Raw genomic sequence first — 144179 nt, 5'->3', positions numbered from 1 at the left:
AAACATAACATAAACTATCTCAACATAATAAATACAAATATTTTTATTGTTATTTTAAAATGATAATAAGTAAAATGTATTAGTTTAAAATATAATATATACAATAACATGCTAACTTAATTATTGTCAAAAACTATAAAAAAATTTTGCATAGAAGGATTCAAAAGAAATTTTATTTATAATATTTATAAAAAACATAAAATAAAATTTAAAAACATAAACTCTTATTCTCAATTATAAAATCTAAAAAAATTAGAACATATAAATTAATTCCTAATTTATCTCATAAATTCCAACTCAGTAGTTCCATTCACAAATTCCATATCAATGGTCTCATCTTTTACCTACATAAAAAATAAAAAAAATTTATTAAAATAATCAAAATAACTTGCCAAATAAATTACATAAAAAATATATCTAATCAACTTAAAACACACATAACAAATAAATTACATAAAAATGATAAATAAAAATCTTTTCCAACTTTAGTTTAATCTATTTAAAATTAAAAAAATCTTAATTTAATAAATAATGGTTTCGGGAATATTGTTTCCTAACTTTTTCTTTTTGAGAGCTTGTCAAGGAATCTAATGAATGATCTTTGGGAATTACTAACAATTAAAAAAGATTAAAAAAATCTTTTAATTTTGAGAAGCAAAAATAATTAACAGAATAATAACAAAATTATTTATAACAAGATTTAAACCAACAATATTAACTTCAAAGTATAATTTGATATTTATATATAAATTTTTAAAAAATATGATTACCTTAAATTTTATTTATATCATGAGTGTAATAATAATATATAATATATAATATGCTTGACATGTCAACCTTAAGGTAAGTAGATCCTATTATTGATTATGTGATTATCATGGGTTTTGTCAAGGAGTGATTTTTAGGCCATTTTTTTTAAAAAAAATTTCTATCATCAAATAATATATTAAAAAAGATTGTTCTTTGTTTATATTTGGGAAGCAAGTTATTTGATATAAAATAAATTATTAATGAATGAAAATATAAAATAAATACAAAATATCTTAATAATTCTTTTTAACCAAATAATACCTTACAAAAATAAAATTAAAAATTAAATCCGAATTAAACCAACAATAACAACAACAAAAACAAATTAAATTAACATTAATTTGTAACCAAAAAAAATACATTTCCTTAAACACCTAATCTTCCCTAAACAACAAACTCTCATTTCCTTTTCTATTTATTTTTTTCCTTCTCTTTCTCTTTCTTTCTCTCTATTATGCTTCTCTTTTTTTCTTTCTTTTTTTCCCCTTCCCTTCTCTTCCTGCCCTCTCATTCTCCTTCTTCTTCTTCTCTTATTTTCTTCTTCTTTCTCTCTTTCGGCTAGCCAAAAATGACAATTAGGGACCTTATAATAGTCCCCAAACAAGTAGTCATGGGCCTTCAAAGTGATATGTCCCATCTTGCAACAGCAACCGGTGCTGTCTCTAGGGAAGGCGTGACTGGTGATGTGCTGTCCCGTCCCATCACCACTTTTTTTTTTGTCAGTTTATTTTTTTAAACAGTTTTATTTTTTTTGTCAGAACTAGGGTAGTGTTGCCTATGCATCACCCTCTACCACCCTAAACGTACCATTTTGGTAGATAATTTTTGAAAGATACCATTTTGGTATTTTTTTAATATTATTTTTGTAAAAAACCTCCAATATTAAGATAATTTCAGCATAATATAAAAAAACAATATTAGTAATGGGTGTCAAATCTATCAAAAATAAAAGTTTACGTCTAAGCAAAGGCTTAAATGAAAAATTAGCCCCTAAACTATAGCATTTTTCTCATTTAGGTACCTAAATATTTTTTTATCAGAAGTGGTACCTAAACTTTAACTTCATTACCACTTTTAGTCCAACTGTTATCCATCCGTTAAAAAAAATTCTTAATCAATCACACGTTGACATGTGACAAAAATTCATTTTCCTACTCCTCTCTTCTCTCCCCCGCGTTTTTTCCTTTATCTCGGTCGCCCTAAAATTCTTTAAAATTGTCTTTAAAATTTTCCGCAAAAAGATCAAACCCCCCATCACCTTACTTTTTTATCTTCTTCATCTCCATCTCCACAAATACAAATATGCTTGTATTCTTCTATTTTTTGTGTTTGTATATATTTGCAAAATATAGTATGGGCATAATGTTGATATGGAAGATAAAGTAGGGGAGAGCACTCTCCTGTTTGGAACTTACTACATATGCTTGTTAATGGCTATATATGTGAAACAATACCATGAGAGTTAACTAACCAGTGTAAGTCCCTATGCATGAAACCAATGGCGAAGGTAAAAAAAAATTTTGGCGGAATTAAACTGTAGTGAAAATATAATTTTATTATTTTAATAGTTTATATCTTTATAATCTTTAAAAATTAAATTATATTTTTTTTATTTTTAAAAGAACAAAAATATAATTTTATTATTATTAATTTAAAATTTTATAAATTATAAAAAAAATTTCTATTTTAGGTAAAACCTGCGAGCCCATTGGCTCTGGTATTGCACGAAACTTAGGTCATGCAAAGCTACCACTACCTTTGTCAAGTACTTGAGAGCTTCCACGAATTGGTCACAAGTGGCTACCAAGAAACTTTTTCCCCTTCTATCGGTACTTCTGTTTTCTATGTTTTCATAATTGGAATAGGTGGTTGATTTTCGATTGAATTATTTATCTAATCGATTTATAATAAAATAATAAAAATATAAATTTATTTAAATAAATCAAATATTAATTCAAATAAAAATAGGTTAGTGGTAAAATTAAATAGTTCACAGTTAACCTTCACAATTTTTTGTTACATTATTATTTCTCGTGCCTGGTAAATGTAATTGCACCAGCACCGTCCACTTTGCAGTTTCCAAGTTTTATATTATTACTTTTTAATAAAATATCATTTAAACTTTTTTTTATTTTCACATTTTCTTTCCTAGTTCTTCACTTATTTTTCATATTCTGTTTGTTTTAGTTTTTAGCTTTCCTTTGGTTCAAAGCTCAAAGAATTAATACAAAATAACAGTGGGTGGCCGCCCGGGGAATCCAAGAACCACTCATCTAAAGAAGGCGAGGGCGAGAGGCCTATCGACTGTGGAAAGTATTAAAGAATTTTAAAGGTGAGACTTGAAAGACCTAAGAGGGAGCGAGAGTTTTAAAGAAGTTTAATGGGGGAGATGAGAGAGAAGGGAGAAAACGAAAAAGTAAGATTTTTTTTTTGTTGACATTCAATTGGTTGGATAAAAAATGGTAATAGAATTAAAGTAAGAGTCAATATTTTATTTAAGTCCCTAAATAAAACATAAACTTGTAGTATAGGGAATAGGTTGATCCGACTGATTTATCTATATTCGTATTTCAGTATTACTAAGATTACAACACCAAAACAGGTCTTTAGCGGCGCTTTTTTAGGCAAAAAAGGCCGCTAACGAAATCGTCGCAAATGTTTGCAGCGTTTACAAACAAAAACGCCGCTAAATACCATGTTCTTTAGCGGCGCCTACTAAAGAACATGTTCTTTAGCGGCGCTTGGAAAAAAACGCCGCTGAAGAACATGATCTTTAGTGGCGTTTTTTATTAAGCGCTGCTAAAGAACATGTTTTTAACAGCGCTTTGTATAAAAATGCCACTAAATATCATGTTCTTCAGCGACGCTTTTTTTTATAAACGCCGCTAAAGACCATGTTCTTTAGCGGCGCTTTTGTATAAAAACGCTACTATTTTTGGGTTTTTTTATATTAAATTTTTCATTTTTTAGCCCTCCTGTAGCAACAAATTTAAAGGTACCACATATAAACCAGTCAAAAGAAATAAATTTATATAATATTTCAAATTAAAAGAATAAAATAATATTAATATCAATAAATAAAAGTGAATTCATATTATTTTTGCAAAAAAGTTAAAAGTTAAAATGATAAAAAATATTTATGCAATACACTATGACGGCGGAAGTTGCGACTGAAACATCTTCATCATACTCTGAAGCTGCTGCTGGAGTTCGTCGTACTTTCTGCTTGCTCTGCTTCTCTCGATGCCGCATCAGCTTTAAGTCGTAGCTGGAGTTCTTCATATTTCTTTTGAACCTCTGCTTCTCTCGCTGCAGCCTCTGCTTCCCTCGTTGCCGCCTCTGCTTTAAGTTGTAGCTGGAGTTCTTCATATTTCCTTTGAACCTCAACTGTGGTCGCTTGTATCTGAGTCATCTGGTCTTTTAACTTCTGAACTTCGGCTTGAGCCTGACTCCCCGAAGCCATGTATTGCTGCGAGCTGGATCCAAAATATTGGGTTGGGCTAACAAAAGATCCTTGAAATCGAACTCGACCATACCTTTCAGGACCCAAAACTTCAGTAATAATCTGGTTATCAATGTCTTCAAGATGAACAGAACTATCACTAGAAGCAATCGCTTCGTACTCGGCCTTTTTATCCTTTAGTTTTTCCTAATAATTAAATCACATAGTTAGGAACGCAATATATTAAAAAAAATGCAAGATAACAATAGTCGCATTACAAGCAATGAATTAAAACATTAGAAAATAAACACTATAAATAACTAAAACAAGTCAAATAGTATTAAGTAAACGTATCATTATTTCACTAGCTTCAGGAGTCATGTGAGATCCATCTTTCTTCCTATGTGTAATTTCAAAAAGTTGAAAACGTCCAACTTTTTGACCGGACAACAGTTCCTACAATATAGTAGTAAAAATATTATTTAATGGAAAGTTATACATATTTGACAATATTAAAAAATTAAAAATACCTCCGCCTCAGCTACACATGCAAAACTTCTCGACCCGGCTGTGTGAGTGAATTTTTGTTTCTGCCTGCTGCTTTTTCCAACTTGTTCACGATCCTACGTTATGAAATTTTTAGTACATAAATAGTAAATACTATAAACCAAAATAATTACAATTGTTTGGAAGTACGTCATACCTCGCCTTTCTTTGAATGCCAAAATCTAACCGCATCTTCCCATTGGTACCTCAACATACCCGGCGGGACATTTTGCAATTTCTCATCGAGGGTTGTTTTTATCTTATAATAAATTTTCTTCAAAGTACTTTTATTGTCTCTCCATCTTTTTCCCAATGCCTTCTTTACATAAGCATCCGATACCTCTAAAGCAAACCTCACCTACAAAAAACACAAATCAATAAAGTAAATATAAATGAAACTATTTCCCAAGCATTACAGACGACATTAACATTTTGTTACCTTAATATTATCGAGGGCTTGGTTTTTGTTGCTATCGGGCATTTGATGCCATGACTCGTAATTGATAGGCAACATATTCGCATTCCGTGCTAAAATGCTCATGTATCCTGCTAGAAGTCGAGCTTCTGATCCAACAGGCTGACCAAAATTGTTTCGTCCAACTTTGACATGCTCGAGTGGATCTAACTCGTACAACTCTGTAAGTAGCGCACGTCCTCGACCTCTGCGCGTCCCACCATTTTCAGCTACAAATGGTATATTATAATATAAGACACTTTAAGAAATAAATCAATTATAAGTCAACACACATGTGATAGTAAATGTAAACTTACTTTGAAATTCTGTAGGATCCTCAGGTGTAATCGGAACATTCGAAGATCCAATTGCTGTCTGTTGTTCAGTACTATTTGTTTCTGTCGAGTTTGGATCATTTTGAATAGTGCTGCCCCTTAGAATTTTTCTTCTAGGCATTTTATCTGCAATACACATAAAATATTTGAAAATTTAATAACTAATTAGAACAATAACAGCACATATAAAATAGTTGAAATATATAATAAGACCAAGATTTAAATTATGATATTACATACAATTAAACAAGCGTAAAATCTTACTTCATAATTATTCGTAAATATCTTCATCCGTATTCTGACAAACCCATTGAAATTGTGCACTAGTACTAGGGATATTATCGTTTAAGTTTTGTTCTGGAAAGGGCAAAGTTTCTGATCTTTCGTCGATGTTATCTCTACTTCCACTGCCCATGTCAAACAAGTCTCTAGGGATGTTACGGAGTACCACGTACCAACCCTCATCAGTTGGATCTTTTGAGTAAAAAACTTGTTTGACTTGAGATGAGAATACATACGGCTCATCTATCAGTTGTTGTCCTGTGTGAATCAATCGGTCAAAGTTCACCATTGTAAAACTAAATTGATCTTGCTTAATTCCATGAGCAGTATTAACATCGGCCCAGTCACTTCGAAATAAGACAACTTTCCATTTGCCGTAGTAATCCAACTCAATTATGTCAGTAAAATTTCCAAAATATTCCACATTTCCCTCGACAGGATTATTGTCCCTAGCACTAGCATAACTTGTAATTGCAGAATTAACAACTATTCCACAATTTTGCGTTCTCCTCAACCTCTCGCGATATTTTGTATGAAATCTGAATCCGTTGATGAGGAACGCATTATATCTTTTAACCACTCGATTTGGATCTTGGGAGAGCCATTTAACTTCGTCGTTTACGTTCTTCCCACTCCAAACCTATTGAATGGAAAGTAAACTGAGTAATTAAAAATGTTATGGGAAAACATTATTATTTGTAAGCGGAAGTTCCAACTGCATACCGTTTGGCTTAACTATTCATAAAAAGATTCTGTAAACAACTTATTGATGTCTCGATGTTGTGTTCTTCGGGAGCGCGAACGAGATCTCAATATTTGTTTGTACTCACTATGTTAAAAAAATTCACTTTGTTAAAAGATAAACAATTTTTAATCGAGATTGATATTTATCAAATTTGTAGAACTTACTTCCGTAAAGGTTCCATTGATTCATGGTGAAACAGAACATATCGATGTGCTTGTACCCACGATAAATGATCTAATTCTGCAATTTCAACTTTACCAATTGGTTCTCCAAAACTTTGGAACAAATAAGTATCGGCGAAGTTATGGTCCGTGAGTCCAGCGTTCCTATTTGGTCTGTTCAACATTGTTTCGACATCTTCCAAATATCTTGAGCAGAAGGTCATACATTCCTCTGCCAAGTAGCCTTCAGCGATTGATCCTTCTGGATATCGCTTGTTATGGCAGTAAGATTTTAATTTGGATAGAAACCTAAACACGATATATAACATTATCAAAAGTGTATTACTAAAGCCATAGAAGTGAATGAAGGAAAATTTTAAAAATTTCAATTAACACCTTTCTATGGGATACATTCATCGATAGAAAATGGGTCCGCCAAGAATTATTTCGTGTGGGAGATGGATTATCAAGTGAACCATAATGGTGAAGAATGAAGGTGGGAAGATTTTCTCCATGTTGCATAAAGTCAAAACGGCTCGATCCTGTACCTTCTGAAGTTCTTGAACATCCAAAACTTTGCCACAAATGGCTTTCATTATATTGGATAGTTCAATTATACAAGACGTCACCTTCTTCGACATACAACATCGTAGAGCAACTGGCAGTAAATCTTGCATCAAGATGTGATAGTCATGTGATTTTAGCGAATATAATCTTCGATCTTTAACACTAACACATCGAGATATATTTGATGCATACGCATCTGGAACCTTTATATCATTCAGCACCATGCAAAACAGTTCTTTCTCCGTCTTGGACATTGAGAAAATAGAAGGCGGCAACCGATATTTCCCATTCGAAAGTGGATTGGGATGAAGATCAGGCCGAATTCCCATTTGGACTAAATCAAGTCGACTCTGAAGATTGTCTTTTGATTTTCCGTTGACATTCAAAGTTGTACCCACAATGTTCTCGCAGACATTTTTCTCAATGTGCATAACATCAAGATTGTATCGTAAAATGTGATGCTCCCAATAAGGTAACTGGAAAAAAATACTTCTTTTTTTCCACAAGTCCGCCTCATTAGGATCGTCCTCTTCGTCGGAGTCATCATCAGCTTCATCATTTGATCTTCTGTTTCTTTGCGTGTTTGGCAGTTGGTTCATCTTCCCATAAATGAAATTCATATCTTCCAACATGAACAAGATTTCAGAGCCAATAGTCTACGAAGGAGCTTCTCTGAACTCTTTAGTGCCGTCAAATACAGAACTCTGAAATCTAAATTTATAATTTTCTGGTAACCACCGATGATGCCCCATGTAAGAGAACTTCTTTCCATTGTACAACCAGCGCGAACATGTTTGTGCAGCACAACAAGGACACGTATAATGACCCTTTGTACTCCAACCGGATAGATTGGCATAAGCGGGAAAGTCATTAATGGTCCACATCAAAGCTGCACGTAAATTAAAGTCCTCCTTTCTCAGCACATCGTATATCTCGACACCAACCCATAATTATTTTAACTCTTCAATAAGTGGCTGTAAATAAATGTCGATATCATTCCCGGGCCCTTTCTCCCCAGGGATACTCATAGATAATATAAGGGAAGATTGCTTCATGCAAATCCACGGAGGCAGATTGTAAGGAACAAGCACTACTGGCCAAGTACTGTACGCAGTACTCATGATCTTGAAAGGATTAAATCCATCAGATGCTAGCCCAAGCCTCACACTCCTAGGATAAATAAAGATATTTCAACTGTGGTAGATTACCAATTTATTGTGGAATTACACCTACACAGCAAAAATAATTTATTAAACAAATATATATATATTATTTTACTTTTTAAAAATCAAATTTAAAGGTGAAGGCTTAATAGTCTAAATTTTATAAGCACCAAATGGATTTTGTAAATTAGACCAATTAATTTTTTTTACGTCCAGCACCAAAGACATATAATATATTTGGATACAATTATTTTCAAATATGAGTACTTTTAATAGTAAATAATTTTGGATTTAGTTCTAAAAATACAATTTCACATCAAATATTGAATATACATTTCTAATTATAGTTTTTCTTTACTAAAATGCTTCTAATTTTCAAACAATGAAAAATATTGTAAACATATTTCAACAAATCAGCAAACTTACCTAAATACGAGAAGTAAGAAATGCACCAAAAATTTCAAAAATAACGAATTAAAAGCAGTACTATAAATACGAGCAGTAAGAAATGCACCAAAAATTCCAAGCCATTCAAATGTTGATAAAGGACCAAATCAGCAAACTTACCTAAATACGAGCAGTAACAAATGGTTAATCCACAATTTCAGTTCTCATTTCTTTAACAGTTGGGCAAATGTAGTGTTACTCCTGGGGAACAAAACATGAACATAAGAACAATATAAATATTTTGGGGGGCCCTTCAAAAATTAGAAGAACAAACTAGAAAACAAACACACGGGATCGGAACTTCTTCCCAAACCCTAGACATGCAAAAATTCCCAAATTCCCCAAATTCCCAACCAAATTGGTACAAGCTTCGTGATTGAACTAGGACCCTAAACCCCAAATTCCCAAATTACACTGAACCTAAACCCTAAATCAAGATACACTGTTTCCACAGAAAAAAAGCTTACCTTTTAACCACAAATTCTGCAGCTTTGATAGTATCCTCTGAAAATTGACTCGTACGTTATGCTTCGTTTCTGAAGATTTCTGAGTTCTCCTCTCCTTTTTTTCCTTCATTTTTTCTCCATCGTTTTTACCCCTTTCGTTTTCTCCTCTATTCTGTTTCTGTAACACCCCTTACCCAATACCGTTGCCGGAGTCAAGCATGAGGCGTTACTTGACTTAACTTAAAAGTTCGGGGCCTAAAAATTTACTTTCAAATTTAATTTCATCATTCATAATAAAGCTATCCACCTGAACAACATTCACTAAAATAATTATAATTCAATCTACAAAACTCGAAATTTAGATCTGTAAATTTTCCCTGAAACTAGACTCATATATCTATTCACCATAAATTTTTCAGAATTTTTTCTTTAGCCAATTAGTACAGTTTATTAGTTGAAGTCTCCCCTGTTTCACTAATCGACTATCCTGACCACTCATCACTAAAATTTAATTATATCTTATTAAAGGCTTCATATGGTGATTAAACTTATTTCTACTGAAAATAGACTCATTAAGGAATCTATACATATAAATTATAACTCATAATTCCTTCTGTACAATTTTTAATGAATTTCTAAAGTCAGAACAGGGGACTTCAAAAACATTCTTGCCCTGTTTCACTAAAATTCAAATATCTAAAAGTATATAATTCTTTTGCTTACTCCACTTCTTTCATATGAAAGTAGACTCTTTCAGCTTTAATTTCATATCTCACTCAACTTTTAATTCTATTTCCACTATTTTTGGTGATTTTTAAAAGTTACATCAATGCTGCTGTCCAAAAACTGCTCCATTGCAATTTTTAAAAAAATTCAATATAACCCCTTTATAATTGTCTAACCTTCCCTGCAAATTTCAAATCACAACCAATTCCAGTATTTCATCTACTTCATTTAAATACTAATGAAGTTCAACCAATCAACCATTTCAAACTAAAAACATGTATATATTTCGATATCTAACGCAACCATAACATTCAAATTTACTTTTTACTTCAATTCCCTATACATGCCATATAAATCCAAAAAGTTGCTTAACATAATCTACCGGAGTATATCTGGATAGTGTGATTCTTGATGTAGATCCGATCCTCCGAATGTATAAATACGTTAATCTACAAAAACAATAAACACACACATGTAAGCTTATAGAAAAGCTTAGTAAGTTCATAGGCATAAAACATAAATCTTACCAAACACTTGTACACTTATACAATATACACCATTACTAAATTTACCTGTCAACCACAATCTTTGGTGAGTTCCTTGGTATAAACTCACTACTACTTATTCTTTTACCATAATTCCTTTGGGCCCATTTGTCACTTACCATCCTTGATCAAATTAAGGAACGGTTATGGAAAATTGAGTACTTCACTTTCACTTTGACATATGACCTCTTATCACTTGTCCTTGATCAGATAAGTGTAGCTAGGCTACCACTTATCACTTTGCCACTTGATCAGATAAGTGTAGCTGAAGCTACCACTTATCACTTTATCACTTGATCAGATAAGTGTAGCCACTTATCACTTTGTCTCTTGATCAGATAAGTGTAACCACTTATCACTTTGTTTCTTGATCAGATAAGTGTAACCACTTATCACTTTGTTTCTTGATCAGATGATAAGTGTAGCTAAAACTACCACTTATCACTTTGTCACTTGATCAGAAGTACTCAAATCCGGCGTTCCACTTAACTTGATCATTTATTCGATTTTCACATTTTTATTTTATTCTCATTTCAACAATAAATACATTTCATCATACATTGTATAATTCATGAAATTAACATTTAATCATTAAATTTCAGCCATATGAACTTACCTGGGTCGATTTGCAGAATTTGCAAAAGTTCAGGGACTAATCAACTACTTTTTCTTTTCCTCGGCTTGCTTCGGGTTCTCGATCTAAAATACAAATTTATTCATTCATCAGCATATAATTCTATTCTAATCCATTTCACAATTTATGCCCTTAAATTTTCGAAATTACACTTTTACCCCAAACTTTACAATTTTTATAATTTGGTCCCTACTTAATTAACCCCACAATTGATCTAATTTTTCTCAATTAACACCTTTTCCAACTATTTTAAACTACTACATAGCCTTTCATACTCAAAACCGCAACACCAAACCTTAATTACCAACTTTTTCACAATTAAGTCCCTAAAATCAATTTCTATCAAAATTACTTAATAAAATCATCATATAACAAAATTAAAGCTTTAATTCCATGTTCATTCATCATATACTTCCAGCATGTATTCATAGAAACTTTCAAAATCAGCCATGAAATCAAAAACTAATGAAATAATTAGTTGAGCCTAATTGTAAAAGTATCAAAATCACAAAAATTAGAAGAAATAATCAAGAATTAAACTTACATGATTCAAATATATGAAAAACCAGCTTTTTTCAGACCTCCTATGGCGTTTTTGCTGATAAATTGTGAAGAGATCTCTAGATTTTTCACTTTTGTCTTTGTTTTAAATGTTTAATTTGTTAAGTTTCCAATTTTGCCCCTGTTTCTACTTACATTCTGCTGATTTTTCTTACCCAACCGTCCAGCCCATAAAATTTGGGCCTAATTGCCTTTTAAATCCCTCCTCATTAGTCACTTAAGCTATTTAATCACAATTTAACAAATTTTACACTATTTTCAATTTAGTCCTTTTTAGTTAATTAACTATCCAAACGTTAAAATTTTCTAACGAAACTTTAATACCAACTCAATGACACTCTATAAATATTTCTAAAAATATTTATGGCTCGGTTTAAAATCTTTGAGGTCTCGATACCTTGTTTTTTATTTTAATTATTTTAATATTTATTCCTAGTAAACTATTCACTATTTCAAAAAATTTTCTAACTTCACATTTAACTTATACTTACTAAATTTATAATATTTTCTACTCGTTTGTCAGATTTAGTGATCTCGAATCACCATTCCGACACCACTGAATATTCAGGCTATTACAGTTTCTGTATTGTATTTCTGCCTACTGAGATATAAAGAAAATTATAAGTTAAAACACGGTACAGAAACGACGTCGTTTCGCCAAAAGTTTAAGAAACATTTGCTACGTTTTTTGCAAAAACGCCACTAAAATTTAAAGTTAAAACAAAAAACGTCGCTAAAATTTAAAGTTAAAACAAAAACGTCGTCGTTTTATTAAGCTGTAATGCACATTTCTGGCGTTTTCTGAATAAACGCCACAAACAATTAATAGAAATGGTGCCGTTGAATTAATATAGAGAAAATGCTAAGTATAAAAGCGTGTACAGAGACGACGCCGTTTAGCAAAAATTTTAAGACACTTTCACGGCGTTTATTGAAAAAATGCCGCTATAGCTTGTGTATTTACGGCATTTCTTGAAAAGCGCCACAAAGAATGAAGGTTCTAATCCGAAACGGCGCCGTTTTGCTCAGATTTAATGCACATTTCTGGCGCTTTCCTTTAAAGCGCCACTAAAAATTAATTTCCTTAAGTTAGACGTCGACGTTTAGCCAATATATCAAGTCACTTTTCCGGCGTTTCATACACAAACGCCACGAAAAATTAACATAAACGGCGCCGTTTAGTTAATATAGAGAAAATGCTAATTTAAAAATCGTGGACAGAAACCGCGTCGTTTAGCAAAAAATTTAAGTCGCTTTTGCGGCGTTTCTTGTACAAACTCCGCTGTTGCTTAAGCATTAGCGGCGTTTTTAGTAAAATCGCCGCTAATTGTTAAAGTTGTAATCGAAAACTGCACCGTTTTATTAAGTTTCAATGCAAAGTTTTGGCGTTTTTTTTAAAAACGCCACAAAGTAATTATTTTACTTAAACCAAACGGTAACGTTTTAAATAATTAATTCTAAACTTTTTAAGTAATATTTATAAGAATTATATAAAATTATAAAGTTTAGGTTTTCTTGTCTTTTTTGTTTGTATTTTTATTCAATTTCTTATAATTTGGTCCTATATATATATATCCAAAATAATTAATTATACCTATATATATCCATCCATATATATATCAATGCTTTTTTTAACTTATTTATTAATTCTATTTAAACTAATATTAATTAAATACATCAATTGGTTTAGATTAAATTTTTAAAATATATTTTAAAAAAACTAATTACTCTAAACTCAAAACCCTGATCTGACCCCAAAATCTCTAAACCTTAAATCCTAAACCCTAAATCCATACAAGTGTCCACCAAGCATTGCTATTCCATTAACATATGTAAGTTTAAATACAATTAATTAATCTGTTTTTTATTCTCTTTATTGATTTTTTTTGCTATTTCTTTAAGAATTATTGTTTTATCGTGCTTTAATGTGGTGTTTTATTAATTATTTCAGATTTGGTTGGTTAATAATTTTTATTTATGTTCAAAAATATAAGAACATATTTAAAATATAAATTAAAAAAACTAAATAAGATCTAAACCCTAAGTCCCTAACTGTTAACTTCTAACCCCTAACCCTATAACCCTAACCCTAAATTCATACAAGTGTCCACCAAGCTTTGTTATTCCATTTACATATGTAAGATCTAAACCTAATACCCTAACCCGACCCGCCTAATTCCCTGGCTAAACCATAAATCCCTAACTCCTAACCCATAACGTCTAACCCAGCTCCTGACCCCTAAACATTAAATCTGATCAGCTCTTACATCATATATATACAGTACTCCTGATCAATTACAATAACCTTAAAATAGTAACCCGGCCCTAAATATGACCTAGCTAAAATCTTAAATTAATAATCATATATATATTATACTGAACCAAGCACTAAAAATACTGAACCGAGATGGGATAAGATGGGGATATCCTTTTGGATATAGCTTATATCGATTTTGAAGAACCAAATCTTCACACAATTTTAAAGATCCAAATTAATATTATTTCTTTTACAATTATATAAGAAATTAATTAATATATAAATTAGAAAACACTAGTTAATCTAAATTGTAAACCATAAACCCTAAAATCATAAACCCTTAACACATAACCTTAAACCTTAAACCCCAACCTTTAAACCATAAACCATAGACCAAATACGATAAACTAAACATATATAATAACCTACATTATATAATGCATGGTTAAGACCAAAACTCTGCGTTTTGGTTAAGATATTTTCCGACGCTTCTCAAAAAGCGCCCCTAATACTATGCTTTAGCGGTGATTTCTCGTGGACGCCACTAATTCCAGTATACATCAAGACTTAAACGCTGCGTTTTGGTTAATATATTTTGCAGCGCTTCTCAAAAAGCGCCGCTAATAGTATGCTTTAGCGGCGTTCTCCCATAAGCGCCACTAATTCTAATATACCTCATGAAAAAACTCTGCGTTTTGGTGAGCATATTTTGCGGCGCTTTTTTCCAAGCGCCGCTAATACTATGCTTTAGCGGCGTTTTTTAATATGCGCCACTAATAATTGTATACATCAAGACAAAAAGCTGTGTTTTGGTTACGAAATTTTGCGGCGCTTCTCCGAAATCGCCGCTAATAGTATGCCTTAGTGGCGTGTTCCCTTTGCGCCACTAATTCTAGTATACCTCAAGACCAAACTCTGCATTTTAGTTAAGATATTTTGCGGCGCTTCTCACAAAACGCCACTAATATTATGCTTTAGCGGCGTTTTCCCTTAAACGCCACTAACTGTAACATACACCAAGACCAAAACGGTGCGCTTTGGTTAGGATATTTTGCGGCGTTTTCCCATAAGCGCCACAAATTCTAATATACCTTTAGACCAAACTCTGCGTTTTGGTTAACAAATATTGTGGCGCTTTTAGTAAGCGTCGGGTTTTCGTAAGCGCCACTAATGTTAATATACAGCGAGACAAAAACGATGCGTTTTCGTTAAGATTTTTGCGGCGCGTGATGGTAAACGCCACTAATGATGTTCTTTTACGACGTTTAGCAGGAAGCGCTGTTAATGCCTGATATTTAGCGGCGTTTTATTTTTTGCGCCGCTAATGCGCGATTATTAGCGGCGTTTGTCGTCCAAACGCCACAAAAGATGCCGCTAAAAGCCTCATTTGGTGTAGTGGATGTATCCTAGGTAGTTTTTGTGCCCACAAAAATTACATGATAAAAGCGCAAGGTGAACCAATCTCCATAAAGGTGGCCGTGAGCAAAATGGGACGGGCCCAAAGTGAACCAAGGCACGACCGTTCGCCAACGATCAAAGATTGGCGACAGGAGACGTTCCAGCCATGTGTTAATTTGCCAAAAAAACAGGGGCAAGGGCAGAAGACCAAAACAAAGGCAAAAATGAGAAATAATAACGTGGAAAAAAAGGTGCGGAAATATCAAATTTTATCAATTTATAAATATATTTTAAATTTTAATAATTTTGAATTTTTATGTATTTTTAATTTTAATTAAAAAATATTTTTAATCTATAATATTTAAATTTTAAAAATCAAGACCAATTTGATAGAATGTGTAAATATTAAGAGCTATATTTATTATTTTTTCCAAAATCAGGATTAAATTAACAAAATGAATACATATTTAAGGCTAAGTTTATTATTATACCAAGCCACATAAGCATTTTTATCTACTAACCAAAGCATTTTGACGGTGGGGTGACTAAAAAAAATGAAATTAAGCTAACAAAAGTGATTAAATTAACAAAAAAAATAATAATTAAGTGCCAAAACAGAAATACACTAAAACTTGAGTCTTATTTTAAAAATATGTAATTGGAAGTGCGGAATTACCAGAAATCTGAATTTTAGAAATCTTAGATCTATTTGGGCTTTTATTGAGAAATTTGAGGCCCAGTGTAAAATTTGGGCTTACTTTTGAAATAGAACACTGGATCCATATTTTAAACTTTGGAGCCGAAAGAGAAAATAGAGGAAAGCTGCATGCGTAACCAGCAAGTCCATTATCTTTTCTATAAGTATGGATTATCTGTGTTTTTATATTTATCTTTGATTATACTTGTATTGTAATTTATACTATTTTTTATAATATTTGTTGAGTATTTACGTGTATCCGTTTTAGATGGGTTAAATTACATATTTATATAATATAATTATTGTTCATGAATGTGATATAATAGGTAGATTAACATGTACATCGACACGTATCCTACTTTAAGATTAACATGTGTTTATACAATATGGATTCACTTATATGATAGTGCAAACCCACATCGTACAATCTCATAAAAGATGAGAACAGTGTAAAATACAGGTTAGGATCTAATCAAGTAACGAGTTAATAATAATGAATGCCATAACAATATTAAAGTTAAAAATTTTAATAGATAAAATCTGATAAATATTTAAATTATACTTTCATTATAATTTACACTATTAAAGTTTATAGATAAAAGTATCTTATTATAATAATGTTTTAATTTTCTTATATTATATGAAATAAAAATATATTATAAAATAAATAAAAATAATTAGTCATACATCTTTGAGTGATAATTATTTACATTATATAAATTAAAAATATATAATTAAATAAAACAAAATATATAAATATACATATACAATGTAGGTGGAGTAAGAAATTAGTTAGTAAAAAGATTCATATGTATATGGGATCGTGGAGGACAGGTGTCGTAATGTTTTCTATGATTTTATTATTATTATTTAATTTTGTTCGAAGATGGTTAATCCAATTTTTCTTAGATGTCTTTTATTCAATTTTAATATGTGTTTTGTATTTTTAGGTACTTCATTAACATATTTGTTTTAGTTTTCCTTATTATTAGACATGATTATAAATAATAAAAAATTTCTCATGTAATTTTTGAATTTATAAATATAGAAAAAATAATTACTTTTATTTTCTTGTAAATATTCTATATTTCTTATTAATATTTACAATTTTTCAGAAAGATAACCAAAATAGAAACATAAAAATAAAGTACCATATTTGATAAAAAAATTATTTGATTGTTTTATTTGAATTCTATTATCATTTTTAATTGTGTTTAAAAATGAATATTTCTAATATTTATTTTTATTTAATTATAAAATATTTAGAATTACTTTTATATTTGATTAAATAACACAAATTTGAATAAAACTTATAGAAAAATAAATAAATTAAATATTATTTTAGTAACAAATAATCCATGTATCCCCCGAGTTAAAAACAACTTATATTGTTTTATATTTCTAATATAAATATATTTTTAGGCGTTAATCATTTATTATACATATATCTGATTTTTTTAATGTATATTGTGTTTATGTCGTTTTGGACAATTTATCAAATTGTCATATTAACTCAATATAAATATACTTTCACATCATACCATGTTTATATCGTGTTTTTATTTTTTTATGTGTTTAAAGTGTTATCAATTTCTATTAATTTTCAAATATTAAAAATTCATTATGCCATAACTTTTAACATATTCATTATTAAAAAATAAAATAACAAAAATATTATCTTTATATATTTTCATAAACAAATATAATAATTTAAATCCAAATACGAAATCTTTAATTGAAAGTGGATGAATTTCTTCAAATCCAATGGTCTTGAAGTCTTACTAGTCCAATAAGGCGACTTTTTTTGTTAGTAAAAATATTATTCTTTATTCAAAAAATATTAAATAAAATTAGATTAAAAAAATAATACTACACCAAAAACGTCTCTTCCTAACCATTATACAGTTTGGGCCAAACTAAATCCATCAAAATTAAAATGATTTTATTTAAACCCTAAGCACGTATGGGTGAGTTTGGATAGGTGATCGGATGTGGTAGATGCGTTTAGTTTACTTTTTATCTCACGCTACAAAGTCATTATAGTATCTAATCTCACCGTCACCGCTGTTTTTAGACTAACCGCATGTAAACGCATTATTCATCTAAACCCACCCTAAGTAAGGCTTCGAGTGAATGAATTGTATTTTGTTTCTTTAATACTTCTTTTATTATACATTTTGACATAATAATTTTTTTGTCCTTCAACTTTATAAAAATTCATTTTAACTATTAAACTTATATTATTTATCAAATCACTCTAAAAATTAAAAACACTTTTCAACCACACTGCAAATTTTGGATTCAAACACGTTTTTGAATTTGGCCATGGGAATCTAACCCTATCATGCAATCTTGGCGCAGAAAAAGAAAACAATAGCTACTGTTTTAGTTTTTTTGGTTAGATTCACATCCTTACATTAAAAAAAAGTACACTTTTTTTTTAACTTTGTATGCTCTAGTGTCACGGGGCTAGACCTTTCGTCTCGCAATCCGTGCGGCCTTAGGCGATCCGTTCGTCCAAACTCGCCTAAGTCAGCCTTAACTCGAATGAGGATTCCTTAAGAACTCCTCCAAGGCCCCAATTTGTATAGCGGAAGTGATTGTGCCAAAAGAAGCCAAACAAAATAACAACAGAAAGAGTGCTCGCAAAGTGTTTGAGTAAATGCTCTTAATTCTCTTATTCACAAAGATTAATGAAACAATTCAGGAGTGAGTACAAATGAGGGGGAGGCTCTCTATTTATAGTTGAGCTCCCCCAAAACCGACGGTCAAGATACATTTACATCGACGGACGAGATTAATCCATATCCCTTTATTTTAGGGATTTACAAGATAAGCTATATCAAATCTAATCTAATCTTTACAAGATAAGATTCCCTCTATCTTCTAAGATTAGTTACCATGTTGGCCTAAATGTCTTCCTTATCGGGCCAACCGGGCTTCAACCTGACAGACTTGTCCTGTAGCTCTTTGAATCGGGCCAGTTCTCGTGGGCCAAATGATCCCCATCTAAACAATAGACCTCCATTGGATGCATTTGGTGCCATGGTCACAGGCTTTGAACTGCGGCCCGTGACACTAGAGGGGCAGATACTTACCACCATAATTTTTTTTATTTAAACATTTTATAATTTATAAAATTTTAAATTAGTAAGATAAGATTACATTTTACCTCAAAAATGATAAAAAATTAATTTAATCTTTAAAAATTATAAAGATATATGCTATTAAAATAACGAAATTTTACTATTACTATAATAAAAATATATAATTTAATTCCACTCCAAAAAAGTTTCTTACTTCGCCCTTATCCCCATAAGTCATATTTCTAGATCCGCTCTATATTATTACATGGAAAGGGCAAAATTATAAAATTTTTTGAGGGGTCGAAATTAAATTGTATATTTTTACGATAGTAAAAATGTAATTTTATCATTTTAATATCCTATATCTTTATAATTTCAAATGATTAAAATAAAATTTATCATTTTAAGGGGGTCAAAATATAATTTCATCATTACTGATTTAAAATTTTATAAACTATAAAAGGACTTACATGAAATTTTTTTATTTTAGGGGGACTGGAAGGGATTCGCCCCTGCTACATGGTGTTGTCCAAAACAGGAAAGAGGGTTGGGGTGGTGGTGGTGGTGGTGGTGGTGGGGGGGGGTTAGTACATGGCGAATGTATCAATTGCAATCAGGTACGTATGGGGAAACGAAATGGTAAAAGTCAAACCAAGCGGTCAATGTAGAAAATACGGATAAAGATAGATTTGCATACGTAACACCGTATTAAGTTTCTAGTTTCGCTGTATTATTTTGAAATACTTTGATTCTTTGTTGTTTGTAAGTATTTATTCTCTATTTCAAAAAAAAAATATTCTCGATCATTATTCTTTCTCTAAAAATATGCATGTAATTAGATGTATATATATATATATATATAAAAGGTTTAAGAGTACAAATCTTTAGTAAAAAAAATAAAAAAATAAATAAGTCTTTAAAATAGAGTTCATCTTGAATCTTTAGTGATAAAAAATAAAAATTAGACTATATTGTTAATGAAAATTGCCTTTTTATGGATGTTGATTAGACCTGTCCATGGGCCAGGCGGCCCGGCCCGGCCCGACGGCCCGCCCGAAATATGAGAGAGTTCAGGTAAAAATATAGGCCTGAAATATGGGATTGGGCAAAAAAACGAGGCCAGTTTAAAAAATGGGCCGGGCTCGGGCTCAACTTTTTTGGCCCGGGCCCGAATATAATAAATATTTTTTTTTATTTTTTAATTTTAAAATACTTTAAAAATATTTTTATTTTTTTATTTTTAAAACATTTTTTTGTGTTTATTAAAAATCGGGCCGGGCCGGGCTTATTATTTTTTCTGGGCGGGCCTGGACAAAATTTTAGGCCCGACTCTTAGGCCCGAGCCCGGCCCGGCCCATGGACAACTCTAATGTTGATGTAGTAGACAAAAGTTAACACGTGACATACCATTTGGGCAGTATGTTGATGTAGCACATGCAACGCTAACATATGTTTAAAAATTAAAAAGTAATAAAAAATATTAAAATGCATATTTAGAATGAATTTAAAAAACTCTAAAATTATATAAATATTTTATTCTTATGAATATTTTATTAAGTGGATGTCCATCATGAATATTTCTACGTCTTTTATACTTCTTATGCCTATAAATAGAGACTTTGATGAATCATTGTAATCACCCCTTTTGATCAATAAAGTACATTCTCTATTGCTTTTATATTTTCTTTGTTCTTTATTCTCTCAATCTCTCTTTATTTTATAACACGGTATCAGCACGATGATTTTTTATATTTTCAAAATCTTTCAAAGTCGTCCCACCAATCAAATTCCTTTTCACCTTAAACTTTCTCCCTTACAACTTTATCTTTAGGATGTTGAAACATTCAATCTCAGAATGAATTGTGGTTCTTATTCCCGATCTTGATTTATAATTGTACAAGCATGGGTAAAGAATATATTTGTCAAGGTGATGGCGATGATGTTAAAGATCTTCAGGTATATTTTACTATGTTTTATTTATTATATCATGTTTATTATAATTGGAGACTAATCATGATAACACAAATAGATAGATTCTAATTTAAAATCCATGCATTTTGCGATGGTGATTATGAAATAAAGAATCTATTAGGACGTTTATAAGTTCGTCTTAGTAAATCTATTGTATTCCCCGAAGTGAATGTAAACATAAAGAAAATAAAATTTATACTCAATGACCACTAAAAGTGGGAACATGGTAATAAATAATAGAACAATGAAAGTTCTCAAGATAACTTTTTAAAAGGTAAAGATAACTTATGTTATCAATGTGATATGAAAGATTATTTGCCACATATGTGGCGTATGCCCAAATATTTTGTTTCTGTTAATTTTCTTTGAGGAATGATATGAAAATGAAGTAATGAATTCTATTATTACAGACAGAAAATATTTATCTTATTTGGTACTGACACAAACAAATATTATTCTAATATTTGATAGTACAAAATTAGTTGAAAGCTCGAGAAGAGTTAATATATATCACTATCTAAAAAGCACAAAATTTGTGATGGTTAATGCAATACTTTTAAAAGATATTTGTAATGGATCTCATATTGAGATTGTGAATGAGAAAAATATTATATTTCATATAAATAAAAAAAAGGGGATTGATTTTTAAATTTATATTTATTTTATAATATTTGTGATCTTTTTTTGTCATCATCCCTATTAAATGGTTGAAAGTAAAATATTTGAATGTGAAAGATTTACTTATGAATAATAAAATATGATAATTCTTTCCAAATCTTATTATGGTTGGATGCACCTAAAGTTGCAAGTTTTTTAAATACTATGAGTATAACTCTACAATATTCAGAATAAGTTCTCAATTAAAATTACGTGGTAAAATATTACTGATGAGAACTTGCAAGAGAGAAAACTTATGTATGAAAAGTCATTAGTTATGTACCTGTTGTACACCTGGAAAATAAGATCAACTCTCAAAGTTTGATATTAATAGATTTTTGGGCATTTGAAGATTTTGGCATATTCCCTAAAGCGAATGCTGCATATAATTATTTGGAAATTATATTTATTGACTTAGTGGTATTATAGACTTCACATTGATTTAGACATTTCCAGTAGTAAATGTCACAATAGTACTTATATGTGATGATTTATTTGATCAACTAAAAGGTGCTGCAGTGTTCTCAAAGATAGACGTTAGATCCGAGTATTTTCTGTTGAAGGTTAAAAAATGTGATGTGTTGAAGACTACTCGGTATGGCCATTATGAGTTTTTAGTAATGCCATTTAGTTTGACCAATGCTCCTGCTGCTTTCATGGATTTGATGAATCGAATTTTTCAGTCTTATTTAGATAAATTTATAGTTGTGTTTATCGATAATATACTGATCTATTCAAAGACAGAATCTGAACATGTGCAACACTTGAGAATTGTACTGTAGACTTTGAGAGAAAAGTAATTATATGCAAAGTTTAGCAAATGTGAATTTTGGCTCCACAAGATTGGATTTTTGGGCCATATTGTATCAGCTGAAGGGATTCGGGTGGATTCGAGCAAAGTGTCTACAGTGGTGAATTGGAAAATTCCAAAGAATATAACAGAAGTACGAAGTTTTCTGGGATTAGCAGGATACTACTACCGTTTTGTTAAGAATTTTTTAATGATTGCTTCATCGATGACCCAATTACTACAGAAGAACGTTGAACTTGTTTGGTCCGATGAGTATCAGCAGAGCTTTGATTAGTTGAAGAAAATGTTAACAGAAGTTCCCGTATTGACTCAGCCAGAATCGGGTGTACTGTATGTTGTGTATAGTGATGCGTCTCTAAATGAACTGGGTTGTGTCTTAATGCAATCAGGAAAAGTAGTAGCTTATGCTTCTCGACAGTTAAAATTACACGAGAAGAATTAGCCTACATATGATCTTGAATTGGCTACAATTGTATTTGCTTTAAAATTTTGGAGGCATTACTTATACGATGAGAAGTGTTATGTGTCTACAGATCATAAGAGTTTGAAGTATTTGATGACTCAGAAAGAGCTGAATTTGAGACAAAGACGGTGGCTAGAACTACTGAATGATTATGATTTGATTATTGATTATCACCCAGGAAATGCTAATGTGGTTGCTGATGCACTTAGTCTTAAGTCATCATTGTTTGCACTTCGGGCAATAAATGCTCATTTTTCTGTTAATGAAGATAGTTTTGTATTAGCAGAATTAAAAGCAAAACCTATGTTCTCTCAACAGATTTAGGAGTTGCAAGATGAGGACCCAAAATTAGTGTTGAAAAAATAGATGGTTCGAGACAAATTGAGTACTAAATATATTGTTGATGATAGCGGTATGTTATATTTTCACAACAAAATTTGTGTTCCGAATAATTCAGCTTTGAAAAATGATATTTTATCTGAAGCTCATAATAGCATGTATTCTATTCATCCGAGTAGTACAAAAATGTATTGTGATTTGAAAAGAAAGTATCGGTGGCCGGGTATGAAACGGGAAATTTGTGAATTTGTGGCAAAGTGTTTGATTTGTCAGCAGGTGAAAGAAGAATATCAGGTACCAAGAGGTTTGCTACAACCTGTTATGATTCTTAAATGGAAATAGGAGCATATCACGATGGATTTTGTATCCGGATTGCCTGTGACTCAAAAAAAAAAGGTTCGATCTGGGTGATTGTGGATAGATTGACCAAGTCGGCGTATTTTATTTCGGTTAGAACAGATTTTCCATTTGAGAAGTTAGCAAAATTGTATATATCAGAGATTGTGAGATTACATGGGGTCCCAACATCTATTATTTCGGATTGGGATCCAAGGTTCACATCGAGGTTTTAGAGTAAACTACAAGAAGCTTTGGGTACAAAGCTAAATTTTAGTACTGCGTTTCATCTTCAGACTGATGGGCAATTAGAACGGATGATTCAGATTCTGGAAGATATGTTGAGGTGCTGTATACTCGAGTTTGGTGGTAGCTGGGAAATGTATCTACCTTTAACATAATTTACTTATAATAATAGCTATCAATCCAGTATTAAAATGGCATCTTTTGAAGCTCTCTATGGAAGAAAATGTAAGACTCCCTTGTATTAGTTCATATGCAAATTTGAAAAGAAGGAATATAGAGTTCAATGTGGGTGATTGTGTGTTCTTAAAAGTTTCCTCGTGGAAGAAAGTATTGCAGTTTGACAGAAAAGGAAAATTGAGCCCAAGATTTATTGGACCATATGAAATTATCGAAATAATCGATCCGATAGCTTATAAATTAGTGTTACCTCCGGAACTTGAAAAGATTCACAATATATTTCATGTGTCTATGCTAAGACAGTACCGATCAAATCCTTCACATGTGATTCCTCATAGTGAAATTGAAGTACGATTGGATATGACGTATTCAAAATAATTGGTAAAGATTTTAGCTTGAGAAGTTAAAGAATTACGGAATAAACGAATACCGTTAGTTAAAGTGTTGTGGCATTAGCATGGTTCGGAGGAGGCAACATGGGAAATAGAGGAATCAATGAGATCACAGTATCCGAACTTATATTCAGGTAACCAAATTTCAAGGACGAAATTTCTTAAAGTGGGGAGAGTTGTAACAGCCCAATTTTCAGTGGTGTCAAAAACAGTGATTTGAGATCACTAAATCCAATGAAAAAGTTAGGATGTTTAATAATTAATAGTTATGAGTTAGGTGTGATTTTAGAAATATTCTTAAATTAGTAAATTTTGTGATTTAAAAGAAATTATTAGGTTAATTAGTCTAAAAAACGAGGAATCGAGACCTTGATTACATAAACGAAGCCGTAAATATTTTTATAAATATTTTTATAAATATTTACAGAGTGTCAATAAGTTAGTATTAAAGTTTCATTAGAAAATTTTAACATTTTGATAGTTAATTAATTTAAAAAGACTAAATTGAAAAAGATGCAAAATTAGCTAGAATGATTAAATAGCATAAGTGTTAAATAAGGAAGGACTTAAAGGTAATTAGACACCCATGGAATGGTTGAGGCGGCATTAGCAAGAAAAAAAATTTGAAAATTTGTGAAGTAAGGGTAAAATTGGAAATTTTGCAAAATTAGATAAATAAAAATCAATTAAAAGAAATCTAGATCATTTCTTCCCCAATTTTCAGACAAAACTAGCCATTAGAGAGATTCTCAAGTTGGTTTTATATTTTTACTTCATGTAATTTTAATTCTTGCTTTTCTCTTGAAAGTTTTATGTTTTTGAGACTTTTACAACTAGGTCCAACTATCTAATTTATTAGTTTTTGATTCTATGAGTAACTTTGAAAGTTACCATTGATTAGCACTGGATTTTTATGATTAATTAACATTTATTTGAAGCTTTAATTTTGTTATATGATGATTTTATTAAGTAATTTTGTTAGAAATTGATTTTTAAGACCTAATTGTGAAAAGTTAAGAATTAGGCTTTGATGTTGAAATTATGAATATCAATGGCTGTATAGTAGCCTAAAATAATTGAATAAAATTTTAATTGAGAAAAATTAGCTCAATTGGTGAGTTAATTGATAAGGGACTAAATTGTAAAAACTATAAAATTTGGGGTAAATGTGTAATTTCAAAATTGAAGGGAATAAATTTTGAAGTAGATTAGAATGGAATTAAGTGCTAATGAAGGAATAATTTTATATTATAGATCAAGAACTCGAAGATAAACACGAAAAAGAGAAAATAATAGACTAGTCCTTAAATTTCTACAACTTCTGCAAATCATCCTAGGTAAGTTCATATGGCTGAATTTTAATGATTATTTGTTAGTTTTATGAATAATATGATGTATTATTTCATATTTTCGTTATTAAATTGTGAATATTGTAAAAGTATAAAAATTGGATTAAATGTTCAAATTAAGTAGAAAGTAGGGTTGGGTACTTTCGTTCAGTGTTAAAAGATGAACTGACGAAAAAGACCATGGTTGGACCATGGCAGTATGTGATTATGTGTAAGATTAGAGCTAGGCTATGGCATCGATATGTGATTACATGTAAGACCATAGTTGGGCTATGGCATCGATATGTGATTACGTATAAGACCATAGCTGGGCTATGACATCGATATGTGATTACGTGTAAGACCATAGCTGCTCTATGGCATCGATATGTGATTACGTGTAAGACCATAGCTGGGCTATGGCATTGATATGTGATTATGTGTAAGACCATAGTTGGACTATGGCATTGAGAAAACGAAGTATTCAATTTCGTAAGACGTTCTCTAATTTAACAAAGTTTGGGAAGTGTTACGTGAAATTATGTGATAGATTTCAGTGAACATTGAAATTGAGCTCAATTAAGTGATTTCACCATTTGGTTATTGTGTTTATAAGACTGGGTTGTTTAAAAGAATAAGACTTAAGACCCCAATATTAAAACGCAGCACCATCGACGAACAAGCAAACTTACCCTCTTCAAAAATTCAATTGAAAGATGAAAGGAGAAACTTGAATGCCTCTGCACTTCTGAGGAACCCTCTAGAATCGCAATAAGTGTAGTGCGTGAGAAATTAAATAACAAGCGGTCAATAAGGTTATTCTGTTTGAGAAAGAATAGAGAACACAGATACATTCGATTTAAAAAAAAAGTAGAGAATAGCTTTTGATCACTTACCGTTAGTCAAAACCTTTGCATTAGATCGACACAGAGAAGGATTAACCACAGTGATTTTTAACCAGCCCAAAATAGAAGATGAACAGAAGTTAAAAGAAGAAAAATAAAAGAAAAGTTCGGTTAGGCTATGAAGGAATCTAATTGCAAAAGAAAATAGGTAAAAAATAAATAAATGTTAGATTCGGCCAAGAAGAGAGAAAGTGAACAGAAAAGATGTAGAAAAAGAGTAACCTGAATGGTCAATTTTAGTTTCGGCACTAGAGAAAAAGAAAGAAAAATGTAAAACCCCCAAATGCTAGAGAGAAAATTCGGCACCTATACACTCACTAATTGCCGTAATGCATACTCCAAAATCCCCCTTAGTAAATTCGGCAACAACCTTCTACAACTTAAACTTCCATTTTTCCTCCTAAAATCACTCATCCAATGCTCTCCTTGAAATCGTCCATGATCCACTCCTTAAATCACTCATTTGACCCATTTAAACTCTCGAACACAGAGTTCAAATCCAACACCAACGCTAGCATCCACATGAGCAAAATAAATAATCCCATTTGCATGCAGTGAGACTTGAACCTCTGACCTCCTTACCACACCTGTGACTCCAATTCCTTACCACACCTGTGACTCCAATTCCTTGCCACACCTGTGTCTTCAGTTCCTTACCACACCTGTGTCGCCACCTTGAAACTACACTATAGACTCTTTTTGTGTCATGATTTCACAAAAATATTTATAAACCCTTCAAGCTAAGGCCAAGATTCACTTAAGAGCAAAAATAAAAAATTTTGCTAAAGCCCAGGTTTGAACCCATGACTTCTCCAACACTCTCAAGTCTTTCTAAATCACTTAACCACTGAAGCAGACATTCATTTATGTCATTTTCTTGTACACATAAATTTTTATGTGATCCCACGCTCAAGACCTATTTCCATCTAGGCCCAAATTCAGGGCGTTGCAACTCTACCCCCTCAAAAAAATTTTGTCCTCAAAATTTCCAACTATCTAGTAGCCGCACAACACAGGTTACACAATTACGCTTTTACTACGTACTCTAATTCCAAATTAAATGTACTACACTATAGTTAAAGTACGTACCAGTATCCGTATTTGGAGCGTCTCTATCATCTCGGTGACGTGCTGTATAAACCAAAGCTGGCTGCCTCGCTTCCTCATGACCAGCACTCCTACCTGGAGCTCCATGACCGAAACTGTTTTTACCCCTAACCTGTCTACGGCCTCTAGGCGGCTGCTGACCATCCCTTGGTGGCTGTACATTACCTCTACCAAAAACTTGCATCTGATCCGGTCTTTTGGGACACTCTCTAAGATGATGCTCCACGGAACCACAACTTAAACAAGCTCCCGTCCTCCTTCAGCACTTGCCCACATGGCCTTTCCCATAAATAGCACAATGTGGTAAACTAGTATCAGCAACAAGGGGCCCAGCTCTGACTAGTCCATGCACCCTGGCCCTTCTCTTAGGTCTCTGATCAAAATTGAAGGGCTTAGAATCCCTCTTATTTCTGCCCCTTTCTCTTTCTTGGTTTAGGCACTCAGTATGCTTCACATCTTTAGTGATCTTTACTTTTTCCACCAATTCTGCGAAATCATGCTCCCTTTAGGGAGCAATCAGTACTCGAAGATTGTCTCTGAGCCCATCTTCAAATCAAACACAATGTTTATAATCTATTGCCATTATTCCTTTAGCATACCGACTGAGTCGTAGGAACTCTGCCTTGTATTTTGCCACAGATCTGTCACCTTGAACCTAATTTAAAAATTCTTTCCTACGAGCGTCGGCATATCTAGCGCCTACATACTTTCCCTGAAACGTGGATTTAAATAATTCCCAGGTCAAACAGTCAGATAGAGTACCTTCTTTTACCGTAAGCCACCACTGATAGGATTTATCTCTCAGTAGGGACACAACACCCTTCAACTTTTTGTTCCGATGTACAGTCAAGGTCATTTATAATTCTTTCGGTGGCCTCCAGCCAGTATTCTGCAACACTCGTGGCCACCCCAGAAACTCTCCTAAAGATCTCTGTTCTATTTGACTGGAGTCGTTCTGTAACTAACCCATGGCCCATAGTAACAGTATTCGACCCAGAAGTACCCACAACCCTTTTTAGAATCCTCAATATTACTTGAGGCAATGCGTCATCCCCAGTCGTTTGATCAAATGACCCTGTCTCGGGTACCAGTGAAGCTAGAACCTCTCTCGCTTCAACGTTAGGCATATGGCCTGATGCCGAAGATCCAATCGTAGCACTTCTACGGCCTCTGCCGCGGCCTATTGCACCTCTTCTAGTGCTCATTATCGCTTCACATATTATCTAAATTAGAAATTTTATGAATTTAGCTCATAGTTCAATAATTAAGCAGATGTTTTATAGAAGTAGTAGTTAAGAGTTGTTTTCGCAATTGCAAGCTCATTACAGTTTTAGTTTCCTATAGTTTCTCAGTTTACTCTAACCATAGAGTCTCAGTATAGTCTATCATATTTAAAGTAAGCCCTGTAACTATTTACAATATAACAGTTTAAAACAGATTTCAGTATCAGGAGAACTCACTTGGTTTGACGCCGAGGACTCAGTATGCCACGAAAAGAAATCTTTCACAACTACCTCAAAATCATTTATAAACTTTTTTTTAAAATAAAAACTAAAGCCCATTTCACAACCCGAATATTGTAACTTGGCTCTAATACCACTAAATGTAACACTCCAAACTTGACCTAGAAGTTAGACCCGAATCTGGCGTGTCACATTAGACCCGAATCTGGCGTGTCACATTGAAGTGTTTTTCGAAGACCATGTTTTCATTAAAAACTTTTCGTGAAATTTCAAACTTCTTGCCATTTAAAACTTGTATAAAACCTCAGTTTGCATTTGTTTATTTTTAATCGAGGTTTATTAAAAAGTTATTACGTTCAAAACCTTATTGTTGCGGAAGCTTAAGTTAAAGCAAAAGATTTATGAAAACATGATATTTAAAAATTGAGGTGCAAAAACGTGGGGTTTAAAATATTTATTGTTTTGGAAAACTGGGTTCTACTTCTAGCAGATAAGAATCACAATCATTAAAATCCTGAATCTAAAATCCAGAAATTTTAGAGGCCCTATTACAGTCAGAATCAAAATCAAAGTGTTTTAGTAAATGAGCAAAACAGAATAAAACTTGTGCAGTTGTGTGGCTCTCTCTGAGTCCCTCGCAGCTCCAAATCGTCTAGCGTTGGGGATTACCTGAAAGGTTAAAAACAGAGTGAGTTTACAAAAACTCAGTGTGTAATCCCCTCATTAAAGAAACATAATCAGATTAGGCATGAGCCCTTTAACAGTAACAGTATCAGTGTGAGCCTTAGCCTATTACAGTAACGGTGGCAAATGGCCTTAGCCTTCATCAGCCTCGGTTGGGCCTGAGCCCATATTAAATGGCACATATCACATGTATCTAGGCCTAAGCCCATCTCAATATCTGAATCAGAATATGCAATGCATAAATACTTATACCAACCCTGCACTCTATCTCCTGTCCAACCCTAAACTCCTGTGGGGATTAAATTGACCCACCCATCCCTACACTCCTTATGTAGCACCGGCTACGATACTAACCAATATTACAGTAGCGCTGCCAATCACATAATCGACTAAAAGCCATCGGTGGGTCCACAGTCGTCTCATGTGACTTGTGCGACCCTCACATATCAATCACTTCTTTCGATACAAGATCTCAACCCCATGTAGTAAGTCGTGGATGCAGTATGCCATGCCATAGATCATAGTGTATGCAATATGTCATACTTAGTAACAGTTATATAAATATCATAAAGCAAACCTGTCAGACATAGCATAAGGCCATAACAGTCATTTCATCTCCTAGGGGTATGACGATCATTTTACCCTATTAGGGTATTTCGATAATTTTACCAATTGAGGGTATTTCAGTCATTTTATCTTTTAAGGGTATTTCGATAAATTTACCCATCGAGGGTATTTTAAAAATTTTACCCATTTGGGGTATTTTAATAATTTTACCCATTGAGGGTATTTTGGTTATTTTACCCTAAAGAGGTATTTCGATCATTTTAACAACCTTTTCGAAGGTCTACAGTCGCCTCGAGCGACACAGATAACCTAAATGGTCATAATGGTGTAAATAAGCCCAAGTGGGCCCACACGCTCGTAAGCTTAAAACTGTCATTGGCCATGCGATCGTCATGGCTGGCTCATTATTTCCTATCAATCGCAGAAAATTTTACTCGTGTAGGGCCCACTCGGCCTATTCCGATTCATTTGGCCCAAAAATAGCCTAAGACCACGAGATTGCTCGTGGTGACCTCTGTTGTTGTATCGACTTATCCACATATGCATTCGTGCGCTCGTATGATAGCCATAACCGTACTTTTGGCTTTTCGGTATTTTAAGATTTTGACATTTGTCGATCTATAATTAGAGTGGTGTGCGTACACATCTGTTGAAGAAAAACGCAGTAGCCAACAAGCGTAGAACTTATATTTGAGTAAGGTACTTGGTTAGCCATTCCATTAACGTTCACAACACTTAAACCCAAATCGTCACACTACTTACCTTAAATGAATGAGAATTACTTAATGCCCTTGGATTATCAATTAAAAATTGATCTTAAGACCTCACCGATTATTTTCCTGAACAAAGAAACCTATAAGACTGGGTTCTTTAAAAGAATAAGACTTAAGACCCCAATATTAAAAAGCAGCATCATCGACGAACAAGCCAACTTACCCCTTCAAAAATTTAATTGAAAGATGAAAGGAGAAACTTGAATGCCTCTGCACTTCCGAGGAACCCCCTTGAATCGCAATGAGTGTATCACGTGAAAAATGGAATAACAAGCGGTCAATAAGGTTATTCGGTTTGAGAAAGAATAGAGCACAGGTGCATTTGGTCTTAAAAGAAAAGCAGACAATAGCTTTTGATCACTTACCATTAGTCAAAACCTTTGCAGTAGATCGACGAAGAGAAGGATTAACCATAGTGATTTTCAGCCAGCCCAGAATAGAAGATGAACAGAAGTTAAAAGAAGAAAAACAAAAGGAAGGTTCGGCTAGGCTATGAAGGAATCCGATTGCAGAAGAAAAGAGGTAAAGAAAAAAAATAAATGTTAAGTTTAGCCAAGAAGAGAGAAAGTGAATGGAAAAGATGCAGAAAAAGAATGACCCGAATGGTCAGTTTTAGTTTTGGCACTAGAGAAAAAGAAAGAAAAATGTAAAACCCCCAAATGCTAGAGAGAAAATTCGGCACCTATAGACTCACTAATTACCGAAATGCATACTCTAAAGTCTTCCTTAGTAGATTCGGCAACAGCCTTATACAACTCAAACTCCCCCTTTTCCTCCTAAAATCACTCTTCCAATCCTCTCCTTGAAATCGTCCATGATCCACTCCTTAAATCACTCATTTGACCCATTCAAACTCTCTAACATAGAGTTCAAATCCAACACCAACTCTTGTCTCCACATGAGCAAAATAAATAATCCCATTTGCATGTAGTGAGACTTGAACTTCTGACCTCCTTGCCACACCTGTGACGCCACCTCCTTGCCACACCTGTGTCGCCACCTTGCCACTAGACCACATACTCTTTTTGTGTCATGATTTCACAAAATAATTATAAAGCCTTCACAAAATAATTATAAAGCCTTCAAGCTAAGGCCAAGATTCACTTAAGAGCAAAAATAAAAATTTTTGCTAAAGCCCAGGTTTGAACCCAGGACTTCTCCAACACTCCCAACTCTTCCTAAATCACTTAACCACTGAAACAGTCGTTCATTTATGTTATTTTCTTGCAACGGGATAGAAGAAACAAAGAATCCTATAATAGAAACTCATCTAAATCATTTTCAGCCTTACCGTCAAAGAAATTGAGGGATGATTTTAGTCAAACCACTTCAATGCCAGAAAGATCAAATAAAAATAGACCAAGACAATCAGATTTCAAGGTATCTTTTACACCCGCGGCTAGTGAAGGTAGTGTCCAAAACATCCATCGGCCTAAATGCCAATACTATGGGAAAAATCACTCTGGTGAATGTAGAGGCAAGTTGGGGGCTTGCTACAAATGTGGAGCTACTGATCACTTTATTCAAAATTTCCCTCAGTTACGAAAAGAAGAAGATGAGCAAAAAGAGAAGCTAATGGCCACTTTACAAAGAAATAAATGTTCGGGCCAAGGCAGTATCGTTGGGACTACCCGCTTAGGTATGAAAGATTTGATTGCTCGGTTAGAAATGAAGACACCTACACATATATATGCCATCCGAGCAAGAGAGGAGGCCACATCTTTTTGATGTTGTTGTATATGCATTGATTGAACCTAGGTTTACACATTCTTATATTTACACTGCATTAGAATCAGAAAAGAAATTGTCTATTGAACCTATTGATTATGATGTTCAAGTCACGAATCAATTAGGCCAAACTGTGATAGTTAATTTAGTGTGTTGTAATTGTCCACTGAAAATAAAAGTTTGTGAATTTCCTACTGGTTTGATGTTGTTACCCTTTCAAAAATTTGATGTTATACTGGGAATGGATTGGTTGACAAAGCATGATGCAATAATAAATTGTCGAGAAAAAATAATTGATTTGAAATGTCAGACAAGTGAAATGATTATTATTGAGTCTGAAAATTGGAAAGGAATAGTTAGAATTATTTCAGCCTTTTCAGCTCAGTAGTTAATGCAAAAAGGTAATAAGGCAGTTTTAGCCTATATTCTTGATACTCGGGACTCTAAATCAAAGTTTGAACAGTTACCAGTTGTTAACGAGTTTACTGACGTGTTTCTTAAAGAATTGTCGGGTTTGCCACCAGATTGGAAAGTTGAGTTTGTGATTGATGTGGTTCCGAGAATAGCTCCAATATCAATAACACCGTACAAAATTACACCAGCTAAATTAAAAGAATTAAAGACACAGTTGCAAGAGTTATTAGACAAAGGGTTTACTAGACCGAGTATGTCGCCTTGGGGTGCGCTTGTCTTATTTGTGAAAAAGAAGGATGGTTCTTTGAGACTCTGTATAACAAGTTAACAATTAAGAATAAATATCCTTTGCCCCAAATTGATGATTTATTTAATCAATTGAAAGGTGCTGCGGTATTTTCGAAGATAGATCTCAGGTTTGGGTACCATCAGTTGAAAGTTAAAGAATGTGATGTGCCGAAGATTGACTTCAGAACTCAATATGGCCACTATGAGATTCTGGTAACGCTATTTGGTTTAACCAATGCTCCTGCTGCTTTTATGGACTTAATGAATCAAATGTTCAGCCTTATTTGGATAGATTTGTGATTGTATTTATTGATGACATACTGATCTATTCAAAGATAGAATCTGAACGTGCGCAACACTTGAGAATTGTGTTGCAAACCTTGAGAGAAAAGCAGTTATATGCAAAGTTCAACAAATGTAAATTATGGCTCCACGAGGTTAGATTTTTGGGTCATATTGTATCAGCTGAAGGGATTCGAGTGGATCCGAGTAAAGTGTCTGCAGTGGTGAATTGGAAAATTTAGAAGAATATAACGGAAGTGCGAAGTTTCCTGGAATTAGCAAGATACTACCTCCATTTTGTCAAGAAGTTCTCAATAATTGCTTCACCGATGACCCGATTAATACAGAAGAATTTTGAATTTAACTGGTCTGATGAGTGTCAGCGGAGCTTTGATCAGTTGAAGAAATGTTAACAGAAGCTCCAATCTTGAGTCAGCCAAAATTGGGTGTACCGTATATTGTATATAGTTATACGTTTTTGAATGGTTTGGGTTGTGTTTTAATGCAGTTAGGGAAATTAGTGGCTTATACTTTTCGGTAGTTAAAACTACACGAAAAGAATTATCCTACTCATGATCTGGAATTGGCCGCAATCGTGTTTGCTTTGGAAATTTAGAGACACTATTTATACGATGAGAATTGTTATGTGTATATAGATCATAAAAGTCTAAAATATTTGATGACTGAGAAGGAGTTGAATCTGAGACAGAGACGGTGGCTAGAACTACTAAAAAATTATGACTTGATTATTGATTACCATTCGGGGAAAGCTAATGTGGTTGCGAATGCACTTAGTCGAAAGTCATCTTTATTTACACTCTGAGCAATGAATGCACATTTTCACTTAATGAAGATGGTTCTTATTAGCAAAATTTTGAGCAAAACCTTTGCTCCTTCAACGAATTAGGGAGCTTCAAGATGATGGTCCGAAGTTAGTAATAAAAAGACAGATAGTTTGGGATAATTTGAGTGCAGAGTATACCATTGATGATAGTGGTATGTTATATTATCGCAACAGAATTTGTGTTCCAAATAATTCAGCTTTGAAAAATGATATTTTGTTTGAAGCTCATAGTAGCATATATGCTATTCATGCGGGAAGTACAAAAATGTATTGTGATATGAAAAAGAAGTATTAGAGGCCTGGTATGAAACGAGAAATCTGTGAATTTCTAGCAAAATGTCTGATTTGTTAGCAAGTCAAAGCTGAACATCAGGTACCGACAGGTTTGTTACAACCTGTTATGTTCCGAAATGGAAGTAAGAGAATGTCATGATAGATTTTGTATCCAGATTGCCGGTAACTCTAAAAAAAAGATTCGATCTGGATTATTGTTGATAGATTGACAAAGTCAACACATTTTATTCCGGTCAAAACAGACTTTTCGCTTGAGAAGTTAGCGGAATTATATATGTTAGAGATTGTGAGGTTACATGGAGTTCCAACATCTATTATTTCTGATCGTGATCCGAGGTTTACCTCGAGGTTTTGGAGTAAATTATAAAAAGCTTTAGGCATTAAGTTAAATTTCAGCACAGTGTTTCATTCTCAGAATGATGAGCACTTAGAACGAGTGATTTAGATTTTAGAAGATATGTTGAGGTGCTGTATACTCGAGTTTTGTGGTAGCTGGGAAAGGTATCTACCTTTAGCAAAATTTGCTTATAATAATAGTTATCAATTCAGTATCAAAATGGCAAATTTTGAAGCTCTGTATGGGAGCAAGTGTAAGACACCATTGTATTAGTCTGAATTGAGTGAATCCAAGTTAGTGGGGGTCGATTTGATTCGGGAAACTGAAGAAAAAGTTCGGATTATCCAGGACAGTTTGAAAGCTGCTTCAGACCGTTAAAAATCGTACGCAGACTTGAAAAGAAGAGATATAGAGTTCAATGTGGATGATCGAGTGTTTTTAAAAGTTTCCCCATGGAAGAATGTATTACGATTTGGCAGAAAAGGAAAATTAAGTCGAAGATTTATCAGACCATTAGAAATTATAGAAAGAATTGACCCGGTAGTTTACAGATTAGCATTACCTTTGGAACTTGAAAAGATTCTCAACGTATTTCATGTGTCTATGCTTAGACGGTACCGATCAGATCCTTCACACGTGATTCCTCATAGTGAAATCGAGATACGACCGGACATGATTTATGTGGAAGAGCCAGTAAAGATTTTGGCTAGAGAGGTTAAAGAATTATGAAATGAACAGGTACCGTTAGTTTAAGTGTTGTGGCATTGGGATGGTTTTGAGGAGGCAACCTAGGAAACAGAAAAGTCAATGAGATTATAGTATCCAAACTTATTCTCAAGTAACCAAATTTCGATAACGAAATTTCCTAAAAGGGGAGAAAATTGTAATAGCCCAATTTTCAATGGTATCAAAACAGGGATTCGAGATCACTAAATCCGATGAGTTTATAAAATTAAATAAATTAATATTTATGAGTTAAGTGTGAATTTAGAAATATTTTTTTAAAATTAGTGAAATTTGTGATTTAAAAAATTATTAGACAATTGGGTTGAAAACGAGGTACTGAGACCTCGATTTCATAAAATCGAGTCGTAAATATTTTTATAAATGTTTATGGAGTGATTATTAAGGTAGTATTAAATTTTCGTTAGAAAAGTTTATGTTTTGATAGTTAATTGATTAAAAAGGACAAAATTGAAAAAGGTGTAAAACTTGCTAAAGTGATTAAATAGCTTAAGTGATGAATAAGGAGGGACTCAAGGCATAAATATGCCAATAGAGGATAATTTAGGTGGCATAAGAAAAGAAAATTTTGAAAAATTGATGTAATAAGGGCAAAATTAGAAATTTTGCAAAATTAATAAATAAAAACTTAACTAAAAGAGTTTCTACGCAATTCTTCATATTTTCTCAGCCAAAAATGCCATTGAAGAGTCCCTCCAACATGGTTTTTCATATATTTAAATCATGTAAGTTCAATTCTTGATTATTTCTTGTAAATTTTGTGATTTTGATACTTTTACAATTAGATCAACCTAACTATTTCATTAGTTTTTGATTTCATGGGTGATTTTGAAAGTTACCATTGATGAGTTCTAGATTTTTATGATAAATGAACATGGAATTGAAGCTTTAATTTTATTATATGATGATTTTATTAAGTAATTTTTATAGAAATTGATTTTTAGGAGCTAATTGTCAAAAAGTTTGGAATTAGGGTTCGGTGTTGAGATTTTGAATATCAAAGGCTATATAGTAGTCTAAAATAGTTGGAAAAAGTGTTAATTGAGAAAAATTAGATCAATTGAGCGGCAAATTGAGTAGGGACTAAATTGCAAAAATTATAAAGTTTGGGATAAAAGTGTAATTTTGAAAATTAGATGCTGATGAATGAATAAATTTATATTTTAGATCAACTAGTCCCTAAACTTTCGCAACTTTTCCAAAGTAGCCAGGTAAGTTCATATGGCTAAATTTTAATGATTATTTGATAATTTTAGGAATGATATAATATGTTAAGTTATATGTTTGCTATTGAATTGTGAAAATTGTAAAAGAATAAAAATTGAATTATAAGTTCAAATTGAGTAGAACGCAGGGTTGAGTACTTTCGTTCAGTAATAAAAAATGAATTGGCGGAAAACACCATGGATGAGCCATGGCAATATGTGATGTGTGTATCCGTGTAAGACCATAGCTGAGCTATGGCATCGGTAAGTGATATGCGATTTCGTGTAAGACCATAGCTAGGCTGTGGCATCGGTAAGTGATATGTGATTTTGTGTAAGACCATAGCTTGGCTATGGCATCAATATGTAAATATGTATAAGACTATAGTTGGACTATGGCATCGAGAAAACGAAGTACTCAATTTCGTAAGACGTTCACTAATTTGACAAAGTTGTTAAGTGTTACATGGACTCATATTCAAGTGATAGATTTATTGTGGTTGTTGAAATTGAGCTCAATTAAGTGGTTTTACCAATTGGATATTGTGTATGGCAGAAAGTGTTAGTGAATAATAAGTTGTGAATTGTTATGATTAGTTCAGTAAGATTTATCTTAAATGCGTATGAACTTATTAAGCTTAAATAAGCTTACTTGTGTGGTTTAAATGTTTTGCAGATAACCGTGAGATTTCAAGAATCGGATCTACACATCGGGCTACACTATCTAGTTTTTTCTGGTAGATTTTGCTAAACATCTTTTGGTTTATATGGCATGTGTAGGGTTGAATTGATAATGAATAGATTGAATTGGGTATGTAAGACTTAAATGATTCAGTATGTATTAGAAGTTGATATTGTAACACCCCTTACTCGTATTCCGGCTCGGAACAGAGTATGAGGTATTACTAAGTTTTTTTTTTTAAATTTCGACAACATTTCTGCTTAATTTTGCTTAAACCTCCTGCAAATTTAAAACACAATCCAATATATATATATCAACCAAACTCATTTATAATAATACTCACAATTTAAATATTAATGAACACCACATTTAAAACGAGGCATAACATAAGTTTACATGATGATTCCATATTTCATAGGTCGTCTATACATGCCATAAAATTTCCGGAGCGATAGTAGCAAAATACCCCAAGTGTGAAGGATAGTGTGGATGATTGTCTGACTTCGTTCCAAATTTCCGACTTGTTGGAAGTCACTATAATCAAGGGAAAAATAAAATTGAGTAAGCATATAGCTTAGTAAGTAAACACATGATAAATAAGTAATTACTCACATAACTACACCAAAATATAAACTTATTCATGAATAACTTCATTGTTTAGGCAATTTCCAGCAAACTGTTTTTCTGCATCATAGTCGCTAATTTATTTTTATCTGGAGCTACAAGGCTCCAAATTGAGTTCCATAAATTTTCCATGAAACTAGACTCATATACCATTTCACCATAAAAATTTCAGAATTTTTTACCTGGAAAATTAGTACAGTTTATTCATTAAACCTTCCCCTGTTTCACTGTCCAATGGTTCTGACCCTTCCTCACTAAAATTCCCTTAACTCTCTGTCAAAAATTTGAAAAATGGTTTTGCTTGTTTATATTAAAAATAGACTCAATAAGGAATCTAGTGATATAAATTTCATGCCATAATTATTTTTGTAAAATTTTTGGTAATTTTCCAAAGTTAGAACAGGGGATCTCGAAATCAATCCAGCCCTGTTTCAGTAAAATTCAGATATCTCCAAAAATACAACTCTTTTGCTTATTCTATTTATTTCATATGAAAATAGACACATTCAGCTTCAATTTCATATATTATTCAGCTTCCCATTCATTTTCCACCATTTATGGTGATTTTTCAAAGTTACCCAACTGCTGTTGTTCAACACAGTTTATAATTAAATCGTTCCTTTTTCATTTTTGATATTTTCTCCCATCTCATACATGGATCGATTTAGTATCCAACTCAATATTTACCCCATAAAATTTTCCACCATATGGCAATATTCACCTTCCACACTTTTTCGTTGAACACTCGGAATGTTAACCGTTATTGGTGGATCTCGCACTTAGCACCACCACTGAATCGGGGAATCAGCACTTAGCAACCCCTCGGGGGAATCAGCACATAGCAACCCCCTTTTCATTTCAAAGATACGGTGGATATCGCACTTAGCACCACCAATGAACCGGGGAATCAACACTTAGCAACCCCTTGGGGGAATCAGCACATAGCAACCCCCTTTCACATTTCAAAGATACAGTGGATATCGCACTTAGCACCACCAATGAACCAGGGAATCAGCACTTAGCAACCCTTCGGGGGAATCAGCACATAGCAACCCCTTTTCACATTTCAAAGATATGGTGGATCACGCACATAGCACCACCAATGAATCGGGGAATCAACACACATCAACCCCTTTATATACAACATACTCCGGCTTATTCCGAGTGTTCAACCCATAAACCATATATTGCAACCCTTTACCACCTTTCCTGATTTAACAACATTTTTAGGATATGGCCAAACATTTATTTTAATTCCAAATAAATCTCAACATATATCAAATAATGTCAAAATAATACATTAAGTCACGTGTTTACTTACCTCGGTGCAAAATATCGTAATTTTGCACTTTACTCCACTATCTTTTCTTTTCCTCGTTTGATATACTCTTCACGTCTTTCTTGATCTATAATAGAAAATTTAACTCATTTAAAGTCCACATTTATTAAAATAATCCACCACTCAACTTTTTGAAAAATTACAATTTTGCCCCCAAACTTTTGCATAATTACATTTTTGTCCCCAAGCTCGAAAATTAAACGTCATCACTTATTTTTAAGTTTTATAACATGCTGAACATTTTTCCCTTCTATGGCCACATCAAATTCCCACTCTAACACATACTTTTGAATATTAATTATTTTTACCGATTATGTCTATTTACTCGTTTTCGCTTAAAATTGCTTAGCAAAAGTTGTTTAACATAATCTCTAGCTTCATATTCCACCATAAAACAGCAAAATAAACACATTTCACATATGGGTATTTTTCCAAATATGAACCCTAACACGAATTAATGGTAGAATAAGCTAAACCAAGTTACCGGGATTCTAAAAACGTAAAGAACATTAAAAACGGGGCTTGGAATCACTTACTATGGAGCTTGAAAGCTTAAAAACCCTAAATATGGCCTCCCCCTTGCTGATTTCGTTCACCATGAAGAAGATGAGCATATTTTGCCATCTTTTTCCCATTTAATTCTATTTAATAACCAAATGACTAAAATGCCATCTATTTCACCCACTTCTTATGTCTATTTTTGTCCATCAACTAACTAATGGTCTAATTACCACATAAAGACCTCCAATTTAAAATTTCATAACAATTAGACGCCTCTAAGATGTAGAACTCAACTTTTGCACTATTTACAATTTAGTCCTTTTGACTAAATTGAGTGCCCAAACGTTGAAATTTTCGAACGAAATTTTTACAAAAATTTTCCGTGAAATTCTAGACCATAAAAATATAATAATAACCATATTTTCCCTCGTCGGATTTGTGGTCCCGAAACCACTATTCCGACTAGGCCCAAAATCGGGCTGTTACAGATATGGTTATGATGTTATGTCATATTTGATGTATGTTTTGGCTTGAATTGGTTGCTTAGTTAGGTTATATTGGTCTATGAAAGTGTTTATGTGCAGGTTAAGTGTGTAAGGGTGAGAAAAGTGGCCATAAAATGGCCTATTTTTGTCCACACGGGTAGACACACATGCATGTATCTAGATCGTGTGTGACACACGGCCTGGTGCATTGGTCTGTGATGAGGCCGTGTGTCCCCTGCATCTTAAAAATTGGGAAACAAAATGCTCAGAGTTGAGCACACGAGCATGGCACGGGCGTGTGCCTCAGCTGTGTGAGGTACATAGCCTGCAAGCACAAGCATGTGATACGACCGTGTGAAACTTGCACCTAAATTGGAAAATTAAATTAACCACATGGCCTAGCAACACGAGCGTGTGCCGAGGCCGTGTGACCCTAATTTCTTTATAGGTTATAAGTGAAAGAGTTACACGGGTAAGGGACACGGGCGTGTGTCATCACACGGCCTGAGACATGGGCATGTCATACGGCCATGTGAGCCACACGGACATGTCCCCAGTCACATGGGCGTGTGACCTCTTAACCAAGGAAAAATTTTAAAGTTTTGTGAAAAATTTCTTGAGATCTCGATTTAGTTTTGATTCAATTTTAATGCATGTTTTAGGCATCGAGGGTCCATCATTATGAAAAATTTTGGTAAACAAATATTAATTATATTAAATTATCTAAAAAATATTCTGTAAATTTTGGTAATGCTTCGTAACCCTATTCTTGCGACGGTTACGGGTTAGGGGTGTTACAAATATAATAAATTAAATGATTTATGTTTATGAAGAATCAGCAAGAGAATGATATGAATCATGACATGTAAATATGTGATTATCTTTGATATGCTGATACAAGGAAATTAAGTATGTTGAGACGAGTAATAAATCCAAGTGAGACATGTCGAGAAAATAAGTTTGTCAATGTTAAAGTACACTAACTAGTGTTGTTGCTTGATGCTTAGGCAAGTGCCAAACTACTAGTTGAATGATAATATGTTTAATTATAAGATGCATTGAAATGATAAGTGCTTAGATGAAAATATGCTTGCGCTTATGAAAGAGTGGTAAGGTTTAAGTTATGCAATGTAACACCCCCTAACCCCAAACCGTCACCGGAATAGGGTTACGAGGCATTACCAGACATATCAAACAATTTACAAATAATTCTTAAATAACTAACCAACATATTAAAATAAATCATAAATTCATATAAATTTTACTAATTGATTTCATTCATTCATTTTTTTTATAAAAAAATTTCGGCAACATTTCTGCTTATTTTTACATAAAACCCCCTGCAAAATTTCAAAACATAACCAACCCAATTCCAATATTTCAACCAAGGCATTTATATGCTTAAATCTTACTTGACATATTGACATAACAACTTATTTAATAAAAATCCTATTATCATTTCTAATTAACACATAAAACTAATCAAGTTATTTCAATTCGATACCAATGCCATAAAGGACTTGTACCATTTTACTAATATAATCATCAAAATACATAATATCTTACTTTACAACAAAATTATATAACATACCAAAATAACTATTATAATTCTTACGTACATGCCACTTTCATTTAAGGAAGAAAACATCACCGAAATCTCTATGCAGGAGTTGGGATTGTCCTAGATGCTGAACCGAGACTCTGACCCCTTTTCAACCTGCGCACAGAAACAACCGTACGCTGAGTATTGTATACTCAGTGGTATTACTGTAACAACCTAATTTTCAGTGGTGTCGAAAATAGTGATTCGAGATCACTAAATCTGACGAGTCTTAAAATTTAATAAATTAATAATTATGGGTCAAGTGTGAATTTAGAAGAATTTTTGAATTAGTGAATTTTGTGATTTAAAAAGAATTTAATAGGTAAATTGGGTCTAAAACGAGGTGTCGAGACATCGAGTTTATAAGCCAAGCCATAAATATTTTTATAAATATTTATGGAGTTTCATTGAGTTGGTAGAAAAGTTTCGTTAGAAGATTTTAACGTTTGGATAGTCATTAACTAAAAAGGACTAAATTGAAAATAGTGTAAAATTTGTTAAATTGTGATTAAATAGCTTAAGTGACTAGTAAGGAGGGATTTAAAACGCAATTAGGCCTAAAGTATATGGGCTAGACGGTTGAGTAAGAAAAATCAGCAAGAAAGTAAGGAGAAACAATGGCAAAATTGGAAACTTTACAAATTAAATATATAAAACAAAGACAAAAGTGAAAAATCTAGAGATCTCTTCATAATTTATCAGTAAAAATGCCATAGGAGGTCTGAAACAAACTGTTTTCTCATATTTTTATACCATGTGAGTTTCATTCTTGCTTTTTCCTAGAAATTTTTATGTTTTGTGACTTTTACAACTAGGTCCAACTATTGAATTCATTAGTTTTTGATTCCATGGGTGATTTTGTAAGTTACCATGAATAAGTTCTGAAATTTTATGATGAATTATTATAGATTTTAAGTTTTAATTTCATTATATTATGATCTTATTAAAGTGATTTTAGTAGAAAATGATTTTTAGGACCTAATTGTGAAAAAGTTAGGAATTTGGGTTTTGTACTGAAATTATAAATATCAAAGGCTGTTCAGTAGTCTAAAATGGTTGGATAATGTGTGAATTGAGAAAAATTTGATCAATTGAAGGGTTAATTGAGTAGGGACCAAATTGTAAAAATTGTAAATTTTGGGGGTAAAAGTGTAATTTCAAAAATTAAAAGGCATAAATTGTGAAGTAAATTAGTATTGGATTAGATGCTAATGAATGGAAAAATTTATATTATAGATAGGGAATCTGAAGATAGACGCAGAAAAGAGAAAGTATCGAACTAGTTTCTGAACTTTTACAACTTCTACGAATTGGCCCAGGTAAGTTCATATGGCTGAAATTTTATGATTAATTGTTAATGTGGGAATGATATAATGTATCAATTCGTATATTGTTGTTGAATTATGATTATGGTAAAAATGAGAATAATATAAGATTGTTAGTTCAAATTAAAGGATATGCAGGACTGAATACATACGTTCGACAACCAATGATGAATTGATGGATAAGTCCATGGTGGATCCATGGCAAAATGTGAAACGTAGGAATGGTATTTCAGTGAAGAAAACCATACTGAGTTGTGAAAAGTAGGTATGGTGTTTCGATAAAGAAAACCTTATTGAGTTGTGAAAAGTAGGTATGGTATTTCAGTGAAGAAAACTATACTGAGTTATAGCATTGTATAAGATTCAAGAAATCGTGGCACCGGGCACATAATGTACTCAAACCCGTAAGATGATCATTAATTTGTCAAGTATTTAAAAATGCAATTGAAGCTAAATGTTGAAATATAAGTTGACATCTGATGTTGAGCTCGATTGAATAAATTCATTGTTTGAGATTGTGGTTGGCAAGAAATGTTGAATTATTATTTGTTTATTAGTATTGTTAGTAAAATTTTGGTAAGATTTTATTATGAGCCTATGAACTTACTAAGTTTTCTGTAAGCTTACTGGTGTGTGTTTACTGTTTCTTGTAGATTGACATATATATATATTTCGGAGGATCGGATCTACATCAACAATCACACTATCCAGATTTACTCCGGTAGACTTTGTTAAACAACTTTTTGATTTATATGGCATGTATAAGGAGTTGGTCAGTTTGTATGTATACTTATGATATAGCTAATGAGTAGCAAGTAAATATTCGATAATGATTAGTTATTGAAATGGCTATATAGGAATGTGTTTTGGTGTTGCGTGTGCTTAAATGATAGTTAATGAAAAGAAATGATAAAAGAGTAAAAATTTGCAATGAAAGAGTTTTTTTTACAGCAGCAGTGACATGACTTTGAAAAATCACCTAGGATAGTATAAAATGAATTAGAGGGTGAATGATATATGGAATTAAATTTTGTTGAGTCTAATTTCATAAAAAAAATAACGATATAGCAAAAGGAAATTTATATTTTAAGATATGTGAATTTTAGTGAGATAGTGTCAGATCTGTTTTTGGAGTCCCCTATTTTGAGTTTAGAAAATCATTAAAAATTGTAAAAAAATATTTTTGAGCTTTATCTTACATGCTTAGATTCCTTAATGAGTCTATTTTCTATATAAACAAGTTAGAACATCATATGAAAATCCTATAATGAGAAATTTTATTTTTAGTAACAAGAGGTCAGAACAGTCGAATGGTGAAACAGGGGAGACTTTAATTAATAAAATGTACTAATTGGCTGAACCAAAAATTCTAAAAATTTTATGGTAGGAAGATATATGAGTCTAGTTTCAGGAAAAATTTACGGAATTAAATTAAGAGTCACTTAGCTTGAGTTATAATTAATTTAGTAACTGCTACGCGATTGGACAGATTTTCTGTAAATAGTGAAATTAATTTTAAAAGCAATTTTTTATGCTACAAACTAGCAAGTTAAGTCAGGTAATGCCTCATACTCGACTCCGACAACGGTCTCGGGTAAGGGGTGTTACAATTACCATAATTCAAATTATAATAGCAATAAAAAATTATAATTACCAAGCATATAACTATCCGATTTCTTAAATATCAATTAATTTATAAACTTTCATTAATTAACAATAACAATACAATTTTTAGCTATTCTTCAATTTCAATCACATATCACATGTAATAATTTTAACCACTACATAAACATTAAATTCATGCCTTTCATTTTCAATCTCAAATTCAATTCACAATTTTAAATTTTCTCATTTCAATTATTCACCCTATTAACAATCTGGGCTTTGACGAATACACGGATTCCAACCCAAACACACCAATACGGCACATTGTGCCTAAAACGGTACATAGTACCTGATCAGTATACAACACATAAAGTGCCTGATCGGTAAAGCCGATAAATCCCGTACTCTTCCAAATCCTATGGCATGCCAACTATATCCGACTTAACCCGAATAGTTAATAGGGTATTCAAATTCTCAATTCACTTTCATTTCCCATTCAAGATCACTTTTCCACTTTCTAATCAATTAACAATTTAATACCAATACATATTTCAAATAATCACATATAATCATATTTCGATTCAATTCAGACCACTTTTCAATCAATACACAATTTACATCTTCACACATATTCATAAATTAATTCACTTTATTTAATTCATATTTTAAATTCATTTTCCAATTAAATTCAAATCACTAATTACTTTTCCATCAATATACATTTCAACTACTCACATACTTCCATCATTCAATTCAATTTAATTCAATTCAATTCTCTATTATCATTTCAATTACTTACATAATTTTACTTACCATGCATTTTAATTAAAATATAACAATTAATAATAAATAGATTTGAATTATAGTAATACAGACCCGAATTTGCTCGATTATTCCTCAATAGCCTTCTCTTTTCCTTTGTGTGCCGATGCCTCGAGTTCTTTGTTAGCTACGAAAATAATAATAATTTACACCATCAATTACAACATTAATTTATAATAATAATAATAATAATAATAGAATTTCTATCTAATTTATACTTTAATTCCAATTTAATCCTAACTAAATTTATTTACTTTTCTAATTTAATTTACACTCTATTTCTATTCAAATTTCTTCTAAACTCAAATTTAACTACCAAATTGTCAGCATATTTCACTAATTTCAATTTTTCCTCAATTTAATCCCTACAAACATAAAACTTATAGCTTACTTCACAATTTAATCCTTTTATCAACTCTAACTAGAAATTCTATCAAATAAACCCTCAATTCCATCATTTATTCAACATAAGTCCTACTAAAAAATCTATTAACTTTCAAATTTTCAACTTAAATCCAAGAGTATTTCACTCTAGGATTCCAAAAACATCAAATTTATGAGAAAAGGACTTGATTTAGCTTACCTATTAAACTTCAAGCTTCAAATCCCTAGTTTTCCCTTTTATTTTTCTTTGCCCTTTCCTTTCTTTCTTTTTCGTCTGTTTTCTTTTTAGCTATTCTGTTTCTCTTTTTCTATTCTTTTATTTCATTTGTTTTCTTTTATGCATTAGTTAATAATAATAATAATAATAATAATAATAATAGTATTTTATTCACAAATATCTTTTACTTAAATTATAAGAAAATGTTTTATTTTATTACAAGTGTGTTTTTATATATTTTACACATGTATTATTTTATCACCACACAATTGTCTTTATCTTATTTGTTTCCTATAATATATTATCTTCATTTTAATTAATATAATTTATAATATTTTAATTTAATAATATTTTTATAATATAAATCAAGAAAAAATCTAAGATTTTTCAATGTATTGCCGCCTAATCTTAAGCCAATGGCTTATTTACCTATTTAGTCCCTCTTATTTTATTTTAATCTATAATTAAACTTTCACTTTTATTGTAATTTAATTCTTTTTACTAATTACTCTTAATTAAGCTAAATTCACCTATCTAAAACCTAATTAAACACACAACTAGTCTAGTAAATATTTCTAATAATTATTTTCGAACTCAATTTACTAAGACGGAGGCCCGATATTATACTTTTCCGATGCCCGTAAATTTTTGGGTCATTACATAAAATTTCTTATGAAATGATTTGTTATGTGATTAATTCAAAAAAGGTCTATGTTTAAATGCACTAGCCTGTAGCTATGATGGAATGATATTCATATGAATAGTGTGTTATGCAAATGGTAGAAATGTGGAAAATTATCGGAAGCTTGATTGGGTTGGAAGCTTGTCGGAGATATTTCACATTATCCATCGGTTCTATCGGTATTTTCGCATGTTTTGATTTTGGTTATAATGGCATGTTTAGGTATTTTGTTTAATGGTGGCTTATATGTAGTGTATTGAGTTTAGCCACTTATTTTGGCCTGTTTTGAATGTCTAATTATGGCTTATTGATATGTGTAATGTTGAATGTAGATAGACATAAAATTGGGTGAGAAATATGGTTTGTAAAATGGCCTATTTTCGTCTACACGGACAAAGACGCGGGCGTGTGTCTCAATCGTGTGTGACACACGGCCAGGTGACACAGTCGTGTGTCCCCTGTATCTTAAATTTGCACAAAACAGAATTCTCATACAGCCTAGCACACGGGCGTGTGACATGACCGTGTGACCCTTGCAGTGTTGGAAAATTTAAATATTTTCGAAATTTTTTTGAGTTTTTAACTTAGTCGCTATGTGTTTCTAATGCGTAAATTTAGGCCTCGAGGGCTCGTTTAAGGAACAATATGTATGATTTTGATTGGTTTCAAATATGAATGCTAGATGAAATGAAATGTCTGATAATTAATTTGCAAAATCTGGTAATACTCTGTAACCCTATTTCGGCGACGGATTCGGGTTAAGGGTGTTACAGCGTGTTATTCCTATCGATAGGCAATGTCGTTTCTTCTCTGGATCCCTACAAGTTTGGTTGACTTCTAATTCTGGCTGTCATGTGCGGCTGTTTGGATGAGGGGTAATTTGGTCTTGTCTTTTTGGCCTAATTGCATGGCGTATCTAGAAAAAAGATGAATATGTTCATCTTTCAAGACGTTACTTGGACGGCTTTTGAGATTGTTAAGGTTTCCCTTAGTTGGGCGCGCAACAGTTTGATTTCAGTCATAGATGTTACCAACACTCACCTCAAACTAGTGCTTCTCGGGCACTCATGGTTAATACGTGGGTTAATTTTGTTCACTGACGGTGCAGTAGCTAGTGGTGATGGTAGTGCTTCTGTTAGGGGTGTTCTGCGTGATCAGCATGGGAATTAGATCTTGGGGTTTAGTCATTTCTTGGGACGTTGCTCAGTTTTCGAAGCTGAGCTATGGAGAATTTTAGATGGTTTACTTGTGCTACTTAGTAAAGGGTTTAAAAAGGCCACGATTCAAACAGATAATCTTGAGGTTGTCAAGGCTTTACAAGATAATTTGATGATAAACTCTAGTATTATTATGCTCAGGAGGATCCGAAGAATTACGAGAACTGAAGGGCAGTGGTGCATTAGGTATGTCCCTAGAGAATTCAACGAAATTGCTGATTGTCTGACCAAGTTGAGTTTAGTGAGAAAATCAAGTCTTCAGATTTATGATGGTGCCCCGAATGAAGTTTTAGAGCTTGTTCAACAAGATAAAACTAATAATACTTTTGTTCAATTTAATTTTATGTCATTATGTATTTTTATTTTATAAAAAATAATATAAAAGAAATTGTAAAGCCCAAAATTTGCCCGGGGCCTAATAATAGATAACCCAAAAAATTACAAACCCTAAAGCCCAAACAACCCATAAAACTAAAAATTTTTGCAGCAAAAAACCTAGCAGGAGCCTTCAGTGTCGCATGCCCTTGCCCAACACCTCTGCCACCGCCGCACACCAGCGGCCCACCCACGCGCGTCTGACACCACCTGCAACACGCAAAAGAAGAAAACGACAAACAGACAATCCAAAATGCAAAACGACAAAAACAATAGATCTAAGAGTTTGAAATTGGCTATAAAGGCTGAAGCTTGTCATTATTTCGTTCTTCTTCGATCTTCTATGTAAAAAAGGCACATCAGAGAAATAAAAATTAAAAGAGAACCAAAAGGTTGCTGTTTTTCATCTTTTTCTTTCGATTCATTTATTTTTTTATTTGTCTTTTACAAAATTGTTTTTTTTAAAACCTATTAATAATAGAAGCAAAAGGAAATACCTGGAACGCCCGTCGGTCATGTCGTCGGAGGCCTCTCCGTCACTGAAGTCGACTCATAAGGGCGGGGTGGAAGCTTTTTCTTTGCAACCATCGAACCAAAAACGTGGCCTTCGTACAGGATCTGAAATAGGGCTTAAAGTAGCCCCTATGTGCAGCGACGGCCACCGTCCAAGGCGGTCATGGTGGTGCACGGCAATGGCCTTGTTGGCTGGATCTGGAAAAGCTGAGAGAGAGAGATTAGAGGGACTCTCTGTTTTTTTTTTAAATTGAAACTGAAATGTTTTTTTTTTCTTTCTTTTCTCTATTTATTTAAAGCACAAAACGGCGCCATTTAAGGGAGGAAGACCTGCGCATGCTTCCCCTGACGGGTAATTTGCGCATTTGATCCCTCCAATCCTGCGGCATATTCAATGCTGCCTTTTGTTGCATTTTAATTTTGGCCATATAATTTTTCGCTTGTTCCAATCCAGTCCTGCGCAAAATGATGCGCATAAGGACGAGGGAATATTGCGCAGCCAGTCCCTCATATCCTCAGCGCATTTCATTTCGATCACTGGCAATCCTTTCTTTATTTATTTATAGTTTCGACCCTAAATTTTAGTTTAGTTTTCAATTTAATCATTTATTTGTTATTTTAGTTATTTTATCATTAAATTAATCATTTTAATATTATTACTATCACATTACATTATTATTGTTATGATTTACCTATTTATGTCATTTTTAGTTTCAAATTTTGTTGTATATTTACATACTTACATTTTGTCATATATATACATACGTACATATTTTTTAAATTTATTTGTATATATAAATTTTCATACTTATTTATATACCTTATATATATACACATATGTGTACACTTATATACATGCGTTTTTATAATACATGTATATGCATGCATGTATACTTTATAACTCATATATATACATACATATAAATGTTTTTTCATTTTTATAATTTCAAAGCACATATATATATAAACATGCATACATTTCTACAACATATACATACGCACTTTTTATTATTATTATAAATATACATGTATACACATACTCTTATATTTTAAACATTTCACATTTTTTATATACATATATATATACATATATATACATCATTACACACATTTTTATAATTGATGATTTTAAAATATGTATACATGCAGATTTTTCATATTTTCGTATTCATGTATATACGTCTTTTACATCTATTCGTTATTTATTTATTTACATTTTCATTATTATTTAGAAAGAAGGATTCAACTTTTATTTGCCTATGTACTTGCCACTTTGTATGTTATTGATTTGTCCCTTTTATCATCTTATTTTCGTTGCTATTACTCGTGTTATTTTTACGCCATCATATTCATTATTGTTTTGCTATACATATTTTACCATACATCAAAAGAAATTTTTTCCTAAATAAGACAATATTTTGCGTTTGGAAAATCGAGAAAACATGCCCTAACGTGCTGGGTTTCGATTTTTCGTTCAACCAAATAGCTAAAATATCCTTTTAAAATTTCAAAACAAGGCAATATTCCGTATTTGGAAATTCAAGAAGTCGTGCCCTAACTTACTGGGTTTCGATTTTTCTTGTGATCCTAAATAACCGGATATCCTTTTAAAATTGAAATAAATGAGGTTTAAATAAAAAATAAAGGCAAGCTTACTCTCAAAATACGAGGTGTCGTGTCCTAATTTACTGGATGTGACATCTTGTTACTTCGAGATAAGAAGGCATTTTCCATTTTGATTTATTCGAGTAATTTTAAAATAACACAATGTAAAGAGGGATCGTATTTTTAAATTCTTTACGAGTTTTTTAGTTTTCGACACCAAGACATTAAGTAATCAACTAGGTACCAATTTTAGGCATATCGAGGGTGCTAACCCTTCCTCGTGCGTAACCGACTCCCGAACCCGTCTTTTTGGATTTTGTAGACCAAACTTGTTGTTTTAATAAAATCAAATCGTTTATTAAAAATAACTATTTTACGAGGTGACCCGATCACACCTCATCAAAAAAAGATTGGTGGTGACTCCCACATTTGTTTTTGTTTTTATCCAAGTCGACCCCGTTTTATCAAAAAATGGTGTCAACAGCTTGGCGACTCCACTGGGGACGAGATTAAGAGAGTCAGGCCACGAGTTGATTACTTTTTATCTTTTCGTCGAAAATTAAAGATTTGGTTTAAATTTACGATCCTTTCATTGCATTTTATTCGTCTTGATTTTGGTTTTTATCATTATGATTTGATTGATGTGGTAGTTTAACCTTGGTATACTACTGCATTGCATTGCATGACCGTGGGTCACACCCTTCTAAGTGGGAGTGAGAAACTACGCCTTCGTGAGGTTTTCACCTCCGCATGGGATAGCGAATCACTTTCGGGATACATCCGTAACTATGTCTTCGTGAGATTTTCATCTCCGTGCAGCCATAGGGAAATGTATTCCCCTGAACCGAACTCGATCCGTATGAGCTTATAATGGGTGAGGATCGAGGAATCTACTGGTTCGGGTACCCTTGCTTTAGAACCAAACCACATATAATGAGCTTTAGGAGCCTACCCTAGGTAGGGCCACTTCAAACCCCTAGTGGTCACCCGAATATGTGTTATATTTATTCTTGCTTGCTGCTACTTTGTACTAACCCGTTTTCTTTTGTTTTGGTTATGAATGCATTGCATTTTCATCATAAAAAAAGAGGTTTTGATTCACGTTCAGTTGCTAAAAAGAGAGCTTGTCATAAGAAAATGGGTTTCTTGATAAAGTGGATGACAATACGGCTGTCTGAATATGGTCTAAGAAAACGTAGTAAGAGAAGAGTGGTAGTCTGATGAATGAGTACACGACTTTGCCTCGTTGCCCGAAGACTCAAGATGATAAAGATTATTCGAGAGCCGCTAAAATTTCTTAAAGAAAAGCCAACGAGCATTACGAGGATGAGTGAGCAATGAGTTGCGGCCCAGAGGAAATAGAAGAGACGTCCCTTCTGGAGAGTTCGTGAAATTTATCTTAACGCTCGAATAAAGAAGAAGATCGAATGTCTCTGCATATGAGGGCAAAGTCGTATATGTATCATCTTTATGTAAAGAGATTTGTTTCCTAGTAAAGTTGTTCTAATAGAATTGAACCAAGAATCAACGTCTCTTTTTGCATTCATCTACATTACATTTCATTGCATGCATCTTTTCATTCATTAACATTACATTTTATTGCATACAATAAATTTCCTAAAATCTAAAAGTACTTTGAGTTTAGAACTCTAGTGCAGAGCAAGATGGATGATAAAGAATTGGAATTCTTTGAAGATACCATTGGTTCAGAAGGAAAGATGTTTGTACCTTTGAAGAAGAAACTGAAAAACAAACAAAAACAAAAGAACCATCAGGAATTTGTTTCTACATCTCTAGAGGCGTTCTAAACAGCTGGACTGTAGAGGAGATTCTTGTATTTTTAGGACCATTTCAGAGCAATATTGGGAACACTCTTATTGCTCTAAGCCTAGGAGCAATAGAAAATCCTTTTGTGGAAAAGGCACATGTCCACTATTTTTTATTTCAACGAAATGCATCTTTGTGTCCTGTTTTGGCAAATATTCTTTTGTTCCTTCCAGTTCATTCATACTCATACCACACAAATAATTACCCTTTGATTCATTTGTTCTTTGAGTCTTCTTTTGTTCCTATAATAGGTCTCTAGATATCAATGATATGAGCGACACTGCTATTGACTCAGAATTTCCTTTTAAGCAAGATATGTGTCCAGAGGTACCTCAGGACTTTGAAGACGACCGAGACTGTGTTTATCTCCTGAGTTGTTAAGGATGGTAGAACAAGTCGAAACAGATCCTACCTTACAAAAAAAATCAGCGGAGATTATAGGCTTAGGAGAAAAGAAAGAGGTTAAGATCGGAGCATGTATCACTGCAAAGACAAAGCAAGATGTCATTAAGTTACTTTAAGAATTTAAAGATGTTTCCACATGATCAAGATATGCCTGAGCTACCGAGACGTGTGGATGCTGTTGAGGTTAAGAAAGTATTAGAAAATGTCCATAAGGGTGTCTGAGGAACACATGCATTGATTTTGCAATGGCCAAGTAAATCATGAGATTTAGGTACCGCTGGTTCACCATGGAAGGGGATTGAATCAGTTATACCAAGAAACGCCACAAGGGCCAAATTTACGGAGACAAGATTTATGTGCTTCATTTATCTCTTCATGTTATGACTTTTCCATTAACTTTCTCTATGAGGGGCATGGATGTCATTGGGCTGACCTCGCCAAAAGCTTCTGGCGGTTATCGATTCATCTTTGTGGTCGTCGATTACTTCATAAAGTGGGTAGAGGTTGTTTCATATGCCAATATATAAAGCTGACAATCAGCAAATTTCTTAAAGAATCATATGTCAATATGGAATGCCAAAAAGGATCATATTAGACAATGCATTAAATTTGAACAACCGCACGACATTAAAAGTTTGCAGTCTGTTCAAGATTAACACCATGTCGCCCAAAATGAACAATTCAGTGGAGGAAAAAAAAGCAAAAAAAGAGTAAAAACAAAAAAAAGAACAAAAGAGACAAAAAAACCTCTACTGGGGCACCTCATTTCTCATTGGTATATGGAATAGAGGCAGTCTTACCCATCGAATGTGATATTTCTTCCCTTCGAGTCTTGTCAGAGTTGAAGTTGGATGAAGTAGAATGGATCCAAGCCTGATATAATCAGTTAAATTTGATCGAATAGTAAGGGTTGAAAGCTATCCGTCATGGTCATATGTACCAAAAGCGAATGATACGAGTTCACCAAAAAAGGTTTGCTCTAGAGAATTCCATGATGGGGACCTGATATCGAAGAAGATCCTTCCCATACAAAAGGACTTCAGAAGAAAGTGGATGCCAAACTGAAAAGGACCTTATGTTGAAGGCCTTATCTGAAAAAGCATTGATATTGACCAAGATGGATGGCAAGAACCTGCCTAATCTTGAGAATTCTGATTCAAGCAATAAATACTTCACTTGAAAAAGAAACGAAACGAAACAAAAAAACAAAACAGAAAAGAAAAAGAAAAAGGAGAGGCCAAGGTGAAAACCCGCAAAGGAAGCCTTGAGACCAAAGGGGTTTTGAATTGAAAACCCAGGAATGGGCAGTTCAAATTTTGATCGAAGGTGGGGCATGCGGTAGTCTTGTCCTATCCAAATTAATAAAAAGGAGAGATGCTACATCTTGGGGCATCAATAGAGTCTTTTAGGACTTCTAAACACATATCAGGTTCAAAAGGGTCCTCAAGGAGTTTGAAGCAGAGAAGTTCATACTACGATATCGGGGGCACCTATTTCCATTTTATTTTTTGACAAAATACGCCATCTTGATTAATTTATTCTCATTTTGTATTCTAGAAAAATTTGCTATCTTGATTAATTTGTTCATTTAGAGCTTTGCTCTTAACAAATTTCCATCTCATCCATTGTGATAATCTTTTTCATCTTATTCATCTCGTATTTCAGTAAAATTTGCTATCTTGATTGATTTGTTTGTTTAGAGCTTTGCTCTCAACAAAATTTCATTTTTTCCATTTTGATAATATTTTTCAAGCATTTTTCATTGAAATAACGATTAATGGACTGACAATACTCATGCAGAAGGAGTTCTGCATATTACTCTAAAAGTTTCTAAATAGTACGAGGACCTGAAACAGGACTATTGTTTAGAACTAACCAAACCCATAGGTTAGAAACATTTGAGAAAGAATAGTCTAAGTTGTGACTATTTCTTTAGATTTTCTGTCAAAGATACCAATCAAACAAGAAGGCATAAGTGATAGAACCTTGATGAACTGCGAGTAATGACAACCTAAGCATTTAAAAAGGAATCATTCTCATGACATTCTACAAGTATCATATACACATCTAGTTAGGAGGATTTGATTCACTTTAATCATGACATCCTAGACACTAGGCATAAATAGGTCCATGAAATGGATTTTATAGGTCATGTTCCCCAGAGAACAGATCGAAGAAATCAATCATATCCTCCTGAAGTTGCAGTGGGATGGATTGAAGACATTAAAGTAGATCTTGTCTTCATGTATTGGCGTGAAGTAGATCGAAGATAGCAGGTCCTTTCACCCTATATTGGTGGAAAGTGGATCGAAGATGCAGACCTTGTCTTCCCATACTGGTGGCGAAGTAGATCGAAGAAAGCAGATATTGTTTTCATGTATTGGCATGAAGTAGATCGAAGATAGCAGGTCCTCTCTTCCTATATTGGTAGGAAGTGGATCGAAGATGTAGATCTTGTTTTCTCATACTGGTGGCGAACTAGATCGAAGAAAGCAGATCTTGTCTTCATGTATTGGCATGAAATAGATTGAAGATAGCAAGTCCTGTCTTCCTATATTGGTAGGAAGTGGATTGAAGATGCAGATCTTGTCTTCCCATACTGGTGGCGAAGTAGATTGAAAAAAGCAGATCTTGTCTTCATGTATTGGCGTAAAGTAGATCGAAGATAGCAGGTCCTGTCTTTCTATATTGGTAGGAAGTTGATCGAAGATGCAGATCTTATCTTCCCATACTGGTGGCGAAGTAGATCGAAGAAAGAAGATCTTGTCTTCATGTATTGGCGTGAAGTAGATCGAAGATAGCAGGTCCTGTCTTCCTATATTGGTAGGAAGTGGATCGAAGATTACAGATCTTATCTCTCTAAGCAGTAGTGGAGCAGATCGAAGATGGCGGATTTGACCTCCCTGAGATTACAGTGGAGTACATTGAAGCCAGTAGCTCTATCTCCCTGGGCAGCAGTGGAAAAGATTGAAGATTACAGATCTTATCTCCCTAAGCAGTAGTAGAGCAGATCGAAGATGGCAGATTTTACCTCCCTGAGATTACAGTGGAGTACATTGAAGCCAGTAACTCTATCTCCCTGGGCAGCAGTGGAATAGATTGAAGATTACAGATCTTATCTCCCTAAGCAGTAGTAGAGCAGATCGAATATTGCAGATTTTACCTCCCTGAGATTACAGTGGAGTACATTGAAGCCAGTAACTCTATCTCCCTGGGCAGCAGTGGAATAGATTGAAGATTACAGATCTTATCTCCCTAAGCAATAGTGGAGTAGATCGAAGATGGCGGAGTTTACCTCCCTGAGATTACAGTGGAGTACATTGAAGCCATTAGTTCTATCTCCCTGGGCGGCAGTGGAATAGATTGAAGATTACAGATCTTATCTCCCTAAGCAGTAGTGGAGTAGGTCGAAGATGGCTGATTTTACCTCCCTGAGATTACAGTGGAGTACATTGAAGCCAGTAGTTCTATCTCCCTGGGCAACAGTGGAATAGATTGAAGGTTACAGATCTTATCTCCCTAAGCAGTAGTGGAGCAGATCGAAGATGGCGGATTTTACCTCCCTGAGATTACAATGGAGTACATTGAAGCCAGTAGTTCTATCTCCCTGGGCAACAGTGGAATAGATTGAAGATACAAGTCTTATCTCCCTAAAGTTACAGTGGAGCGGATTAAAACCATAGATCGTATCTCCCTAAGCAATAATGGAGCAGATCGCATTCAATCTTATCTCCCTAAGCAGTAGTGGAGAAGATAGAAGAAACCAATCGTATCTCCCTGAAGTTGTAGTGGAGCGGATCGAAAACCACAGATCTTATCTCCCTAAGCAGTAGTGGAGCAGATCGCATCAAGTCTAATCTCCCTAAGTAGTAGTGGAGCAGACGAAAAAAAAAACCAATCCTATCTTCCTATACTGGCAGTGAAGCGGATCAAAAACCACAAATCTTATCTCCCTAAGCAGTAAAGGAGCAGATCGCATTCAGTCTTATCTCCCTAAGCAGTAGTGGAGCAGATGAAAGAAACAACAAATCTCATCCCCATGGAGTTGCAACAGAATAGATTTAAGTCATGTTTCTCTGGAGTGCAGTGAAGTGGATTGAAGCAACGAGACACAGCAGAATAGAACGAGGCTACTTGAAGAAGAGAAGCACCAAAAGAAGTCAAGACTCGGCAAGCCCAGGCAAATTTGGTCTTTCTTGGTCTTTGCTCTGTTTTCGTTACACGACAACGAGCAAAGAGGGGTAGCTGTAAAGCCTAAAATTTGCCCGGGGCCCAATAATAGATAACCCCAAAAATTACAAACCCTAAAGCCCAAACAACCCATAAAACTAAAAATTTTTGCAGCAAAAAACCTAGCAGGAGCCTTAAGCGCCGCATGCCCTTGCCCAACACCTCTGCCACCGCCGCACGCCAGCGCCCCACCCACGCGTGTTTGACACCACCTGCAACACGCAAAAGAAGAAAATGACAAATAGACAATCCAAAATGCAAAACGACAAAAACAATAGATCTAAGAGTTTGAAATTGGCTATAAAGGCCGAAGCTTGTCATTATTTCGTTCTTCTTCGATCTTCTATGTAAAAAAGGCACATCAGAGAAATAAAAATTAAAAGAGAACCAAAAGGTTGCTGTTTTTCATCTTTTTCTTTCGATTTATTTTTTTATTTGTCTTTTACAAATCTATTTTTTTTAAAAAAAACCTATTAATAAGAGAAGCAAAAGGAAATACTGGAACGCCCGTCGATCATGTCGTCGGAGGCCTCTCCGTCGCTGAAGTCGACTCATAAGGGCGGGGTGGAAGCTTTTTCTTCGCAGCCATCGAACCAAAAACGTGGCCTTCGTACAGGATCTGAAATGGGGCTTAAAGTAGCCCCGATGCGCAGCGACGGCCACCGTCCAAGACGGTCACGGCGGTGCATGGCAATGGCCTTGTTGGCCGGATTTGGAAAGGCTGAGAGAGAGAGATTAGAGGGACTCTCTGTTTTTTTTAAATTAAAACTGAAATGGTTTTTCTTTCTTTCTTTTCTCTATTTATTTAAAGCACAAAACGGCGCCATTTAAGGGAGGAAGACCTGCGCATGCTTCCCCTGATGGGTAATTTGCGCATTTGATCCCTCCAATCCTGCGGCATATTCAATGCTGCCTTTTGTTGCATTTTAATTTTGGCCATATAATTTTTCGCTTGTTCCAATCCAGTCCTGCGCAAAATGATGCGCATAAGGACGAGGGAATATTGCGCAGCCAGTCCCTCATATCCTCAGCGCATTTCATTTCGATCACTGGCAATCCTTTCTTTATTTATTTATAGTTTCGACCCTAAATTTTAGTTTAGTTTTCAATTTAATCATTTATTTGTTATTTTAGTTATTTTATCATTAAATTAATCATTTTAATATTATTACTATCACATTACATTATTATTGTTATGATTTACCTATTTATGTCATTTTTAGTTTCAAATTTTGTTGTATATTTACATACTTACATTTTGTCATATATATACATACGTACATATTTTTTAAATTTATTTGTATATATAAATTTTCATACTTATTTATATACCTTATATATATACACATATGTGTACACTTATATACATGCGTTTTTATAATACATGTATATACATGCATGTATACTTTATAACTCATATATATACATACATATAAATGTTTTTTCATTTTTATAATTTCAAAGCACATATATATATAAACATGCATACATTTCTACAACATATACATACGCACTTTTTATTATTATTATAAATATACATGTATACACATACTCTTATATTTTAAACATTTCACATTTTTTATATACATATACATATACATATATATACATCATTACACACATTTTTATAATTGATGATTTTAAAGTATGTATACATGCAGATTTTTCATATTTTCGTAATTTTGTATACATTCATGTATACGTCTTTTACATCTATTCTTTATTTATTTATTTACATTTTCATTATTATTTAGAAAGAAGGATTCAACTTTTATTTGCCTATGTACTTGCCACTTTGTATGTTATTGATTTGTCCCTTTTATCATCTTATTTTCGTTGCTATTACTCGTGTTATTTTTACACCATCATATTCATTATTGTTTTGCTATACATATTTTACCATACATCAAAAGAAAATTTTTCCTAAATAAGACAATATTTTGCGTTTGGAAAATCGAGAAAACGTGCCCTAACGTGCTGGGTTTCGATTTTTTGTTCAACCAAATAGCTAAAATATACTTTTAAAATTTCAAAACAAGGCAATATTTCGTATTTGGAAATTCGAGAAGTCGTGTCCTAACCTACTGAGTTTCAATTTTGTTTGTGATACTAAATAATCAGATATCCTTTTAAAATTGAAATAAATATAAGGTTTAAATAAAAAATAAAGGCAAGCTTACTCTCAAAATACGAGGTGTCGTGTCCTAACTTACTGAATGTGACATTTTTATATTTCGAGATATCCGGACTTTCTCTTTATCTTTTTCTAAAAAAGGGGAAAATCTAAGACCCAAATCAAGCAATAGTGATTTGAAGTAGATTCTAAGATGTAACTATCATAAGCATTGTAGCTACCACAGATGTGGGGTCTCCTGGGGCTGGCTGTCTGATAAATGTTCCTTTTTTTTTTTTTCCAACGCTTGCTGTCAATGCATTGCTTTTAAGTCCCATAGCAAAAATAAAACATGTTGGGTCGAATTGGGAAAAAAAAAACTCGATACTGTTAAATAAAACTATAAAAGTTTAAACTTTGTGAGTGATTAAAAAATTTTGTTTCACGGTTGGATTATACTTTAAATTTAATTTGAATTTTAAGAATGTTTTTAATAGGAATAATATATTTTATTCTTGAATTTGATAATTAGGTTTGTTTTTATAAATGCATTTTTTTTCTATTTTAACACTTGAACATGGATTAATATGTCAAGACCTAATTATATGATCAGTGCTATCGAAATAGGACCGAATCAGACGTACTAAGAATTGACTGATATAATGGTTCGAACAAAAGGGTTGAACCTATTGACTTGAAAACTACTTGAAATTGGTAAAATAAAAAATCGGGACAAAATTGACAATTAAACAAGTAGAACCGATTTAATAAATTTTTATATTTTTAGATTTTTATGAAATTTTAATTATTATTGATTTAACAATAAGACTAACTGAATCAGAAATTGATGGTCTAACATATTCAATTACAAATACAATTATTAAAATATTAAATATAACACATAAATTTTGATGTGGTATAATTTCATAATGTAACACTATCAAATTTTTTATTTTTTAAATTTAAAATTACAATAAACTTAATTCTCAAATTGAAATTCAAGTAATAAAACGAAAAATATTAATTTTTGTTCACATGTAGAAAGAGAAAGCTACAACTCCCAAGTTACAAAGGCATCTACAGATCAGAAACCCAAGACCATATGAAAGACCTGCAAAAGATAAAAGACTGGCAATAGGTGCAATCATATCATATCATATAAAACATCCCCAAAGAAGCACAAGTACCTTTTTATCTCACAACCCGAAACCCCATCGAAAATCATTTCCCCTTCATTATTGTTATTCTGAATTTCTGTGAAAGATAAGACTGGCAGTGACCAATGAGGGTCAATGGCATAAAAAAAAAGAAGAAAAAACATACCACATGCCCTGTTTCAGTTTCCTCTTCATTATTGAGATCATGTTCAGCCTACCCCCCCCCCTCTTTTAATGGACATGATAAAAGATAATAAAAAGTAGCTATCATCTTAGCCCATCAACAGCATCTCTACTGGCTCCTGCCCTATCTCTAACATCTATCATTGTTTATAAAGCAATGGTGTCACCTGAATAATTTCAAACAGTAAAACAGATGAAAACGATAAAATTATCCTTATTTTGAATCAAAATAAAGATGGGAAATTTTGAGCAATATCTTCATGGGGGTGGAAACTTACCAAACTTGAATACCATACATGGAAAAGATGATAAGCTTTAATATATTAAAAAGTTATGACAAAACAGAATTACAGAGTTACTTTATAGTATTAGACACTCAATTTGGTTATGAATCTCATGAAAGATCCCAGCGAGGAAGGGTTCATCGCAGCTGCCTCACTTATAAAGCTTGAATTTCAACCAAGAATTGGTAAAATCAACAATGGAAACACACTATAAAACTAGTAAAAACCAACAGCTACATCGATGGGATCACCTCAACCACCTTCGTAGATCACTAGTTGAAGATGGTGACATTTCACCACCAAGGCTCTCAGTACAACAAGATGAATAGTTAGACTGTCGTTCCAATCCGAATTGCGATCCGCTTACGCTTTTAAAACTCGGTACGGTTTTGGGACGGGAAATGATAGCCTTTCCTTGCTGAACCGATACGGTCCCTCTCTGGTGTCGATGGCCTGTGTCTTGGTGCACTTTGAGACCTAATCCTAGCCTTTGCAGACTCTGTTGCTGCCATGTAATTAGGCAATGTAGTAGCATTGTTTATACTAGTACTAGCTTGAGTACTAACCCTACCTGTTTAATAATAATTGGACCTTAAACTTGGGGTTTGTGATGATAAAAACGAGGTTCGGTCTTCCCTAACGCAACGAGGGCTCGCAGACCGTACTTGAACCGGACGCGTTTTCGATGGAGAGGGTGTAATTGGAGAAGGGTGGAAAGGTTATGCATTGTGTTGAGCCCTATGGAGAGGTGAACTAGGCCTTTGGTGATAATGGTTTGAATTTTTTCTTCTATAATTTGGTGCTAAATATGAATAAGGCTATGAAGTGTCCATTTCAACAGTTTTGACATTATCTCTTTGATCCATTGAAGCTCTTCCTCTGTTATCCCATGGTTTAGCAGGCATCCAACGATCAAGCCACTCATCTTGTGCCCCCATTGATGGACTCCTTCGAGCTCTCCTCATCCATTTTACAGTCAAATTGGTTTATATGAATCATTACAGTATGATACAACAAGACATGGTTAAAGACAGAATATGAACCTGTTGTGACAGTGCTTGTGACAAGCTCTTTTCACGTTTCAAAGCAGCTTCTTTCCTATGTTGTAACATAGCTTTCACTTTTTCAACTGTGTGTGGCCTTTCGTCCCAATCATCTGCCATGCTACTTCCTTCTCTCGACTAGAACACACACAGACATACAAACAACGCAAATAAGAAACTGAATCTTTAAACCACACATAAAGTCGTAAACAAAAGGCTTACAACACTTACTACTGATCTTCTATCCGATATATCTAGTAGATACTGTGATTCCCATACACTGTTGGTGTCGCTAAATGCTGATTTTTGGCTGCAACCGTCGTGCGAGAGCCTCATTCTTTGGTCTAAAACACGAGACTGAACTTTAACCAGTGCTTGCATGCAACGAAGCGTCGTCTTGGCTTGCTTTCTCACGTTGTGACCTCTCACTAAAGCTTGTCACTTCACTAGCCCTTTTAACGCACGTAGAGCTCTCTTGGCCTTCATTATCACTGTCGAAACCCTTTTTTTTAACACGAAAAATGAGAATTGTCACCAATTCTTTTTTATGAGGTGTGATCGGATCACCTCATAATTTGATCATTTTAATAAAAGGTTTAATTTACTAAAATAATGATTTCCGGTCTACAAAATCCAGGAAAACGAGTTCGGGAGTCTTTAAAATTGAAAATTTACGCTTGACAAAGGGTTAGCACCCTCATAACGCTCAAAATTGGTACCTAGTTGATTACTCGATGTCTTAGTGTCAAAAATTGAAAATTTGAGGAGACTTTAAAATACGATTTTTTGTTAAAACATTTAATTAAATCAATTTTTACGAAAAAAGGGCTTATTTTGAGTTAAATCGAGAAGAAGGGATTATGTCCTGTAAGTTAGGACATAATGCATTGGATCCCGAAAACGAGAACAAATGCTAAAATTTTTTATTTATTTTGAAAGATGTTTGATTATGTCAGTTTTAGAAAGAAATCATATTCCGTAAATTAGAACACGATCTTTCTAATTCCAAAATAATAAAAATTAATCTTTTAAAAATCTCTTTTTTTTTATGCATTGTGCGAAAACGAATATAACATTTAAAATATTGTGTATTTAATTTATTCGGGTATGATATAAAAAAACAGCTAAAAGGTTAAAAAATATCATGCTTAATGAATAATGATAATGCAACATAAATTCATAGTAATGATGGCATAATATATTTAATAAAATATAAAAGATATAATAGTAATAATAAATCACGGTACTATTATGCATAATAGAATAATAATAATGATAATGATAATATAAATAACATTAATAATAATGAATAATATAAATTTTTGAAAGTATATAAAAAATATAAATAAATAAATAAATAATGAAATAACAATAATAAGGGCAAAAAAAGAAAATAAAACAAGCCAATTATAAATAAAATAATAATAATTATAATCAGTAAACAAACAAATAAAAACTAATAAAAAGTTTAATTGAAAAATGAAATTAAGCAAACAAACAAACAAATAAAGCAATATTAAATAAAACAGTTAAAATAATAATAATAATAATAATAATTGAAGTTAAATAGATTAATGATTGAATTGAAGTCAGGGATACAAATTGTAAATAAAAAAATAAAATAGAAATAAGGATCAAAATAAAATGTGCGAAAATAACAAGGGACCAAAATAGATATAATTCCAAATACCCTGAATGCACTGTGTAGAAACCATTTTTTTATTTGAAAAATGGGTGTCGATTTTGAAAATGGAAATGGAGTCACCACCGATCTTTTATTGTGGTGTGATCAGATCACCTTGAAAACAATTTTAGGTCTGCGAATTTTGAGAAAACAGGTTCGGGAGTCGGTTACGCACGAGGAAGGGTTAGCACCCTCGTGACGCCCAAAATTGGTACCAAATTGATTGTCTAATGTCTTAATGTCTAGATTTTGAAAAGATTTTAAAATACAATCCTTTCGTTAAATTTTACTTTTAAAAACTATGCATTTTAAGAAGGATATCTAATTATTTGGGCCAAAAGAGAAGATCAAAACCCAGTAAGTTAGGGTTCGATTTCACCAAGTTCCCAAATATCGAATATTGCCTTTATTTTTATTTGTTAGAAAAATCCTCGTCTCAAGAAAATAATACGCCATACCCAATGCATTAGGACACCATGCATCAAATTCTCGAGAACGAGCTATTTATTTATTTCGATTAAAGCACATCCTCGATTATTTAGATTCAACGAGAAAAATTAAAACCCAATACGTTGGGGCTCAATTCTCTCGAGGATTCCAAATTTCGGGTATTGCCTTTATTTTAAAAACGAGACGACAAAACGCCACATCCAGTAAGTTAGGATCCAACATTTTGTAATCTTAGGAGCTTTATTTTAACAATTGTATGGTTTTACCAAAAAAATAATACTTGATGATATAAATTCATCGAGAAGAATTGAAGCCCAGTAAGTTAGGACACAATTCTCTCGAGAATTATTTAAAACCAAGCCCTTTTTTTGAATTTTGAAATGAAACGATTATAATATCTTAATGAAATGAAATTCTTACAAACAATATGATTGATTAACAATATACAAAGCAAATGATGAATAACAAATTAATTCTACAATTTGGAGCATCCAAACGTATAATGCATTAACAATGATAATCAAATAAACTAATAATCCATCTTACAAATAGCTAAAATAAGTATAAAAATAATTTAATCGCAAGTAAACCAATTGAAATAATAATAAAAAATGAATAAAATTTTAAAACATAAAACAATATAAATTTCAAATTATAACACATTTTATAAATATGGATATATATTAAAATAATTCCGTATAAATTATGCATGTAGATATGGCAATCACGAAATATCATGGTGAAAATAAAATTTGGGGTTATATTCTAAAATACATTATTGAGAAATATAAAGTAATATATCAAATTCTAAAAATATATTAAGTGTGATAAAATAAATAATAATGTATCAAGTTAGAAAATTAAAGTATAAAAAAGGGGGTTTGTAAACAATATTAAGCCAATAATAAAGAAAAAATAATGTTTAAAAACATATGAATATAATAATAGATTTATCCAAAAACTTTGAACACAAAACAAAATATGAAGGAAACGTTTTTTGGAATTGAAAATAATAATCTACAAATTTTAAAGCCAAAGTTCCAAAACTTAAATAAAATTAGAATAATAATACAGAGAAAACAAAATTAAACAAATATCAAATAGATTTCAAAATATTGGTATAGAATGAAATTAAAATATAAAATATAAACTAAATAATAGATTTTTTATGTTTTTAAAATTATAATAATAATGAATTTTAAAAAAGCTACCAAAAGTTAAATATGAAAGTAATACTAAAAGAGATTGATAATATGTTGATGTAAAATTAATCATATTAAAAAAATGTTATTAAATAAGAAAACAGAAAAAGGAAACCAAAATTAAACTAAATCGAAACCAAATTCAATATTGTAGGACCAAATCAGTAATTAACAATGCCAATCACGTGAAACGGCACCGTTTAAAATTGGATCCAAATGAAAATAAAGTTAAATATACGGTACAAATTAAGAAAATGGTAAGAAAACTGAATCGAACACTCCGAAATGAAGAAGGGCTCATAGTGCAAATAAACCAAAATGTCAGAACGTGCGGATCCTCCCCGGGTCAAATCGGATCATCGGGTCACAGGGCTATACGACGTCGTTTTGAGGCCACTGAAACCGGCCACAAATGACGTCATTCTACAGGCGTATTAAAAGACAGAAAAAAAACTGTTAAACCATTCACTATTTCAGAAAAAAAAGGAAAAGATAAAAAAAAAAGATAAAAAAAACCCTAAGGGTTTCGTTCCCTTCCCAAGCGCCGCCCTTTACCTCAACTCCGATTACCAGAGGACGACGCGAGCTTCAACGGCGCCGACGACAAGGTAAGATTCCCTCCCTTCTTTATATTTTTCGCATATAAAAATCAGAACAGATCGAAGAAAACACAAGAAAATAAGAAAATAAAAAATTAAAAAATAAAACCAAGTCGAAAGATCACCTAAACAATGTATTCTTTTCTGTTTTTCAATTTTTTTGTGTTTTTTTGCATTGATTTCGTATCTCCTCTCTACAAATGCCGAAAAAACGGCTTTTTATCGCCAAAAATAAAAAAGAAAATTACAAAAGAAAGTCCCTTTCGCTTATTCTCTTTTTTTTTCTATTATTTCTTCCATTTTTTTCTCTGCTATTCTCCTCTTTCTCTGTCTAGTGCTGTTGTTCGTTTTACAGGTACAGAGGCTATACGAGCTGGGGACATGGCGCAGCGCGTGGAGGCGTGGTACGGTTGCTGCGGCGCTGGGAATTGTTTGGTGCTCTAGGGTTTCTGATGCCCCAAGTTTAGGCTAGTTTGGGCTTATAATTTGGGCCTGTAATGGGTTGGACAGTGGGGAGTTTAGGTTAAAACGAGTTGGGCCCCGTTAGGCCTTATGTATTTGGACATTTACTTATTAATATTTTTGGTTTGTATTATTTTATATTGGGTCGGGAAATATTAGGGTATTACACACTGTTTTGGGCCAAATCGGGGCATTAAATTGAACACAAAATAAAATTAACGGAGTACAAATTAAAAAACGAAACAGGACTTAATTGGAAACCGTTTAAAACGCAGAAGGACTAGGGGCAAAAATATCCCTTTAATCCAAAAACACGCGGATCCTAAGCGATTCGGGCTGGATTGGGTCGGTTCGCTCAAAACGACGTTGTTTTGGGCTATTGAAGTCAGCCCTAAAACGACATCATTTAATGGGCCTATTTAAACCAATTTTTTTCTAAAAAATATTTCAAGCCTCTTTCTAAAAAAAAAATCTAAACTCCCCTTTTTTATTTTTGAAAACATTCTCCCCTCCGGCCATCGGCTCCGTCGTGGACTGCCGCGGCCACTGACCGCTGCCGTTTCCAGTGTTCAAAAAAAATTTCAAAAAAAAACCTCTTTAATCATCTCGACCCCTTGATTCCAAATCTAGGGTCGCTTCTTAGAAAAAGTAGCCAAAAATGGCCAAAGGGAGAAGAGACCTTTCGGTTCCTGACGACAGAGAACAACCATGTAATTTTTTTTATATTTTTTTATGTATTTATATATATATCATGTACTAAAAAATTGAATGAAGAGAAGAAAACATTTGAAAATTTTGGCTGCTTTTTTTCTTTTTTATTTTCAAACCCCTAATTACAATCTATATTGTGACTTTTATAGCCAATTTACAAAAGTCGAATATGTTAAAAACGATTTCATTTTTGACTTTCTTTAAATGATTTCAATCTGATTTCATGATTTTTTCCATTTCCCAAGTCTCACTATTTTATGTTCTTACGAGATTAAGTCAAAATAACGAAATCGCTCCTAGTTTTTCCTTCTGATCTATTTTTAGGGTACCAAAATCCTTCCAACGCTCTCTGCCACCATTCCCACGCCCTTTCCGCCCCCATTGTTTCTTTCCTCTCTTTTATATTCTCCTACCCACTTTCTCTTCCTTCCTCACCTCCCATTTTCTCTCCTTTTCCTTCTTCCCTCCCCATTAGGAAGAAAATGGCTACAGCTTTCTCACCTTCCAAGTTCGCCGCCCAACCATCCCCTCTCAACACCACCTCTCAAAACAACCCTCTTACAATCCCCACTACCGCCTCACCCTTCCTCGGATCCACCCGCAAACTCATCCGCCTCAGTTCTTCTTCCAATTTGAATCTCCGCCGTGGATCTGAGACCGTGGTCAAGGAAAACAAATCCAAATCTACCCCCAACCTGGTAACAACCCCATTTTTACTTTCTTTATGTTAATCTGTTTCATACCAAATCTGTGGGTTTATTTATTTATTTTATGTTTAAATTTCTTTTCTTTTCTTTTTTTTTTTTAATTTTAGTTAATTACAAAAGAGGAAGGGTTGGAATTATACGAAGATATGGTATTAGGAAGAGCAGTAGGAACAGCGTTTGATAAGTGTGCTCAGATGTATTACGATAGGAAAATGTTTGGTCTCGTTGATCTTTACAATGGCCAAGAAGCTGTTTCAACTGGTTTCATTAAGCTCTTAAAGCAGCAAGATTCCATCGTCTATGCTTACCCTGATCACGTGCAGGCCTTAAGCAAAGGTGTCCCTGCACGTGCTATCCTGAGTGAGCTCTTGCGTAAGGCCACCGGCTGCTGCCGTGGCCAAGGTGGATCACTGAATATATTCTCGAGGGAGCACAATGTACTCGGCGGGCTCGATTTTATTTGGGAAGGGATCCCTATTGCCACCGGTGTGGCTTTTAGATCCAAGTATAAGAGGGAGGTTTTGAAAGAAGCGGATTGCGATCAAGTCACTTTGGCATTTTTCTGGCATGGCACTTGTGACAATGTACAGTTCTATGAGTGTTTGAATGTGGCAGCGTTGTGGAAATTGCCCATTGTGTTTGTTGTTGAGAACAGTGTGTGAGCTATGGGGATGTCTCATTTGAGGGAAACTTCTGTTCCTACGATTTATAAGACAGGACCAGTTTGCGGGATGCCAGGTGTTCATGTGGATGGGATGGATGTATTGAAAGTGAGGGAAGTGGCTAAGGAAGCAATTGGCAGAGCTAGGAGAGGAGAAGGTCCAACATTGGTAGAATGTGAGGCATATAGGTTTAAAGGACATTCATTGGCTGACCCTGATAAGGTTCTTGACCCTGGTAAGCCTTTCATCATCTTTGCTTATTTGTTATTGCTAGGGCTATTGTTACATTGATAAAACAAGAACAAGTTGCATCCATGTGTGTTGTGCTAGTCCTAAAATAGCCTTAAAGTTGAACTGATTAACTCTGTATGTACCATGGAAATATGTTTGTTATATTATGCTTGAAATTAAAGTGTGGGGACTGAAAGATAAAATGATTCAATTTCTTGGTTCTTGTTTGGAAGCTGGGAACGCTCGCTATGCTGCCAAAGATCCCATCACAGCACTGAAAAAATACCTCATTGACAACCGTCTGGCCAGTGAAGCAGACATGAAGGCTATAGATAAAAAGATAGATGAGGTGGTAGAGGAAGCTGTTGAGTTTGCAGACGAAAGCCCTGTTCCTTCTAAAAGCCAGCTGCTCAAAAATGTATTTGCAGATCCAAAAGGTTTTGGAATCGGACCTGATGGCCGATATAGATGTGAGGACCCAAAGTTCACTGAAGGCACTGCTCAGGTCTAAGCTTTCAAAATAGGAGGTTGATCAAAACTATTTTTGTCAACTTATTTATTATTTCATGGTCACATATGTTTAGTTTGTGGTAGCAGTCACGCGTTCACTTGATTTTAGTGTTTATTGCGTACCAAGTATTGTGTTCTTTAGGTTGCCTATCCATATGAAATTTTGGGTTCGTGACATACTTTCCATTTGTTATTTTGGATAAATTGCTTTGAATGGCAAACCACCAAGCTTGGTAGGCTCTATTTCCCGCCATGCTCATAGTTTGATGGTCTTCATATTTTTCATCATATTTTATGTTTAATTTTCTTTTATTTTTTTAAAATTTTAGTTAATTACAAAAGAGGAAGGGTTGGAATTATACGAATATATGGTATTAGGAAGAGCGTTTGAAGATTAGTGTGCTCAGATGTATTACTATAGGAAAATGTTTGGTTTCGTTTCTTCTTTACAATGGCCAAGAAGCTGTTTCAACTGGTTTCATTAAGCTCTTAAAGCAGCAAGATTCCATTGCCTGTACTTACCGTGATCACGTGCAGGCCTTAAGCGAAGGCATCCCTGCACGTGCTATCCTGAGTGAGCTCTTGGATAAGGCCACCAGCTGCTGCCGTGGCCAAGGTGGATCAATGCATATATTCTTGAGGGAGCACAATATGCTCGGCGGGTTCGCTTTTATTGGTGAAGGGATCCCTATTGGCACCGGTGCGGCTTTTACCTCTAAGTATAAGAGGGAGGTTTTGAAAGAAGCGGATTGTGATCATGTCACTTTGGCTTTTTTCGGGGATGGGACTTGTAACAATGGACAGTTCTATGAGTGTTTGAATATGGCAGCGTTGTGGAAATTTCCCTCGTGTTTGTTGTTGAGAACAATTTGTGGGCTATTCTGTTCCTCCGATTTATAAGAAAGGACCAGCTTTCGGGATGCTGGGTGTTCATGTGGATGGGATGGATGTATTGAAAGTGAGGGAAGTGGCTAAGGAAGCAATTGGCAGAGCTAGGAGAGGAGAAGGTCCAACATTGGTAGAATGTGAGACATATAGGTTTAGAGGACATTCATTGGCTGACCCTGATAAGCTTCGTCACCCTGGTAAGCCTTTCATCATCTTTGCTTATTTGTTATTGCTAGGGCTATTGTTACATTGATAAAACAAGAACAAGTTGCATCCATGTGTGTTGTGCTAGTCCTAAAAGTCTTAAAGTTGAACTGATTAACTCTGTATGTTCCATGGAAGTATGTTTGTTATATTATGCTTGAAATTAAAGTGTGGGGACTGAAATATAAAATGATTCAATTTCTTGGTTCTTGTTTGGAAGCTGAGAACGCTCACTATGCTGCCAGAGATCCCATCACAGCACTGAAAAAATACCTCATTGACAACTGTCTGGCCAGTGAAGCAGACTTGAAGGCTATAGATAAAAAGATGGATGAGGTGGTAGAGGAAGCCGTTGAGTTTGCAGACGAAAGCCCTGTTCCTTCTAAAAGCCAGCTGCTCAAAAATGTATTTGCAGATCCAAAAGGTTTTGGAATCGGACCTGATGTCCGATATAGATGTGAGGACCCAAAGTTCACTGAAGGCACTGCTCAGGTCTAAGCTTTCAAAATTGGAGGTTGATCAAAACTCTCTATGTCAACTTATTTATTATTTCATGGTCACATATGTTTAGTTTGTGGTAGCAATCACGCGTTCACTTGATTTTAGTGTTTATTGCGTACCAAGTATTGTGTTCCTTAGGTTGCCTATCCATATGAAATTTTGGGTTCGTGACATACTTTCCATTTGTTATTTTGGATAAATTGCTTTGAATGGCAAACCACAAAGCTTGGTAGGCTCTATTTCCTGCCATGCTCATAGTTTGATGGTCTTCATATTTTTCATCATATTTTTCTTGTATACAGTTTGCAAGTTGGGACCATTTTCAATTGCAACACCAGAATGAATTAGGCCCAATTTTCAATTGCAAATAGGTAATGATTTTACAAATAAAATTGCTCGAAGAAACGTTTTGCAACTGCCACCAACCACCTTGATACCCGGTAAAAAGGCCGGTGGACCATGGAAACACATCTTCAAGACTGTAATAAAGTGAACCTTTATTGAATCAAACAGCTTACAGCCATTGAAGCTTTTCTTTATGATGGCTTTTGTGTGGATCCAAATATCAGAAAGCAGATGGCATCTCTGCATCAGCAGCATCCCTTTAAAGGGTGGCGAGGCAAACACCCAATCATTCAAATTACCTGCAATCACCCTATACCAATATCAAGCCACCAGAAGCAATAAAATGTCTTCATAATTGGTGAAAGTACATGTCAAGTCTCTCTATTATAGGATTTGGATCAAATGAGTCCTGTATTATTAAATGTATTAATCTAATCCCTTGAATATTAAAGAGAATAAAATAAAGTTAAAGTGCAACAAAATTAACATTTAATATTTAAAAAATTTCAACCCTTACTAATACAAGGACTAAATGACATTTTTTAAATGGCATTTGTTAATTCTTTCGAAATTTGGTCTTATTTGATTCTTTTTAATAATATAAGAACTAATTTGATTGATTTAATAGTAGAGGAACTAATTTGATCTGATATAAAGAAAACTGCCAGGTACATTCAACCTTTATAATTGCTATATCCAATGTTTTTGAATTGCTTCAACAAGTTTGCTCAAAATACTAACCAAAAATATAACTAGGTGCTTATGTTCCCGTCCTTTGAAACAAATCATCCTAACAAGAGCTCAATCTTACTTAAACCTTGTGCTAAGAAAATGCTGAAAAACAGGCAGACTCATACCTGGATTAACACCATTCAACAATCCTGGACACCAGGGAACATATATAGCCAATTAAATCTGCATTATCTGTAGTAATATACAACGTCACTTTGATCTATTTCTTATTTTGCTAATCAAGCAATCCTCCAATCCAATGCCTGCCTCTACTGTTCTTGTGTCTCTTAATTTCTATCTTCATAACCTCTTCTAAAATCTCCTCCATTTTCTCTGTTTCATAATCTTCACAGATTGTAGGAACTATCGTTCCCCAAGTATCTGTATGCGGTACTTCCCGGTACTCAAGCATTTCCCCTAGCACTTCAGTAGCTGCATCAATCTTACCAACACTGCAAAACCCTTTGATTAAAGCATGAGAAACCGAAAAATGTGACGAAAACCCTTTTGACAACATTTCCTCCATATGCTTTTTAGCCTCATCAAACATCCCTTGATCACATAACCATCCAACCAAAGTCCTATAAGAAACCAAATTAGGCAAACACCCATTTGAAGGCATATCCTCAAGAACCTTAACAGCACCCATAGCTCTTCCTTCTCTGCAAAAACCCAATATAACAGTATTATAATGCACAATATCAGGGTTACACCCTTTAACTTTCATTCTACAAAGAAGCTTATAAGCTTCTCTAAGCTTCTTCTTCCTACACAAACTATTCAACAAAGTACTATAACTCAATGAATCCGGTACGAATCCTTTATTCAACCTATCTTCTAACAAATCTACAGCTCTATTCACTTGACTCTTCCTGCATAGCCCTTGCATTAATATCCCATAAGACTCGATATCAGGCATAACGTCTCTCTCAAGCATTTTGTTGAACAGTTTGTACGCAATACTCAAATCCCCGTTCAAACAAAACGCACCCATCAAAATGTTGTAAGATTTGGTATTGGGGAAAACACCGTATTTATGGGCAGTCTTGAAAAGGTCGAAAGCAGGCATGATGAAGTTACGATGAGAAACAAGCAGCTCGAGGATACGATTTAAGTGTCTGGGTAAAGGCTTAACGTTGAATTCAAGCATTTTGTAGAACACACTGAGAGCTTTCTCGGGTAAATCAGCTTCGGCGTAGATTTTGATGAGGTAAGAAAAGAGAGTCGGGGTTACCCGATATTGATCGGATTTGAGACAAACGAGAAGGTCGTCGACAAGAGAGAAGTGCTTGGAACGGCCGAGTTTGAGAATGAGGACGAGGAAGGAAGAGTAAGAGTGACGAAAACCAGGTTGGGTGATGGCGACATCGAAGATTTCTTCAGCGAGGAGAGGGTCGGACCAGGCGGATATCAGTTTCAGGACTCGCGTAGGGGAAGCTATTGGCGACAGCGACGGTTGCCGTTGATTGGGCGGTGGATTCGGAGATGAGGAATAGAACAAGAGAAATGAAGGGTTTATGGGGGAGATGAGTGAACAGGGAACAGTTGTTACAGTTTTGGAGAAACGTAAGAAACATTGAAGCATTGTTTCGTTGTTTGGTTTTTGTCAGCGAGACCATTGATACCAGCTCAATACATACACTTAACATAAGATTCCTGTACCTCTACTCTTAATAGATTTGAAATTCAATTTTATATTTTAATTCAATCATCGATTCAAGGTTTATTTTTCCGAATTAATATTAAAAAAATTAATTACTGAAATAATATGATTTTTTTACTTAAATAATATAAACTGTGCATAGAAACCCCAAATTGATATGATGGTTAACAATTTAAAGTAGTAATAGTTGCAATAACTGCATCACAAACAGATATGGGAAATCCTCAAAATTCCAAATTCGACAATCGACATGCTGATTTGGGATTCATATGGCTAGCAATTCGGTGCAGATGTAGAAAAGAATCTTTGTTGCCTAAGAAGGCCAAATCGACAGTCGACATGCCAATTTGGGATTTTGAGACAGTAAAGATTCTTTACTCCCCTACCATCCAACATGACTAAAGGTCTAAAATCTTGAATCTACCACAAGCAGAGATGTTTAAAAACCCCAATTCTTTGGGAAGTCAATGTTTGTTAAGCTTTGAAGTGAAAAAAAAATGTTAGTTAAAAAAAGAAAAAAGTCTATTTGTTCAGAGAGTTAAAAAAAAAAACTATTTGTTAATAGTGTTAGCAAATTTGTTTAAAGATAGTTTTGCGAGGAGGATTAATATTTTGAGGTGCTGAAAACCAACCAACAACATTTGGTAATAATAAAATTTTATGTAATGACCCAAAATTCACGGGCATCGAAAAAGTATAATATCAGACCTTCTTCTTAGAAAATTGAACTTATAGATAATTATTAGAAATAACTATGAGTTTAGTAGTGCATTTAATTAAGTTTTAATTAGGTGAATTTAGCTTAATTTAATATAATTAGTAAAAAAGACTAAATTGAATAAAGGGTAAAAGTTTAATTATAGATTAAAAAGAAAATATAAAAGATCAAAATGGCAATTAAACTAATTCACAAGTATGAGGCGGCATAAGTTGGGTAAGTGAAGATTTTTATGTGATATTTTTATTAAAATTTCATTAATAAGGTTTAATATTAAATCATAAATCATATTTATTAGTATTATATTATAAAATAAGTTAAACAAAGACAAATGTATGGTAGTGATTTAATACAAATGTATTGATAGAAATATATATACATTTGCAATAATTATATTAAATTATTAGATAGATATTTATTAAATAAATAATTAAAATTTAATTATTATTAATTTAATAATCAGACTAACTGGATCAGAAATTGATGGTCTAACCTATTTAATTACAAATACAATTATTAAAATATTAAATATAACACATAAATTTTGATGTGGTATAATTTCATAATATAACACTATCAAATTTTTAATTTTTTAAATTTAAAATTATAATAAACTTAATTGCCAAATTGAAATTCAAGGAATAAAACGAAAAATATTAATTTTTGTTCACATGTAGAAAGAGAGCTACAACTCCCAAGTTACAAAGGCATCTACAGATCAGAAACCCAAGACCATATGAAAGACCTGCAAAAGATAAAAGACCGGCAATAGGTGCAATCATATCATATCATATAAAACATCCCCAAAGAAGCACAAGTATCTTTTTATCTCACAACCCGAAACCCCATCGAAAATCATTTCCCCTTCATTATTGTTATTCTGAATTTCTGTGAAAGATAAGACTGGCAGTGACCAATGAGGGTCAATGGCATAAAAAAAAAAAAGAAAAAACATACCACATGCCCTGTTTCAGTTTCCTCTTCATTATTGAGATCATGTTCAGCCTACCCCCTCTTTTAATGGACATGATAAAAGATTATAAAAAGTAGCTATCATCTTAGCCCACCAACAGCATCTCTACTGGCTCCTGCCCTATCTCTAACATCTATCATTGTTTATAAAGCAATGGTGTCACCTGAATAAGACTAATTTCAAACAGTAAAACAGATGAAAACGATAAAATTATCCTTATTTTGAATCCAAATAAAGATGGGAAATTTTGAGCAATATCTTCACGGGGGTGGAAACTTACCAAACTTGAATACCATACATGGAAAAGATGATAAGCTTTAATATATTAAAAAGTTATGACAAAACAGAATTACAGAGTTACTTTATAGTATTAGACACTCAATTTGGTTATGAATCTCATGAAAGATCCCAGTGAGGAAGGGTTCATCGCAGCTGCCTCACTTATAAAGCTTGAATTTCAACCAAGAATTGGTAAAATCAACAATGGAAACACACTATAAAACTAGTAAAAACCAACAGCTACATTGATGGGATCACCTCAACCACCTTCGTAGATCACTAGTTGAAGATGGTGACATTTCACCACCAAGGCTCTCAGTACAACAAGATGAATAGTTAGACTGTCGTTCCAATCCGAATTGCGATCTGCTTACACTTTTAAAACTCGGGCTCCTCAAGCTATGACCATAACCTCTGTACCCCATCCCGATACCATATGGTTTCGGGACGGGAAACGATAGCCTTTTCCTTGCTTAACCGATTCGGTCCCTCTCTGGTGTCGATGGCCTGTGTCTTGGTGCACTTTGAGACCTAATCCTAGCCTTTGCAGACTCTGTTGCTGCCATGTAATTAGGCAATGTAGTAGCATTGTTTATACTAGTACTAGCTTGAGTACTAACCCTGTCTGTGTAATAATAATTGGACCTTAAACTTGGTTTTTGTGATGATGAAAACGAGGTTCGGTCTTCCCTAATACAATAAGGGCTCGCAGACCGTACTTGAACCGGACGTGTTTTCGATGGAGAGGGTGTAATTGGAGAAGGGTGGAAAGGTTGTGCATTGTGTTGAGCTGAACTGTAGAAAAAAAAAAAGAGATTTCGCTTAGTATAGACAGTGGAAATGGAGAAGACCATGCATCAATGAATCTAACAATCCACTGACTTAAATGAAACTTCGTAGAATGTAGTGACCATTTTATAACTTTTTAAAATTGAGAGACCAAAACATAAAGTTAATAATAATTTAGTAACCTTAGCTATATTTAATCTGAAACTTCATGTTACCCACAAATTCATGAGTTGAATTAAGCTTGTGCAGTATAATTTAGTTGGAGTATCACTTTCCATGATATTTCTTTGTTATTAAAAGATATTACCTCACATGAAAGAAATTGTGTCCCATGTGAAAGTCCATGAAAATGAGATCTCAGTAGCCGAATGCTGCCTCGCGTAAGGCATCAGCCTTCTGCTCCGGCCATTCGAAATGTTTTAGCACGGCTCTTTCGTCGACCTAAATAAACAATTAAAGTTGAAACGAAAACCGAAAACCAGAAGCGTCTTAGTAATGAAAAAACGAAAGGTTACCAAGTAGGAGAGCTCATCGTCTAGCCATTTAACAAAAGGGACAACATCTTCGATATCGGTAAACGAAACATTCTCAACTTCTTTTATCAAAAACCTTATGAAATCTCCTTGTGTTTCTACATCTGTTTTTATCTGCAAAATAATCACAAAAGCCGATTCAATAACCCAACCCACCGACTTAATGGAACCAAACCCTATGGAGAGGTGAACTAGGCCTTTGGTGATAATGGTTTGAATTTGTTCTTCTATAATTTGGTGCTACATATGAATAAGGCTGTGAAGTGTCCATTTCAACAGTTTTGACATTATCTCTTTGATCCATTGAAGCTCTTCCTCTGTTATCCCATGGTTTAGCAGGCATCCAACGATCAAGCCACTCATCTTGTCCCCCATTGACGGACTCCTTCGAGCTCTCCTCATCTATTTTACGGTCAAATTGGTTTATATGAATCATTACAATATGATACAACAAGACATGGTTAAAGACCGAACATGAACCTGTTGTGACAGTGCTTGTGACAAGCTCTTTTCACGTTTCAAAGCAGCTTCTTTCCTATGTTGTAACATAGCTTTCACTTCTTCAACTGTGTGTGGCCTTTCGTCCCAATCATCTGCTATGCTACTTCCTTCTCTCGACTAGAGCACACACAGACATACAGACAAGGCAAATAAGAAACTGAATCTTTAAACCACACATAAAGTCATAAACAAAAGGCTTAAAACACTTACTAATGATCTTCTATCCGATATATTTAGAAGATACCGTGATTCCCATACACTATTGGTGTCGCTAAATGCTGATTTCCGGCTGCAACCATCGTGCGAGAGCCTCATTCTTTGGTCTAAAACACGAGACTGAACTTTAACCAGTGCTTGCATGCAACGAAGCGTCATCTTGGCTTGCTTTCTCACGGTGTGACCTCTCACTAAAGCTTGTAACTTCACTAGCCCTTTTAACGCACGTAGAGCTCTCCTGGCCTTCATTATCACTGTGAAACCCTTTTTTTTGAAAACGGAAAATGACGTGTGATTGGATCGGCTCGTAATTTGATCATTTTAATAAAAAGTTTTATTTACTAAAATAATGATTTCCGGTCTACAAAATTCAGGAAAACGGGTTCGAGAGTTGGTTACGCTCTAGCAAGGGTTAGTACTCTTGTAACGCCTAAAATTGGTACCTAGTTGATTACTCGATGTCTTAGTATCGAAAATTGAAAAATAGGAGACTTTAAAATACGATTTTTTGTTAAAATAGTTAACTAAATCAATTTTTAAGAAAAAAAGGGTTTATTTCAAGTTAATCGAGAAGAAGGGATTATGTCCTGTAGGTTAGGACATAATACCTTGGATCCCGAAAACGAGAAAAAATGCTAAAAAATTTATTTATTTTGAAAGATATTCGGTTATCTCAGTTTTAGAAAGAAATCATATTCCGTAAATTAGAACACGATCTTTCTAATTCCAATATAATAAAAATTAATCTCGTTTAAAAATATCTTTTTTTATGCATCGTGCGAAAACAAATATAACATTTGAAATATCGTGTATTTAATTTATTCGGGTATGGTATAAAAAAAGGGCTAAAAAGTTAAAAAAATATCATGCTTAGCGAATAATGATAATGCAACATAAATTCATAGTAATAATGGCATAATATATTTAATAAAATATAAAAGATATAATAGTAATAATAAATCATGGTACTATTATGCATAATAGAATAATAATAATGAAAATGATAATATAAATAACATTAATAATAATGAATAATATAAAATTTTGAAACTATATAAAAAATATAAATAAATAATGAAATAATGAAATAACAATAATAAGGGAAAAATAAAGAAAATAAAACAAGCCAATTATAAATAATAATAATAAGTAAACAAACAAATAAAAACTAATAAAAGTTTAATTAAAAATTGAAATTAAGCAAACAAACAAATAAATAAAGCAATATTAAATAAAACAGTTTAATAATAATAATAATAATAATAATAATAATAATAATTGAAGTTAAATAGATTAATGATTGAATTGAAGTCGAAATGAAGTTAGGGATACAAACTGTAAATAATAATAAAAATAAAATAAAAATAAGGATCAAAATAAATTGAACGAAAATAACCAGGGATCAAAATAGATATAATTCCAAATACCCTGAACGCACCGTTTTTGAGCAAATCTGGGGACTAAACTGAAAAAAAATAAAATTAATAAGGTACAAATTAAAAAACGAAATAGGACTTAATTGGAAACCGTTAAAAATAGGAAGGACTATGAACGAAACTAGACCCTTCATCCAAAAACACATGGATCCTAGGCGGTTCAGACCGGATTGGGTCGGTTGGAAAAAACGACGTCGTTTTGGGGCTATTTAAACCATTTAAAAAAAAACCAAATTTTCCATTTCCCAAGTCTCACTATTTTATGTTCTTTTTGGTGGAAATTACTCAAAATAAGGAAAACACTCCTAGTTGGAAACGTTTTCCCTACCAAAATCCTTCCAACCTCTCTGCGACCATTCTCAATCCCTTTCCGCCCCCATTGTTTCTTTACTCTCTTTTATATTCTCCTCCCCACTTTCTCTTCGTTCTTCACCTCCCATTTTCTCTCCTTTTCCTTCTTCCCTCCCCACTAGTAAGAAAATGGCTACAGCTTTCTCACCTTCCAAGTTTGCCGCCCAACCATTCCCTCTCAACACCACTTCTCAAAACAACCCTCTTACAATCCCCACTACCGCCTCAGCCTTCCTCGGATCCACCCGCAAACCCATCCTCCTCAGTTCTTCTTCCAATTTGAATCTCCGCCGTGGATCCTTGACCGTCGTCAAGGTAAACAAATCCAAATCTACCCCCAATCTAGTAACAACCCCATTTTTACTTTCTTTATGTTAATCTGTTTCATACCAAATCTGTGGATTTATTTATTTATTTTTTTATTTTATGTTTAAATTTCTTTTCTGTTTTTAAAATTTTAGTTAATTACAAAAGAGGAAGGGTTGGAATTATACGAAGATATGGTATTAGGAAGAGCGTTTGAAGATAAGTGTGCTCAGATGTATTACGATAGTAAAATGTTTGGTTTCGTTCATCTTTACAATGGCCAAGAAACTGTTTCAACTGGTTTCATTAAGCTCTTAAAGCAGCAAGATTCCATCGCCTGTACTTACCGTGATCACGTGCAGGCCTTAAGCAAAGGCATCCCTGCACGTGCTATCCTGAGTGAGCTCTTGGGTAAGGCCACCGGCTGCTGCCGTGGCCAAGGTGGATCAATGCATATATTCTCGAGGGAGCACAATATGCTCGGCGGGTTCGCTTTTATTGGTGAAGGAATCCCTATTGGCACCGGTGCGGCTTTTACCTCTAAGTATAAGAGGGAGGTTTTGAAAGAAGCGGATTGCGATCACGTCACTTTGGCATTTTTCGGGGATGGGGCTTGTAACAATGGACAGTTCTATGAGTGTTTGAATATGGCAGCGTTGTGGAAATTGCCCATCGTGTTTGTTGTTGAGAACAATTTGTGGGCTATTGGGATGTCTCATTTGAGGGCTACTTCTGTTCCTCCAATTTATAAGAAAGGACCAGCTTTCAGGATGCCGGGTGTTCATGTGGATGGGATGGATGTATTGAAAGTGAGGGAAGTGGCTAAGGAAGCAATTGGCAGAGCTAGGAGAGGAGAAGGTCCAACATTGGTATAATGTGAAACATATAGGTTTAGAGGACACTCATTGGCTGACCCTGATAAGCTTCGTGACCCTGGTAAGCCTCTCATCATCTTTGCTTATTTGTTATTGCTAGGGCTATTGTTACATTGATAAAACAAGAACAAGTTGCATCCATGTGTGTTGTGCTAGTCCTAAAATAGTCTTAAAGTTGAACTGATTAACTCTGTATGTTCCATGGAAATATGTTTGTTATATTATGCTTGAAATTAAAGTGTGGGGACTGAAAGATAAAATGATTCAATTTCTTGATTCTTGTTTGGCAGCTGAGAAAGCTCACTATGCTGCCAGAGATCCCATCACAGCACTGAAAAAATACCTTATTGACAACAGTCTGGCCAGTGAAGCAGACTTGAAGGCTATATAGATAAAAAGATAGATGAGGTGATAGAGGAAGCCGTTGAGTTTGCAGACGAAAGCCCTGTTCCTTCTAAAAGCCAGCTGCTCGAAAATGTATTTGCAGACCCAAAAGGTTTTGGAATCGGACCTGATGGCCGATATAGATGTGAGGACCCAAAGTTCACTGAAGGCACTGCTCAGGTCTAAGCTTTCAAAATAGGAGGTTGATCAAAACTATTTATGTCAACTTATTTATTATTTCATGGTCACATATGTTTAGGTTGCCTATCCATATGAAATTTTGGGTTCGTGACATACTTTCCATTTGTTCTTTTGGATAAATTGCTTTGAATGGCAAACCACAAAGCTTGGTAGGCTCTATTTCCTGCCATGCTCATAGTTTGATGGTCTTCATATTTTTCATCATATTTTTCTTGTATACAGTTTGCAAGTTGGGACCATTTTCAATTGCAACACCAGAATGAATTATTTATTTACTTATAAATATAATTATGTTAAATTATAATAATTATATTATATTATTTATGAAATAAAAATTTATAACTAATTTATTTATTTATATTAATTAAACAAAACAAAAATCTAAGATTTTTGTTTTGTTTGCCGCCTCAACTTTTGCTAAATGGCTTCTTTGCCATTTTGGTCTTTTTTATTTTCTTTTAATCTGCAATTCAACTTTTACCCTTTATTCACTTTAGTCCTTTTTCCTAATTAATCTTAATTAATCTAAATTCACCTAATTAGAACCTAATTAGGCACACCACTAGTCTCATAAATATTTTTAATAATTATTTACGAACCCATTTCACTAAGACAGAGGCTCGATATTACGCTTTTTCGATGCCCGTGAATTTTGGGTCATTACATCGACTCTGCCGATGAGACACTGGGTGTCAACTTTGCTTCGAACTATCTGATGAGGCACTGGGTGCCAATCTGGTGTGTTTGGTTGGATCTGCGTATTCGCCAAAGTCCGAGTCTGTTAATAGGGGTAATTAAATGAAAAGTTAAATCGAACGAAATGAATCAGTTGAGCCATTAAAAAGAAACGTGATTGTGGAATATAATTAAAAAATGTGAATTGAATATGAAAATGTGAATAGAAAGCATGAACTAAATGTTCATGAGTTAAATAATGACTCAATGTGATAGTATATGATGTTAACTAATGAAAAGCCAAATTGAATTGTAAATATTGAGAAATGAAAGTTATATATGAATTAGTTTGGTAAATTTTAAAGTTAAATGATTTAATTTACTTGGTTATTATATTATAATTTGAATTATAGTAATACCACTGAGTATGAAATACTCAGCGTACGGTTGTTTCCGTGCGCAGGTCAGTAGAAATTAAGGTCCCGGTTCAGCATCTAGAGCGATCCCGAATTCAGTACAAAATTTGGTGATGTAATCTTTCTTTTGATAAAGTGGCATGTACTTAGGTGTTATATTGGTCACTTGAAAATGTCTTATGCTTTTGGTTGAAAATGATACTAAAATGATATTTTGATACTTGGTGTAATGAAATGGAAATAGAATTATCATAACATATTTGGTATATTTGGCAACAAGTTGAAATAGAATAAATGAAGTTTATTAAGTTAAACAATATATGTGAATATTTATTTAGTAAAGTACTAAGTTGATGTTTAAGATATGTTTAGGTGTATTTGAATATGAAATTGTATGGATTGTGATATTGGTTTTGAATTGGTTGCGGTTTGAAATTGTAGGGAAGGTTAAATATTTATAAAATGGGTTATATTGAGTTTTTTAAAATAATAATAATAATAATGAAGTCAATTAGTAAAACAAATATTTATATGAATTTATGATTATATTATAATATGTTTGTTATTTATTTAAGAATTACTTGTAAATTGTCTGATATGTCTGGTAATGCCTCTTAACCTTGTTTCGGCGATGGTTTAGGGTTAGGGGGTGTTACATTTTAATTATGCATGTTAAGTAATTTTTTGTGTGTCTCATTAAAAGAAACATTCGGGTATTTATACAGTTATCACTGTTCATGATTTGAGTCTATTGTTCATGACTTAACCCCACTATTCATAGGACTCACACTCTAAGCAAGCCTCGAGCATGTTGGACATGTGTATCATTTTAAGTTACACGCTAGAGTCCGCGGTTCCCTCCGTACGAACCCTTGGGTGTATGCGAGCTAGGACCGCGAACTCCCTTCGACTCTTATAAGCTAATACCGCAAGCTCCCTTAAACTCCCACGAGTCGATATCGCAAGCTCCCCTAACTATTTTCTCATTGTACGTCTCGTGTTCATCCATCTGGTTGGGTCTGGCCAGGTCGCGGATTGGCGAGCCAAAGCTTATCTGGGTCTCAGGTCGGTGACTATTACTGTATGACAATCTAGTCCCTCCTAGTGGGCCTAAGGAGGGTTATAAAGTGGCGCTCCTTAGGGACATCACTTCGTGTTTATTAAAGCCTGTAGAATACGCAACGTCTATTGTGACCTTATGTCAGCTTCGCCATGTGTAGGGACAGATCGTGCTCGCGTGTATCTAACTGTTGGTGTCCTTTGTTTATTTGAATCGTCAGAACGTGGAGGGAAGAGACTTCTTTAAAATGGGGTTTTTTGAAACCCTAAAACTCACGCTCTTAAATTTTTTGTAACCGGAATCAGTCGAAGCTTTTCTTTAAGGTAAATCCCAGTTTCTTCTCGTTTTAGGTTTTAAATTTCCTCTATTATTTTTTCTTCTTTCTGCATCGAAAACATATCGAGAATGAGAGGAATTTATAGTCAATTAGTTTTGTGTTGTCCACCACGGGAGTGTGCTTCCAAAACCCTTGTCAAAGCAAACTTTTTCCTATACACTACAAAATACGAAGATATGCATTGGGCTTTACATGCGCGAGGAATCGAGATTCCCAATTTCGCCTACAAACTCTCTATTCTTAAGGGTTTGCATAGGCTCAGTGACATCAGCGATGTTAGTTTCTTGTTCCCCCTCCACGCCTTGAAGCTGGGTTTCACTTGCCTTTGAACCTGTTCTTCTGTCATCTTATTGATGATTACTAGATTGCCCCTGGTCAACTCTGTGGATTTTGTGGTGGATCGCGATGGCTTACTTTATTGACTATTGTCGTTGTAATGAAGTATCACAGCTCGCAGTTTTCCAGAACTTGTATCTATTAAAGGCCTAGAACCGAGCAAATTCAGTGGGTTTTCATTACTTCTCTCATCGTGGAAAAGGTCTAACCATAATTGCAAATCGATGTCCCAACCTTTGGTTGAACTAGAGGAAGTATATCAGTGTGAAATGCAAGCTCACAAATGGGTTTGGCTTTTCTACAAAATGATCCGCGTTGAGTGGGGATATGTGCTCCTTCCAACGAACTATTAGGACAGATGGAGGTGAGGCCTAGTTGAGAAGGCTCCATGTTGGCAGTTCCTTGGTTATTGAAGATGTCATAACTGTGAGAAACGTTTAATTATAATGTTTGGAGGGCTATAGCCCCAATGGATATAAATGAGGTGATAGTAGAGAAGTTGTTGAGGCATTAGGTGCGGTCTCTGAAGGCCGATCATGGCCACACGTGCTTTATGGTGGCGACAACCATTTAGGCCAAATTTATAAAGAAATATATTCAATTTTCATATTCAACAGATTCATAATGATTAATTAACTTTTAATTTCGAACTTTAATTATTTATAATTAATTAAATAATAATTTAAAAATCTTAAATTAATTCTCAAGACATATCTATACTTAGTGAGAAAACACATCCATTTGTGAATGCAACCCATTTCTCTAACTTCATCATTTTCATACATTTCTATTCATTTGGTTTTACATGCAATTCAATTCTGGTTTCAATAAACTACTGGAATGACCGATTTAGCATATATAATTAGGATTCAAATAATTTATAATTAAGTTTCAATTTTTTACCTATTAATTATAAACTTATTTAGTCACAAAGTCATTCCACTATAGAATTTTGATTGAACTCTCCTTAATTACATATCATTATGAAACTTACTTAATAAGTGCTCGTCTAATGACCTTGTCATAATTGTGTTACCCTCATAGGATATCTTTAAACTCTTTTAAATAACTTGGTTCTCCCAATATGATCCTATTTTATCTTATGGTAATCATTACATCTTTTTTCATGAAAAGTCAATTACTATCAAATAATAATCAAGTTATTTATCACAAAGACAAACTAATCGTGACCACATTTACTTTTCATCTATCATGTAATGTCGATGAGGGGATATTATTTACCTATTAGTTGGATTATGAATTTCATTGTTGTAAATTATGCTACGTATTGTAAAAGTCGTATACCAACAACACCAATTTTCAGTTTCTTATTTATTTGAACTCGGGCTTTTACTTACATCAAAATATACAAGTCACGCGTACATAGTCCATCATCCACTCAAGATTAAGATATACCACACTATGAACGTTACAAGTGAATAAATTCATAAACAGATTTATGATCTATTTACTTGAGTTATATCCAATGTACTGTCAATCCAGTCAGTCATATCTATATCTCTATCTTTTGGGAGTCATCCGCTTTGATGCTTAAGACAAAACATCATCCAATTGGAGTTGATAGACTGCATATTAGCCTTTCAATCAGTTTGCTCATTTTCAATTAAACGAAGGACATGTTTAAATTTACCTACTAATACAAGTTGTCTTTCCATATTATGATCCGACCACATAATATCGCTTAGTATGAGTTAAACGTTAGATAACTAGTGAGTCAATATGCTCTCATTTGCTTTGCTTGCAAAAAAATGAGGATAATATACAAAGCGTATTAATGTAATTAATGAATATTTTATCAAATTATTTTTGTTTGAAAAATATAAATATTCAAAAAAATATACTATACTTAATGCACTAGATTCAACATTTTTAAGTTTGAAAAACAGGGATCGACTTTTAAAATAAAAACGGGAGTCGCCACCGATCTTTTATTGTGGTGTGATCGGATCACCTTGAAAATAATTTTAGGTTTGCGAATTTTGAGAAAATAGGTTCAGGAGTCGATTACGCACAAGGAAATGTTAGCACCCTCGTAACGCCCAAAATTGGTACCGAATTGATTGTTTAATGCATTAATGTTGAAATTTTGAAAAGATTTAAAATACGTTCCTTTGAAAAGGAGACCTGAATGAAACAAATTGGATGATGAGGCTCTTTTCTTTCAAAGAAGTAAATTGTCACACTCAGTAAGTTAGAGTGCAACATTTTAAATTCTCAAAATTAAGTTTAACTTTTAAAACCTAGGCATTTTGAGAAGGATATCCGATTATTTGGGTTAAATCAGAAATCAAAATGCAGTAAGTTAGGGTTCAATTTCCCAAAATTCCTAAATACAGAATATTGCCTTTATTTTTAGAAATCTTGAACTCAAGGTAGCAAAATGCCATATCCAATAAGTTAGGATCCAACATTTTGAAATCCCGAGAGAACTTTTATTTGAATCCGTGTGGTTTTATTGCAAAAGAAATACTTTGCTATCTAAATTCAACGAAAAGAAACAAAGCACAGTAAGTTAGGGCACGATCCTCTCGGGAATTGTGAACACCAAGTATTTTGAAAAATTTCGGAACAAAATGATCTTAATACTTTAAAGCATCATAATAATTTTTTTAAAGCATATGTAGTGCGATTGAACGGCAATATACAATGTAAAAAGATAACTTGTAATCTACACATACACCAAGGAATAATAAACAAGCAATAGATAAATTCAAACAAGAATAGCAACAATAATCTTAATCATTATGCAAATATCAATACCAATATTCAAAAACTAAATAAACCGGTTATCACATTTTAATGAGATACATAAAAAAAAATCAATATATCCTATGTATACAAAGAGATAATTTAATATAAATGGTATATACATATGTGCGTAATAGTACTATATAAGAATATTATTGCATAGGTTGTTTAAAAATTTAAAATATATAAGTTAATTTTAAAATATATTATAAGATAAAATCGTCAATAAATACATAAAAGTTATGTCAAATTTTCATAAAAATGTAAAATTGTGATAACTTTAAGTAATGGTACATGATGAATTTAAAATCATAATACGTAATAAACTTATAATATTAATAATATTTAAAAAAAAGGGTAATAATATGTAACAAATTTAAATTTAATGCATTATAAATAATTCTAAAATAATAGTATGACGAATTTATAATACAACTAAAACATATAAACAATGTATAATAAAAGATTTAAAATCACGAAGAATAATAATATATGTATAAAAAATTTGAATAGAAGGTTTACTCAAAGAATAAAAAAATAAAAAATAAAAATAACAGCAGTAGAAATTATAAAATTAAAGAGAACATTAAAAAAATAGTAAAAACAACTAAAAGATGACTAAATTAAAATTAAAATGTTTGAAAGGACTAAATTGGCATCGGTTTAAAACTAAGGGACTAAAACAGAATTAGACGCAACAATCCGAATACTCAAAATCACTCGTGGAAAACGACGCCGTTTAAACTTGGGTCCCAATGAAATTCGACTCAAATATGCGGTACAAATTAAAAAAATGACAGAAATCAAATTGAAACAATACAGAACACAGAAGGGCTCGCTGCGCAAATAACCCATTTCATGAAAACGCGCGGATCCCCCTGGAGTGGGTCGGATCGCGCTCGGGTCATGGGGGCTAAAACGGCACCGTTTCTTTCAGCAAATAAATACTAAAGTTAAACCCAAAATCAATAGATTTTTAATCCCTTTTTACAAAAAATCTATGGAATCCTAGGAAAAAAAAAGAATCTCCTCCCCTTTCTGCGCCGTTCGTGTAACACCCCCAACCCCAAATCGTCGCCGGAACAGGGTTACGAGGCATTACCAGACATATCAACAATTTACACAATGGTTAAATAATTAACCAACATATTGTAATAATTCATAAATTGTTATAAATGTTACTAATTGATTTCATTCATTTTTATAAAAATTTCAGCAGCATTTCTACTAACTTTTTACATACAACCCCCTGCAAAATTTCAAACATAACCAACCCAATTCCAGTATTTCAACCAAGGCATTTATATACTTAAATCTTACTTGACATATTGACATAACAACTTAATTAATAAAAATCCTATTATCATTTCTAATTAATATATAAAACTATTCAAGCCATTTCAATTTGATACCAATGCCATAAAGGATTTCTACCATTTTACTAATATAATCATCAAAACACATAATATCTTACTCACAACAAAACTATATAACATACCAAAATAACTATTATAATTCTTATGTACATATCACTTTCTCTTAAAGAAAGAAAACATCACCAAAATTTTTATGTCGGAGTCGGGATTGTCCTGGATGCTGAACCGAGACTCTAACCCCTTTTCAACCTATGCACGGAAACAATCGTACGCTGAGTATTGTATACTCAGTGGTATTACCATAATTCAAATTATAATAGCAATAAAGAATTATAATTACCAAGCATGTAACTATTCGATTTCTTAAATATCAATTAATTTATAAACTTTCATTATTTAACAATAACAATACAATTTTTCTTTAGCAAATTTTCGATCTCAATCACATATCACATGTAACAATTTCAATCACAACATAAGCATTAATTTCATGCCTTTCATTTTCAATATCAATTTCAATCCGAAATTTTAAATTTTCTCATAATAAATTGTTCACCCTATTAACAATCTGGACTTTGATGGATACACGGATTCCAACCCAAACACACCAGTACGACACATTGTAACTAAACGGTAAATAGTACCTGGTCAGTATACGACACATAAAGTGCTTGAAACGACACACGAGGTGCCTGATAGGACACATAAAGTGCCTGATTGGCAAAGCCGATAAATCCCGTACTCTTCTAAATCCTATGGCATGCCAATTATATCCGACTTAGCCCGACTAGTTAATAGGGTGTTCAAATTCTCAATTCACTTTCATTTCCAATTCAAGATCATTTTTTTTTTCTTTCACTTTCTAAGCAATTAACAATTTTAATATCAATACATATTTCAAATAATCACATATAATCATATTTCAATTCAATTCAAACCACTATTATCATTTCAATTGCTTACCTAATTTTACTTACCGTGCATTTTAATTAAAATATACAATTAATAATAAATAAATTTAAATTATAGTAATACAAACCCGAATTTTGCTCGATTATTCTTCAATAACCTTCTCCTTTCCTTTGTGTGCCGATGCCTCGAGTTCCTTGTTAGCTATGAAAATAATAATATTTACACCATCAATTACAACATTAGTTAATAATAATAATAGAATTTCTATCTAATTTATACTTTAATTCCAATTTAATCCTAACTAAATTTATTTACTTTTCTAATTTAATTCACACTCTATTTCTATTCAAATTTCTTCTAAACTCAAATTTAACTACCAAATTTTCAGTATATTTCATTAATTTCGAATTTTTCTCAATTTAATCCCTACAAACATAAAACTTATAGCTTACTTCACAATTTAATCCTTTTATCAACTCTAACTAGAAATTCTATCAAATAAACCCTCAATTTCATCATTTATTCAACATAAACCCTACTCATAAATCTATTAACTTTCAAATTTTCAACTTAAATCCATGAGTATTTCACTCTAGGGTTCCAAAAACATCAAATTTATGAGAAAATGACTTGATTTTACTTAGCTATTAAACCTCAAGCTTCAAATCCATAGTTTTCCCTTTTATTTTTCTTTCCTCTTTCCTTCCTTTCTTTTTCGTCTGTTCTCTGTTTCTATTCTGTTCTTCTTTCATTTCTTTGTCTTTTTATTTTACTTACTTTACTTTATTTCTTTTATTTTAACTAGTAATATTAATAATATATATTATATAAAAAATCTTTTACTTATTATTTAAGCATATATTTATTTTTATTACAAGTGTACCTATGTAATTATTACTATTACACTTGTCTTAATCTTTACCATACATTTGTCATCTATTTAATTTATATATTATATTATATTATATTATAGACTCCATTTCAAAGCCATGTATTCTGTAGTTAATACCAAGGCTTTACTCCAAAGCCCAAAAGGAGAAACCCTCTTAATAGAGACAGACACCACAAGATCTCATACTACAATCCCCAGAACAATACAATGGCATGAGATAAACCTTCCTGATAAGTGGAAACTTGAAGGTGCTACGACCCTGTGGCACCAACCCCCATAAGAAACACTTCATTAAGTGAAATTTCTCAGCACCAAGATGGCACAGTTGAATTAAAATTCAATAGGCCACAAAGAATGCCTCCAAGACACTCCTTCGAAATAGGAAGTACCAGCACAGCTTTTAGGAGGTTAAATATAGAAGAAGAGTCAAATCCAGAAACACAAACAGTAGATTTTAGGACAGCCAGAGCCTCTGTCTCTTTTATCCCAACAACATTTAGGACCAATTTACAAGGAATAGATAATTCCTCAAATATAGCTCAACCTATCTATGCCAGACAAGAAGAGAGTCCCCAAAATTCACCTAACATGTCACCAACTTATTCATCAATGACTAATAATGCAAGACAAAGAGAAAATTCAGAAATATTTGTTTTAGAAAAATTGTTTGAAATAAATAAAGAATGGTGTAGAAAGCACTTCTATTCCAACAAAAATAAGCAAAAAAGAGAAGATTACTTTAAAAATTATAATGATAAAAAAGAAAATATTCTTCAAGAATATTATAGATTTATGAATACTCATAAAGTCCATATAAAATTCTTTGAATGGTTTGAAGAATATTATTTAGGATCTGTTAATACAATAAGATATAATACTAGATGGCAAACTAATAAAGGTGAAGTTGAATCTCGACATCCCCCTTTAATGGAGGTTCAATATCTTCATAAGAATACTGAAATAAAAGCAAACCCTTTAAGAATGAGAGCTCCCGATGCAGGAGAACAAATCTCATCAAAGGATATCAAAATGATAGTAGAACAAAACAATTATACAAATATTAATCTTCATACAATAGGAAAACAATTAGATTATATTGAAAATTTGGTAGAAAGTCAACCAATCAAGAGAGAACCAGTAAAAGAAATAACCGAAAAAAGTTCCAAAGAACCAATATTCACACCTTATGAGATTCCAAAAGCTTTCCAAAAATCCCAAAATGATTTCCTAACAGAAATCCAAAATAGACTTAATGCTTTAGAAAACCATAAGTCTGAATTAATCGCCCCTGATACCCCAATACAAACCCAATATTCAGTAAATACATTACACCAATCCTCCCAATCTGACTCGGATCAGTCAGATGAACAACAAATTAACAAGATGGCTTGGAAAGAACCAAAAAGATTATATTATCCAAAAATCACTGCACCTGATCTTAACATAGAAGAAAAACCTGTTTTCCAAAATAAATACAATGCTAATACAATCTATGAATGGAATATAGATGGAATGTCCGAATATAATATTCTTAGTTTATTACAACAAATGACAATGGTTTCAAATGTTTATAAAACCCAAAATCAAAATGGATTAATCAATGACCATGCTATAGCTAATCTTTTAGTTGCTGGATTTACTGGTCAATTAAAAGGATGGTGGGATCATGCACTGACTAAAACCCAACAGGAAGAAATTTTAAAAGCAATAAAAAAAGATGACCAAGATAGAATTATTTTAGACGAACAAGGAAGAGAAATCCAAGATGCAGTAGCAACTTTAATTTTCTCAATCTCTAAACACTTCATTGGAGATCCTTCTCATCTTAAAGATAGAAATTCAGAATTATTATCAAATTTAAAATGTAAAAAATTACCCGATTTTAAATGGTATAAAGATGTCTTTATGACTAGAGTCATGCAAAGATCTGATAACCAACAACCATTTCGGAAAGAAAAATTTCTAGCAGGACTTCCCACATTATTAGGAGAAAAAGTTAGGAATCAAATAAGAGAAAATTACAAAGGTATTATTCCATATGAAAAGCTTACATATGGTGAACTAATTAGTTTCACCCAAAAAGAAGGATTAAAAATTTGCCAAGATTTAAAATTACAAAAACAACTCAAGAAAGAAAGATATCAATGTAGAAAGGAATTAGGATCATTCTGCCACCAATTTGACATCAGGAATGAGCCTTCTTCTTCAAAAACATGTTGCCCTGAAAAGCCAAAAAATAGGAAAAAGAATATTTCAGAATATTATAAAAAACCTAAATATAAAAAATACAGAAAAGGGAAGAAACAACAAAAAACAGAAAACAAAATTGACAAAACAATAAAATGTTATAGATGTGGAAAACCAGGACATATCTCAAAATATTGTAAAATCAAAAGAAAAATCAATAACTTAAATTTAGAAGAAGAGATAGAACAAAAATTAAATGAAATCCTATTAGAAACAACTTCTTCTGAAAATGATACATCTACTGAAACAGATGAATTACAAATAGACGAATTACATACAGCATCCCAGTCTTCTGGAGATGAGAATGAACCTTCAATTAATATGCTAACTAAAGATCAAGAATTTATGATAGAAGTTATTGATAAAATTCAAGACCTAGAGCTTAAAAGAGAATACCTTTTGAAATTAAAATCCTCATTAAAAGATAAACCAGAAAAAGAAAAAGAAATCATTTCTAGTCAATCACAAATGTATAATATACAAGATATAATATTTAATAAATATGAAAAAATAAAACCAAGACAAATTACAAACTCTGAATTACAGTTGGAAATAAAACAGATTAAATCAGAACTTTCTCAGCTTAAAATAGAACAACAAGAAATGAAGGAACAAATTAGATCCTTAAAAGACGAAACCTCAGAAAAAAGTTCATCAGAAACTGAACCTGAACCTGAAGAAAATACACAAGAATATATGATGGTTCTAATTGAAGTATCTATTCAAAGATATTTAATAAAAATAAATATTGTCATAAATAATGAATTTCAATTAGAAACAATAGCCCTTTTTGATACAGGAGCAGACCAAAACTGCATTAGAGAAGGAATAATTCCAACAAAATATTATAATAAAATATCAGAATCTCTTAAGGCTGCAAATGGTAAAAAATTAAAAATTACTTACAAAATTCCCAATGCAGAAATATCCAACAAAGGTATAAAATATCAAACATGTTTTTTAATGGTAAAAGATATTACCCAAGATGTCATATTAGGAACCCCATTCATATCCTTACTCAAACCTTATAAAGTAACAAATAATTCTATCTCCACTAAAGTTTTAAACACTAAGGTAGAATTTCCTTTTGTAGAAAAACCGAAAATAAGAAACCTCAACCTATTAAAATCTTTATCCATTCATAATGGACAAATTAATAATTTAATTAATTACAAACAGAAGCAAATCTCTTTCCTAAAAGAAGAAATATGTTTTAAAAAATTAAATGAACAATTAAGAAAAAGAGAAATACAAAAAAGAATAGATCAAATCAAAAAGGAAATAGAATCAACAATTTGCTCTGACATTCCTAATGCCTTTTGGAATAGAAAGAAACATGAAGTAACATTACCATACGAAAACGATTTTGAGGAAAGACAAATACCCACAAAAGCAAGACCAATACAAATGAACAAAGAAATGGAAGAATTTTGTAGAAAAGAAATACAATACCTTCTTAATAAAAAATTAATTAGAAAGAGCAGTTCCCCTTGGAGTTGTTCAGCATTTTATGTAATAAAAAATGCAGAACTTGAAAGAGGAACGCCAAGATTAGTAATTAATTACAAACCTCTCAATCAAGCCTTAAAATGGATTAGATACCCAATACCAAATAAGAAAGATTTGCTACAAAAACTTTGTAATGCAAATATTTTCTCAAAATTTGATATGAAATTCGGATTTTGGGAAATCCAAATAAAAGAAGAAGAAAGATATAAAACAGCATTTACTGTACCATTTGGACAATATGAATGGAATGTAATGCCTTTTGGGTTAAAAAATGCTCCATCTGAGTTCCAAAGAATAATTAATGATATTTTTTACCAATATTCTCAATTCACAATAGTATACATCGATGATGTATTAGTATTTTCAGAAAATTTAGAAAAACACTTTAAACATATATCAATCTTTATAAAAGTCATAAGAAATAATGGTTTAGTAGTTTCTAAATCCAAAATAAGTTTATTCCAAACCAAAGTAAGGTTTTTAGGTCATTACATTACCCAAGGAACCATTACCCCAATAGAACGATCTATAGAATTTGCTAGCAAATTCCCAGACCAAATTCTTGATAAAGTCCAATTACAAAGGTTCTTAGGAAGCCTCAATTATGTTATAGACTTTTATCCAGGTCTTAGCAAATTATGTAAACCATTATATGATAGACTAAAAAGAATCCACAACCTTGGACAAAAAAACCATACCAATATTATCACCCAAATCAAAAAACAAATCACTAAGCTTCCTTGTTTATATTTAGCTGATCCAAATGCCCCCAAGATAGTTGAAACAGATGCTTCTGAAATAGGGTATGGTGGGATCCTAAAACAAGTTAAAGGAGGAAAAGAGCAAGTAGTCCAGTTTACTTCCAGACACTGGAATCCTACTCAGCAAAATTATAGTACTATTAAAAAAGAAATTTTATCAATTGTTTTATGCATTACAAAATTCCAAAGTGATTTATTAAATCAAAAATTCCTTTTTGCGAATCTATTGCAAATCAGCAAAAGAAGTTTTACAAAAAGATGTTCAAAACATTGCCTCAAAACAGATTTTTGCAAGATGGCAGGCAATTTTGAGCATATTTGATTTTGAAATTGAATACATCAAAGGAGAAACTAATTCTTTGCCTGATTTTCTCACCAGAGAGTTTCTTCAAAAATGCCCCCAAACTCCGAGACAAAGGAAAAGGGAAAATAGAAGAATCATCCAAAACCCAAATCACATCAAAACCAATTAAAACATGGTATGAAATTTGCCAAGAAGAAGATGAGAAATCATCATCATCGTCAAAATCCTCCAAAAATACAATAATTCAAGATGCACAAGATCCAAATGAGATTGGTTCTCAAATCAAAAAATGGATTGAGTCCCTATCTCAATCTCCAGAAGTAGCATTGGCCTTTTCGCAAATGAAAGAGGAAACTCCTCTCAAACAAATTGCTGCTGAAGCAGCAAAGGTTTCAAAAAATAAAGAGATTGTTTTACACAAACCAAAATCTCTTAAAAATGTTTTAAAAGAGACTTCTCTCCAAGAGGTTTTTCCAAAAGAGATAGCGGTATCTTCACAAACTGCTACACAAAAATCTTCACAATATTTTCCAAACAAATATTTTGAAAAAATTCTTGTTATGGAGGAAGAATTTTCAGAAAAACCTCCACATATACTGACAAAAGAACTTTTCAATGGATGGCATTTCAAACCATTGGATTCTCAAAAACCCCAACAGTATTATGAAAATATACTGGTCCAAACTGGATCTGTTTTGTTCAAACATTACACAGATCCAAAAGATCCAAATTTTATTACCCATTCAACAGCCCAAATATTAAAAATTCTCCGACCAAGAGATTGGAGTGAAAACCCAAATGCTTCAAAGAAATTCCCAGCCAAATTTACCACCAAAATAGACCATTACCCATATTTTACATATTGGGATTACCAAATGGCATGGTACAATGCCTTTTTAATGAACAACCAACACATGAGACATTCGTGGCTCATATATTTCAAATATGGCACCCAATTCAAATTCCCAAACTGGTTCCAAGAGTGGTGGAATTGGTATGGACCATCATCCTTTGAGATACTACCAGAAAAAATTCAAAACTTATGGCCCAAATTCTTTGACAAATTTCATCCTGAACCAGATCAAAAACACATTTACAGGACAATCCATTTTTTCTCAAACTATGCATTTCCTGGATTGTCTCATGGAATTATTCTTATGAGCAAGACCAACACACTGGAATTCCATTATTAGTTCGCAATTACAAGACTAAATGGTGGGACAAATTTAATGATGAGAAATATGATTCAAAATATTTGGATAATTTTTCAACAAGAATCCAAGATTATGTAAGTCTGCAGCCCCGGATCAAACCACAGCAAAATTTTTTCAAGCAAAGTCAACAGCCAGTGCAATGTTAGCTCAAGCCAAGACCAAAAAAGAATACAAAAAACTCATGGCTGAAATGCTCAGCTCATTGGACTCCGAATCTGAAGATGAATCTCCGGCATCCTCAATCAAAACGGTGGATCTTGCAGATGATACCACTTCTGTAACCATCACCAGGTCCAAAAAGAAATAATACATGAACAGGAGAGATTCCCTGCAAGAAATGATGTGAACAGGAGAGATTCCCTGCAAGAAATGATGTGAACAGGAAAGATTCCCTGCAACAAAATAATGTGTGAACAGGAGAGGTTCCCTGCAACAAAATAATGCGTGAACAGGAGAGATTCCCTGCAAGAAATGATGTGAACAGGAAAGATTCCCTGCAACAGAATAATGCGTGAACAGGAAATATTCCCTGCAAGAAAAGACAAGTGAATAGTTATGTAATTTGTATTTTGTAACCAGAGAATATATTCACTGAAAATTTATTTTCAAAAGTTTCAAATGTAATGATTAAACGATTTAGATGATGTAAGGAGAGAATAGCCCTCTATAAAAGGCTATCAGTTTGTGAATGGAAGGCAGAACTCGATTTTACCCATTTGAGTTGTTTCTCCCAAAAGTTTCTCAAAGTTTTTCAAAGTTTTTCAAAACTTTCGCATTAACAAAGTTTCATTTTAAGTTTCCAAAATTTCAAATTAAATAATATTTTCTCAAATTGCATTTACAAAATTAAGTTTTCAAACTTAAACTATTTTCTTAAAAATATATCATTATATTATATAATAAGATAATATATATAAAACATAAAAATCTAAGATTTTTATCACTTATACCATCCCATTTCTTGTTAATGGCTTAATTGCCATTTTAATCCTTTTTATTTTCTATTAATCTATAATTCAACTTTTACCCCTAGTTTAATTTAGTTATGTTTCCTAATTTCTCTTAATTAAACTAAATTCACCTAATTAATACCTAATTAAGCACTAAACTAAACTCTTAATTACTTCTAATAATTATTTTCGAACTCAATTTACTAAGACGGAGGCCTGATATTATACTTTTCCGATGCCCGTGAATTTTTGGGTCATTACAGTTCGCCCAACCGACGCTTGGAGGTTTCGATTCCTCGCCCTATCTCCGATTACGACGAAGAGGACGAGGGTTCAACGACGCTGAAATGAAGGTAAACTCTCTCGCATTATTTGCTATTTTCTTCTCAAACAGTAAACAACAAGGAAAAGAATCAAAGAATCGAAAAACTCTAATCACCTTTAGAAAACTGCTTTTCTATTGCTTTTTAGAATTTTTTTGATACAATCTCTCTGTGGGTTACATACAATATATGTGTGTGTTGATATCCTCCCCCTTTTTACAGATTCAGTTTTATGGCCTATATAGCCAAAATGAAGAAAAAAATAAAAGAAAATCCAAATCTCCCCCATTTTTCCTTTTTTTTTTTTACAACTGCTATATGTCCTTTTTGTTTGGTGCTGCGTTGGCTTGTTTGTTTGCTGCAGGTACACGCCAACTGGAGACGCACGTGGAAGACGCGGCGCGTGCAAGAGGCGAACAGAAGCGATGGTGGCCGAAACTGTTGCGGCGGCTAAGGAAAAAAATGGTCATTAGACCATTCCAACAAAACTAGGGTTTCGACATTAGGCTAAAAATGATTTGGGCCAGATATCGGGCCACTGTAATTGGGTCTGGTGAATTTTGTAATTTGGACCGTTTATTAGACTGTTTAGTTTTGATAATTTTGTTTTTATTTATAAAATTGGGGCGGGCAAATTAGGCCTGTTACACACTAGATCCAACATATAAGGGACAAAATGATATTTATTGGGACGGGTAACTATCGGTGTTAATTACGCACCCATCCCTAATCGTTAGCTGCCATGGCGATTTGACATTCTCATGCGCCGCCAACAACCAACAACCCCAAATTATTATGTCGACCGTCGATTAGGGATTTTGAAATGCCTTAATTGTTTATGACACAATTAGTGCAATTGTTTCAACCCCATCAAATCGATAATAATACCATCAAAATAATATCATTAAATTAAAATCTTTAACTTTTTAAAATAAAAATATCATCGCTTCTATATGCCTTTAAATTGATCTTGGTATGTTAATGCAATTTTAATTAAGGTTGAGTAAGAAAAATTGAAAACTTGAAAGTCGACCCAAAATAAGTGTTTGGATAATTTCGGGAATGCAAGTTTAAAAGTCGCGATTACCCGAAACCGACTTGAATTCTATTTTTTATTTAATACATAATTAGTTTTAATTTTTTATAATATAGAAAATATTTTTTTGAACAAATAGAGATACCCATATTACTAGAAAGAATTGAATTTTGTAATATATCAATAGTAACCTATTTTTCTTTTTCACTAGTAATGGTTTAAAAAGAAAAATCCCTCAGTAGCCTTTTTTTTTTTTGTAAGGGGTAGCTGCACAAAATTTATCCTCTCCTCAAATTGAGGGTTCTAATTCCCAACATTAAAACGAAATTAAGGAGCTGAAATGCTGGCGACAAACCCAATTCACACTTTCAGCACCATGAACTAAAATTAACCACTATTTTTTTTCTAGTTTCTCACACTTTGCATGCCTTTTTCTCCTATGCAAAATATAGTTTAGAACGGTACCGTGAATGCTAATGCATATATACCGGCCTCGGGCAAGAAGCAAGCACGTGGCCAAGTTGCCGAGCTCATTTGGTTCGAGTTAAGATTTCCATCTTTGTGGGTTTTAACCTCAGTGTTGAGGTTTTGCTTCTTCTGAAACAGCCAGTCATCATCACTAGAACTGGTTAACTCGCTTTGCAGTGTAGGCATAACCCAATCCTCCACAAGGTTTTTGAGTTGTAAAGCTAATTTCGGAGGGCAAGTGGTACACAAGTTTGACGACGTTGGCGCCTTGGCATTATGAGCAAGAGTTTTTGATGTGTTAGAAGAGGAGCAAGCTTTTTCTTTGCCGAGCTTGAAAGTTAGCTCCGGGCGTTTAATATCGGAAGTCGAACAAGGTTGTTCTTCCGGTTCTTTGCCTGGTCTAGGAGCATGCTCATGCACCCGTTGAACAAAGGCCTCATCAGTGTTTCCTGAGGTAGAGCAAGGTTGTTCCTTGCTGGGTAGTTCTTCAGGATCTTTATGCCTTTGGGAAGACAATCGTTTAAAATAACAACATTTTAAAATAATAACATTTTTCTTTTTTATTTTGTTTTTGTGTCACAACTGTTTCTCTGCCATTGTTTCTGTCCTTTTCTTTGCCTTGTTTGCAGGTGCTAGGCTCGGTCAACAGGGTTGGAAAGCTATTCTGGTGCAAGGCTGAGCAGAGTGGGTCAGGCCTAGAGCTGCTCATGGGCCGGGCGGCCCAGCCCGACAGCCCGCCCGAAATATGGGAGGATTTGGGTAAAAATATAGGCCCGAAATATGGGCTTGGGCAAAAAAATGAGGCCCGTTTAGAAAACGGGCCTGGCCTCGGGCACTACTTTTTCGGCCTGGGCCCGGCCCGGCCCGATATAATAAATATATTTATTTTTTTTAATTTTAAAATATTTTTTAAATATTTTTTACATACTTTTTTAATTTTTTTTAATTTTAAAATATTTTTTAAAATTTTTTAATTTTAAAATAATTTTTTAAAGTTTTTTAATTTTTAAAATAAAAATGGGCCGGGCCGGCCGGGCCCGGGCTTATGATTTTTTTTTCCAGGCCGGGCTTGGGCAAAATTTTAGGCCCATATTTTGGGCCGGGCCCGGGCCTAGGATCAGAGCTGAAATTTTTTATGGGCCCGGCCCGGCCCATGAGTACCTCTAGTCAGGCCTTGAGACGAGGCGCGGGCGGTGCGTCCGAGGAAGAGCGGCGTACATGGGAGCTAGGGTTTTTGCTTCTGCTGAAACTGTTTAATCATTTGAGCTTGTAATTTTTGGGCTAGATTTTTTATTTATTTATTTTGGGTTTGAATATTTGGGCAGTGGATTTTTTTTGTAAATTTGAACTATTTAATTTTGGGCTTTTATTTAATTTTTGGGCCCGGGCAAATTGGGCCTACTACAAAAGTCATTGAGGTTTAACAAAAAAAAGTCATAAATAATGTGTAATTTAAATAACATCAAAAGAAAATGTATAATTTAAGTGAAATCATGAATAATAAATTTTGAACAATGTAAGAATGAATACAAGATAACATTAGATTGCAAAATTCTAGAATACATATAAACCATGATGAAAATAATTGAAGTCAGTCAGAATTTTAATATATTTGATGATAAAAGGAAAATAAATATTTATGATATGAATTTTCTTCACAATTATTTGATATGTTTTTCCTTTATGGATATTATAATTTTCATATAATTAATCGAGTCGGTATTGATATATTCATATTTGTCAATTTTTTATATCAATTCTTTTGGTACAGAAATCAAGTATCGTTATCTAAATTTGAACCTTGGATTTTGATTGGCAATAAAGAGTTCTCAATCACTTTTAATTTTCAATATTATAATTCTTTTGTACTTACCGTAATTGATTATTTAATATTATAAAGTTTTTAACCACTTGCACATTAAAAATGTTAACTTCAATATCAATTTTTAATATTATACTTCTTTCGTACTCACGTAACTGATTACTTAATATTGTAACTTTTGAATTTGGATTCAAACACGTTTTTGAATTTGATCATGGGAATCTAAGCCTATCATGCAATTTTGGCGCAGAAAAGAAAAACAACGGCTATTGTTTTAGTTTTTTGGTTAGATTCACCATCCTTATATTAAAAATAAAAATTACACTTTTTTTTTGGGTTAACTTTGTATGCTCTAGAGGTGCGGATCATTACCACCCTAAAATGAATTTTAATTTTTATTTAATCCTTTTATAATTTATAAAATTTTAGATTAATAATGATAAAATTATATTTTAATTTTTAAAAATGATATAAATTAATTTATTTTAAAAAAATTATAAATATATAAGCTATTACAATAGCGAAATTTTATTTTTACTATAATAAAAATATATAATTTAATTCCGTTCCAAAAAAAATTCTGACTTCGGCGCTGCCCCCATAAATCGTATTTCTGGGTCCGCTCTATATTATTACATGGAAAGGGCAAAACTAGAAAAGATATTTTGGGGGTCGGAATTAAATTATATATTTTTACGAAAGTAAAAATGTAAATTTATCATTTTAATAACATATGTCTTTATAATTTTTAAAGGATTAAATAAAAATTTATCGTTTTAATGGGGTCAAAGTACATTTTATTATTACTAATTTAAAATTTCATAAACTATAAAAAGACTTAGATAGAATTTTTTTTTTTATTTTAGGGGAACTGGGAGAGATTCGCCATTGCCACATGGTGTTGTCCAAAAAAAGAAAGAGGGTTGGGGGTGGGGTGTGGTGAAGGTATCAACTGTAATCGGATAGGTATGGGGAAACGAAATGGTAAAAGTTAAAACAAGCGGTCAAAGTGGAAAATACGGATAAAGATAAATTTGCATACATAACACCGTATTAAGATTCTAATTTTGCTGTATTCTTTTGAATTTATTCTCTCATTCAAAAACAGATTTATATATACTTCCTTCCTACATAATATTTTTTGTCTAATTGTTGAATTCAAATACAAATATAATTAATTGTAGTATTTAAAAAGATATGAATACACATACACATTAATTGGAGGTAATGTAAATGTAAAATGATTTGGCCCTTATAGATGACTAATTCAGAGTACCGGTCCCTTAACGTATTGTAGCTATCCAGTATTTGACTTTAATGAAATGCTTATAATACTTGCTTAACCTACATTTGATTCAATGTTTTATTAAAAATTTTCCATTGGTTTGGCACCATGTTTTGTTTGAATCATTAAAGCCCCCGCAGTGCTGGAGCTCTATAATTTTTTTTATTAATCATTAATAAAATAATTTTTGAATCAAAATTAAATTCATTTTTACTTATATTTTATATAATACAAATTTATAGTATTTATACGCATTTAAATGTCTGATTAAGTCTTAACTCGATTGACAACGACACTGTTGCCAATATATGAGGACGTGAGTTCGAGTGCGCTGAATCACATTATCTTCCTATTTATGGGTTGGGGATGGCTTACGTCTAGTTTTACGCTTTGTGTAAAAAAAAAAGATATTATCAGAACCTAAAATGAGATTATTCAAAATAGTAATTAAATGAATAGAAAAACTTCACAAGTGGATCTGGGATGCTATTAGTGTCATTTTTATTTATTACTACTTTGTTATTTTACTATATTAAAAACACATGGTAGCATCTAGACCTGATCATGGGTCAGGCTCGGGCCGGACCGATGTAAAATTTAAGGCCTGTTTTTAGGGTCCAACCTGACCCAACTCGAAAAATGGAGGTAAAATTCTACCCAACTAGCCCAAACTAATAATGCTAAACCCAAGTCTAACCCAACTCGCTCGAATTAAAATTTTTTTAGATTATTTTTATATAAAAATAAAGTTAAAAAATATAATACATTAAATACACTAAAAATATTAAAATAAATGTATCTCAATAAATTAAAAATACATTAAAAAAATATTTATGCTTAAATAGCACTAATATATGCAACTTAGCAAGCCAATGACTCTAAAATAGTAGGAAAATTAACAATAAAATAATAGTTATACAATAACAACAAAATAGTAGCAATATAATAGTGAAATAGTAGCAAAACAACAACAAAATGGCAGCAAAACAATTGATTCAGGTCGGGTTGGGTCTGGGCAAAAAAAAATTACTTGAGGCTTGGCTCGTTTAGAAAATGTGCCTTATTTTTTGTCTAAGTCTATTTTTTGAGTCAATATTTTTGCCCAAACCCTCCTATTTTTCGGACGAACTTTTAGACCTGGATGAGTGACCTGATCCATGATCAGATCTAGTAACGTTTTAGAGTGAAGTTTATCCTAATTATTACATTACAGAAATTGTCTCACATAACTGTAGCTTCGTTTGTTAATTTTGTATCTTGATAAATACTAGTATATATTTAAAGTTGAAAAATAGAAGAATAAAAAACAATATGACAAACGATCCTAATTAAAATTTGGTAGTCTTGTGATAGAGATACAAAATATTTAATATTTTAAAGCATTTTTTTATTGCCATGAAAAAAAAATGTCAATTTATTTTTAAAAGTTTGTTTCAATTAAAATTTAATTATAATTATTTTAGAATTTTAGTTTAATAAATTTATTAGCTTCTTTTCAACTAGTTGACATTTGAGAGTGAATTAAATCCATTTTCAATAATACAATAATATTTAGTTCATTTCTTGCCAGTTTATATAAAAAATAGGTACTTAAACTGTGCAAGTTTTTCAATTTAGGTACTTAAAGTTTTATTTTATTGTTACTTTAGGCACCAAAAATAAAAATTTTTAAACCAATCAAATTATGACACATGATATTTTTAATTAAATAAAGGGTAAAGTACAAAAATAGTTAATTTTGTTTGCATCATATTACATTTTAACCACTTATGTTTTAAATGTTACATTTTAGTTGCTTACGTTATTGTTTTGTTACGAAGTGATCACTCTGCCGTTAAGTTCCGTTACCTTTCTAATGGAAACCCTACGTGGCAGCCCAAATGAGTTTTAAATGCCAACTTGGATGTCCAACTGGGGCGAGAATAGGTTTTTAATTAAATAAATTTAATTAATTAAAAAATTTAAATTAATTACACATTGAACTGGAAAAGAAAAACCGCTCGCCTCCTTTTTCTTTTAGTTTTCTTTTCCTATTTTGACTGAAAAAACTATTCTCATCCCAATCGGACATCCAAGCTGGCATTTAAAACTCATTTAGACTGTCACGTAGGATTGTTGTTTGGGAGGTAACAAAGCTTAACGACAGAGTGACCACTTCGTAATAAAGCGATAACATAAGTGACTAAATGTTACATTTCAAAAATAAGTGACTAAAATGTAATATTAGGCAAACAAAAGTGACTATTTTTACAATTTACCCTTAAATAAAAAACTTAAAAATTACATCAAGTAAAAATTAAATTAAATTAAAGATAAAAAAATCCATCTCTCTTTCTCTCTTCCTTCTTCATCTGTGTGAAACCAAAAACCTGTCATGGGCTCATGGCCTCAAAATAGAGAATATGTGAGTTTTCTTTTCTGTCATTTCTATTTTCTTTTTCTTTCTTACCTTGAGTTGTTAATATTGAAAATGAGAAATTTTTTTTAATGTCAAGGAAGATGAGTGTTTATTTTATACTAAAAATTAGGGTTTGTTTTATCGGGAGAAATTTGAAGTAGAGTTCATTTTTAAAAATTTGTAGAAATTTATTTGTAGAGAAGATGAAAATGGGAGGTGAGAGATCGAGAAATGATATTTTTATTATTATTAAACCTTAATTTTAAATATTTCTATTTAATTAAAAACCGTCACATATCATAATTTGATTTTGTGACGAGAGTTAACTATTTTAATAAAAAAATAGTTAAATACTTAAATTTTAAAAATTACATAATTTAGATACCTATTTTTCATATAAACATTTAATGTGATGCCATGCCATTGAAAACCATAAAAAAGGTACTTGGGGATTTCTTTTCAAGTTATTCATATAGAAAGATGAAATCATAAAACTGGTGAAAATTATTGAGGTTTAACAAAAAAAAGTCATAAATAATGTGCAATTTAAGTAATATCAAAAGAAAATGTCTAATTTAAGTGAAGTCATGAATAATAAATTTTGAACAATGTAAGAATGAATACAAGATAACATTAGATTTCAAATTTCTAGAATACATATAAACCATGATATTTGATGATAAAAGGAAAGTAAATATTTATGATATGAATTTTGTTGAAAAAATTGATATGTTTTTCCTTTATAGATATTATAATTTTCATATAATTCGGTATTGATTCATATTCGTCAATTTTTTATATCAATACTTTTTGGTACAGAAATGAAGTATCATTATCTAAATTTGAACCTTGGACTTTGAATATTAATGGAGAGTTCTCAATCACTTTCAATTTTCAATATTATAATTCTTTTGTACTCACCGTAACTGATTATTTAATATTATAATTTTGTACTGATAGAAAGTTCTTAACCACTTGCACATTAAAAATGTTGGCTTCAATATTATACTTCTTTCGTACTCACGTAATTGATTACTTAATATTATATATATTTTTTATAATTTTCATATAATGGAATTGATACGACTATTTTAAAAGAAAGAATTGTGTAGTATATGACAAATGATAAAATTTCAAGATGTTGACGTGTCGAAATTCTAAACCATTCATATACGATTACTTACATTAAAAATGTTGGCTTCAGTATCAATTTTTAATATTACAATTCTTTCATACTCACCCTAACTGATTATTTAATGTTATAATTTTTTATAATTTTCATATAATGAAACTGATACGACTATTTTAAAAAAAAAATTTGTGTAGCATATGACAAATGATAAAATTATTTACTTTTCTTATACAAGCTTCGATTTGTGACCTTTGTTACATTTGTATAAAATTATTCTAAACCATTCTAAACTTTATTTCCTTAACTAATGTTGATCCCTACCATTACATTTGTTAAAAAAAACACCCAAAGCCAATTAAAAAGCACCACGTTATTAAAATCCAATTAAATAAAATAAATCATTACTACGTATAGGTATATATTAATATTTAATTCCCGTGATTCGATCCATTGGGTCCAGTGGGTAGTATCCCTATATCAAACATGATGAGTTTAGTTGAGCAGTTGAAGTTGAAAAAAGTAATAAGGTTTACGCAGATAGTCGTATTAGACTGCATGGTGCCAAATCTTTGGTCACCGTAATAATCAACCTTTTTTCCCCACAATAGTAATATCTTCCCAAACACTCGCCCAAAGGGAAATCACATAAATTAAGAAATGAATGATATGATATGATATTATCTATCACCCAATTCTAATAATGTAGGCTCTCCCTTGTTTTTGTCATTGAAAAAACTTTCTTTTATTAAACAATTGTTTTTTTTTTTTGAAAGTGTATTCAAAATCTAGCAGGATTTGTGCATGCGTTGACAAATGCAATCATATGAAGGAAGGGGGTTATATAACACTGCCTACTCTCTCATTTTTTCTGATCTTAACTTTTTTTATATCTTCTTCTCTGAACGTACAGACTTTGGTTTTCAGGTTCAGTTTTGTAAACAAATTCGAACACCCCCCCTCCAAAAAAAAGAAAGAAAAAAAGGGTCGAGTTCAGTTTTTGGATTAGCGATCAAATTCAAGGTCGTCTAAATGGAAACAGTAAAGAAGAAATGGAAGAAAAACATGGTTGTCAAGGCCTGGGAAAGATGCTGCAAGACAAGATCGTCATCAATATCTTCCAACACGACTCACGCGGGTGTGGCTAAGGCAGCTCCAGAAGGATGTTTACCCGTTTATGTCGGACCCCAAAGACAAAGATTCGTAATCAAGACCGAGTTTGCCAACCACCCATTGTTCCGGATGTTGTTACAAGGCGCTGAGCTTGAGTACGGCTTCAGCAATGAAGGTCCCCTTCTTCTTCCTTGCGACGTTGATATGTTCAAACAAGTTTTAGCAGAGATCCACAGTGGAGATCAACAAATATTAACTCCCCTTTGCACCCCTTCTCCCCGTCGTTCAAGCTTCAATAAAGGCTATTACGGATCATATCAACTTCTCACTCCATCTTAAATGCTTAAACACTGTAGTTAGTATAAATTACTGTGTGGTTTTTGGTCTTTTTAAGTAGGATTAGCTTTTAGGAAGGCCATGCAATATACAGCAATGTAATGAAAATGATGTATTCTTATCATAGTTTAATACTAGTAAACAGCTTAAAGTCCACATCTCCACGATTAAGTTGAGCTGTGATCAAGTTATACCATAAAAATAAAATGAAAACAGAAAAGAAAGAATCTTACGCTGGCTGAGCTGACTGCTGTTTATTCAAAGAAGATGACGGTATATGTAATTGTCGGTTGCGTTGGTTTGGGGTGTTACAAATACTTAGCATAACCATTATCCACCGATGAGGGTGACGAATGACGATGGTGCTTCCTTCTCAAGTCAATGAGCAATTCGCAGTTACAGTGCGTCTCTGAATTTGGTCACATCCTAGTGCTGACATAATTTAATTTTTTATAAGGATTAACTTATTTCCACATGTTTGAAATGAATTAATTTCCATTTTGTTATAGTTTCAAATTTCTTTCTCCGTAACCAAAGCTAATATTCATTTCTAATATTCAGTTACCTGGGGTCTACTGGATGAAGGTCTGGTATTGCATGTGTTTAGTAAGTGCTAATATTCATTTTTAATGCATTTGGAGAATTCTTGGCAATATATCCATGTCTAAAAATATATCACATGAGAGTTGAGCACAAATACTTTAAGAAAAATGAAAAACTCATCGGTAAAGTAAAGTACAAAAAAAAAACCAATATAACAAAAGATACATTAGAACTGTTTAATGTCATAACGGGTACATACATATCATCCTACTATCAAAATACTAGGTAGTAATCGTTTTCGACCAATGGAGTGAGGCAAGACTGGTACAACTATAGTTTCATCCCAACACATTCTACTAAAGCATTCACTGCCTAACTAACTACACAACTAAATACAACTCGAACAATTTCAATGAAGAAAATACAGATGAAAAAAAAAACAAACTAAAAGGTCATGTAAGTTGAGGCCAGACCAACAATATAAGTTAAATACAAAATGAGTCGGTAACTCATGCTACAACCTCACCTATTTGAACATCTAAAATGACTACAATTTTATAACTGTATGAGACTAGCAAGAAAACTATGGAGGGAGATAAATTACCAATAACTGCAGATATCTCACACGTTCGACATGGTGATATGTAATTCCTCAAGTATCATCGTTCCCATTCCCATCTTTATCCACACCCTCACCTGTATCAGCATTCTCCTCACTTTCCTCCCCTTCTTCGTCATCAGACATGTTATTTATTGCTTCGGTAATAATATCCTTCACCTCAGCTTTTCTGTGAATCAAATCCAGATCAAAGTGCGTACCTGACATGATCAAATCTTATAATTAGTGAAGTCTAAAAATTGAAATTGCAACTCATATACATTAGAAGCTAAAGGGAAAAATACCAAGTTGCCGAAGAATATCCGATAATGTTGCCTGCATCACAAACAGAAGAAAAGCTTAGCACTAAGGTCTTGATTATCATTTCATCTCCAAAGATACGCAAATAGACACTACTTACAGTGTTGAAGTCCACTTTTTTTAGAATATCTACCACTACTTCATTTATCTCTTCCCTGCTAGGCTCAGCTTTAGGCTTCTTGCTGCTTTTGCCTTTACCTGTCGTTGCATAAGCTCAATTGATGAGAATCAAATCAAAAAATGCAAAAGAACACTTCAAATATCCCTGGCCTAGAAGATTTTCTTTTAATAATAAACAGTTAAACACATCAAAATTTAATAAAAATCTTATGAAAAAAGGCCTGAGTAAACATGCACAGTGTTTCAGCGGTATAGGCGTATAGCTAGAGAAATCTACCTTGAGTCTTGGTAGAAACCTTTGCTGGTGATTTGTTCATTTGCTTCTTGCCAGGAACCTCACTTTTGGTGGACAATTTAACATCAATAGAGCCTTCCTTTCCAACCTTTTGCTTTTTTGATGCAGAACCCTTTAATTTAGAGCCTGGAGTCCTATCACCATCACTAGCACCCTGTTTTGAAGTTGATCCAGAAGATTTTCTGCTAGATTTTGCAGAGGTAAGCTTCTTTCCAGATGCTGATGTCTCCTTAAGTTTTGAATCTGGACGATCCATTGCAATCTTTTTGGAGGTACTTTTATGGCTTGACTTCTTGGGTGCGTCTTCTTCTTCCTTTGAGTTAGTCTCTTCGTCATCACTCTCTTCTTTGACTGTAGTGTCAACATCATCCTCATGAGAATCATCTTCACTGACAGGGGATTCAACATCTTCATCTTTTTCCTCAACTTTGGATGAACGCTTACGTTTTTCCCCACCTTGGGGTGTGCTTTGTCGCTTCTGCATTGCAGAACACGGAACAAAATAGCAAGCATCAAGCATTTTCAGTTACAGAAATTTCCATACAGATCAAATATTAAGTAGAGACCAGCAAAGAAATAAACATATGATAGAAACTTTATCATTTCAAGCAGCAGCAGCCAGCTAGATTTCTGCAGCAAGTCCTTATTTGAGAGTTTAAACAGAAAATATGTAAAATGGTAATGCCAACTTCACCCAAACAAAACGGTACAAAATTTTGTTTCATTGAAAAAGGAAACAGAGGCAAACCTACCAACTTGAGGATTGATTAAAATCACATTGATTAAAAGTAAAGGTTTGGAAACTTGGATTAAGGATAGATATTGCTTTAACCCTACAAACCCAAGAAAATCTGAGCATGGTACTGTATGTATTTAAGATACAAAACAAATAAATTCAAAAAATAAATACATGCACAACAACCAGTAAGTAGGGGCAGGGTTAAAAAGATTACATAGGGAAGAAAGTACAAGTCTTTAGAGCACCATTTTGGATTGGCCAAGAATAATTAACGACACATGCAAAAAATATGAGAATTTGACAATTTTAGAACTTTCATCCTTATTGGCCCAAAACCAATTTTGTCAATTTCAATCATAGCATTAAAGAAGGATTGGATTGGTGATGTCACATTAGACCAGTATCTTCTATGAAGATCCTAAATAAGAACCGAACTTTAACAGCATAAATCATTTGTTCTTAGTGCTAATTAACATAAAAAAAATTTAACCACATCATAAGAATTTTAAACCCAGCACTGAAGGTGTACGACGGATTCAATAAATTTAAAAACTGCACAGCAATACATGCAGAAACAAGCTCTAGTCCACAATCATAGATGAACAAATTAAACAAAAAGACATGGATATATAAAATGGAACACAACCAAAGAGGACAAACCTTGGCTGATTTCTCTGATGTTTCACCAGAAGCAATGTTTTTGCTTGGTGTAGCTTTACGCTTTTTACCCTTCTGAAACGAGATGAATAAAGAATCTCATTCAATCTCAAACAGACGGTAAATCATGCCAAATACTCAATAGCAAGGAAAAGATTATAAAATAACAGTGCACCTGTTCCTTTTCAGCAAGCAGAATGTCAGTTGTAGCACAGGGAGATTCCAGAAATTCCAACAATTTGGCAGAGAGTTCCTCCTGAAGAATGAAATGAGTTATTCTGAAATAAACAAGTATGCTTCCTACATAAAAGCTGATACATTATAAATATTTATATATATTCTTACTAACCTTTCTTACAGTGGTTCTCATGATTGGAATATTCAGCAAATCACAGAAATCAACTAATTTTTCTTTAACACATTTGTCAATTTTTTCCTTTACTTTTGCCTTTTGTTTTTCCTGCTGGGAAAAAAAATGGGTATTAAGATTTTACTTAGTGAATAAATGTTATACATATAGTCAAAGCATACACTATGTATCTTAATTTAAACATACCTTACTACATGTATCTTAATTTAAACATACCTTACTACATCAAGAAGAGAAACATGCAGGTGGTGGACCACAGGAGAAAGAAAATAAAAATAAAAACCAACTTTTGTAAGATAAAAGCGAATACCTCATTCTCAACCCAAACATAGCCTGAAAATTGGCCAATGTTTCTCTTCAATCTTTGAGGCTGCAAAAGCAAAGAAAAAAAGTACATAAAAAGGCATCATGAAACAACTAGACAAGATAACTTGGTTACCTTTGCTTTCTTTCCAAAGAGTATCATATGGAGCAGCTGCAGATTATCATCATATTTTCTCTTCGACAACTTGAAAGCCACTGAAACAGTTTACAATATCAGAGAAAAAATAGGCCAGACTCTGCAGTAACAACAAAATTGAATGAACATAAAAGAAAGATTGTTTGATATAAATTGCCATCACAACAAAATGATAAGAATACGTCCACCATCCAAGACAATTTGAGTCTCAAATATTAAATGAAAACTGCAACAGTTTAATGATGCACAACTCTAGTAGCTAATTGAGGCAGTGGTGAAGCCGGGACCGGGGGGGGGGTGGCCCTAAGATGGAAAAATTTGCATTTAGACCCCTTTATAATTTATAAAATTTTAAATTAATTATGGTAAAATTGCACTTTGCCCCCCCAAATGATAAAAAATTGATTTAATCCTTTAAAAATTATAAAGATATAGGCTATTAAAATGGTGAAATTGCATTTTTACTATCGTAAAAATATACAATCTAATTCCGGCCCCCTCAAAATAATTTTCTGGCTTCACCCTTGGATTGAGGGTTTAGAATCCAAGTATTTGCCAGCCTCTAAGGGAGCTAAGGTCTACATCAACCAATAGTTTTTCTTTTGAAGACATTACAATTATGACTTATGAGAACTTTTTAGCATTGTTGCAATACTGATTATGCAATGCAATCAACCTCAAGTGTGATGCTTAGGCTTTCTTTCTTCTTGCTTCTGTGATGTGATCAGCCATAGGTGTGAAGCTCGTGATACCTTTTCTTTATTCAATTTTCCCTATTTTGTTAAAGAATTTCAGGTTACTTTTATCACAGCCCCTAGCCTCCTAAGCTGGGTGGTATCACTTAAGGACTAAATATTTACAGTGGTTTTTTAATACTGTATCATCTAGTAAACACAAGTAATTTGAGCACATGTAAAACTCATAACAAGAACGGCAACCTACAATGAAACAATTTATATGAAAGTGAAAACAATTGCAGTCATCATCAACAAGAATTGGAAAGCTAGACCCAAGTATTCATCCATTTCCATTATTTATTAATACTTATTGAAGCTTAACCATAGTTAAAATGGTCAAACCACACATGGAACCTGTATAAACTCAGTTTTAATACTGAGTTTGAATGTGATTACTAATATCTACATTGGCAGGTTTTATGAAGACATATTTTTCAGCTTCATCAAAGGTGAATTCAATAACCAAAACTCAGATAGTTTACAGCATCCAACACAACATTTGCTCTTCGGATAATGTTAAGAAGTACTAAGTTCAACAATTTCCTAGTGGTAATCACTTTGACTATATTACATTACAGGTCGTTCATTGAATAACGAATAGAAGTACTGTCAAATCCCATGAATTTGATAGGAAATAATTCAAAAAAAAAAAAAACCAGATACGTACCATTTGGAATATCTTTAAGCTGTGTACCAGCACCCTGAAAGCAACACGAAATCCAAAAACAATAAAAACACTGAAGCCAGAGGGGAGCAAAAGAATGGGCAAAAACCAATCACACCAAAGAAAAAACAAATACCTTTTCAATTGACAAAGGTTTGGGAGTGGAAGACCTGGCAACAGATGGAACCGAGTACCTTTCAACGACTTTCCTTTCCCTTGTAGGCCTATCACTACTGGGTGTCATAGGCTCTTTCTTCTCAGCTGAACCTCGATTGGGTTTCCTGGAGCTTCGCTTTCGACTACTATCTTCTCCCTTCTTAGCACCTTTCTCTCTGTTCTCTTCGTTGTCTTCCTTTTCATCCTCCTCTTCGTTCTCTTCAACTTCCTTCTTTTCCTCACTTTCCCGAGAAACCTCTTTAGTTTCCTCCTTTTCTTTTTCCTTCTCCTTCTCTTCCCCCATCGGCTTGTTCTCGTCTGGGGTTTTCGTCTCCATAGGAACTACCAATCAAACAACCAAAAATCTGAGTTTTTCCCCTAAAACCCTAAAATTGAAACAAACCCTCAAAGGATCAAAGAGAGAGAGTTAGTAGCCCTCGTGGTTGGTTAACTAGTCCAGTGAAATGAAACAAAATTTGGTATTTTCACTGCTTTTTGGATTGGATTCAGGGGAATTGCGGGGCAAAATTCAGATAATAATAACATTTCTTCGTTAGATCGAAGAGTCAGAACGAGCGGGCAATCAAAAAACGGGGGAAAGCAAGTTTTGCTATTTTTTTTTCTAAATGGACTTTTGGTCGGGTCCAATAGGCTTTAATGTCTCAAACCCGTTTACGTCTGTTAGCTAACAGTTCAGACATGTACAAGAATCCGACAAGCCCATAGTTTTCGGGAACTGGCCCAGACATCGATCTTGTTATTATATAAACCTCAGTCGTTTCGCCTATACTTCGTCGTTCTTCGTAGGGTTTTCCTCCGCCGTTAGTAAAAGCTTGGAAGAAGACTAACGTGGTGCAAAAAATGGTAAATCTGAAATCCCCATTTTCAAATCTCCAATTTCATTTCAATTGTTCTCGTTAAATAATCTTTTTTTTTATGCAGTTCGCTGAACTTTTTATTAGTGTCGTGTCTTTTGGATTGAATATTGTATGAAATCTAGTTAGAGGATTAACATATGAGGAACTTGTTATAAATACTTTGAGTGAATGTATGATATGGGTATGCCCTACAAATTCATGGAACATAGATTATTATAATGTTGTAAAAGGTTAGCATAAGTCTTTGTTAGCTAAAGAACTTATGTTTGAGTTGCTCAATAAGTATTGAGAAATTATCAAGTACCCTAATGAGCTAGAGAAATTTATCTATTCTTTGAAGAATTCTTTTTAGTGGGTGGTAATATAAGTTTAATGCTATGAACCTATTTATGAATTGATGTACTTGTTTAAAAGAGTTGGTCTTTGTCTTCTTATTTGGTTCATTGGTAAATGCAGGGCCCCAAGCGAGGTGGAAAGGTGGCCGTCCCAGCCAAGAAGAAACAAGTAATTTTGTTACTGTCATCACCTGACCGCCCCTCAAATAACTTGATTGTGGCCTTACTATCTGTTTATTATTTTTTTGATTTTGGAAATTAGGAGAAGGTTGTCAATCCATTGTTTGAGAAGCGTCCAAAGCAGTTTGGTATTGGAGGGGCTCTACCTCCAAAGAAGGATTTGCATCGGTTTGTGAAGTGGCCAAAGGTTGTCCGCATTCAAAGGAAAAAGAGAATCCTTAAGCAGAGGTTGAAGGTCCCACCTGCATTGAACCAGTTTACCAAGACTCTTGATAAGAACCTTGGTACACTAAGACTTTCACCTGTTTCTGCCTCTCTTTTATTTCCTTCCGGCTTTCTAATGGTTGGGATTAAACCGCGGTTCTTTTTTTGTCATTTTAGCAACAAGTTTGTTTAAGTTGCTTCTCAAGTACAGGCCAGAGGACAAGGCAGCCAAGAAGGAACGTCTCCTGAAAAAGGCCCAAGCTGAGGCTGAAGGAAAAGCCCCCGAGTCTAAGAAACCAATTGTTGTGAAATATGGACTTAACCATGTTACCTACCTTATTGAGCAGGTATCCCTTAAGTTCGGTCATACTCATAACCTTCAGTTTAGTTCCTGTGGTACCTTGCATTCTGTTTATATGTTAAGTTCCTAAAAATATTGGCTATGTTTACTATTTCTCGAACAGAACAAGGCTCAATTGGTGGTTATTGCTCATGATGTGGATCCGATAGAGTTGGTGGTGTGGCTCCCTGCTTTGTGCAGAAAAATGGAAGTGCCTTATTGCATCGTCAAGGGGAAATCACGTTTGGGATCGGTACTTTTCTTTCAGATTTGTTTTTCTTTTCTACCAATTGTAGAATCGAGGTAGCTCATTTCTTTTTATACTACTGCAGATTGTCCACAAGAAAACTGCTTCAGTCCTGTGCTTGACCACAGTCAAGAATGAGGATAAGTTGGACTTCAGCAAAATCCTCGAGGCGATCAAGGTAAAACAAACCCCAGAGTATAAATAATATCTGTTCTTGCTATAATTCATATAATTAACTCTGGCACTCATATCACAGGCGAACTTCAATGATAAGTACGATGAGTACAGGAAGAAGTGGGGAGGTGGTATCATGGGATCCAAGTCACAGGCCCGAACCAAGGCAAAGGAGAAGCTTCTTGCAAAGGAAGCTGCACAGAGGATGACTTAAAAGATCACCATTTTTATCCTTCCGGTTGTACTTTCAGTTTTGTTTTCGATTTTGTTTAGATTAAATGGTCCTCTTTTTAAGTAAAAGCTGCAATCAACTTTCAAACTTTAGTTTCTTTTCTTTTTAACTGAGGAATATTTATAGATTTCTGTTTGAACTTTTGAAATAACTTTCTAGCTACTGTTTTGATGAAATTTTGTGGGCTTATAATGAAAAACTATCAATTATGCGGTTGATTTAACTTTTCCATTTCCGGTTATTAAATAATGCTTCATTTGAGTGCATTTAAACTCAAGGTAGTTCAAACATTAATAATTGAGCTCAATTCAAATTCGAGTGTTGAATGTCTACTCATGAATATGCTTAATCATGGGTAGAGTTTAGGTTTGAGTTTAGTTTGGTTCAAAAAATAGGTTTTGAAATTTTACCCAAATTTTGTCTAGATAAAAAATGATAAATAAGGTCGTATAATATTCAAATAGTAGCAATAAAATAATAATAAAATAATAGAAAAATAGCAGTTTATGTTGATTTGGGCCATATTGGGTTGGCCCAAGTGAAAAAGTCTACTTAAGGCTTTACTCATTTAGAAAGCAAATTTTTTTTTTTTTATCAAAAACTCATTTTTCAAACCAATATTTTTACACTCTTACTTTTGGATGGGACTTTGGATCTGAACGGGTGGCTCAACTCTAATCAACCCTCGAAGACAAGACCTTAAAAATAAGGTTCTTTTATGGTTATTACTACTTTTTCCAACATGTCATATATCTGTTCCGAACAGGGATACCTGCCATCACCAACCCTGAATTCATGGACAACATTATCCACTTCAATTAAACTATGGCTGGGATTCCTCAATATCTGCTCATCTTTCATAATCTTTCTAATCCTAGCTACGTCATTCCAGCGTTTCTTCACGGCATAAATATTCGAAATAAGAACATAGTTTCCATCATTACAAGGTTCCAAAACCATCAGTCGTTCCATTGCCGCCTCGGCTAGCTCAACATTCGCAGCTGCAGCACAGGCATTCAACAAAGTTCCCCACAAAACCGCATTAGGTTCCATTGGCATGTTCATTATAACCTCATATGCCTCATTCAAGAGTCCTGCCCTGCATGAAATGTCCACAAAGCATCCATAATGCTTGATGCCAGGCTCAATTCCGAAATCCTTTCTCATTGAATGAAAAATCTCCTTTCCTTTCTCCACCAATCCTGAATGACTGCAAGCAGATAAAACCGCAATGAACGTGATCCGATCCGGCTGTATTCCGTTCCCTTGCATTTCCCTAAATCTTTTAATGGCTTCAATCCCATAACCATGCATTGCCAGTCCCCCAATCAAGGCATTCCAAACATAAACACCTTTACAAGGCAGAGTCTTGAAAACTCGATAAGCTTTGTCAATGTGACCACATTTACCATACATATCAATAAGAGCAGCACCAAGCTTTGGATTCAAAAATATTCTCTTTCTATCAGTATATTCATGCACCCACTGACCTATTTCCAAAGCCCCCAAATTAGCACATGCCGAGAGTATACAAACCAAAGTCAATTCATTTATTTCGACCCCATAATTCTTCATTTGATTAAATAATTCAATCCCTTCTTTATATCTCTTTTGCTTCACATATCCTTTTATGATACCAGTCCAAGTAACCACATTTCTCTCGGGCATACTATCAAACAACAACCGAGCAGAACCGACATCACCAAAAGAACAATAAAACGTCGTCAAAGAAGTTAAAGAATGAATCTCGGAACTAAATCTTTTGTCCTTGACAACCAGAGAGTGGACTCCTTTGCCTTGTTTTAGACCACTGCAAGCCTTTAAAAGAAAGGGGTAAGTAAAATTATCCGCGTCAACCCCCTGGTGTCTCATTCTGATATAAAGGTCAATTCCATCATGGCCCAAGTTATTTGTTCCGTAGCATCTTATCATAGTGTTGAAAGCAAATGTGGAGGGCTGGGTTACTTGATCGAATACCTGGCGGGCGTAAGGGAGGTCGCCGGAGTCAACTAAGGCTTGGATGAGTTTGGAAAGGTAGGTATTGGACTGGTGAAGTGGAGTTTTGATGAATTGCGCATGAACTTGCTTGAATTGGATTAAATGGGTGCATTTCTTGAGGATTTGGAGATGATTTGGTTTGTTTGAAATGGGTTTTGCTAGTGGGTTTGGATCATTTGAGGGGGCGGGAAGATGAGCAATGAAGTGACTGTTGGCAGCCGAAATTGCGAGCATCTGGTTTTGGGATAGTGGTCAACTCAGTTGAACTTGAAGAATAAGCTCCAGAGGACTTTTAACAACTAACCCAACAATTAAATCCTCCGTTTGTACCCAAAAACAAAATCGTTTGTGAATTCTAAAATCGTCATTTATTTATATGTAAATTTTTTATATGCATTTCTTACTCTAATTTATATGTATTAAATATGTAAGGAATAATATAATTTTTTACCCTAAACTTGACAATTAAATTCATTTTAGTCACTGAAATTGAAAAATATAAAAGTTTAGTGACATGATGTTCTTAGAATGCACCGCATTATCACTTGAAAATTAAAAGAACTATATAAATTTTCAAATGATAACGTGGTACAATCTTAAGCGTCACATATAATGTTTTAATAACTTGACCAATGTTGAACCGGTCAGATCACTAATTCTCGATCAAACGATTTGCTTGGTTCAACTGCTATAATTAAATAATTAATTAAAATTTCATGAAAAATTAAATGGATTCTCATTCTTATCCCAATTTTTAATTTTCATCGAGTTCAAGCAATTTCTGATTTAATCAGTTTAACCTCATTGTTTGGATTAGTATACCGATTGGTTCTTGATCCAATCAGTCTAACCAACCAATCCAGTAATATTCTAAGAACAATGTTACATCATCAAATCTTGACAGAATCCAAGTTAATGGATTAAAATGGATCTAGTTGCCATGTTCAAATATCAAAGTGAACAAAAAGAAAGTACAAGTACCAAAGTGGAACTAATTGCCAAGTTCAGAGGCAAAAAATTATACTATCTAAATATTTAATGATTTTTTTATATTTTTAAAACTTTTTTAAATTTATACAAATATTTTAAAATATTTTATATCTTATATAAGATTTTTAAACTGTTATTTTTTTTATAGAATATTGGGGATAGAGCATGAGGATGACAAGGTTTATATATATATATTTATAAATTATACATGTTATATTTTATTTTAAATTTTAGATATTTTTAAACGAAACCAAAGACCAAAATCCATAAAGAATAATAGTTAAGATACCAAGCCTTTTCTTATAATTGATGTCGAGGTTGGCATTATTTCTTACTTGCTTAAGAGGGGGAGAACAGAAAACTATGGCAACACTTTTAATCAATTCAAAAATGGTAACTAACCCAAAAAAAATTGCACATGTAAACTATTTCTCTCTAGAAGTCTTCTCTCGCATGTTTTCTTCTACTGTTTTATGTTTTCATTTGTCTTCTTTTTGGCAGTCGATGCCCCTTCTAATGAATGAGTTGATGTGAATCCAACCCAAATCATGAGGTTCCTAATGTGTAATTTACCTCAGTTTGTAGTACACTAATTTTTTATTCTTCAACATTTAAACTACCACTAATCAGTGGCATACATGTAAGGTTTTATCCATATAAACTAATATATGTAAATTAAATGATCCTTTTTAGTGTTGATGTGGATTTATTTTGAACACTTGAACTTAAATGTTTATTGCATGGAGGGGTTATTATAGCTAGAAAGCGCAAAAGCCTGATATAGAATAATAGAGGTAAAAAAGAGGTATAATATTGAAGTAATCCCCGGTGATACCTAGTAACTTGGCGTCAATTATAGCCAGCTTAACCGAACCTACCTAAATACATTACATACCATACAAGTACAGTCAAACTGGTTAACCAAGAAGCTTGGTTTCAAATATCCAATGGCGCTGTTTGATGGGATTAGATTTCAAGTAACACTGCACCCATGGCGGATTTCTAGCACCACCCATTATCGCCTCCCCATCTCTACTTACAGGTACTCCAAGCAATTTAATTACCTTCCGTTTCAGTGCATCAGAGGATGAACAATTGAAAAATTCCTCCTTCAGAAATGCAGCAACATCGAATTAAACTATATTCATGTGGAATGCATAATAATATGCTACTACTGGTAAACTAAATATTTTACAATATCAAAAGCGGTAGAAGCACCACTCCAAGTTTAACAAGCACAACAAGTAGGCATGTTCTGAAGGATTTCCAAAACCAACTTCCAAGATTGTCCTTTTCAAGTTGCTATGGCTCCAAAACAGCTAAAAAATTAACAATTTTCTTTTAATTTTAGGCAATGGCATCAGAGACTCAAAACATATACTTGGTTTTCTATTTTTCATTTTTTTCCTTCTAGATTCACATTTTAACTATTCAATGAAGACCATCATTAAAAACTTGCAATCATGATCTTAGTTTGCAATATTGAATTCAAGAGCACATGTAAAATGATTTACACCACAAAAGTCTAAAGGTTACCACAAGATTTTTAAATATAATGTGCTTACCCCATTTTCAGCATGAGCATAAGCATGGATTCGGGCAGTTGGATCCTCTAGGGTAAACCTAACCCTATAAGCTCCACAAGGAGCGCGGAAATCCTCAACTCGCCATGGAATTACAGCAACAAATCGTACTACACACCTGAAATTATTTGTTTCCTGGAAGGTTACCCAAGCAACAAATAAGCACAACTCCAGTCAAACATTATTCCCTAGTTTTAATATGTTTCCATAGCCTTCAAGCTAATTCTCATATGAAACCATAACACCTTCAAAAGGATAAAACCATTGAGCTTAGTCCTCTCTATCAAAAGGTGGCATTCTCACCAATTGCAGTAAAAAAGAGAAGACAACCATGTTGGTCATAAAAATAAAAATAAAAATGCCAATTAGAACTACTACAGCTATTAAACGGCCAAACCTGAAGCAACCAAAATATGTAGGCTACAAAGCCCAAACGAATTAATGAAGCAAAAAAGATTCAAATTTCAACCGAGTTCAAAACAAACTCAACTGGAGCCCACCTAATCTTGACAGACCAATAATGTAGGTACTTGCGTGTGAGGGAAGAAAAGAGATTGCAGATGATTCAAAATTCAAAAAAAGTTTCAAAGGTTTTGTAGTCTATTTTGGGCATTATCGGACCAAAAAGAGGTGGCTGGTAGAGTGAGGGAGAGGGTCCATCAATGTATAGTACATTTTGATTTTTTTTAAAAAATGCTGAAGGGTACAATACCTTTTTACAAGTGAGAACATCCATCAATGTAGAAAATGGTACATCAATGCGTTTAACCTCTGATCAAGGGCATAATCATCACTCATAAATTTCAATAACTGCATCTAGGAGATTGAATCAAATATACCAATAAATGAGAAATAAAAACAAATTATATTCACATGGAACCTGTGATTTTTGATGGCCATGGACAGCTCCAGTATGGCATCCGATCTAGTTCACCCAATGATCGTTGATCACAATTGCTAACACATACACATATAGAAATAGAGTGAGATATTCAACACTTCTGAAAAGAATTTCAATCAAAAGGGAATAAACAATCTATTTGTTTAACAAGGTGCTACATGCAAAAAAATTCACCTCTGACGCTCAAATATGAGAATATCATCATTTGGCATATCTCGGATCATTGAAGATGATGTGAACACACCATACCATAATCCGTCATGCATTTTGCAGAATACATGAAAAAATTTCATCCATTGATCAACTTTTAGCAGCTGAAGTATATATGTTACGCAGTCTACATCAAGGATCACTCTTAGGATAGTTCCAACAGTAGGAAATGTACATAGCACATCTCTTGATGGAGGCAGAGGCTCGAAATGTAGAGGAAGTGGATTGTGCAGTTCATCTTCCAGCCTGTGGAGCATACTCATTAAATGAAAAATCTGTTAGATTACAAATAAATAAATAACTAGACATAGCAAGCATCAATATTGTGCATGTGAAACTGAAAGCTGTTCAATTAGGTATAAATCATAAATGAAGTCAACTCTTTGATTGTAACAGAGTTAAAACTGTTGATAGACCAGATCTTAAGTTTAAGAAGATACAGTGCCCCAAAAGGGGTGAGGAATGCACATGTTCCCCTATTGATGTAGTCCTCTTTTTATTTTATTTTATATTTTTACATCAAAGGAGTAACAAGTTAAAAAGAGTTAAATACATAAATGCATAGTAGTGCAGCCCTTGGAGAAAATGTCAGTTTCTTTTGCTATGTAAATTTAAAACTTTGGAAAGTTTCACCTGTACTTTTAATAGTAATTTCTGGTAAGTGGCAATGCTAAGGTTCTAAAATTACCAAACTCCAAAATCAGTCTAACAGTCTCCCTCATTGGGCATTTAGCCTAGCTTGTGAAAGAGCATTTCTACTCTAAAACTGAAGTTGGGTGTTTTGCAATCTAACTTCTAACATTCACAGCCTATCACGAAGATAATTTGGGCTTTCCAGACTAGCTTGAAACTTCTCCAAAGTGTCTCCCAAAGGTAGCAACAAAGGGGTTTATTAATATTTTAGACTTCTATTTTACCCTTTACGCTTAATAGAAATAGAAAGAAATGTGCTTCATTAATAAGAGTCTATTTTGTGATGAATTAAAAACTGAGAGAACAATAATAACTTACGTAAAATTATGATAGAAAGGCATCGGTTTAGTTATAGAAACAAACCTAGAAGAAAGTAGTTTCTAAATCCATCTACCATCTCAATTTACCAATATAATAAGTCATACCTCAAAGTAAAATGTCACTAAAAAAATTACATAATAGCTTATAGTCAATGAGGATTGATATTCAGCCGAAAGTCCAGCACACGATGCATAATGTAAACAATTAATTTCACAATTTTCATGGAATTTATTTATCCTCATTTGTAGTACTTATCTAGTGCATTTTATCCTTTTTTTTTCCTGATTCACAATTTGGAATGTAATCATACAAGTATTTTAGAACATTTAAAAAAAAAACATACTTCCACAAGCTGTCCCTTTTTTCTCCTTTTTTTCATCTGTTTATGGCATTTAAAAAATTTTCTTAAAAAAACAGTAAAACATCTTTCTACATTCTATAATGCTTCTGTATTTAACACCATCTTAGATTCTCTTTCACCAGTTTCTGAACAACTAAACTCAAATAACACTTTCTACAGCTGGACCAACCAGGCTATAGGAGTTCAAAATGATTATTTATTCTATTTTAAACGGACAAAATTATTTACATGTTGCTAAGGCAGTTTCCTATTTAAGACTCCAAAATCCAAATCTCTACACGACAGGGAATTAGTCTTTAAAATTTCCATAATATCTACATGATTCTATATTATAGTAGGTTTCGCATTAAGGAAATTACAAGTATGTTATAAAAGCAAGGATGCCTAACATTTTGCCCCCTTGCAATCTTTTTCTTTTCTCATCATTTTCTAAACCTCCGGAAATTATGTTTTTACAACCAGATCTGATTTTTCCCTTTACATGTATATATCAAATTTCAATAATGTTAACAAGTTACTCTCAGTAACCACAGAATGTAGCATCATATATAAATTAAGCCCAACACTGTTCAGCTAGGCAGCATAGCACCCACAACTTTCTTCCTCAATCGCTTCCCCGTACAACCCTAAACAAATCTTGCACCAATGATCAGACCAATTTATCCTATTAAATCTGTGATGTCCTAACTACCAAAGCATTCCAGAATATATTCTTCACTTTCAGCAAGCCAGACAGCCTTAGGCCTGACCCTTTCTACCTCTAATCAACCTAGTAAAGTCTACAGACTAAACTCTATCGCCCATTTATAGATCTCAAGAGACGTAATCTTCTTAATGCACGGTATCACACTGAATCAAAATAACTGGCTTCATGATAATACACCATAACTTAAGCTTCAAAATTTTCTTCTGAGAACTCTTGTAAATCATTAAAGAACTAACCGAAACTCTAACTACATGCATCTGCAAAAAATATAGCCAGGCAACCAACTGCCTGCTTTGCAGTAATTTAAGCTCAACACAACTTAAAGAAACAAATTTGTGAACCGCAATCTTCTTTTATCACAGCAGATATATGGCGTAATCTCAAGTTAAAAACAGTCATTACCATAAATGTGACTTAAGATTCTTAATAGCAAAGCAGAGCCTTTCCGATCATACAATAGAGATAACAAGCCAATGAGCTCCATACAAAGAGAAAGAAAAAACCACCCTTTCAGGAGAAACAACCGAACCAACAAAATGCCACTCCCAAAAGATATAGAACACTGCACCTGTCAGTAGCCTCCTAATCATCTTTACCTATGCTAAATTTTCCTTTCAGCAGGAAAGACAATTTAATATGACCACAAAAGTCAATAGCAACTGATTGACGCAATGAAATCAAAGGCATTGAAGCGCGAACAAATGCTTGTTGATAGATCAGAATTTATATATAACCATGTGTCAACGATACCATGTAAAAAGTAGGAATGCTTCCACCAAATCCTAGCGTTTGCTTTACAGTTAAAGGTTTAAATAGAGGAGCAATTAAAAAGATACCAACTCACTTGTTATAAATACTGATAGGTGGAGCATCCGTTCCATCCCAAAGAAAGACCATCCACTTGTCATTAGTAGTTTTGCTTATATGAAGTACCTTAGTAGGGCCAAACATTAAATATCAAGATGGATCAGCACACCTTGAAATAATCAAGCAGCATAAAAATATGATTACATTGGACACAGTTGAACATACCAAGTACATAAATATAACACAGGAAAATCAAAGATACGGATCAATACCTTGCAAGCTAAATTTACACAAACCACTCGGTCGATCTCCCTCAACAATGAGAAATTTGGCACTAACAAGCATGAAAAAAAAAGGTGAAGCTTCATATGGGGTGATGGAAATGACCAGATATTTGGCATCATAATTAGAGGACAGAATCACAAAAAAAGAGGCATTGCACATGCATGACTTTTAAACTATATAAACATAGAACCAAAATGCCAATGCAATATTTTAGCATATACAAAATCAATAACTTGCAGTATTGAGATGTAATATATAGGTCTGTGTTGTGTGTCAGAACTCTTAGAAGTTAGAAAGGTATACTCAGGAACTGTCCTTTCCAAGTTAATTCCAAAAAGGTGGACTTACATGATAAACAGTACTGATTATAGAAGTTCCAGGAGAAGCTGGTGCAGTGTTAACTACCACTATGTTAAACTGTCAATCTAATCCTCATGTCCAGCCACGTTCAGCCCAGTACTTAAAAAAGTTAAGACGTCAAAAATTTGCTTCAAAAAGAAAAGGCAGAAGATAGGCCAATTGTCATTGCTCAGGCTTCTACAGCCCATTAACACTCAGGCCCACCCTGCAATCTTACTTTTATTACTCCTAATATATTAGGACAGAGACTCACTAAGCACTCTCTGCTCGTTTATACCTAATGCATTTTAACTACCATCTAGTGCAGTGGTCTCTTCAACTACCACATGTTTCAAACCTTAGAGCACAAATTGAACTAAAATCAAGCTCTATTAAATTGTAGATGCAATCCTAAAGGGCTTCAAGAATCAAGGATGGGGGGAAGAAATCAACCTCAGTCTAGTGGATCACCTGTAAAAATGGTTGATTTTAAATAGGGAAAAACTTAAACTGAACACCAACCAGAAAAAGAAAATAAGCATGGGATCTAGAAATGAAAATTAACAATATGAAGTTTCTAAATTTTCTAACCAAAGCATGAGAATACAGTGGAACAAGCAGCTTCAGAAAAGCATATTACTCCAACCATATACTTTTGTTATAGGCATAGAGCACTCACATATAGATTGATATCAATTAAGAGATAATAACTATTAATACTTAATATGCATATAACCCACCAGTTAAAGGAGAAATATTGATCACACTAGCCAATAAAAAACATACCGTCAATGACCTCTGAACTTGCTAACCATTTTCTCATGCTTGCTATTATCTTTTCATCATGTTCTCTCTCATGAAATCTTAAAGAAACTTTATAAGGATGGAAATTATCACCATCTTTCCCATCATATAAAGCAAATGAAGAAAACTTGTTGTTGAATATAGCATATACATCTCCTTCATGAACTGTCATCTGTAGAAGGTAATTACCTTTTTCAAACTAGATTTATAAAACACCATTTATGGAAAATGGAAAATATGCATCTAGAAGGCAATACAATATTTACCTGATTGACCACTGTTCATACAACAGAAATACTTCATAAAATGCTAGACATTAAGACTCAACAAGGCCAAAGCCAATAAGCTTGAACTTTCAGGATAGTTCATTCTCACATGCAACCAAAGCCTCTTAACTACTAGCCATTAGACTAAAAAATCCTTCATGCCTCTATATGGTTATAAATAGACTGCAATCATGCAAGTCCAGTTGACATCAAGTTCAGTCATTCAATATTAAGGTCATAGTTCTTATCAATCACATGTTATTTCAAGTAATTTTGAATCAAATCATGTCAGATCATATTGGGTTTGTGTTACTTCATAAATTAAGTTCTACAATCTTGCAAAAAAACAACTAAGGGACAAAATCATAAATATTATCATTTATATATAACACCATTTTTAATTTAATAAATAAACTAAATCATATGCTATTACAATTAATCAGGAAAAAATTATCACACAACTTAATTCACATAAAGTTCAATCAAAATAGTATTTAGTTGCCTTGGATTTAAATTTTTTACAACTAATTCCTAAAGTGTTGAACACTTTTGGGCCATATATTTCTTCCTAAAATTTTTACCTATAACTCTTTGCATTTTTTTCATAGTTATTTTCTTCTTTTTAAAGTGTGTGTATATATTACATGCTTTGAGATTAAATGTGACACATTTAATTTTACTTCACATATTTGGCTTGTACACCATTCAAATAAACTTGGATCATTCCAGGTATCAAATCAATTCAAGTTCGGTTAAGTATCATTTTGTTCAAGTTAATTTAGATATCAGGTCATTTTACTTTTGGATTATTTCCAAATCAGATAATCTTATCTTGGATCAATTTGGCTTCAGAGTTAACTATTTTACTCAGTTTTGATTTATGATCAAGTTCAATTCAAGCAAGTTGAGTATGCAAGGTTTGCCACCTCTAGCAACATATTTTCATCAAAATGTATGTGATAGGCCTGTGTTTGACCAAATTGGAATCCAAGGAGCTTGTGCATTTGGGAAGTGTGCGGAGAAGGAAATTTTTTAATTTGAGTAGATGTAAGACGAGCTAACCTAAAAGGTTATACTATCATGTAAGGGAGCACTCTCATATGCAAGCCCATTGACTCATGCAAGTGAAAGGGATAGCAAGGATTATGCATAAACCGCCTTATTTGTTTTATTACACTTTATTTATCAAAATTAAGGCAAAATGTTATACCACAAATTTAGAAGGCTCTAATATCAATCCAAAAATATGTCAACCTAAAAGCTCAGTTTAATAGTCAAAGACCCAAGAATAGGTTTATAATTTTATCTTCAACAACATAATCAAGAATCATTCTTATGGAGAACAAATTAAGAAAGATAACTCCATTTCAACAAAATGCAGGAGAGTAGATTTTGTTATACCTGTCGCAAATTCATATGTTGTAGATATAATGAATTGAACTTGATTTTAGTTTTCAATCAAATTAAAGCAACCAACAGAGTCTAGTCTACAAATTGAATTGTCGTAACTTTACATGCTTGCATAATGAAATCTCAGTTAGAGGTTAATAAGTATGTGCATGAACTACAACTCAAAATAATATTCTTATAATCTAATAAAGAATCATATATAAGAAACGCATCAATACATTTTCACATTAAGTCAATGATACCCTAAAAGCAACAGGGGGCACTCAAGACGGAGAGGGAGAGATATATGACTTCTAGCAGCAAATTATTCTCAGCCAGTTCAAAAATAAATAAGAGATGTAGTTGCTTTTATAGCAAGCTTCACAGGATGCATAAGAGAATCCTCAAGGTATCTACATTTAATTGCTGATGCAAATTATGCCCTTTAAAGCAAACATAACAGCATATACAAAAAGTAATTAAATGAGTTTATCTACAGCCAAGAAGATTAAACTTTAAACCTCACATGGCTAAGAATGTTAGACTAAATGTCTTTGTGACTCTGTCATTCAACAATAACATCTAAGAAAACGTGATCAAAATTAATCTCAGAAACAATTAAGAACGTTGTGGCAGTAAACAAATAGTTTGGTAAGATAAAAGATTTTACCCTTTTGGATGTCAAGGGCGAAAACGAAGTTTGATTCTTCAACAACTGAGAGCTCTTTTGTTCCATCCAAATATAAGTTTCTTTGGTAGTTAATAAGACAGTAATTTACAGCTATATTGGGTCTCATATCTAGGTTTTAGTAATTTTTCTCTCACTGAAGTAGGCCTTGATATTATTGTCAATGAGACCTTATCTTGATTCTAGTCGGGTAAATAGGATATCTCCAAGGTCAAAATTTTAAATCACTCTTAGTTCTAATCTAATGACAATCTTAGTCCAATTACAATCAGTTAACATTTGCTAAATACTTTAGACGTTCATTTTGGTAGAGTTGATTTTAAGAGATATTTGAGTTACTGATGAGTCATCCATGAAACTATTGTTTTAAGTGATCCAAGTTATATGCGGTGCTCTTTCTTTTTCTGTCAGTTATCTCATTTTTAGCTAATCTTTTCTTTTTCCTTCCTTCTTGCGTGAACTAATAGTCCAATATATAAGCAACAGAGTTTCTTCTTCCATGGTTGCATACTTCCCCCATTCTAAAACCTAGCTGACTTCACAAATTGTTAAAACATTAGTGGTTAGATTTTTCTCAACTAGCCTTCCATTCACAATCACTTTATAATTGCAATCCCCTAAATCCCCAGAAAAAAAAAGTTTTAAATCGTTTTATATCATAAGCAGCAAAATGCAGATTGAATTCGTAACAGATTTCAGAAAAGAATGTCAGTGCTCAAACTCCTAGAATCCTTAGTATTATACATCCATTCATGCTTAAAGCCACACTGTGTATATCATATGTGAAATTAGTTGAGAAATACACATTAGAACTATTCCAAATAACTAACTTGCTGTGAAAGCCCATACAAATTCAATTATAAGGTAATAAAGATGAATTATCGTGAGTGTTAGACTTGTCCGCTCACTTCTTCCTAATCTTCTTTCACTTGTTTAACTGAATTTATAATTTTTCAAAAAAGAAATTAAAGATGAAACATGAACTGACCAAACACAAGTAATATTAAGGAGGGCAAGAAATAACACTCTGGAATTATCAGAGTATACCGTGACACGTGAAAGTTGAATAATATCTCCAACAGATGCAACAAGAGGAAGACCGTCGATTTCTTGAGCAAATACATGCACAGGAACCCAGAACTCGGAATGTGACTCGTCAATTACTTTTAGCTTACAAAAATAATCTGCAAACAAAACAGAAATTCTGGCTAAGCAAAATAAGTTCAGAACGATCAGAAAATACGATCAAGAAGATTAGAAACAAGAAAAAGAAAAAAGAAAGAATTTAAGTTCCGCATCTATATAACTTTCATAAAGAAATAGTGAGGTACTCGGGCGAGTATGGAAGCAACGAGGTGAGTACAATGAGTTATCATATTAGAACAGAAGGTAGGAAACAAGAGAGCAAAAAAGAGGAAAGAAAAGGTGGTGGGTACCGGTGCCTTTGGTTCGCTGGGGCAGAGTGAAGTCAAGAATGACGGCAAATAGGTTAACTTTCTGGTTAATGCAAGTAATGGCGTCCTTTAGCATAAGAAACTGGTAATCACCCATCTTTCCAATCCCTCTCTGAATCTCTGCTGCTATTTGAGTGATTTGTTAAATGGTTTAAGGTAGGCGGGGTTGAGTATTTGTGTTGGGAGTGAAGAGGCAGCATGGGTGATGGGCCAACTACCACATTAATTGCTGGGTCTGGCATTTATTAGTCCTGATTTAGGGCTTAAATTAAAATGAAGGAAGCTGAGGGCTTGGGCCTTCATGCATGTTGTCTCTTTTTGTTGAGCCTTTCCCCTTCTTGTTATTGGTCCACTCTAGCAACTTGTATTGGGTTTGTGAAAAGGCTTAATTAATTTAATATGTAATATACACCATTCATTTATGCTTTTGGGTGGAATAAGATAAATTTTATTTTATTTTGGAGAATTTTATTATTTTATTATATTTTAAAAAATTTATATAACATGTCGGATCAAGTTAAGTATAAATTTAATTTTTTTATTAGATTCGAAACATTTAACTGAAAATCATATCAATATCAACTTAAATTAAGAATATATCAAATCAAAATCGATCAGCAATAACTGTTGTTTCGTTCCGTTATCATCTCTAATTGACGCATGCACATTTTTTTCTCTCTTTTTTTTATTAAATTTCAAAATTGACTCTTTTATTGGTTTATATTATATAAAAGATCAAATTTCAATTTAATCATTATATTATACTTAAATTTAAGATCTAATTTATATATATATATATTTTATATAAGTTGTTACCTTAACATTTATAATGTTATTAGTTAAACTAAATACTTTATTCTAATTAAAATGTTGGCATGCTTTTTAAAAATTGTTAACATTATTAAAATTCTCTAATCCTTCTTTGACATGTTTCCATGATTTTTTTCTTTACCTTAGTAACATAATTCTAATTCTTTTATTGTTTTAATTATATAAAAATGGTCAAATTTTAATTTCAGTCATTATACTACATGCAAATTTAAGATTTAATTTAACTTTAAATTTAACATAATTTAGTACTTTAACGTATATAAATGTCACTAGGTAATCTAAATTATTTATTTGATTAAAATGCTGAATTGCTAATATCATTGAATTTATTTATTAAATTTAATTCAAATTTATTAAAATGTCACTTTTTGAAATATGATTATTAAATGAATTTTTTTATTTTAATTTTAGAATGTGATACTAATAATTTAAAAAATATATTAATAATTGAAGGTCAATTTTTAAATTTAAAAATTGTTAAGATTAGATAAAAATATATTTCATTAAAAATTGAAATTTTAAAATTTTTACACTAATAATTTTAAAGTTGTTTGATTGTTGGTGATATTTCTCCAAGTAATTCAATTCAACAAATTGATTTTTGAATTTGAAAAATTTTCATCTAAATTCAATTACTATCATGTACAGGACAAGCGAGATTACGATTGGTCGGTGACTTATATGAGTGTAACCGGTTGTTGCAATAGAAAAACCCATTCGCATTAAAAGTGATTAACAGAGTAAATCCTGAATCGGACCCAAAAAACCGACAGAATCCAAATTCCAAAACTCACCAAGGACCCGGGAATGGAGAACAAGCCTCGACATGACCCGAACCCGGATTCAAATCGACCCGAAGAACCAGAGCTCGACCTCTACACCATACCGAGCTACTCCAGTAAGTTCCTCCTTTCTAATTGATTAATCAATATTCCCCTTCTCCAAAACCCTGACGAAAAATCTCATTTCTTCTTCTTCTTCTTCTTCTTCTTCTTCTTCTTAGGTTGGTTTGCTTGGAACGATATTCACGAAACAGAGAGGCAAGCATTGAAAGAATTCTTCGAAGGCAGCTCAATCTCAAGAACCCCTAAAATCTACAAGGAGTACAGGGATTTCATCATCAACAAATACAGGGAAGACCCTTCTCGCCGCCTCACTTTCACCGAAATCCGCAAATCCCTCATCGGAGACGTCACTTTACTCCACAAGGTCTTCCGCTTCTTGGAAACCTGGGGTTTGATCAACTTCCTCGCCCCGCCTCCACCCCACGAAGGTTCCGAGAACGATGATAGGGTTCGGGTCGAAAACGGGGCCCCGAATGGAGTCCGGGTCGTCGCTACTCCTAATTCGTTGCGGCCGCTTTCGGCACCGGTCGTTAAGGGTAAGAACAGTGGTGATGGGGTTGAAGAGAGTGGAGTCAAGTTGCCTCCCCTGGCTTCATATTCTGATGTTTTTGGTGATTTGAAGAGACTACATTGTGGTAGTTGTGGAGATAATTGTCATTCTGGGTACTATGAATATAAAAAGGTAATTCATTTTTAAAAATTTGAAAGATTCTTTTTGCGTTTAAATTTTGTTTGGAATTGTTTTTATCTATGAATTATCCCAATGAACAATGGTTTTCTTATAGATAATTTGTGCTTAGCATTTAATATAACGTTTCTCCAGGTAACTGGTTTTATAGGTGTAATCATACGTTTCTTGTTCCAGACTTAAAGTCTTTTGTACAAGCTTTTTATTTGTTAGATTCTTATCAAATTCATGTTTGATTTGGGACACTGTAGCTTGGTTATTTGGGTGCCAATGTGTCTGGATGTATATATATGTATTCTGTGTTCGTTGTTGTAATTACCTGCACAAAGCTGAAGGCATGTAGTCGACTTGATTGTGTTGTGAAGTTGAGTGATATATGTTTTAATGCATCTGTAGGATACTTTCATAGTTTGCGATAAATGCTTCAAAAATGGAAATTATGGCGAGGATAAGTCTATGGATGATTTCGAGTTGAAAGATTGCCGTGAGAAGAGTGCTGCCAATGGTACTGTGTGGACCGAAGCAGAAACTCTTCTTCTTTTGGATTCTGTTCTGAAACATGGGGATGACTGGGATCTTGTTGCTCAAAATGTCCAAACCAAGTCTAAACTTGATTGTATTACAAAGCTCATTGAGCTGCCTTTTGGGGAGTCTTTGATAGATTCTGCCAGGGGAAGGGGCAATTTCAGCGGTACAAGTATGAGCATGAATGGCATAAAACCAGTTGTTGTTCCTTCATCTGAGGATCAAGAGAATATTATAAACGAGGATCAAGGTTATGATGGTGCAAATGAGAACGAAAAGAATGGGGATTCTGAGAATCAGGAGCCTCCTTTGAAGAAAAAACGCACTGCTTCCACTTCAGATGCTGATAGTTCTCTCATGAAGCAGGTAAAATTGTACCAGGCTATGTTACTTATACATGATGCCTCCATTTTATCCAAATTTATGCTTTTCTCATATATTATAAGTTTGTTGCATGTATAAAGACAAGCATTCTTTAAAGATTTTGGTTATACATTAATTGATTGTGTTTTCTACAGGTTGCTCGCATCTCTACCATGGTTGGGCCTCAAATCACTGCTGCTGCAGCTGAAGCTGCAGTTGTGATGCTTTCTGACGAAATGTCTTGTCCGAGGGAAATTTTTTATGGTGATCATATTGATTTAACTAATGGGTCGCTATCTCCTTCAATTTATCAGCAAGAAAGGTTGTTTAAAAGTTAATACTGTTATTCTTATTTTTCTTTCCCTTTGCAGCTAAATTTACTGTTAGGTTTTTTTACATCAGTATGGTGTTTTGAAGTATTCGATCTCTTACATGTTTTAGAGCTCATAAAACTGAAGAGTCAGAGATAAAGGAGAGGTCTAATCCATCAGGTATATATACATTTGAGTACAGTATTACAACATCATTTGGTGGTTTTGGCTGAAGAACCAAATTATGTGATCAAAAGTAGATATTGTTCATATTCCTTCTACTGAATTATTGCCAGCGTGTCCATTTATCACTCAGCACATAGACATCGTTTCTTTAATATTTCAATGTTTTCGATTTGTGCTCTACTTTTTATCTTTTGCACATTCATAGTCGGAGTCCTTCCATTCCTAATCATCATCATAATTTGTAAGAAAATAGACTCTCTTGCAGAATCTCAAGAGACACATCCGAAGAAGAGTGACATACCTTTACCATTGCGAATTAGAGCGGCAGTTGCAACAGGTCTCGGAGCAGCAGCTGCTCATGCCAAATTATTAGCTGTGCAGGAAGAGAAGGAGATTGAACATTTAGTTGCAACCATAATCGAAGCACAAGTGGGTTGAAGTTTCTGTTTTCACTTAATGTTTATCATGAAGCTATTTGATTTATCCTTAAAGTCATGCTTAATATTTTGTCCTTTCCTTGAATACAGTTAAAGAAATTGAACTCCAAAATCAAGCATTGTGAAGATGCGGAGCTTCTAATGGAGAAGGAATATGCTGCAATCGAGGGACTTAAGGAGTATATCCTTGGAGAGCGGATTAATATCTTACGAACAACGTATAATACTGGTACATCTAAATTGTTAGAGCACAGTTCTGTACAATCACAAACCAGCAACTTAAGTTAACGTGTTTTATAGGTCGGGGTAGTGAAGCAAGAGATGCCATTAACATCAGAATTGAGGGTTTTCAGTTAATGCTTTTGATTAGTATCTTTAGAACCTCGTTTTAATATCCATGCAATTACATCTCTTCCCTCTATTGTTGTTAGTAGGAGTTAAGGGCAATTAAATAACGGCATCTGTAACATTTGCATGATAAAGATTCATTGTTTCAATGTTTTGGTAGAAATTGAAGTAGATTTGCATTTTCTGGTCATGTTTCTTTTGCATTTAGCAATGTTTTGAGTTCAAGTTTCAACATTTGTAACATGTTTGCTTATTTCCGAACTACGCCCTCTTTGGATATCGGGTAAGCTTTGATTTGTTTATTGTGCTTTCGAACTGGTTAGCTTCCATTCTTCCGGTGACGAGTGTTCCATGTCTGTTAAACTGCAAATAGTATCAAACAATAGCTTTGGTCGATCCAAGGGCCTTATAATTACTACTTTTATAATCTTTAACGCTGAAAACCTGCATTTTAGAATTGAATTGAGAAGAGGGATTTGAATCTCAAACGCATAATTGCGTGATAATGGACCTTAAAAGAATTGAAGTTGGTTCAGTTTATGATAACAACGTAACAATTGACATTTTAAGTGTGATCAAGACATGAATTCACACTATACGTAACTAAGATCATTTCTTGGAAAACAGTGGGCCACTAGTAATTCTAAAACAATATAATACTTTCAATCACAACCCCAATATTTTCTCACCATTATAGTCTTACATGCATAAAATAAGTAGACTTTTTACTACAATTAAAAAGTACTCGATGTGTTGATTAATATTTTTATTTTTAGGTGCATCATACTATACTTATTATTCTAAGCTGCAATATCAGAATTAAAAGAAAAGAGAGTGCATTTTTCTATTTATATCGATACACATGTCCACGTGTTCCACATATTATAAAAATAAAATAAAATCAGACATATATGTAAACATTTACCAAGTTTTACCATTTTTAAAGTGAATCTTACCAACCTCTTTTGTATTACCATTTACTTACGTTTTTTAATAAATAATTATTTCTATTTTTTGAAATAACGTTTTACCAACTTTTATATACAATTCAGGAGTATGAAACTTGACCACATTTATTCCCATAAAAAACTAATTTAATCCTTTCAACCACAACCCCGCATCTTGAACAACATTATAATCTTAGTAATGTAAAAAGAAAGTGAATCTTTGAATCCTTATCTATGCGATTTTAATCTATTTCATCCTCGAAACCTTTAAGTAGTAGTCCTCTTATCCCTATATATATATATATATATGATTTTTACCATCTTCAAAAGTTTACAGAGATTTTAAATAATTTCAATCAATGGAGCATCAACCATCCAAAAGAGTTACTCGCTTGTAGAATAAAATTGGGAAGGAAATAATTTATGATTCTCTTCGTATTATTTTAGGTAATTAAATTGGAACTGTATAATTTAAGAGTAAAATTGTGTTTTTTATAACATGATAACCTACCAAGTGCCATTAATTTATTGTGACAAATGACTAAAATTTAACTATGCCACATTGACTGATTAAGTTTTAACTCGATTGGTATGGGTATTGTTGCCTGTAAAGGAGGATGTGGGTTTGAGTGCACTGAAACACATTATCCTTCTATTTATGAGTTGGGGAAGGGCTATGGATAGTTTTAGGTATTATGTAAAAGAGAACATATATGATCAAAACCTATAATTAATGAAATCATTATATATATATATATATATATATATATATAAACTAAGCCACGTTGGGTTACATTCCATAATTGTAACATGAATAATTATTATTAAAAAATTTTAAGTAATTGGTAATTAAAAAAAAGTTAGTAAGATTCATTTCAGAAATTGTTGGTAAGGCTTAAGTAAATGTTTATAAATAAGTCTAAATTTTTTATAATATATAAAAAATATGGACAACTGTATCTGTTGAGGTAAGTTTTTGAAGTGAGTGGTTAAATGCTAATGAAAATATGGTTGCTTGTGGTCAATGTTAGGGAGTTGAAAAGTGTTCTACAAAGGTATAATATAATATTAAAAAATAAATATTTAAAAAAAGAGAGACGCGTAACGTTTTATAAGGCTACTTACGAAATAAAAAGAGTACAATTATGGAATAAAAAGAATACATTATCAGTGCACCAAATATTAATCCATTTAATTATTATATTATTTTCTTAAATTTATTAATAATTTTTTACTTGTGTTGTGAGCATGGCATAATTTAGCTAAAATAACACGTATTGGGTGTTGTAATTATTTATTTATTTAATTTTTAAATAATCTCATTATATGTTTTGATAATATCTGCTCTTTTTGACATAATAGGAGGATAATGTGCTTCAACACACTCAAACAAACGTCTTCCAGTATTGAAAACAATGCTCATGCCAATCGAGCTAATACTCAATCAACGGGTGCTGTACATACAGATGCAATGTATGACAACTTTAACTTATATTACTAAATTATAATTGAAAATTTTATTACAGACTATATATGCATGTAAAAGTTACATATTTAGAACATATGGATGTGTTTATAAATAATATATAATAAAAAAATTGAAATGTAAGATTTGAAACTAGTAATAACAATAATACATATGCAATATGTATGAAATTAAAATAAAAAAATAATTTAACTTGTGAGTAAAAAGGAATTAAAATAGTTAAATACATCAAATTAAGGATATTAAAAGCACTCCAATCGTTTATCATACCATTGTCATTTTTCTTGAATTGGTATTGAATTAACTTGTGATACTAACTCAATCGACGATAATATTAATAAAATAATAACATACCCATGATGTGAATGAAAATAATTATATAATATATTTATTAAAAATTCAAATAAAAACTAAAAGTTATTTTAGTTAATAGTAAAGTTGGAAGAGTGTATGTTTAATATTTGGGGTTCAAATTTCATTTTTTTAGATTTTAAATAAAACTAATATTTATTAATTTGTTAAATATTTTAATAATTTAATAAGTGAGTTGAGATAAAAACAGGTTTGGTTTTGGTAGGAGCTAACAGGTACTGATTTCAACACAATTGGCTTATAAATATAATCAACTATCCTTCCCCAGTAGTTCCTTAATGCAATGTGTTGCAGCTAGCGTCTTCCCATCACTACCACTCTCCATCTGCCTCAGCTCAGCACTGCCCTATAGTTTTCAACTTCAATTACCAGTTTTTCTCTTTTAATACAAAAATATCCCAACTTAAAAGTAAGATTAAAATTAACTGCGTTCAAATTTTAAATTGGAATTCATTCACCTTTTCTTTATCTTTTTTCGCACTGAAAGAAAGCAAATATTCTGTTCAAACAAAAGATATGGGCGGTGCAACTTTTTTACCTGTCCAACTTTGGTCATTTTTGTGGCCCTAATTTCTTTTATCTTTTAAATTTTTACATGGAAATTTCATTTTTATAAATGATATTATATAAAAAATATATAATTTTCTATTCAAAAGTATACCAAAATATTAATAAGGATTTTACTCTAAATGGGGCGGAACTTGGCTTTAGTCCTATTTCTCAATACTAGACATCTTAATTTGTACTCTCCGTTTTTCATAAGATTGAACTCATTAATAATAGAATTTGTTGAAAATTCTCGAGCTATCTCTTTTTTTATGTATGTTACCAAGTAAGTTGAAAGAAAATCATCCTCCATTCTATTACAAAGCTTGTCTTCACAATTCTCATGGCTAAAAATACTTGTCTGGTTGTTGCAATAGACACACGAAAATAGTTAGCACAAGACGAATAATTCTATCAAAAAGACTCTTCTTAGTGGAGGAAGATAATTTCTTAACAAGACATACAAATCAAAATACAAGAAAATCACTAACCTAATATGTATAGGTATGAGCCAAATCAATTAATTCTAAAATTTGACTCTAAAATTCATATTGTGCCTCTAAACTTAGTCTTTTAAGGTCAATCATACCTTAATATTTGATTATTATTAAAGTTATATAATTAAAAATTAAAAAAATAATTTGTTAATATAAAATATAACCTTATGGCTTAAGACAATTTGACCAAGAGAAACGAATAATATTATGCAATGTAGACGCCAGACCTAAAATACATGATAATTTATATATAATATCCGAAAATTTCAAGTTAATCGCAAACACAAATATATATATATATAAACACAGTACCATTATATTGTAATGGCCCAAATTTGAGGTTATCGGAACAGTGGTTTCGGGACCACAAATCCGATGAGAAAAATTTTATTTTTCTTATATTTTTATGGTCTACAATTTCACAAAATGATTTCGTGAAAATTTCGTTTGAAAATTTCGACGTTTGGGCACTCAATTTAGTCAAAATGACTAAATTGTAAAAAGTGCAAAAGTTGAGTTCTACATGTTAGAGGTGTCCAATTGTTATGAAACTTTTAATTGGAGGTCCTTATATGGTAATTATACCATTGGTAACTTGGTAGACAAAAATGGACATGAGATAAGTGAAATAGAAAATTTTTAAGTTAGGGGCAATTTGGTAATCTAGTAATTAAAATGAATTAAAAGGGAAAAAGATGGCAAAAATCATCATCTTCTTCATTAGGACGAAATCAGCAAGGGGGGAAGCCATAGTTAGGGTTTTCAAGCTTCCAAGCTCCATAGTAAGTGATCCCAAGTCCCGTTTTTAATGTTTTTTACGTTTTTGGAGTCCCGGTAGCTTAATTTAGCTTATTCTAGCAATAATTTAACCTAGGGTTTATATTTAGAAAAATACCCATAGGTGAAAAGTGTTTATTTTGATGTTTTATGATAGAATATGAGGCTAGAAATTATGTTAAACAACTTTTGCTAAGCGATTTTAAGTGAAAACGAGTAAAACGACATAATCGGTAAAAATACCTAATGTTCATAAGTACATGTTAGAGTGGGAATTTGATGTTGCCATAGAAGGGAAAAATGTTCAGAATGTTATAAAACATAAGAATAAGAGATGAAGTTTAATTTCCGAGCCTTGGGGCAAAAATGTAATTATGTAAAAGTTTAGGGGCAAAATTGTAATTTTGAAAAAGTTAGAGTCGAGGGCTGTTTTGATGAATGTGATTATTAAATAAGTTAAATTTACTATTTTAGATCAAGAAGTACGAAACTCGAGGTTAGACAAAGGGAAGAATAAAGTTGAAGACTAAGTTGGTGAATTTGGCTATAATTGGTACCGAGGTAAGTTTACGGTAAATAAATGTAATATTTTAATATTTATTATCAATGCTGTTATTTTCCAGCAACTATGAATTTATTTTATGAATTTATTTGATGATGATCTAAGCATGAAATGATAGAGAATTAAAATTAAAAAGTCCCGTTGATACATAAGGATGGTACTGGATACGAATGTCATGACATTTGGGTAAAGAGGTCCCATGTAAGACCATGTCTGGGACATGGCATTGGCACCGAGATGAGAGGTCCCATGTAAGACCATGTCTGGGACATGGCGTTGGCACCGAGATGAGAGGTCCCCTATAAGACCATGTCTGGGACATGGCATGGGCACCAACATGAGAACATCCCATGTAAGACCATGTCTGGGACATGGCTTTGGCATGTTATTATCAGAAGAGACCCGAGTATCCTTATTATTCCAATGTAGCTCAACGGGCTTGTAAATGAATCATGTTCATGAAAGTTCAGTTTAAAGCATAAATGGCAAGCTCAGGTAAGTTGTGAGACTTAAGAACTTATTATACTATCAATTGATGTTCAACGATGCAGCAATGATTGAGTAAGTTATGCACACAAGTATTCTAAGTAAACAAGTAAGAGAACTAGTATGAGATTAACTAAAGAGTAAACTAGAGATATAAACATTGAGTTTAATTATTTAAGTTAAATATTGTTATTGATTTGCTAGTAAACTTACTAAGCTTTATGCTTACTTCTTTTATTTCTCTTTCTCTTATAGTATTGCAAAGCTACTTCAAGGATCCTAAAGAAGTCGGAGATCGTCCACACTATCAACTACAACTGCTCGGTATTTTATATCGAAACACGTTTGAGTTATGGCATGTATAGGGATTTAGTTATTTTGTATGTTTGTAATGATGATTTTGCTAATGAGTGATGTGTAAGTATTTGATGATGTATGGTTATTAAAATGATTAAGGATGAATGTGTTTGTTGTTATGAAAGATTAGGTGATAAATTATGCATGGAAATCATGAAAGGATAAAATTTTGCAAAGAAACAGAATTCAGGCAGCAAAGTGACGTGAATTTGAAAAATCACCCAAGATAGTATAAAATGAATTAGAGGGTGAATGATATATGGAATTAAAGCTTGTTGAGTATATTTTCATGAAAAATAACGGTGTAGAAAAAGAAAATTTATATTTTAAGATATGTGAATTTTAGTAAGATAGGGTCAGAACTGTTTTTGGAGTCCCCTGTTCTGAGTTTAGAAAATAATTAAAAATTGTACAAAAATGGTTATGAGTTGAAATTTACATGCTTAGATTCCTTAATGAGTCTATTTTCTGTAGAAACAAGTAAGAACTTCATATGAAAATCCTACAGTGAGAAAACTTATTTTTAGTAACAAGAGGTCAGATTAGTCGAATGGTGAAACAGGGGAGACTTTAACTAATAAACTGTACTAATTGGCTGAACCAAAAATTCTAAAAATTTTATGGTGAGTAGATATATGAGTCTAGTTTCAGGGAAAATTTACGGAATTAAATTTCGAGTTCTGTAGCTCAAGTTATAATTAATTTAGTAACTGCTGTGCGATTGGACAGATTTGCTGTAAATAGTGAAATAAATTTTCAAACCTAGTTTTTATGCTCCGAATTGGTAAGATAAGCTAAGTAATGCCTCGTGCTCGACTCCGGAAACGGTCTCGGGTAAGGGGTGTTACATTTTGTTGGTATCAGAGTAGGTTTAGTCGGTTCTTGGAAATACTCGGTATGAATAAGTGTCTACCTATACATGCCATACTTATATATTTTGATAGTGTGACGACTCCTGACGATTTTAAAATATTTTCTTTTATAGTTATGGATCCTGAACGAGCTAGTACAGATGAAGTAGAGAGTAATGCGCCTATTCCCGCAGAAGGGACGGTGCCATCAGATGTTAATGTTAGTGAAAGACCTGCATCAGATAGACAGGGAGGAGGAGCTAGAGAAGCCTTCTTCCAAGCCATGACTGATTGGTTTGCCGAGTTTGTTCGTACGAATCCGGCTGTAAGACCTCCACCCCCTCAAGATTCACAGGTTCCCCATGTAGCTTCCCCAGCTGCAGGTATATTTATCAGGGAGAGACCACCTGTTGATAAGATTAGGAAGCAAGGGGCTGAAGAATTTCGGGCTACCAAAGATGACGATGCAGAAAAAGCAGAATTCTGGCTTGAGAATACCATCAGGGTTTTTGAAGAATTATCTTGTACACCGGAAGAATGTATGAAGTGTGTGGTCTCACTTCTCAGAGATTCCGCTTATCATTGGTGGAAGACTCTCGTGTCTATCGTACCGAGTGAGAGGGTTACTTGGGATTTCTTTCAGGAGGAGTTTCGAAAGAAGTACATCAGCCAGAGATTTATAGATCAGAAAAGGAAGGAGTTTCTTGAGCTAAAACAAGGTAAGATGTCCGTGACTGAATATGAACGCGAATTTGTCAGACTTAGTAAGTATGCTCGGGAATTTGTATCCACCGAAGCCAACATGTGCAAGAGATTTGAAGATGGGCTTAATGATGACATCCGACTATCAGTGGGTGTATTGGAAATCAGAGAGTTTGTTGTTCTGGTAGAAAGAGCTTGTAAAGTAGAAGACTTGTTAAAAGAAAAAGAGAAGAGCAAAGCTGAAGCTGGAGCGCAGGATACAAAGAAGAGGCAAATGAGTAAATCATTTCAGTCTACATCTAAGAGGCCTAGGGAGCTCTCTAGCGGATCACATTTTCCACATATATATTCTGGCCGAAGCAGAAGTAGAAGATTCGAGAGTTTTAGAGCTCAAACCACTACAGTTGCAAGTATTGGCAGTACTCGACCTCCTAGACCGGAATGTCCTCAATGTGGGAGACGCCACCCCGGAGAGTGTAGAGCAGGTGAAAATGTTTGTTTCAGATGTGGAGCATCCGATCACTTTATTCGGGATTGTCCTGAAACAACTAAAAGAGAAGAAATAACGAGTGCGAGATCAGGTAATGCTCCTACCAGAGGTAGACCGCAGAGAAACTCAGGAGTGGGGGCAAGTAATAGGGGTGCATTCAAAGATTCAGCGGTTAGATCAGATGTTAGAGCACTGCAAGATCATATGCTATTCGAGCTCGTGAAGAGGCGTCCTCTCCTGATGTAATTGCGGGTACATTTTCTCTCTATGATACAACTGTTATTGCATTAATTGATCCTGGCTCTACACATTCATATATATGCACAAAATTAGCATTTGTTAAAAATTTGTCTGTTGAACCTACTGAATTTATGGTTAAAGTCTCGAACCCAAAGTAATATATATGAATGTGTAGAGCCAGGATTTATTTGCAACTGTAGTGGTTTGAGCTCTAAAACCCTCGAATCTTCTACTTCTGCTTCGGCCAGAATATATATGTGGAAAATGTGATCCGCTAGAGAGCTCCCTAGGCCTCTTAGATGTAGACTGAAATGATTTACTCATTTGCCTCTTCTTTGTATCCTGCGCTCCAGCTTCAGCTTTGCTCTTCTCTTTTTCTTTTAACAAGTCTTCTACTTTACAAGCTCTTTCTACCAGAACAACAAACTCTCTGATTTCCAATACACCCACTGATAGTCGGATGTCATCATTAAGCCCATCTTCAAATCTCTTGCACATGTTGGCTTCGGTGGATACAAATTCCCGAGCATACTTACTAAGTCTGACAAATTCGCGTTCATATTCAGTCACGGACATCTTACCTTGTTTTAGCTCAAGAAACTCCTTCCTTTTCTGATCTATAAATCTCTGGCTGATGTACTTCTTTCGAAACTCCTCCTGAAAGAAATCCCAAGTAACCCTCTCACTCGGTACGATAGACACGAGAGTCTTCCACCAATGATAAGCGGAATCTCTGAGAAGTGAGACCACACACTTCATACATTCTTCCGGTGTACAAGATAATTCTTCAAAAACCCTGATGGTATTCTCAAGCCAGAATTCTGCTTTTTCTGCATCGTCATCTTTGGTAGCCCGAAATTCTTCAGCCCCTTGCTTCCTAATCTTATCAACAGGTGGTCTCTCCCTAATAAATATACCTGCAGCTGGGGAAGCTACATGGGGAACCTGTGAATCTTGAGGGGGTGGAGGTCTTACAGCCGGATTCGTACGAACGAACTCGGCAAACCAATCAGTCATGGCTTGGAAGAAGGCTTCTCTAGCTCCTCCTCCCTGTCTATCTGATGCAGGTCTTTCACTAACATTAACATCTGATGGCACCGTCTCTTCTGCGGGAATAGGCGCATTACTCTCTACTTCATCTGTACTAGCTCGTTCAGGATCCATAACTATAAAAGAAAACATTTTAAAATCGTCAGGAGTTGTCACACTATCAAAATATATAAGTATGGCATGTATAGGTAGACACTTATTCATACCGAGTATTTCCAAGAACCGACTAAACCTGCTCTGATACCAACAAAATGTAACACCCCTTACCCAAGACCGTTTCCGGAGTCGAGCACGAGGCATTACTTAGCTTATCTTACCAATTCGGAGCATAAAAACTAGGTTTGAAAATTTATTTCACTATTTACAGCAAATCTGTCCAATCGCACAGCAGTTACTAAATTAATTATAACTTGAGCTACAGAACTCGAAATTTAATTCCGTAAATTTTCCCTGAAACTAGACTCATATATCTACTCACCATAAAATTTTTAGAATTTTTGGTTCAGCCAATTAGTACAGTTTATTAGTTAAAGTCTCCCCTGTTTCACCATTCGACTAATCTGACCTCTTGTTACTAA

At 33.2% G+C, this 144179-nt stretch overlaps 8 protein-coding genes and 5 pseudogenes across 12 annotated transcripts; 6 read left to right on the top strand and 7 right to left on the bottom strand.

Moving 5' to 3' along the window:
* Positions 1 to 61850: 61850 nt before the first annotated feature.
* LOC107946600 (protein IQ-DOMAIN 1-like) lies at positions 61851 to 63350 on the bottom strand. The gene is made up of 3 exons (XM_016881000.2): positions 63110 to 63350; positions 62879 to 63016; positions 61851 to 62800 (listed from the first exon to the last, which is right to left on the bottom strand). The coding sequence occupies exons 1-3, from the start codon at positions 63257 to 63259 to the stop codon at positions 62654 to 62656; spliced, it is 435 nt and encodes a 144-aa protein (XP_016736489.1). The 5' UTR covers positions 63260 to 63350; the 3' UTR covers positions 61851 to 62653.
* Positions 63351 to 67798: 4448 nt separating this feature from the next.
* Positions 67799 to 70384, top strand: LOC107946603 (pyruvate dehydrogenase E1 component subunit alpha-3, chloroplastic-like; annotated as a pseudogene).
* On the top strand, positions 70349 to 71946 carry LOC107944066 (pyruvate dehydrogenase E1 component subunit alpha-3, chloroplastic-like; annotated as a pseudogene).
* Positions 71947 to 72029: 83 nt separating this feature from the next.
* On the bottom strand, positions 72030 to 74443 carry LOC107946602 (pentatricopeptide repeat-containing protein At4g01400, mitochondrial-like; annotated as a pseudogene).
* Positions 74444 to 76519: 2076 nt separating this feature from the next.
* On the bottom strand, positions 76520 to 78717 carry LOC121224276 (protein IQ-DOMAIN 1-like; annotated as a pseudogene).
* Positions 78718 to 80146: 1429 nt separating this feature from the next.
* On the top strand, positions 80147 to 82195 carry LOC121224275 (pyruvate dehydrogenase E1 component subunit alpha-3, chloroplastic-like; annotated as a pseudogene).
* Positions 82196 to 99561: 17366 nt separating this feature from the next.
* On the bottom strand, positions 99562 to 100173 carry LOC121224569 (uncharacterized). The gene is made up of 2 exons (XM_041108029.1): positions 100160 to 100173; positions 99562 to 100078 (listed from the first exon to the last, which is right to left on the bottom strand). The coding sequence occupies exons 1-2, from the start codon at positions 100171 to 100173 to the stop codon at positions 99562 to 99564; spliced, it is 531 nt and encodes a 176-aa protein (XP_040963963.1).
* A 6790-nt stretch (positions 100174 to 106963) lies between these two features.
* Positions 106964 to 107815, top strand: LOC107939098 (auxin-responsive protein SAUR71). Its single transcript, XM_016872376.2, has one exon. The coding sequence runs from the start codon at positions 107243 to 107245 to the stop codon at positions 107660 to 107662; it is 420 nt and encodes a 139-aa protein (XP_016727865.2). The 5' UTR covers positions 106964 to 107242; the 3' UTR covers positions 107663 to 107815.
* A 599-nt stretch (positions 107816 to 108414) lies between these two features.
* Positions 108415 to 113656, bottom strand: LOC107913441 (protein DEK). Of its 2 annotated transcripts, none has more exons than XM_016842017.2 (11): positions 113300 to 113656; positions 113167 to 113200; positions 111742 to 111821; positions 111613 to 111672; positions 111282 to 111395; positions 111108 to 111188; positions 110936 to 111007; positions 109519 to 110014; positions 109222 to 109319; positions 109106 to 109136; positions 108415 to 109021 (listed from the first exon to the last, which is right to left on the bottom strand). In XM_016842017.2, exons 1-11 carry the CDS (start codon positions 113654 to 113656, stop codon positions 108855 to 108857), a joined length of 1590 nt encoding a protein of 529 aa, XP_016697506.1. In that variant the 3' UTR covers positions 108415 to 108854. The 2 variants fall into 2 exon arrangements, with proteins under 2 accessions (XP_016697506.1, XP_016697507.1); XM_016842018.2 differs by having other exon boundaries at positions 111282 to 111392.
* Positions 113657 to 114077: 421 nt separating this feature from the next.
* LOC107913442 (60S ribosomal protein L7a-2) lies at positions 114078 to 116132 on the top strand. The gene is made up of 7 exons (XM_016842019.2): positions 114078 to 114183; positions 114654 to 114701; positions 114795 to 114996; positions 115094 to 115263; positions 115381 to 115509; positions 115589 to 115681; positions 115760 to 116132. Exons 1-7 carry the CDS (start codon positions 114181 to 114183, stop codon positions 115889 to 115891), a joined length of 777 nt encoding a protein of 258 aa, XP_016697508.1. The 5' UTR covers positions 114078 to 114180; the 3' UTR covers positions 115892 to 116132.
* A 476-nt stretch (positions 116133 to 116608) lies between these two features.
* Positions 116609 to 118141, bottom strand: LOC107911146 (pentatricopeptide repeat-containing protein At5g66520). The gene has a single exon (XM_016839030.1). It carries the CDS (start codon positions 118139 to 118141, stop codon positions 116609 to 116611), a length of 1533 nt encoding a protein of 510 aa, XP_016694519.1.
* A 1547-nt stretch (positions 118142 to 119688) lies between these two features.
* Positions 119689 to 129859, bottom strand: LOC107913440 (protection of telomeres protein 1b). Of its 2 annotated transcripts, none has more exons than XM_016842015.2 (10): positions 129687 to 129859; positions 129298 to 129434; positions 125890 to 126079; positions 124752 to 124813; positions 124517 to 124605; positions 121556 to 121837; positions 121361 to 121437; positions 121193 to 121251; positions 120463 to 120615; positions 119689 to 120006 (listed from the first exon to the last, which is right to left on the bottom strand). In XM_016842015.2, the coding sequence occupies exons 1-10, from the start codon at positions 129799 to 129801 to the stop codon at positions 119815 to 119817; spliced, it is 1356 nt and encodes a 451-aa protein (XP_016697504.1). In that variant the 5' UTR covers positions 129802 to 129859; the 3' UTR covers positions 119689 to 119814. The 2 variants fall into 2 exon arrangements, with proteins under 2 accessions (XP_016697504.1, XP_016697505.1); XM_016842016.2 differs by lacking the exon at positions 129687 to 129859 and adding an exon at positions 129582 to 129678.
* Positions 129860 to 131270: 1411 nt separating this feature from the next.
* LOC107913439 (SWI/SNF complex subunit SWI3A) lies at positions 131271 to 134428 on the top strand. 3 transcript variants are annotated; one of them, XM_016842013.2, is made up of 7 exons: positions 131271 to 131433; positions 131539 to 132062; positions 132465 to 132959; positions 133112 to 133278; positions 133398 to 133447; positions 133719 to 133882; positions 133981 to 134428. In XM_016842013.2, the coding sequence occupies exons 1-7, from the start codon at positions 131343 to 131345 to the stop codon at positions 134176 to 134178; spliced, it is 1689 nt and encodes a 562-aa protein (XP_016697502.1). In that variant the 5' UTR covers positions 131271 to 131342; the 3' UTR covers positions 134179 to 134428. The 3 variants fall into 3 exon arrangements, 2 of the variants coding, with proteins under 2 accessions (XP_016697502.1, XP_016697501.1); XM_016842012.2 differs by having other exon boundaries at positions 133707 to 133882; XR_005921875.1 differs by lacking the exon at positions 133981 to 134428 and having other exon boundaries at positions 133112 to 133220; positions 133328 to 133447; positions 133719 to 133733.
* The last annotated feature ends 9751 nt before the right edge of the window (positions 134429 to 144179 follow it).

This window comes from Gossypium hirsutum, chromosome D12 (genome assembly GCF_007990345.1).
Source record: "Gossypium hirsutum isolate 1008001.06 chromosome D12, Gossypium_hirsutum_v2.1, whole genome shotgun sequence".
NCBI lineage: Eukaryota > Viridiplantae > Streptophyta > Magnoliopsida > Malvales > Malvaceae > Gossypium > Gossypium hirsutum.
This window is presented reverse-complemented; position numbering and strand designations above follow the sequence as displayed.

Bases quoted from the DNA above. Each gene is read 5' to 3' on its own strand.
- LOC107946600 (XM_016881000.2), bottom strand. From the start codon at position 63,259: ATGCAAGCACTGGTTAAAGTTCAGTCTCGTGTTTTAGACCAAAGAATG. The intron at 63,017-63,109 runs GTAAGTGTTGTA...TGTGTGTTCTAG, and splicing joins TATCGGATAGAAGATCAGTA to TCGAGAGAAGGAAGTAGCAT. The intron at 62,801-62,878 runs GTTCATATTCTG...ACTGTAAAATGG, and splicing joins CACAAGCACTGTCACAACAG to ATGAGGAGAGCTCGAAGGAG.
- LOC107939098 (XM_016872376.2), top strand. From the start codon at position 107,243: ATGGAAACAGTAAAGAAGAAATGGAAGAAAAACATGGTTGTCAAGGCC.
- LOC107913441 (XM_016842017.2), bottom strand. From the start codon at position 113,656: ATGGAGACGAAAACCCCAGACGAGAACAAGCCGATGGGGGAAGAGAAG. The intron at 111,822-113,166 runs GTACGTATCTGG...AAACTGTTTCAG, and splicing joins GCTTAAAGATATTCCAAATG to TGGCTTTCAAGTTGTCGAAG. The intron at 109,320-109,518 runs GTAGATTTCTCT...ATGCAACGACAG, and splicing joins GGTTTCTACCAAGACTCAAG to GTAAAGGCAAAAGCAGCAAG.
- LOC107913442 (XM_016842019.2), top strand. The intron at 114,997-115,093 runs GTACACTAAGAC...TTGTCATTTTAG, and splicing joins GACTCTTGATAAGAACCTTG to CAACAAGTTTGTTTAAGTTG. The intron at 115,264-115,380 runs GTATCCCTTAAG...TTTCTCGAACAG, and splicing joins TTACCTACCTTATTGAGCAG to AACAAGGCTCAATTGGTGGT.
- LOC107911146 (XM_016839030.1), bottom strand. From the start codon at position 118,141: ATGCTCGCAATTTCGGCTGCCAACAGTCACTTCATTGCTCATCTTCCC.
- LOC107913440 (XM_016842015.2), bottom strand. From the start codon at position 129,801: ATGGGTGATTACCAGTTTCTTATGCTAAAGGACGCCATTACTTGCATT. The intron at 126,080-129,297 runs GTATACTCTGAT...TACCTTCTACAG, and splicing joins TTCAACTTTCACGTGTCACG to ATGACAGTTCATGAAGGAGA. The intron at 120,616-121,192 runs GTATTGTACCCT...GTAACCTTCCAG, and splicing joins ATGTTCTCACTTGTAAAAAG to GAAACAAATAATTTCAGGTG.
- LOC107913439 (XM_016842012.2), top strand. From the start codon at position 131,343: ATGGAGAACAAGCCTCGACATGACCCGAACCCGGATTCAAATCGACCC. The intron at 132,960-133,111 runs GTAAAATTGTAC...TGTTTTCTACAG, and splicing joins ATAGTTCTCTCATGAAGCAG to GTTGCTCGCATCTCTACCAT. The intron at 133,279-133,397 runs GTTGTTTAAAAG...TACATGTTTTAG, and splicing joins TCAATTTATCAGCAAGAAAG to AGCTCATAAAACTGAAGAGT.